General features: G+C 40.8%; 1 long non-coding RNA gene across 1 annotated transcript; it reads right to left on the bottom strand.

Moving 5' to 3' along the window:
- Positions 1-55,141: 55,141 nt before the first annotated feature.
- LOC123600617 lies at positions 55,142-138,589 on the bottom strand. Its single transcript, XR_006713699.1, has 4 exons — positions 138,485-138,589; positions 67,773-68,712; positions 60,293-60,428; positions 55,142-55,235 (listed from the first exon to the last, which is right to left on the bottom strand). It is a non-coding gene; the product is annotated as an uncharacterized LOC123600617 (long non-coding RNA).
- Between the last annotated feature and the right edge of the window lie 5,590 nt (positions 138,590-144,179).

Raw genomic sequence — 144,179 nt, 5'->3', positions numbered from 1 at the left:
CCGAAGGGGGATTTTGCAGCAATGAGATGTGAGAGAAGTTTTTGGGTGATGCAAATACTCTATCTCCATTGGGTACATTGATGTGTGTGCTTTTCCCAAACTCTTCCAAGCATGCCCACAAATTCAGTGCATTTTACTGCATGAAAACTGTACTTTGATAAAGTTTATTTATGTAAAGTTACCTATATAAGTGGGACATGTCTTTGGCACAACTTTAGGGACAGAGGGTTATTCTGAGTTTACATACAAAATCAAATTAATTAATTAATTAATTAATTAAGAAAAATGTTAAGACTCAAGAGATAAATGGTAAAAGGTCATACAGAAGAAGGGAATTCACCGAGGATAAAATAAATATAAATGGGTAATAAGGTTATAAAAATATTCAAGTGGTTTGGTAATCAAATAAGTGCAAATTAAAATGATTAAAAATGTTTTTGCCTTTTAAATGGCAAAAGATTGAAAAATACGATAATAGTGCTAGAAGGATCTTGGTGTTGGATCGCCATTGGTAGGCGTGTGAATCAGTCATACTAAAGGCAAGCTGTAAATATATACTGTGAACCTTAATATTTCCATTCTTTGCTCCATTAATTCACATTTTAGGACTCGATGCTAAGGAAATTCTCAGACATACTATAGATAAAGCTTTAAGTAAGATAAGTCGACTTCAGCCTTATTCATATTCTCACAAACCTAATGTCAAGTAACATAGGAATGCTGAATTAGTGATTTTCAACTTTGGAGAAAAATCTAGTGGAAGCCTTTTTAATAAAACAAAATCTTACTTAGAACTCAGTAATGAAGGGGCACTGGGTGGCTCAGTAGGTTAAGTGTCCGACTTCGGCTCAGGTCATGATCTCACAGTTCGTGGGTACGAGCCCTTCGTCTGGCTCTGTGCTGACAGCTTAGAGCCTGGAGCCTGCTTCAGATTCTTTGTCTCCCTCTCTTTCTGCCCCTCCCCCACTTGTGCTCGCTCTCTCTCTCTCTCTCTCTCAAAAATAAATAAACATTAAAAAAGAAAAAAAAAAGAACCTTGGTAATTAAGACCCATAATAGCAGATCTGTTCGGGGATGGCAAGACCTGCCTCTTTCTGGCTCTGCAGTGGCTGTTGGAGGGGAGACCTGGGAGAAACTGAGGACTTTGAGAGTATGGTTTAAAAACCACTCCATATTTTTAATTTATTTTAATTTTATTTTAAAGTTTATTTATGTATTTTGAGAGAGAAAGAGACCATGAACGGATGAGGGGCAGTGAGAGAGGAAGAGAGAGAATCCGAAGCAGGCTCTGCACTGTTAGCATGAAGCCCATATGGGGCTCCAACTCAGGAACCGTGAGATCATGACCTGAGCCAACATCAAGAGTCAGGTGCTCAACTGACTGAGCCACCCAGATGCCCTTGAAAAACACCCCATGAAATAAGTTACCATCATTTATACAATGCCTATCATGGTATTTGCAAAAAAAGTATTTGGAGGTGTGAGAAAATCTTTAGGGTAAAAATATAAACAAAAGATAGAATACGAAATTGCAAATGTAATTTTAGGATCTCATCTATGTGAAATGTGCCTGGAAAAAAGATGAAAAAGAAATAATAGATAGATAAAAATAGAAATGTTTGCACATAAGATAAAAACTGCTATGGGGGCGGCTGGGTGACTCAGTCGGTTAAGCATCCAGCTTTGGCTCAGTTCATGATCTCCCGGTTGGTGGGTTCAAGCCCCATGTTGGGCTCTGTGCTGACAGCTCAGAGCCTGGATCCTGCTTTGGATTCTGTGTCTCCTCCAGTCTCTGCCCCTCCCATGCTCATGCTCTGTCCTTCTCAGTCTCTCATTAATAAATAAATGTTAAAAAAATTAAAAACCGCTATGGTATCTGGGTAGCAAGACTATGACTAATTTTAGTTTCATCTTTAAACTGTTAAAATTTCTCAAGCTTTTAATAAGAAAGGTGTACTGTGTTATGTTGAGGAAAGTGTGTGTGTGTGTGTGTGTGTGTGTGTGCGTGTCTTTAAAATATTCTTGAGGTTGACAGACCTCATTTTGCTTGTTTTAATATGTTGGTGGGTTAGTGGAAATTCTGTGGTCCTACCAATCTTATTTCAGCTCAGTGGTTGACAAAATTTCTCATGGTATTTTATTACGGAAAACACCAGACTGTGTGGGGTGGTGAGGTACATTTAGGTAGAATTGCAGTTCACTGAGCGGTTCACTCCATTACAAACATCATTACAGGCATGAGAACTCATGACTCTCTCAGCCCCCTGCTGGGCCCTGGGGATGTAGAGTGACTAAGAAGGGGTTCCCACCTTCAGAGACAGCTCAGGGAGGAACAAGCATGAGTGCAAATAATCATAATCCCACTGCAGTGGTGCCAGGGACACTGAGGAATGACTGTCCTTGGGGCAATGTCACAGGGGAGGGGATTTTATAGCCCCCCCCACATTTTTTTAAAATGGTGAGCACCATTCTGTTTTGCTTCAGCATATCAGTCAGGAGTCACGGCTTGCTCAACTATTATGCAGAAAAAGGAGTCTTATTAAAAAAGATAATGAATGGCTGTCAGCCTGGAGAACCAGCCTTGAGACTGAGTTTCGCGGAACAATATCTAAAACCTTGCCGTGGGACTGGTTTCAGGGAGAAGGAGAGCGACCATGGCTGACCCTGCTCCATTAAGATTCAAGCTTGCCACCACTCAGCCCTTCAACTCCTTGTCTCTGCAACCAACATCACCAAGACAATGATCACCACCAAGACCTCCTTCTATGAGGTACCTTCGGAACTGAAGTCCTGGATGGGTGAGTCAACGTGGTTGGTGGCGTCCAATCACATGCCAGAGCCCTAGCTGTAATGAGGGTGGAGGTTTCTGAGTTTTGCCCTGAGCAGACAGGACTCAGAAGCCTGGACACTATCATACGTAGCATGGGTATTCAAAATACGCCAGATACCCAGAAAACCTGACGATTATCTACCACACATATGTACTATCACTCAATTCTTAAGACAGCCCTATGAGGTATTGGTATTTTCTCCATTTTTAAGATGAGGAAACCAAGGATTTAAGAGGTGAAAAAATATGCCCCAATCTCTTAAGCTAGGAAGTGGTAAAGCAAGGCATGAAAAGAGGAGGAGCTGGTACAAATGACCAGGCTCAGCAATTTAGGGCCCAACTGGTGGTATTTCAGCAAGAATCCCGTGTAAAGAGTGTTAATCAGTGCCTCTCCTGAGGTTCCCTTCTCCTGATTTTTTTTTTTTTTTTTTTTTACCAAGGTCTCAACTCCCTCTCGGTTGTTCTGGCCATACACTGTTTGAAATTTTATTTTATAAGTCATTGTTCTTAACCTGTTGACAGCTATGGGATTTTCTTCCCACACAACATTCTGCGCAGGTGTCTTCAAAGTGTTCAAAGACCTTTTCCTGGAGCCCATCTACAGACCTGTCAGGGGTTCAGAAAGGGGAATTTAACTGAAACAAATGGTCTAATGAGAATACTTTAAGAAGAAATAATTGACAATAGCATGGGGCGTAAGTTTAGGAGAGGATTAAAATGGAAGAAGAAATAATTAGGAAGGTGCTATAAGCCTCCAAGCAAGAAATGATGAAGACATAGTTATGTAAAAATTGTTATTCTGTGAAATCTTAGAGGGACATCTCTGTGGGAAGCCGTACTTAAATTCAGCCGTATAACTGCAGGGTAAGGGAGGTTCACCTGACAGTTCACGTTTAGGACCTCGGCAGCTTGTTAATGTATGCTAATATATGCCAGCAAACCAAGTAGATGTCTCAACTCCTAAAGTCCTTTCAGGTTGAATGCAGAAATGTACAGTGTTTCCTTAGGAAACTGTAGCCTTGCTCTGCTCTTCTCTGGATGAACCATAAGTAGAATAATTCAACAAGGTGAAACCTTAGGTGCCTTGTTTAAATACCATGTAGCTACAGTAAAAAGGCATTTAGAGAAAGAGTGACAGGACAGGAAAATGCTGGAGAATTATTTCACATATGTGGGGGAAGGATCTGTGCATGTTAGTGCTTGAGGTGGATTAACACAAGGCAGGTTTAAGGTTTTCAAATATTTGGAAGGCCAGCATATGAAAGAACAGTTACATTTACTCTCTCATACTCCAGACATTGGAAAGAAAGTCACTGGGAAGAAGTTAGATTGGACTCAGCTTAAAAAAGATGTGTGTAGGGGCACCTGGGTGGCGTAGTCGGTTAAGCGTCCGACTTCAGCCAGGTCACGATCTCGCGGTCCGTGAGTTCGAGCCCCGCGTCGGGCTCTGGGCTGATGGCTCAGAGCCTGGAGCCTGTTTCCGATTCTGTGTCTCCCTCTCTCTCTGCCCCTCCCCCGTTCATGCTCTGTCTCTCTCTGTCCCAAAAATAAATAAACGTTGAAAAAAAAAATTAAAAAAAAAAAAAAAAAAAAAGATGTGTGTAAGGGGCACCCGGGCAGCTCAGTCGGTTAAATGTCCAGTTTTGGGTCAAGTCATGATCTCATAGTTCGTGAGTTCTAGCCCCACGTTGGGCTCTAACCTGTGTGAAGCCTACTTGGGATTCTCTCCCCCCCCCCCTCCCCGTCCCTCTCTGACTCGTACTCTCTCTCTCAAAATAAACAAATAAACTGTAAAAAAAAAAAAAAAAAAAAAGAGGTGTGTAACAACTAGAGTTGTCTAAAGAGGGATGGTCTACTTCATTGACAGAGGGTCAATCAGACAAAAGCTGGGCAAGCATCTGCCAGAAGCTCTGTTGAAGGGAATTCAGCATGGAAGCTGAGGGGTTGGGGTCTGAGGGGCAGGTGGTGGATGAGGGAGATGGAGGAGGGAGGAGCTGTTGGGGTTCTAAGTTAACTTACCTCTGAGAGCATGCATCACCACGTAACTACATATCAGCATGTCTCATTATTTAAATACAGTAAAACCTTGGTTTGTGAGCATAATTCGTTCCAGAAACATGCTTGTAATCTACAACACTTGTATATCAAAGTGAACTTCCCCATAAGAAACAATGGAAACTCAGATGATTTGTCCCACACCCAAAATTATTCATATAAAAATGATCACAATACTATAATACAAAATAATACAGCAAATAAAAAATATAAAGAAAAATAAATTAACCTGCACTTACCTTTGAAAACCTTCGTGGCTGGTGTGAGAGACACAAGACAGAGGAGGGTTATTGTGTAGGATGACTTTCACTATCACTAATGGAATCACTGCTATCTATTGGCTCAGTGGAATCTTTTTCTTTTCATGCAACTTTAACAAGGAACCTATCCAATGACCTAGAATGAAGGAAAGCATTCCTAAGCGCACTCTTGTATGGAAAAGCAAAGGACGGTCCATAGGTGCTTTGAAGGGACAAAACATACACTAGTGCCAGTTGGGGGCACCTTGTAAAGTTCTGACACTGATTATTGCCAGACACTGTGGCCTGAGACTGAGCATCCGAGCATGGGAGATGATCACCCACGATCCCGCAGAGAGGGAGGGAGAGAGAGAGAGAGAGAGAGAGAGAGAGGAGAACCATTAGTTGTGATCATGTGACCTTTGGAGTCACATACTACACGTATTGCAAGGCATCGCTAGTTTCTCCAGTTAAAACTTACTAGAAATGTTTGCTCATCTTGTGGAACAGTCGCAGAACAAGTTACTCACAATCCAAGTTTTTGCTGTAACTGAATTAAAATCACTGAAAAACAAATTCACGGCCAAAGGACTCGTGATGGATTGGAAAGAGGAGCAAGAAGGCAGTTGCCCCTGATTGGAAGCAGCGGAGCCTCTATTTTAACTTCTTTGACATCCAAGGTTTCCTTCTCTGAGGCGACTGTGCTAGAGAGAGGTTGCATGAAAGAAACATGAGTTTTTAATGATTGAAATGCAAAGAGCAACGAAGAGTACACGATGTTTGATAAGAAGCTGAAAGACAAAGAAAGGGAGGAGAAGGCACAGAAATTCTCTCCCGGGAAGAGCGAGAGTGAAGACAGCAATAGTAATAAAGTCGCTAAGATTATTTTTTATAATTATTGGACATTTATTATGTGCCAGGATCTGTACAATAGGCTTTGCAAACACTGTTTCGGGTAACCCTCACAAAAACCCTAGGAGGCAGTAGCAATGTCATGTCTCCTTTCATAGAGAAGAAAATGGAGGCTTGGAGTGGTTAAGTAGCTAGCTAGTAAGTAGTGGTGGGATTATTAATCAAGACACTTAAATATCTCTTCCAAAGATCCTTAGTCCCCAAGGTGCATCCACAGGAACTAATAACACAAAATTTATGTAATTGAGAGCTACTTCATTATTTTAATATTAAGTAGATTCTAAAGTTCAAACAGCTTCCTCTCTCAACGGCGCTCTCTCCTAGCTTGCCTGTCTTCCACTCTGTCCCTCTCAGATAAAGCAATGCTGTAGCCGTACAGCCAGATGGATGCAGCCTGGGTTGACAGGGGTTCTCTCTGTTTATAAAGACCAGTTTTATGCTCATCTACCCATATGCTTGGTATCCATGCAACCATGTAAGAGATCGGCGTTTGCATATTTATATCTTTCTTCTTCCTGCCATGCAAAGATGGGGAATTACACGGTCACTTAGAAGTTTGACTGTCCATTTAGGAAACATCTCAGAACACCCAGCAGAATAAAACTACAGGCAGAGAACATTTCTTTCCTTTTTTGCTTTCAGATATTATGTTTGTGCTATTCATCATATGTGTACAATTCATATTGACGATGACTCCTTTATAGCAGCCTACCTCAGCCTGCAAATCCATCTTCCAAATGATGTGGCTGAGCAAAATTCTAGTTGGTTCACAAAGTCACAGTGTTCAAGGCCATCCCTTTATTTGTCTGTTCTTAGTGACCCTGTTGCCTTTGATTTAGTCTTGCATTGATAAGCCATGAGAATAGGAAATATCTGTTTCTAGCAAGTACCCTTGGAGTTTTAATAGACAAAGACTACTCTGAAAATTAAGCTCTAATACACATTGATACTATAGCACAGGGAGTGTAAAGCATGCTTCTTTTCAGTACCTTACTGTTGACGCATTTTACTAAGATTGTCATTTCCACAGCCATCTGAGTTCGGGGACAACATTAAAGAATGTGAGCATCTCTCCGTGAATCTTTGATCTCTTAGCCATGTCGATAGATGTGTAAAATCCCTTCTACCACACATGCAGCGTTGCCAAGCATGGTGACAGCTTTCACACATGCCCATCACACTGGGTGGACCTATAGTAAATTATTTACCCTAAATTTACCTGGACCCGAATAAGAGCCATGGGAAGCTGAGAGTGCCTGGGTTAAACACCCAACTCTGGATTTTGGTTCTGGTCGTGATCTTACGGTTTGTGAGTTTGAGCCCCATGTTGGGCTCTGAGGTGACAGTGCGGAGCCTGCTTGGGATTCTCTCTCTCCCTTTCTCTCTGCCCCTTCCCTCCTCATGCTGTCTCTCTCTCTCTCTCTAAGTAGATAAATAAACATTAAAAAATATATCTCATTAAAAAAAAAAAAGAGCCATGGGAGGCTGGAGAAGTATGCTGGCCTTCTAGGTAGGAACCTCACCACAAACATCAGACCCTGCCACACTTCTTGCTTTGCACTCTCCCTTGTCCTTCCGCCTATTTCCAAGTGGAAGAAATTATTAGCTTCTATATCCTGACATGAGATCTAATTAATTCATAGCTTCAAGAAATATTAGTACTGGAAGAGACATTACTTTATCCTATTATAGTGATATTTTTTAAACTATAGATCGAGATCCATTAGTGAGTGGTAAAATCAATCTAATGAATTGAGATTGATTAAATACGGTCACAAATTCTCTGATCCTGCTATCATTCAGCAAAAGGGTCTGTGTCTCCTCCTTTTGAATCAGGGCCATCTCACTAACTTGTTTGATCAATAGAAGGTGTCACAAGTACCATTCTGGGACTTCAGAGTCTAGGTCATAAACAAATTTGCAGCCTCTACTCAGGGCTCTTAGAATGTGCATTCTTAGGACACTCTCTCTGGGCACCTGGATGCCATGCTGTGAGAATACAGGTCACATGGAAAAGACAAGTATAGCTGCCTAGCTGACAACCAGCGCTTAGTTTCCAGCTGACTGCTGCTATCAACCGCCAACCAAAGGAGTGAGTCCCTTCAGATATCCAACACAGCTGGACCAGCAGAATTCTGTAGCCCCAGCCTACACCTGATTGCAATGGCATAAAAACCACAAGGAAGAGCCGCCCAGGGGAGCCCACTCAACCCACAGAACCCCTTGAAATAATAATAATACTAGCCTGTTGTTTTTAAGCCCAAAATGTTGGTGTGCTTTGTTATGCAGCAAAATGTAACCAGAACACAGGTCAAGATAGTTTTTTAATGAAATAGAATAAAAAAGAATAGAAAATAATAGAAAGATATAGAGGATATGTACTGTTTTATAAAAATTTTTATGATGTGTGTGTGTGTGTCAGAGAAAAGAAAGATGGAAATAGAGAGAGATAAAAATAGAAGGCCTGTGTTATGATGTAAAGTGTTTTTCTATGTTTTGGAAACAGGTTTATTGAGACATTGCCCAGGTGCTATACAAGTTACTCATATAGAGTGCACAATTCAATATCTGTTAGCATATTTACCGGGATGTGCAACCATCACCATAATCAATTTTAGAACACTTCCATGACCTCCAAAACAACCCTTAACCATTAGCAGTCACTTCCCACTCTTGCCCCCCTGCCCATTTGTAAGCAACTACTGATCTCTTTCTGTCTCCATAGATTTACCATCCTCAACATTTCATATAAGTAGGATAATGCAATACAGATCTTCCTTGACCTACGAAGGGGCTATGTCATGATAAACTCATTGTAAGTTCAAAATACAGTAAGTCAAAAGTGCATTTAATGCAGCTAACTTACCAAACACCATAGCTTAGTTTAGCCTACCATAAATGTGCTCAGAACACTTACATGAGCCTACAGTTGGGCAAAATCATCTAACACAAAGCCTGTTTTACAATAAAGTGTTAAATACCTCGTGTAGCTTATTGAATACTGTACTGAAAGTGAGAAACAAATAGTTGTATGGGCCCAGAATGGTTTTATCACTTGTTTATATGCCTGATTGTGTGGCTAACTGGAACCTGAGGGCAGCATCATGGGATTGTACTGTACCACATACTGCTAGCCTGGGAAAAGATCAAAACTCAAAATTCAAATTACAGTTTCTACTGAATGTGTACCATTTTTGTACCATCATAATGTTGAAAAATCATAAGTCAAACCTTCATAAGTTGAGAGCCATTTGTATGTGGTCTTTTGTGACTGGCTTCTTTTATTTAGTGTGGGGGATAAGCTTAGGAATCCCCCAGGCTTAGACCAAGGGGTTAACAAGGCATAAATAAATACAAAGTCATAAAATGCTCACACCCAAGTTTGGACAAACCAGATTGGCACCCTAAGAATAGGGGGTGAAAAGGTACCCCGAGAATAGGGAGACGCAAAGGTGCCGGGAATAAGGAGGTGCAAAGGCACCCCAAAATAGAGAGGGGGTGCAGAGCCCCCAGACTAGAGAGGGAGAGGCAAAGGCCTAAAATGGGTATGGTGCAAAGGTGCCCAATACATAGGTATATGAAATGGACAAGATTAGATGTTCAGAGTGGAAGCACCTCCAATTTAGTACTATGGCAGAAAAGCTGCTTTCACAGGAGGATAGGGTCAGGTTAGGTAAATTGGTGAACTGGACTATGGACTGCTGTGCTGCAGGCAAAGCAGCCCAGAGTGGAGATGGTTAACAAAAGAAAAGGTGCCTTGTCAACCCTGAGGTTATTTCCCCATCTCATCCCCAAGGCTGGCTAAGGTAAACAGAGGTGCTGCCTCTTGTCCACTGTAAACAACCTTCCTCCCAACTGCCTGGTGCCTGGATTTCGTTATTTTTTAACCCATAGCCCCTAACCACAAATATCCTCAAGACCCCCTTTCCCTCACATCCACAAGTTAATATTCACAGATTCATTGTCCCTTTGTGCATGTCCATCACCATGTTTGTAAGCCTTCTGATCCTAATAAAAATGGGGCAAGGACCCTTATTTGGGGCTTTGGTCGTTTCCCGGATATTAGCCATCTCTCGCTTTAATCCTGCGTCCACTCTTTTGCTGGCCAAAAGAGAACTTTAGCGTCTACGGCAATTTAGCATGTTTTTATGATTCATCCCTGTTAGAGCATATATCAATATTTCATTTCTTTTTATTGCCAAATAATATTCCACTGATAGATATATACTGTATTCATTTATTCATCCAGCTGTTGATGTGACATTTGGGTTGTTTCTACCTTTTAGCTATTATAAAGAATGTTGCTATGAACACCCACGTACAAGTTTTCAAGTGGACATATGTTTTCATTTATCTTGGGCATGGTACATCTATGGTTAACATTTATGGTTAACCATCAGACTACTGTCCAAAGAAGCTGTACAATTATACATTCTCAAGTACTGTATCAGGGTTAAAATTTTGCCCCATCTTTGCCAACATGTGTTATTGGCTTGCCTTTTCCATTCTAATTTGTATGATGTGGTATTTCATTAGTTTTGATTTGAATTTCCATAATGGAGAATAGTTTTGAGGATCTTTTCTGTGATTATTGATCATTTCTATCTCTTCTTTAGAAAAATGTGTATTCAGATTCTTTGTCCATTTAAAAAATTAGGTTATTTGTCTTTTAATTATTGAGTTGTAAGAGTTCTCTATCCATTCTGGATATAAGTCCTTTACTAAATATATGACTTGTAGGTATTTCTTTTCCCATTCTATGTGTTGTCATTTTACTTTTTTGAAGTTTTTTCTTTTCTTTTTTTGAAGCACAAAAGTTTTCAACTTATTTAAAAGTCTAATAATTTATTTATTTTGTTGCTGTGCTTTTGGTGCTGAATTTAAGAAGGCTTCACCCTACTTGAGGTAATGAATATTTATTACTAAGCTTTTTAGTTTAATCTCTTTCATTTATGTCCATGATCGGTTTTGAGTTAATTTTAGTGCATGGTGTGAGGAAGGAGTCTGACTTTATTCTTTTGCATGTAGGATATCTACTTGTCTCAATAAGATTTGTTGAAAAGACTTCTTTCCTCTATGGAACTGTCTGGGCACTTTGTGAAAAATCAATTGATCTGGTTCTGCTAGATTAGAAGTCAGAAAAAGTCTTATATATATCAATGCATTTTTTCTTTAATGAGAATCTTCTAGATTATTTAGTTCATCCCTCAATGAAGACTTACCATGGGTTAGATTCCTTTGCCATGTGCTCTGTAGCACTCTATCTTCCTACTTTAATGCTTATTGAATTACAATTTTTTGTTTATTGTCTGCTTTCTTTACTAGATGCAAAGCTCCAAGGGCAGGGATTGTGTCTACTTTGTTTGGCTAGTCCAGTTCTTGACACAGAGTGAATGCTCAGTAAACATTGCTATCGTTGAATTAAAAGTGAGTGAAACCCAAAAATGCGAAAATGTGAACTGACCTGTTCAAGATCATATACCAAGTTAGAATTAGAATCAAGACCATAATCTGGTCAAAAAGAGATCTACTCCACTCTATCACATCATTGTCCCTAATCCTGTGCAATGTAGGTATCAATATATAAGAAGTTTTAGAGTAAAAATCTTATTGGAATGCAAATTAAAAAATACACTGACTTATTTGGGAATGAACCACCTCCAGAAAAAAAGTTTATAATCAAGACCATAATCTGGTCAAAAAGAGATCTACTCCACTCTATCACATCATTGTCCCTAATCCTGTGCAATGTAGGTATCAATATATAAGAAGTTTTAGAGTAAAAATCTTATTGGAATGCAAATTAAAAAATACACTGACTTATTTGGGAATGAACCACCTCCAGAAAAAAAGTTTATACCCAACAATATGCCCACAACTTGATAACCTACATGAAATGGGTCGATTCCTTAAATGGCATGATCCAGCAAAATCACACAAGAAGAAATAGACTATCTGAAAAGCCCTATGCTATTGACTGAATGTTTGTGCCCTCCTCCCACCCCAAATTTATACACTGAAGTCCTAACCCCCAAGGTCATTGTATTAGGAGGTAGACCTGTGGGAGGAGATTATGTCCTGAAGGAAGAACCCTCATGAATAGAATTAGTGTTCTTATAAAGAGACTGCAGAGAGCTCCCTTACCCCTTCTGCCATGTAAGGTTACAGAAAAAATATGGCTGTCTATGAACCAGGAAATTGGTCCTCGCTAGATACTGAATCTTCTGGAACCTGGAGACTTCCCAGCCTCCAAAATTGTAAGAAATAACTTTCCATTGTTTAGAAGCTACCCAGTTTATGGTATTTTTGCTACATCAGGCTGAATAGACTATATCTATTAAAGAAATTAAATCAATTAATTAATAACTTTACCAAACAGAAAGCCCCATGCCCAGATGGGGTTCACTAATGAATTCTAACAAATGTTTAAGGAAAAAATTATATCAATTCTCTAGAATTTCTTCCAGGAGACAAAAAGAGAGGGAATACTTCCTAACTCATTCTGTCAGGCTGTCATTACCTTAATACCTAAACCAGGAAAAAATATTACAAGAAAACTACAGACCAATATCTTTCATAAGCAGAAATACAAAAGTCCTCAAGAAAATATAGCAAATCAAATCCTACAGCAGAGAAAAAGAATTGTATGCCACAACCAAGTGATATTTCAGGTATGTTAGGGTGGTTCAAAAATCACTTAATGTAATCCATAACATCAAAGGCTAAAGAAGAAAAAAGTCACATGATTACACCGATAGATGCAGAAAAACCAGTTGATAAAATCTGACCTCAATTCATGGTTAAAAACTCGCAGAGGGGCACCTGGGTGGCTCGGTCAGTTAAGCGTCCGACTTCGGCTCAGGTCATGATCTCACGGTCTGTGAGTTCGAGCCCCGCGTCAGGCTCTGTGCTGACAGCTCAGAGCCTGGAGCCTGCTTCAGATTCTGTGTGTCTCTCTCTCTCTGCCCCTCCCCTGTTCATGCTCTGTCTCTCTCTGTCTCAAAAATAAATAAACGTTAAAAAAAAAAAAACTCGCAGAGACTAAGAATAGAGAGGCACTTCCTCAATTTGATAAAGAACATCTACAAAAACCCTACAGATAACACAATATTTAATGGTGACAGATTAGAAGCTTTCATGTTAAGATAAAAAATGAGGCAAATATGATCTCTCTCACCACTCCTGTTCAACACTCTATTGGAAGTCTTAGCTAATGCAATAAACAAACAAACAAACAAGCAAACAAAAAAGAATTCTGTTTGGGAAGGAAGAAATAAAACTGTCTTTGTTCCCAGATGACCTGACTGCCCATGTAGAAAATCTGAAAAATCAACAACACAAAAATATGAATAAGTGATTTACAATAAAGTACAGGATGCAAGATCAATATATAAAAGTTAATCACTTTCTTATATACCAGCAATCAACAAGTGGAATTTGAAATTTAAAACATGGTATTATTTACATTTGCAGACAAACAAATGAAACACTTAGTGATAAACCTAACAAAATATATACAAGATCCATATAAAGAAAACTACTAAACTGTGATAAAAGAACTCAAAGAAGGAGTAAATAACTAGAGACATATTTCATGTTCATGGGTAGAAAGACTCAATATTGGTAAGATGCCAGATCTCCCAACTCTATCTACAGATTCAATGCAATCTTAATAAAAAACCCCAGAAAGTTATTTTGTAGATATCAACAAAATGACTCTAAAGTTTGTGTGGAGACTCAAAAGACACAGAATGGCCAACGCAATATTGAAGGAGAAGAATAAAGTTGGTTGACTGATACCACTCATCTTCAAGATTTACTATATAGCTACAGTAATCGATAGAGTGTGGTATTAATGAAAAAATAGAAAAATAGATCAATGACACAGAAGAGAGAGTCCAGAAAGAGACCCACATAAATAAAGATACTTGATTTTTGACAAAGAGGCAAAGGCAAGACAGTGGGGCAAAGTAGTCTCTTCAACAAATGATGCTGGAAAAATTGGACATTCACATGTAAAAAAAATGAATCTACACACAAACTGTACACCTCTCACAAAAAGTGGCTCAAAATGGATAACTTTAATGTAAAATACAAAACTATAAAATTCCTAGAAGATAACATGGTAGAAAACCTAGGTGACTTTGGTTATGATGATAACTTTTTAGGTACAACACTAAAGGCACCATCCATGAAAGAAATAATCAACATGGGGTACCTGGATGGCTCAATTGGTTAAATGTCTGACTCTTGATTTTGGCTCAGCTTATGTCTTATGGTTCATGAGATCAAGCCCCTCTCCCTCTCCTTCTCCCTCTCTCTCTCTCTGTACCTCCCCTGCTCATGCTCTCTCTTTCTCTCTCAAAATAAATACACATTAAAAAAATACTCAGTAAGCTGGGCTACATTAAAATGAAAAAAAAAAATAACTCTTCTGCTTTGCAAAGGCACTGTTAAGAGAATAAGAAGACAATCCACATAGTGGGGGAAAATGTTTACAAAAGACATATCCGATAAAGGGCTGATGTTTAAAATATACAAAGAACTCATAATAAGAAAACAACCTGATTAGTAAATGGGTAAAAGATATGAACTAACACCTCATCAGTGAACATACACTGATGTCAAATAAACATATGAAAAGATGCTCAACATTGTATATCATTAGCGAAATGCAAATTAAAAGAACGATCAGACTTCCAGGAAAGATGGCAGAGTAGGAAGATCCTAGACTTACCTCGTTCCATGGATACACCTAGATAACACCCACATGAATAAAAATAACCCAGAAAATGACCCAAAGACTGGAAAAACAGACTCTCCACTGCTACATGTAGAGAAGAGGCCACATCGAAGAGGGTAAGAAGGGCAGAGATGTGATCAGGAAGCAAACCCATAGGATTGTCTGTGGGAGAGAAGGAGGTAATGAGTGCAGAGAGGGGAGAGGAGTAGACCCATGCAAGGCACCCCAGGCACAAGGGAACCTGCATGGGTAACATAAATCCCATTAACTTCTGGCTTTGACAACTGAGGGGCCAAATTAATGAGTTCTTATGATCATTGTGGCTTAACACCTGGAACTTTAAGATCAATGGGCTTAGCTCTGGCAGAGCCAGACAGGGATATAAAACTGAGTCCCCATCCTTAAAAAGACAGCATAATAAACAACCTCACTGAGATATAGCATAGAAGCAGCAGTTTGAAAAACACCTGGGGTGGGGCGCCTGGGTGGCGCAGTCGGTTGAGCGTCCGACTTCGGCCAGGTCACGATCTCGCGGTCCGTGAGTTCGAGCCCCGCGTCGGGCTCTGGGCTGATGGCTCAGAGCCTGGAGCCTGTTTCCAATTCTGTGTCTCCCTCTCTCTCTGCCCCTCCCCCGTTCATGCTCTGTCTCTCTCTGTCCCAAAAATAAATAAACGTTGAAAAAAAAAATTAAAAAAAAAAAAAAAAAAAAAAAAGAAAAACACCTGGGGTATATGAGAGGGAGATTTCTTTACTAATCTCATAGCATGTGCTGGAGGGCCAGGGATCTTTGGGAGACTTCTCCAAGAACAAAAGAGCTAGTGGGTGCCATTTCCATCCCTGTCCCCCAGCTTAGATAAACGGTGATCTATGGGAACCAGCACAGTACAAACACTCTCCACCTAGCTTGCTAAAAGCACACCCCACTCCTATTCCTTTCTGTGGAACTTCCCGCCCACTTCAGCTCAGCCTCTGTAGGAGTTTTCCAGGGGGCTTCAGGTTCCCTTCTGCAGCAGACCAATGCAGACCTTGCTGGAACAGCATACCCTGCCCCCATGTTCTCTGCAGACCTGCCCCTTCCACTTGGTAGGAATATATCCAAAGTGGCACCATAAGTAAGACAGTGTGCAAGCAGCCAGGACAAGGGCCACACTACCCTAAAGTGACTCCTGCCATGGAGAGAGGGGAAGAAAACCACACATACCAGTCCAATTGTGGCCCAGCACTGGGGTGAGGGCAGACATCTGATATGACTACAGGCTCCACCCACCAATGACAGCTTCTCAGAGGATGACACAGGGAAAGTGCCCTGTATTTCAACGATACTGCAGCTCTGGCACACATCTGGTCTGACTCACCTCAAGCCCAAGGTAGCCCCAGACGGGACAACTAACAACACAGGAACCAAACTCTGCCCACAACATGCAAAGAGACCCACTGCAGATGACTAGACTGAGGGCAAATGTGGCTCAGCCACAACAGTAGGGTGCACACAAAACACAAAGCAGACATCCCTGAAGTGCCAGGTTTTGGTGAAGAGGGGACACTGTACTGCAGGGCACTAAAGGACCTCTTCTTCATAAGGCCACTACTTTCAAGAGCAGGAGATGTATCTGACTTTTCTAACACATAGAAACAGACACAGAGAGTTAGACAAAATGAGGAGACAGAGGAATATGTCCCAAATGAAAGAACAGGACAAAATCATAGCAAGAGACCTAACCAAAATGGATAGAAGTAATGTGCCTCATAGAGAGTTTTAAATAACGGTCATAAAGATACTTCCTGGACTTGAGAAAACAGTGGAGGACCTCAGTGAGACCCTGAGCTAAAAACCATGAAAAAGAACCAGTCACAGGTGAAGAACTAAATAACTGAAATTAAAAATATACTAGAGGGAATAAATAGTAGACTAGAGGAAACAGAAATGGATCAGTGACCTGGAGGGCAGAATAATGGAAAGCGATCAAGCTCAATAGGAAAAAAAATAATAAATGAAAGTAGATTAAGGGAACTCAGGGACACCATTCAGATTATAGGGATCCCAGAGAGAAGAGAAACAAAAGAGGGAGAAAATTTATTTGAAGAAATAATAGATGAAAACTTCCCTAATCTGGGGAATGAAACAGAATCTAGATCCAAGAGGCACAGAGAGCCCCCAACAAAAACAGTTCAAGGAGGTCCACACGTTGTAATCAAAATGGCAAAAAGTAGTGTTAAAGAAACTGCTAAAAGCAGAAAGAGAAAATAGTTACACACATGGGAAATGCCATAAAGCTATCAACTGATTTTTTAGCAGAAACTTTACAGGCCAGAAGGGAGTGGAGGATACATTCAAAATGCTGAAAAAACAAAAAAAAAAAAAACAAAAAAACACTGCAACCAAGAGTATTCTATCCAGAAAAGCTATCATTCAGAATAGAAGGAGAAAGAGAGTTTTCTAGGCAAACAAAAGTTAAAGGAATTCATTACCACTAAACCAACCTTACAAAAAGTGGTAAAGGGGACTCTGAGTGGAAAGGAAAGATCATAACCAAGAACAAGGAAAGTAGGATGCACAAAAACAGTAAAGTTACGAATAGCTATAAAAATCAGTTAATGGATTCACAAAATAAAAGAATGAAAAGGATGACACCATACACCTAAAATAAGGAGAGAAGTAAATAATGGGTTCAAACTTAAGTGATCCTCAACTTAATTATAGATTTATGCATAAGATATCATACATAAACCTAGTGGTGACTAAAAATCAAAACGCAGTAATAGATATGCAAAAAATAAAGAGAAAGGAATCCAAGTATATCACTAAAGAAAGCTATCAAACCATGATAGAAGACAGAAAGAGAAGAAAACAACAGAGAAGAACTACAAAAACAACCATAAGATAAGTAACAAAATAGCAATAAGTATATACCTATAAATAATTAGTTTGAATATAAATGGACTAAACAGTCCAATGAAGACACAGGGTGATAGAATGGATAAAAATGTAAGACCCATCTATATGCTGCCTACAAGAGACTCCTTTCAGACCTAATGGCATGCAGGATGAAAGTGAAGGGATGGAAAAAACATTTAACATACAAATGGAAATGAAAAGAAAGTGAGGATATAAACATTAAATCATGCAAATTAGACTTTAAAACAAAGACTCTAACAGAGACAAAGAAGAACACTGCATAGTCATAAAGGGAACAAACTAAGAAGATATAATAAGTGCAAAAATTTATGCATCTAACATAAGAGAGTTAAATATATAAAGCAATTAATAACAAACATAAAGGGACTAATTGATAATAATACAATGATAGTAAGTGACTTTAACACCCCACATACATCAATGGATAGATCAGCTGAACCAAAAATCAATAAGGAAACAGTGGCTTTGAATGACACTTTAGACCAGATGGATATAACAGATATATTTGGAACATTCCATTCTAAAACAGCAGAATATACATTCTTTTCAAGTGCATTCTCCAGAGTAGATCACATGTTAGGCCACGAAGCAAATCTCAACAAATTCAAAAAAATTGAAGTCATATTAGGGCACCTGGGAGGCTCCGTTGGTTAAGCACCTGACTCTTGGTTTCGGCTCAGGTCATGATCTCATGGTTCGTGGGTTTCAGCCCCACACTGGACTCTGTGCTGATGGCACAGAGCCTACTTGGGATTCTCTCTCTCTCTCCCTTTCTCTCTGCCCCTCCTCTCCTCATTCTCTCTCTCTCTCTCTTTCAAAATAAATAAACTTAAAGAAATTTTAAAAATTGAAGTCATATCATGAAATTTCTCAACCCAAAACATTATGAAACTAGAAATCAACCACAAGAAGAAATGTGGAAAAGAACACAAATACATGAATACTAAATAACACACTACTAAACAATGAATAGGTCAACCAAGAAATCAAAGAGGAAACAAAAAATACATGATACAAATGAAAATAAAAACATGACAGTCCAAAATGTTTGAGATTAGGCAAAAGCTGTTCTAAGAAGCAAGTTTATAGAAATACAAGGCCTACATCAAAAAGCAAGAAAAAAAAATCTCAAATAAACCACCTAACCATACATCTAAAAGAGCTATAAAAAGGAGCTAAACAAATAAAACCTAAAACTGGTAGAAGGAAGGAAATAATAAAGATTGGAGCAGAAGTAAAGACAATAGAATCTAAAGAAAGAATAGAATAGACCAGTGAAACCAGAAGCTGGTTCTTTGTAAAGATCAACAATTTGATAAATCATTAGCCAGACTCATCAAAAAAAAGAGGAACTCAAATAAACAAAATCAGAAATGAAAGAAGAGAAATAACCAACACCACAGAAATAAAAAGAATTGTGGGAGAGTATTATGAAAAATTATATGCCAACAAATTGAATGACCTAGAAGAAATGGATAAATTCCTAGAAATGTGTAACCCCCCAAATATGAGTCAGAAAGAAATAGAAAATTTTAACAGGTTGATTACCAGCAATTACATTGAATCACTAATCAAAAAATCCCAATAAAAACCAGTCCAGGACCAGATGACTTCAGAGGTGAATTCTACCAAACGTTTAAAGAAAAGTTAATATCTATTCTTCTCAAAGTATTCCAAAAAATAGTAGAGAAAGGAAACCTTCCAAATTCATTCTATGAGTCCAGTATTACCCTGATGTGAAAACCAGGGAAAAACGTCACAAAAAAAAGAAAACTACAGGCCAATAGCTCTGATGAATATCGATGCAAAAATCCTTAACAAAATGTTAGCAAACTGAATCCAGCAACACTTTAAAAAAATAATTCACCACGATCAATGAGATTTATTCCAGGAAGCAAGGATGGTTCAATATTCACATACCAAACAATGTGACACATTCTATCAACAAGAGAAAAGATAAAAACCATATGATCATTTCAATAGATGCAGAACAAGCATTTGACAAAGTACAACATTCATTCATGATAAAAACCCTCAGCAAAGTAGGTTTAGAGGGAACATACCTCAAACTAATAAAGGCCATATACAAAAGCCACACAGCTAACATTATACTCAATGGTGAAAAACCAAGAGCTTTTCCCTTAATATCGGGCATAAGACAAGGATGTCCACTCCCACCCCTTTTATTTAACCTAGTAGTGGAAGTCCTAGCCACAGGAAAGAGAAATAAAAGGCATCCAAATTGGTAAGGAAGAAGTAAAACTTTCACTATTTGCAGATGACATGATACAAATACAGAAAACCCTAAAGACGCCACCAAAATACTACTAGAACTGACAAATTCAGTAAGGTCACAGGATACAAAATTGATACATAGATCTGTTGCATTTCTACACACTAACAATGAATTCACAGAAACAGAAATTAACAAAACAGTACCATTTACAATAGCACACACCCAAAAAATCAATATGTAAATTTAACTAAGAAGCTGAAAGGTCTGTACTCTGAGAAGTATAAATCATTGATGAGAGAAATTTAAGATGACACAAAGAAATGGAAATATATTCCATGCTCACGGATTGAGGGAACAAATATTATTACAAGAGACATACTACACAAAGCAATTTATAGATTTGATACAATCAAAATCAAAATACCAACAGCATTTTTCACAGAACTAGAACAAATAATCCTAAAATGTGTATGGAACCACAAAAGATCCCGAATAGCCAAAGCAATTTTGAAAAAGAATAACAAAATTGTAGGTATCACAATCTCAGATTTCAAGATACACTATAAAGCTATAATAATTTTTTTTTAATGTTTATTTAATTCTGGGAGAGAAAGAGAGACAGAGCATGAGCCGGGGAGGGGCAGGAGACACAGAACTGGAAGCAGGCTCCAGGCTCTGAGCTGTCAGCACGGAGCCCAACATGGGGCTCAAACTCACAAACCGTGAAATTATTTTTTTTAATTTTTCTTTTTTTCAACATTTATTTATTTTTGGGACAGAGAGAGACAGAGCATGAACGGGGGAGGGGCAGAGAGAGAGGGAGACACAGAATCGGAAACAGGCTCCAGGCTCTGAGCCATCAGCCCAGAGCCTGACGCGGGGCTCGAACTCATGGACCGCGAGATCGTGACCTGGCTGAAGTCGGATGCTTAACTGACTACACCACCCAGGCGCCCCACAAACCGTGAAATTATTACCTGAGCCGAAGTCAGAGGCTTAACCAACTGAGCCACCCAGGAGCCTCTACTATAAAGTGATAATAACCAGAACAGCATGGTGCTGGCACAAAACCAGCCACATAGGTCAATGGAACAGAATAAAGAGTCCAGAAATAAACCCATGATTATTTTGTGAGTTAATATATGACAAATGAGGCAAGAATATGCAATGGGAAAAAGAAAGTCTCTTCAACAAATGGTGTTGGGAAAACCGGTCAGCTACATGCAAAAGGTTGATACTGGACCACCTGCTTACACTATACACAAAAAGACAAACTCAAAATGAATTAAAGACATAAACGTGAGACCGGAAACCATGAAAATCCTAGAAGAGAGCACAGGCAGTAATGTTTCTGACATTGGCTGTAGCAACATTTTTCTAGGTATTTCTCCCGAGGCAAGAGAAACAAAAGCAAAAATAAACTAGTGGGACTACATCAAAATAAAAAGCTTATGCACAGCAAAGGAAATAATAAAAACAAAAACCTAAATGACAACCTATGGAATCAAAAAAGATATGTGTAAATGACCTATTCGATGAAGGTTTAGTACCCAAAATACATAAAGAGCTTATACAACTCAACACCAAAAAACCAAATAATCCAGTTAAAAAATGGATGGACGATATGAACAGACATTTCGTGAAAGACACACAGATGGTCAATAGACCCATGAAGAGATGCTCAACAACAGTCATCATCAAGGAAATGCATATGAAAATCACAACGAGATATCCACAGCTGTCAGAATGGCTAAAAGTAACAACCTAAGAAACAAAAAGTGTTAGGGAGGATGGGGAGCAAACAGAACACTTGTGCACTCTTGGTGGGAATATAAACTGGTGTAGCCACTGCGGAAGATAGTATGGAGTTTCCACAAAAAATTAACAAAATTACGATATGATCCAGTAATTCCATTACTGAATATTTACCCAAAGAATATGAAAACACTAATTCAAAAAGATGTATACATCCCTATCTTTATTGCAGCATTATTTATAATATCCAAATTATGGAAACAGCCCAAGTGTCCAAGTGTCCAATGATAGATGAGTGGATAAAGATATATATATATATATATATATATATATATATATATCCTCTTCTTTATGAATATTATATTGATTATGAAATATTATGAAAATAATATGTATATGAATATACATATATGTATACATGAATATATATGAATATATATTTCATACATATATGTGAAATTTAAGAAACAAACAAAAAATCCCAAAAAAACAAAGAAGCAAGAGGTGAAAAACAAACTTTTAACTATAGAGAACACACTGATGGTTGCCAGAGGGAAGGTGGGTGGGGGAATGGGGGAAATAGGTGAAAGAGATTATAAAGTACACTTATGATGATGAGCACTGATTAACGCATGAAATTGTTGAATTGCTATATTGTACACCATAAACTGATATAACACTGTATGTTAATTACACTGGAATTAAAAGAAAAGAAAAATGAGATATCAATATATATGTAATAGAATGACCAAAATTCAAAACACTAACAACACAAAATGCTGGCGAGTATATGGAGCAATAGGACTTCTCGTTCACTGTTAGTGGGGATGTAAATGATAGAGGCAACGTGGAAAGACAGTTTGTCAGTTTCTCATAAAACTTAACATACTCTTGCCAAATCATCCAGCAATTAGCTTTCCAAGGGTTTGAAGACTTATGTCCACACAAAAACCTACATACAGATGTTTACAGCAGCTTTATTCATAATTGCCAAAACTTGAAAGCAACCGAGATGCCCTTCAATAGATGAATGGATTAATAAACTGTGGGACATCCAGACAATGGAATATTATTCAGAGCTAACAGGAAATGAGTCATCAATTCATAAAAAGATATGGAGGAAACTTAAATGCACAGTATTATGTGAAAGAAGGCAGTCTGAAAAGGCTACGTACTATGTGATATCCACTATATGGCATTCTGGAAAAGACAAAACTATGGAGAAAATAAAAGGACGAGTGGTTGCCAGAGGATAGGGAGATGGAGGGATGAATAGGCAAAGTGCGGGGGATGGTTTTGCCAGTGAAACCACCCCCACAATATTGCAATGGTGGATACATGTCATTTTACATCTGTTAAAAACCACAGAGTGTTTAACACTGAGAGTTAACCCTAATGTAAATGACTGACTTTGGGTGATAATGATGTGTCAGTGTAGGTTTACTGATTGAAACAAATGTACGGCCCTGATGTGGGATACATATAGTGAAGGAAGCTGTGGGTATGTGGGGGCAGGCGGCATAAAGGAAATTTCTGCAGCTTCCACTCAATTTTGCCATGAACCGAAAACGGCTCTAAAAATATATTTAAAAAACAAGAACAGTCCAACATCCAATGGAATAAAATTCTAAAGGAGTTCTTTTGCTTTGACTTTAGCAGGAAAGATGAGGTAAGGTTGTCAGTTAGTGCATATAAACTGTAAACACACTAAGAATTCTTGCTGCTTCAAAATAACTCATCATTGACTTTATCTGTTAATACAAGACTACTGACAAAATGTTAATGGTTATCTGCATGATTAGTTTATACTCTCCTTGTTCAGCAAAAGGCAAGAGAAGAAATAACTATATTGCAACATGAAAGCAATTTACCACCTTAATTTACTTTAAACAAAAGGTTCAGATCAAAATGTGTTCAATCTTGACAGATACCATATGCTTGAAGATGCTCACTGAATAGAAACCTGGTTGCAAGAATGATAATGCATATGAATGGCAGCCAATAAATATTTCAATGAAATTTTTTATTCTGCTCAGTTAGGTATTGGATGATTCAGGTCCTTGAGAGGGAGGGCTCACCTAATTGGATATCCTTATTTTGAGATAAGTACATCAGGGTCAAAAACAGCAAAGTGATTTAGCCAGAGATGGAACAAGAACTACAACTCAAGTTAGTTTGATGTCCAGTCTCAACTACATTTTCAAAGCCACAGTTCTAGGCACAGTATTGTCCTAGTATCTAATGAGTGGTAGGAACTCGATAAACACTTCCTGGAGAAATGTTGGCCGAGTTGGAAGAGTGTGAATTCATCAATTTATCTGTAGACCTGTCCAGGCAAAAGATGCATTGACCAGGTGACAAATCAGAATATACTGGAGTCTGCCCACCATCACTTGGTGAAAAAAGCTCTTTTAAAGTGGTTTATCTCAGGGCGCCTGGGTGGCTCAGTCCGTTAAGCGTCTGACTTCGGCTCAGGTCATGATCTCACAGTTCGTGAGTTCGAGCCCCACGTCGGGCTTTGGGCTGACAGCTCAGAGCCTGAAGCCTGCCTCACATTCTGGGTCTCCCTCTCTCTCTGCCCCTTCCCTGCTCATGCTGTGTCTCTCTCTGTCTCAAAAATAAATAAACATTAAAATATATAAAAAAAAAAAGTGGTTTATCTCCTTTCCTCAATAAGTCTACAACAACCTCACTTTTAGGTCAGCAGATGCTGCGATTAGCCGGTCACCCACCTCCTGTTCTCTCATTATGTCTCAGCTGAGTTATTTCAATATCGTTAAATTAGTTCTCATCTTTTAGTCTTATCCCATTTTATTCCATTCTGCACGTGCCTCTGAAGTTGTTTCTACAAACCACAAGGCTTGTGACACCATGCCCTTTGCCTAAAGTCTATTGCTCACAGGCTAAAGTCCAAGATGTTTAGCATGAGGTAGAGGGTACCTTACAATTGAACCATGGCTCACCTTTTCAACCTGTTCTTCCTCTCCTCTCCACGCCTCCATTTAAGTGCTTTGTAATTTCCAGCTGCTCTGTTGCTCAGGTCCAAAAGCTGGGAGCATCCACAACTCTCTGGTTTCTCTTATATTTCATATATAACCCATCGGCTTTCTCACTGTTAAGCTAATACTATCTTGTGAATGTATGCTCTACTGAGATACCCCTCCGGTTTTCCCTGCTCATGCTGTCTGTTGGAGAATGAAGTTTGGATATTTTCTCCTCCCGCCCCCCCCCCCAATAACGAGATATAACAAAACAGAAACAAAAACAGCAAAAACAAAATATAAGCAAAATCAAACCATGTCTAGCCACATATATGGATAACCATCCACACGGTCGAATTCACTGTAATTATCTCTTGTATAATTTCCTGGAAAATTTGTAACTGGTTTCCCTGTTGTCTACGTATCATAGATAGTGATTCTCTTAAAATCTATCTGCTTCTCAAGCCCTCCAATGGCTTCCAATTCACTTAGAACAAAATCCAGAGTCCTTACAATGGCCCTAGATTTCCCGCTATTTTTCCTCTAGTTCACTCTGCTTCAGCCACGTTGGTGCTGTATTTTCCTCCCATGTCAGGACCTTTGCACATGCTACCCCCTCTTCCTGAACATGTTTCCCCAGCCATTCATATGACTAACTCCTTACTTCCTTCTTGTTTCACCTTGAATGTCTCCTTGTTAATGAGGCCTTACCTATACAATTTATACCAAATAATACCTCTCTCCTTATCCATGAATATTCTTGCCCTGCTTCATTTTTTTTTTCCTACTGTATTCATCAGTATCAGGTGTGATTTATATCCTGCCAGGCCTTCACACCAAAATATGAATTTTTTAAAAAATGTTTAGTTATTCATTTTTATGAGAGAGAGAGGGAGAGAGGGAACAAGTGGGTGAGGGGCAGAGAGAGATGGGGATAGAGGGTCTACAGTGGGCTCCGAGCTGACAGCAGAGACCCCCATGTGGGACTCAGACTCACAAACCATGAGATCATGACCTGAGCCAAAGTCAGATCCTTAACCTACTGAGCCATCCAGGTGCCCCAAAATATCAATTTCTTGAGAGAGGGCGGTACCTTTGTCTGCCTTGTGTATTTCTTCATTTTTAATTCCAGAACACTTCCTGGCACAGAGTAGGGGCTCAGTAAAGGATTTCTTGCATGAATTGCAGTGACTCGGAGTACAGGACAGTTTGGCCTCTTTCCCAATGTCAAAGAATTATGTTCAGCTTCTTTTTGGTCACTATCTGGTCAACGTTTTGCTCTAAGTCATTGGATGTCTGCGCTGGGATCCTATACAGGTATTTGCATTTCTACTAATACTAATACTATATGTATGGCATTTGTAGAATGCTATATTTTCTTTACAGTCATTTAATTTTTATTATTTTACTTGGCCTTCATAACACAGTATGGAAGGCATCATATCTCCATTTCTTTTAAAAAATTTTTAAAAAATGTTTATTCATTTTTAGAGAGAGAAAGAGACAGAGTGCGATTGGAGGAGGGGCAGAGAGAGAGGGAGACACAGAATCGGAAGCAGCCTCTAGGCTCTGAGCTGTCAGCACAGAGCCTGACGCAGAGCTAGAACTCACGAACTGTGAGATCATGACCTGATCCGACCTCAGAGGCTTAACCCACTGAGCCAACCAGGTGCCCCTCTATTTCTTTTTAAGTTAGGAAATCTGATACTTTACCAAGAAGTAAAGTTTCAATACTTTAAAGATAATACTACTTTTACAGAGCATATGGATTCGACCAAGACCTTAAGTTAGTCTGGAAAAAGGAAAGACTTAGATAGATAATATAAAGACATTTGACATTTCAAGGGCAGTCTATGTAAGGATAAACTTAAGCGCAACAAAGAGAGTGAGATACATGTTTGTAACCATCAGATCCACCCAAAAATGGAACAAGCCACCTGAGGAACGACATCACTAGAAATGGCACAGCAAAAACTGGACTATTGGCCTCAGGACGGACTTGTCACAGACCAGGTGCCAGACAGGAAACCTCAGGTATTCTTTAAACCAAAACATGAATCCAAAACATGCACCACATTTCCTGCTCCAAAGAATATTTTAAATCCTTAAGTGACGAAAAAGAAGAAGAAGAAGAAGAAGAACAACAACAACAACAACAACAACAACTACCACCACCACCACCACAACAACAACTATGGTAAATAAGGGTGAAATGAGTCACTGCACAACTCTCTTCCGTGCATCAGGCAGACTGTAAGAAGAAACCGCAGTACAAGTTACAAGGGAAGAGCTTGGAATCTTCCCAATGAGACCAAAGAAAGAACAAAGAACATCAGCCGGGGCGACAGCAACTGCCCCAGCATCAGGAGAACAAATACCAAAACCTTCCTTGCAACACTTGATGCAAAATCCCAATTCTGCGCTTAATCTCACACCAGCTGCCCAGGGTGAGCTCCAGGAGAATTTGTTGTTGAGCACGGAGGAAACCTGTGACAGGAGGTCAGATGCGGTTAGGAGATGGCGTTTCACATCCTGGGGATTGAGCTGTTGTTTGCGAGGGGTTTTGACAGAAACAGCTATTTCTTTCCTGGCTGACCTGACACCAAGTGTGTGGGCCAGCAATTCTGAACAGATAAACAAGGGTCCCAGCCCAAGGTGCTCTCCCGGGAGCTGGCTCGCCAAACCACTATCTCTCATGTGAACTGCAAGGTTTCAGGTAAATAAAATACCAAAGTGCTGCTGACATTCAACTCGTCGTATTTAAGTGATACTTGAAGCCAAGATCTGGGGTAAGGGAGAGGGGCTGAAATAGAACACTTAACAAAACGGCACATGATGGGGCGCCTGGGTGGCTCAGTCGGTTGGGCGTCCGACTTCAGCTCAGGTCATGATCTCGCGGTCCGTGAGTTCAAGCCCCGCGTTGGGCTCTGTGCTGATGGCTCAGAGCCTGGAGCCTGCTTCGGATTCTGTGTCTCCCTCTCTCTCTGGCCCTCCCCCGTTCATGCTCTGTCTCTGTCTCAAAAATAGATAAATGTTAAAAAAGAAAATTAAAAAAAAAAAAATGGCACACGAAAAGATAAACTTTTCCTTCTGTTGAGTTTCCATTACATTTAAAAATTTTTAAAAATCATATACAATGTTATGTTAATTATTTAAAGGAAACCATGAAAGCAGTTGTCATGAATATACAAAGGGAAAATTGATCTATTTCCAGGGTCTTTTGTGTGTGTGTGTGTGTGTGTGTGAGTGTGTGTGCACATTAAAAAAATATATATTTATTTATTTTGAGAGAGAGCAAGCCAGCACGGAAGGGGGAGGGACGGCGAGAGAGGGAGAAAGAATCCCAAACCGGTTCTGCGCTGTCTGCACGGAGCCTGACAGGGACTGGATCTCGTGAACTGTGAGGTTGTGGCCTGAGCTGAAATCAAGGGTCTGACGCTTAACCGACTGAGCCACCAAGCACCCTCTCCCAGGGTCTTTTATGAAGGAACTCAAGAGTCAACAAATTCCTCTCGGGATTGGTTGAGGAAAAACCGTGAACAAGAAACTTGAGGAACGTAAGCTTTGGTTGGAAGAACACTCCGTTGTCCCTTTTTATTGTCACACAACTCGAATTTGTTGCGGCTGTTGTTCGATTTTCTTTTGGAAAAATCTCTTGGCCTCCTGTCTGATTACGTTGCACTCTTTCTTAAGGGCCTCTGTTGGGTCCTACTTGGATTCTGGAAGAAGCTCAGACCGCTGGGTGTTGTGGAAAGCCCTCCCCACCCTGCTGCACCTCGGCGGTGTCTGGGTGCCAGCAGCTTCCCAGTCTCCATGTCCCCCAGCACAAGCCACTGTTTCCTGAACCCGCCCGGGCCACTTTGGCTCTCCGCCTGGGCTCATTTGCACTGTGCCTAGAACGCTCTCCTTCCCCTCCAGCCAGTGAGCCCCTTCCCGTTTTCAACCCTGGGGGTGTTGGCAGTGGGGCCATGACCCTTCCTGGAGTCTTGCCCAGATCCCCGGGTGGAACAGTTTTTCTCTCCATGCACCAAGGGATTTTTTCATTTTTACCATGTTAGGCTGTTACGGCCGATGCACATATTTATGGCACGTGTTGGGGATTATTCATTAAAACGAATAATGTTTTGTTCATCCTGAGAGTCTTATGGATGATGCAGTTTACCAGGGCACTTCTGGAGCCAGGCTGCCTGCCCCTTTCTACAAGCTGTGCTACCTCCTGGTGGGTAAACTTGGCCGTATTACCTTTCACAGAAAGGGTCTGGAATGAGGCCTGGTTTGGGCACTCAACATGTTTTGGCTATTATTGTTACCTTTATATGCCCGGGGCTGGGCAAGTTCCTGATACTTAATAATCATAACAGCGAAGAGAAGCAGAATATGTCACCCCAAAATAGGCCTCTTCGGCATAAGGATTATTTTGAGAAACAGCAGACATGGGAAAACCTCTGAAAAACAGAAAAGTTCCCTTTTGTAAGGGGAATCAAATCTCCACTTATAAGGGCGTCTTCTCTCTGCACCAGGAAGACAAGGTGACTCTAAGTCACAAGAGAATCTTATCAATGAAAAAGGCACCAACTTTATATAACAAACCTCACCCTCGGTTACGTGTTTTTCCCTGTAACTTCCCCCAAACTGGCCTTCCAGACCCTTCCTTCGTCTTCAGCCGAAGATGGTATTTAACTAACGGTTCAGACTATACACAAGGCGTACATGTTAATACACCGCATGTTTTTCTCTTGTTAATCTGTGTTTTATTACAGGGCTCTCAGCCAAGAACTCACAAGGCTAGAAGTAAAATGATTTTTCTTCACCCACAACAGCAAACCCTAAACACGTGTGAGGCACTAGTCTCAAATACCTTTCGCATGGCATCTCACTAGTTCACACATCCAAGGCCAAGACTTGGCTGAGGCTAGCAAGGCACCTAGGACACAAAGCCTAACTCTCTGGGTTGGCGAGTGCCCTCTGCTGACCTTGCATTTGCATGGCCCGGAGAACAAGGGCCTTCTTCAATTAGGTACAGGTTTCTTGAGACAAAGTTCACACACTATACAGTTCAACGGCTTTTAGTATCTTCGCAGGGTTGTGCAACCATCACAACCAACCATAGAACATTCTCACCAGCCCCAAAAACCCATACCCATTATCAGTCACTCCTCGTTTCCTCACAAACTCCCAAGCTCTAGGCAACCGCTAATCTACTTTCTCCCTCTGTAGATTTGCCTGTTTCAGACATTTTATATACATAGCATCAGACAGTATGTGGTCCTTTGGGACCGGCCTCTTTCACTCGCCATAGTGTTTGCCAGGCTCATCTCCTGTAGTATCGATCACTACTTTATTCTATTTGTTGCTGAGTGACATTCGGTTACATGGAATACATTTCATTTATCCATCCATCGGTTGATGGACGTTTTGGTTGTTTCTTTTCTTTTTCTTGTTTTCTTTTTTTCCTACTATAAATAATGCTGTTAGGAACACCTGTGTGGATGTATGTTTTCATTCCTCTTGGGTATATACCTGGGGGTGGAGTTGCTGGGAAATTGTAGCTCTACATTTAACGTTTTGAGAAACTGCTAGACTATTTTCCAAAGCAGCGACACCATTTTAACCTTCCAGCCAGCAATTTTCCAAATTCTATGTATCCTCACCATGCTTCTTATTTTCTTTTTCTTTTTCTTTCTTTCTTTCTTTCTTTCTTTCTTTCTTTCTTTCTTTTCTTTTCTTTTCTTTTCTTTTCCTCCTCTTCTTTCTTCTTCTCCTTCTCCTTCTCCTTTTTTGTTATAGTCACCCTGGTAGGTGTGAAGTGATATCTCATTGTGGTTTTGACTTGCATTTCCCTAATGGCAAATGATACTGAGAATTTCTTCATGTGATTATTGACCATTTGGGTATCTTCTTTGGAGAAATGTCTACTTGGATCTTTTGCCTTTTTTGTTAGTAAGTCTTTGGCTTTATTGAGGTATAATTGACAAAGTTATAAGATATTTAAACTGTACATCATGGTTGTACATATGTGTATAAATGTACATATTGTGAAAGAATTCACCTCATTTAGTTAATTAACGCATCCATTACCTCATGTATTTATCTTTTCCCCTCCCATCTCTTTTATTTTATTTTTTTTTTTTATTTTTTTTTTTTTTATTTTTTTTTTTAACGTTTATTTTATTTTTGGGACAGAGAGAGACAGAGCATGAACGGGGGAGGGGCAGAGAGAGAGGGAGACACAGAATCAGAAACAGGCTCCAGGCTCCGAGCCATCAGCCCAGAGCCCGACGCGGGGCTCGAACTCACGGACCGCGAGATCGTGACCTGGCTGAAGTCGGGCGCTTAACCGACTGCGCCACCCAGGCGCCCCACCCTCCCATCTCTTTTAATTAGGTTATTTGTCTTTTTATTATTGAATTGTAAGAGATATTTATCTACTCTGGATACAAGTCCTATCAGACATGATTTGCGAATGTTTCCTCCCATTTTATAGGTATCTTTTTATTTTTTATAGTGCTCTTCAAAGCACAAAACTTCTGAATTTTAATTCAATCTAGTTTATTTTTTCTTGTGTGACTTGTGCTTTTGGTGTCCTATCCAAGAAGGCTTTGCTTTGCTCAAGGTCATGAAGATGCATTCTTACTTTTTCTTCTAGGAATTTCATAGCTTTAGTTCCTGAATTTAGGTGTATGACCCAAGGGAGTTCATTCCTATCCGACCTCCTTAAATTCTATATTCAGATGACTCACTTGTTCCACCCTAGAACTGCCCTGCTCTCAACAACTCCCTGAAGCAAAGAGTAATATTATTAAAGCTGGGCTAAAGAGTTTGTCCCATGTCACACAGTGAGTGGCAGAGATACAGTTTGTACCCAGCTCAGTGTTGCAGATCTTACAATGCTGTACTAACGGTTTCTTGGTTATGCCGATGGGTTCTTGAATGAATATGTAACCGACAAAAAGCTAAATTCTAATTTGTGATATATTCATCATTTACTTGGTAAGTAACAAAAACTCAACTGAGTACATCTGAAGATCTAATTGCTTTGTTAAGCAATTCGTGAATCGGGCAGCATCCCATCTGGCAAATGGAAAGGAAAGCCATCAAGCTGAAGAAAAGAAAAGGTTGTTTTTTTTTTTTTTTTTCAACGTTTATTTATTTTTGGGACAGAGAGAGACAGAGCATGAACAGGGGAGGGTCAGAGAGAGAGGGAGACACAGAATTGGAAACAGGCTCCAGGTTCTGAGCCATCAGCCCAGAGCCCGACGCGGGGCTCAAACTCACGGACCGCGAGATCGTGACCTGGCTGAAGTCGGACGCTTAACCGACTGCGCCACCCAGGCGCCCCAAGAAAAGGTTTTTAAAGGTAAAGAGGGAGTGGTAAAAAAGAAAATTATTAGGGAAGGATGTATTGTTTTAGGCAAGGTCATCCATCCTCCTAAGGGGAATAGAAGGAGTCTATCAATCGGTGAGTTTCCCAGTGATGACAAGGAAAGTTCAGGTTGACCTGTTAAAGGTTACCTTCCTGGGGTGGTGGGAGGGAGGGAGGCAGGGTGAAACTGCCCTTAGGTTGGGTGTTGAGTCTTGTTTTGCTGATGTGAGACTCTTAACATAAGTGACTCCATTTTGGGCTTGTGGTTTTCATTTTAACATACCTACACAACTGTGAAAAACATCCTTAGCTGCTATTTCCTCAGTCTAAGCAGAAATGGAAACCATTAAACAGGAAAACTTAGGGGGCTACGTTCAAGAGTTCATGCTTCATAATATGATGCTGTAAGGAACTTAGAGCTGGTTTATTCTCCAACTCCAAAAATATCTATGGACATACTGTGTGGCAGGTACTGGGCATGGTGCTGGTCAATGAGAGAGACTGAAGGAGAGAGACCAACCAAACCTGGTCACTGCCTCTGACACAGCATTTCTTGAAGTGCACCATGGGTCTGCTGAGGTTGTAAATCTATCAGACATAAAAATAGCTTGAATTACAGACAGAGAGTAGAGGAGAACTCTGTGTTGCCCAGATTTTATTTGGGGGTGAGGATTAGCCATGTTGGTGCCACAAGAGAGGGGAGAAAGGACACTTGAAGATTATGAGAATTACAGTTTAACAAATTCCACATCGTGTATCTGTTGTATAGACTCAGTAATGTTGGATTTTACCTTTTTGTTGTCAAGATACTGGGGTATCATGTTTCAAGAAAAATGTATAAAAAGAAATCCATCCTTAGACATAGCCTAGTCGAGTCTTACAAACAACCCAGTATACAGAGACCAAACTCTTGGAGAAAAAAAAAAAAAGGATGTTCAGTTGTGAAGGAAAGAGAAAAACAAATTCCTGGCACACCACAGGTATTTAGCAAATATTTCTTAAATAAATGTATGTTCTCTTGCATGCAAGTTCTCAGAAAGTATGCAAGTCAGTTACCTTTCCTAAGGAAGTTGCTTGATCTAGAATAGTGAAAAATTGTTGCCTGGATGTGGTCTGAGAACGCTTGGTCATCTTTTTCTGCTGTCTGTCTGTTCCTAGATTGCATGCCTACCTCCTCCCTTCTTTGGGGGACTGCACCCTCTAGAACAGCAGTTCCATTAGGTTTCAAGACTCTTATTCTCTTGAAAATTACTAAGGCCTCCCAAAGAGCTTTTGTTTAAGTGAGTGACATCTATGAATTTTTATGTCTTAGAAATAAAAAGTGAGAAACTTAAAAATATTCACTCACTCATTTCAACCTAGTACATGTTCACATAAATATAATACATAAAAAGTAGCGACAAGGGTGTCATGGGTCACACTTTGGCAGATCTCTTTAACACCTGCTTGAATAAAAGACAGCTGGATCCTCTCCTGCATTCCGTCTGTTGTAACATCGAATGTCATGGAACTTCAGGAAACCCTGCTCTGCACTAGTGACAGAGTAAGAGCAAAACACAGGTAACATCTCAGTACTGTAATGAAAATAGTTTGCATTTCAAACTGATAAGGACTTAGAAAACCCCAGGTGTCTCTGAATCATACCTCGAGAACCACTGCTCTAGTAACTTCTATTTAAAAAAAATTTTTTTAATGTTTATTTATTTTTGAGAGAGAGAGAGAGAGAGAGAGAGAGAGAGACAGAATGCAAATGACGGAGGGGCAGAGAGAGACGGAGACACAGAATCTGAGGCAGGTTCCAGGCTCTGAGCTGTCAGCACAGAGCCGGATGCAGGACTCGAACTCACCAATTGTGAGATCATGACCTGAATCAAAGTCTGACACTTAACTGACTGAGCTTAACCCTTCTAAGTAACTTCTTGAAAAATGGTAAAAGTAAAATTTCTGAAGACTTGCAAGTTTACCAAGTTGTTTTCCTCCTTGGCCTTGACTGAGTATTTAGGTAAATATAAAATTCTAGGTTGCTGCTTTTTGCCTCAAGGGTCATTGGCATGTTTGGTGACATTCCACACGGCCCATTATTTGTCGCTTGAAGCTTTTAGAATTCTCTCCTTGTTTCTAGTTGTCATTGAGCTTGTAGGTTCTTTCCATCTTCAAAGTTGTGGCTTCTTTCTGTGAAATTTTCTTGCATTAATAACTTGATCTCTTGGTCAGAGTCTCCAACTTTCTTGCATTTTCTCTATTTTCTACTTCTTCCTGTTGTTATTATCTTACTTTTTGTGAGATTTCCTCAGTGTTATATTCCAGCTCCTCTGTTTTCACTTTAGGTATTGTATTCTTTAATTTCCAGGAGTACTATTACTTAAATTAATTACCTTAATTAATTTTTTCCCCCTGCTGTCTGCCTTATGTCTTTCTCGGGGCTCCTTTGGTAAAAATACTGTTTGTAGAGCCTCTCCTCAAATGGCTGGTGATCCCTGACTGCCTGCTTTCAGAGGGGATATTAAACCACTGGACAGCAGGGCGGTGGGTCTCACTGGGGGTGATGAGCAAAGAACTGAGCTGTTTCACTGGGAGATCTGCACCTGTCAGCATCGGTGGACCTTCTCTCTTGACTGGTAGGAGAGAATCCTCCCACGTCTCCCCCGGAGGGTACAAACCTGTCTGCCAACATCCTGAGAGAAAAGCAGAGAATGAAACTCCCCCCTGGAATCTCGGTTTTCACCCCCACCTTCAGCCACATTTGCCTTTGTGGACCAGAGCCTCCCTCTTTCAAGTTGTCCCCAGAGTCAACAGCCTGCCTTCTGCCGGAGTTGGGGAGGGGAAGTCATGTGACTCTACGAACTGGGGCCGGGGGAGCGGGGAGAGTTGATGTTGTCTGCCCCAGACTTGTCATCATTTTTCCTGTTTCCAGTCCCAATTTCTGCTTTCTCAGGGTCCTTTAGCTTTTTGTCTTGCCCTCTACAAGCCCTTGGGTTTCAGCTTCCTCTACTTTGCTGTCAGCTACCATTCCTTCCACGATTCCAGTCTTCCAAAATGCTGTTGACACGCCTGAGATCTCATCTCTCTTGGTGTACGTGAGAGTGTGAACTTTAAAAGAATCCCCTTCCAGAAAGGAACACATATGTGTGTGTTCCATCTACTGCATTTACCTGGAAGTCAGCTGCAAGTCTATTCATGCTGTAAAAACGATATAAATAAATCTGTTCATGGACTTCATCGTTTTTCCCATGGCCCTTTGTCCTTATACTTCAATCAGAATCCTTACTAAGTGTATCTTAGACCTCTAGCATTTTTTCTGGCCATGATCTGTTGGCAAAATTTTGAATGACTACGTAACAAAAATCAAAGTCCTTTGTTACATCTTTCATGGAGTACGAAACAGTTGATAAATTTGTCTCTCACTTTATGGAATTTACATTTTCCACAGTAAGGTATAAGATGGATTTTCTGGAAAGTTTAATAATCTCTGAGGACATGGAAGAAGAGATTCAAGGTATGAGTCATAGGCTAGGAGTCACATGGACGGTTAAGACATTAAGTATTGCAGCTTAGAGGGTTTGTGGAAAAGCAGAGAGGCATGTTGCTTTGTAGACGAAAAAAAAAAAAAACAGAGGAAAGGAAAGGTTAAATAACTTGGCAAAAAAAAAATCATACTTTTGCGTTGATGGGGTTTGGATTTAAAACCTTTGTTTTCAAATATCTACATTTCTGCCTTTTTTTCTTGACCCAGATAAACATTCTGCTTCTACGCCTACTTGAGGAGACCCAGTGGGAAGGCCCTAGCAAGTTTCAACAGAATTTATTGCACATACCTGGCCAAGATACAAAATTCCAGGCCTTTAACCAAGAATTGCTTACGTTTCTTAAATAGCTACTGTAAGTCACCCGAGAGAAGTCATTTTTCATCACGGGCACACAGTTCTACTGTAAAACAGATGACCATTTTCGTGAGTACTTTTTCTAAAATCCTGAACTGACCAATTAGTACATAAATGCATGTAGCTCTTAAATCTATCTTTACAGGAGTGAATAGAGCCCTCTATATCTCAGCAGGTTAAGTCTGGAATTGAACTTGAGCTAATCCTCTTGAGACCAGGTCTGTGCAGAATATATTATTTATGGTTTTCTTCCCTTGGCCAATATGCTGCCTTTTAAAGAATTCATACGAGGAGTTTCAGGATGAGAGGGACTATAGAAATGCACAGTAGCTATCAGTCCTAGAAAAAAAAAAATATGGATCTGGTTCCGAGTGCCCTACCTTGGATCAACCAGATGTCATGCCTTTTGGTGTCCAGATTTCCTTGATTCTTACAAGTTTTCCTACTGAGTTCATACCTTCTATCTCTCTCATAAGAATTAGTTAAAGCCTATTTTACTTAATATTCTTCCTATAGTTTCTTGTGTTTTCTCTCAACCTACATTTCGTATTTAGAAAATAATGCTCATTTCGTACCTTTTTCTCCTGCTGCCTGAGTAGCTCCAAAATCCCCTGTTCCTCCAATAATCCTTCTTTATCTACCACCCCTCTGTGGAAAAGTTAAACTTTTCGTTAATTATGTTATTAGTGTGTGACTAATACATCTTCCCTAGAGCAGGACTGCCCCCGTTGTTTTTGTCATTTTTCACAATAAAGTCTTAGAAGGCTTCACATACTTGATTTAAATCTGTTTTTAAGGCTTCTGTTGGATGTGAACAAATGGTTCTGGTTCTGCTGCAGAGGTAGGAGTTCCCACTGGCATGCTCAGTTTGCTCATAGAGTGGGACTCAATGTTGAGTCACCCAGCCACCAGTCTGACTTTAAGGGGACATTGCGGTCCTGGTGGTTGGGTTCCTCTATTGTTCCCAAGTCTTAATTCCTCTTCCCTGTGCCTGAATCCTGGTATTTTTAACTGTCCTTAAGATCCTTGTTTTTAAGGGGCTCCTGGGTGGCTCAAACGGTTAAGCGACTGACTTCCGGCTCAGGTCATGATCTCGTGGTTCGTGGGTTCAAGACCCGCATCGGGTTCTGTGCTGATAGCTCAGAGCCTGGAGCCTGCTTCAGATTCTCTGTCTCCCTCTCTCTGCCCCTCCCCCACTTGCACTCTGCCTCTCTCTCTCTCTCTCTCTCTCTCTCTCAAAAATAGGTAACATTAAAAAACAATCTTTGTCCTTAAAATCCATTCTGTCTCAAGTGCTCTAAGACATGTTCCTGGCATTCTCCCCTAATCCTTATCTATCCAATGGTGATTTCTGTCTAGCACCCCAGTGTCCTCCCAGACTGACACCCTGCCATGTTTTCTGCCAGGTCACCTCCTAGGAACGGAGCTGAGTGCCTGGGTCCTGACCCCAGCTCCCCCTCAGGATGAATGCCCCTGTACCCATCCCACACATCCAATTCTGGGGCTGCACATGCTGGGAGCTCCGTTATTCTGTTGAAAATATTTCTTTCTGTAGGTTGAAATTTTGTTAAAAACGTTGCTGTATCTCTTGAATCCCGCACATAGCTCAGAAAAGGAAGGAGAGGTAGAAATGAACGTGGAAAGGAAGAAAATGAACCTTTATTGTGTACCTTTTTTTGGACCGTTTGGCACCACGGGCACGTGCCATTAATGAACTCTTTGGTTCCCACAAGAATTCTGTGAAATAGCTTCGTTTCCATCTTACAGGTGAAAGAAAAATAAATAAGTAAAAAAGAAAGAAAGAAAAGAAAAGAAAAGGAACAAAAAAAAGCCCCAAATGAGGAATTTGACTCAGCAGTGAGTGAGAGCCTCAAGGTCTTTGGCTTCTGAATCTCTGTGATGTTTCAGCACCCCGGGCTGCACCCTGCCAGTGTGACCCATTCAGGTTTTATATTCTGAATATATTCTGCTTCTCTGTTCTAAGTTATTCGATGCTCGCTATTAAATTAAAGCGAATGAAAACAATGTAGAAAATGTGATTACAAGGGACAAAATGGAAAGCCTGTCTCATTATTTCATGGTCACAGCCAGAGCTGAAGGTTCTGGTGATGACGGCATGAAATAAACACATTAGTTGCTCAGCATGAATGCTCGAGAGAGTATTTTCATTATGGTATGGGTTTCTAAATTATTTCCCTTGGACCCATTAAGGAAGCTACAAATCATGAAACATAATTAATGGAACCCGCAAAACTCTCAAAGAAGAGCAAAAACTCTGATGACTGACATTTGTTTTAAATAAAAGGAAGTGTCTGTAATTGCAAAGCCCGAATTAAAATGCCATCAGCCGCATTAATAGAAATCAGTCCTGTTCTTCATTTTCACTAATGTTAGTGTTTACTTACTCGCTAACTAACGAAGAGCTTAGGGAAGTTAACTGGGGAGGGAGTATCTAAATGAGAGTCTACGGCAAGTCTCATGGAACGTCCTCCAGCAAAGGCAATAAATGCCCTTTGGACCTAAGCTGATTGAAACAGTAAGACAGACTGTCTTGCTTCCGTTCTCTGGTGTCTGCTGTGGGCCCTGCCATTCCTGAGTCTTTCCAGAGCAGACAATGGGTGAGATAAAGGTGGGATTTTTTCACATTACATCAAAATCACTTGCAATTCATCTGAGTTTTAATGAGAAAACAATTTAGTGGGAGAAAAATGAAAAACAATTTTTTAATGTACCTAGTGTGTGTGGTGGGGGAGGGGCACTGTTTAGTTACGATTATATGGTAGGGCGCCTGGGTGGCTCGGTCCTTCACGCATCTGACTTTGGCTCAGGTCTTGATCTCATGGTTGGTGAGTTTGAGCCCGCATTGGGTGAGACCTGCTTCTCTCTGTCTCTCTCAAAACAAAGAAAATAATTATTTGGTAAAGTTTGTGTTTGTTTTTATACGAAACAGGCACACCTGAGATCATCTGAAAATTCAAAGAATTCCTAAAATGTGGATCGTATATATATATGATGGCTTTTGCAACGTAGCACATGGTAGATACGTAAACATTTTTTGAATGAACGAAGCCACATGGGTCAGAGGACGTTCTTAACAATTGACTTAACTTTGTGATTGGGTTTATGTTCGTGCCAGGTTGTCTCAGACCACTGAGGGAGTTTCCGAATCGAACGTGAATCCACAGTGACCTCGGGATGGGCTCTGGCCTGAGGCTGGGTGTATCCTGGTCTCTTCCGGATGATTCGGCCGAGGGGTTGGATAGGGCCCTCTTGGGATAATTTCTGCCTGCTCTTAATTCCAGTGATAAACTTCAACAAGGGCAGTGGAAATGAAAGCATGAAGGATGAGGTATAAAGACCTTTTCACGGGGACATTCTGGTAAATGTTAGACTTTCTTTATGGGACAGAAGCGGACTAGGGAAAACTAGGAACAGTCCATCTAGGGACAATGTAAACACAAGTTCTTCTGTCTTGGAAAAAATAAAAGAGGCAATTTATATAAAAGCAGCGAACAAAGAGCCTGGAACATGGAACAGACATTTAATAAATACTAGTTCCTTTCATTTCCCTTCTTGACAAAGTAGGCTTAGAACATCTTTTTTGGTAGTATTGTGGATGTGTGTGCATGCGTGTGTGTGCGTGTGTGTGTGTGTGTGTTCGGAGGAGGATGCTAGGTAAGGAGAGAATGAAATAACTGTATTCCCAAACTATGCATATGCGATAGGAGAATATATTGAGTATATATTTGGTGTCATCCTCACAATCGCTTCTAACCTCTACTGGGAGATTAACTAGGCAAAGCACACACACCTCTTCACTAGAAAAATTCATAAGGAAAGATATGATTCAGGCTTTGAGTGTCACAATAGACATCTGAAGACCCTGGCAGAGATAAGAGCTTTGGGGGAAAAGATGGGAGAGGGTTGAACTGAAAGAGCCAGGACCTTCTAAATGTCAAGAGTAGGATGTTGACCTAAATACCCCGTGGTGTTGCAGAAATGATGGTAGGTCAGGACAAGTAAGTAAAGATTCCTCAACGTGGGGGACTGAGGAGCATATGAGACAAAAGTCAAGAGGAAGAGAAGTTGGTGGGCATCTCTCACCAAAGGACAGCTTCAGGAGCTGAGCAGAGGCGGGTGATGGCTGATGAGAGCCTCCTGTACATGCAGAGATCTGAACACAGACCTGGGAATTGAGATGTGATATAAATCTTGTGTTACCAAGATATGGAAGCAGCAGACCATCCCAGTGCTCCCAGATCCATGGGCCATAGGAAGGCACAAATGCCAGTGAGTGCAGAGGGCTGGTTGACCTGAAAGTGTCCCACGGTTGGGAGGAGAATGTGCTAAGAATTGGTACCTAAGCTTGTCACGTGGGACTGCCTTTCCTCAGCACATGCTTCCCCTGGCACATGGCCACGACTAACCTTCAAACCCACCACTCCCGGCACTCACTAGGGACAATCCATGATGCTGGATTATCTTCCAGCATTTTGAATTAACTTCAAGGAAAAGAAGCCTAAGGGGAAAAATCCTTAACTGACTGGGTGGAATGGGGTCAAGAAATAGAAACTCCATTTAGTTATTAAAAAATAAAGACTATGTTTCTTACACACTTGAGTGTGCACAGTTTAAAATATATATATATATATATATATATATATATATATATATATATATATGTGCAAATGCATAAAAGCTGGGTGGCCCCAGTGGGGGCACATTTGAAAACAGAGAAGTTAGAATTTTGTTTCTTCTGGAAAAGTTAAGAGGGCACTGACATACTTTGGAGGGCTCTTGCACCATCTAAAACCAAAAATGTTTGAAAAATACTAAGTAGGTTAAATTATATATGGTGCCATTTTTAAGATAGAATATTTCTTACAGTCTCAGAGGCTGTGTTCTGACTAACATATTTCAGATAGCTCTGTTTAGCCTTTCTCATAAAGACAAAGTAAGCATGAGTGCCATACAATTCTTCTACTGAATCTGCCTCCTCATGTTTGACCTATTTTTCTTATTCTTTGTATCAGAAACAGTTTCCCCTATGGTTTCCCAGCTTGTTTTTATTACTAGGGTCGAAACTGCTGCCGTTTTAGGCAGGAAGCCCACCTTGGGTGGGGTTTCAGAACAGAAAGGGTCTGGCAGGAGACCTCAGGGCAACAAGAGTTTCATGTGATAGAAGTGAAACACGCCCTAACCACGAGCTAAAATGAAGGAAAACCACACTAGAAGATTAACATCTCTCGAAGGCCATGGGATTTCATCCAGTTAAATATTTATTCTTTTCTTTCCTATGCATTGATTTCTTCCTTTTCATGCTAGTACAAATTTCTTTCTTGCCCTTGATGTAACAATTTGAGCAAAAATAAATCACTCTCAACCTGTCGGATGATTTCTGCAGAGGTGGTATGTGTTGGGGCGAACAGCCCTGGATTAAGAGAGGGATCAAGGTTATGCACTCAGTGTCACCACTTAGGAGATTTTGGGGCAAATTCCTCTGTGTATTCGTCTGCTCTGGCTGTCATAACAAAACACCATAGACTGGGTAGCTTAAAATGCAGAAATTAGTTTTCTCACAGTTTGGAAGCCTGGAAGTCTGAGGTGAGGGTGCCAATAGGGTTGGATTCCGCTGAGAGCTTTCTTCGGGCTTGTAGAGGCCACCTTCTTGCCATACGCTCACAGGACAGAGAGGGAGAAAGATCTCCCTCTCTCTTCCTCTACTCATAAGGCCACCAGTCTTATCAGGTTAGGACCCTACCCTTATGACCTCATTTCACCACAATTACCTCCTAAAAACCCTATCTTCAAATACAGTCACACTGGGAATTAAAGCTTCAATACAGGAATTTGAGGGGGTCTGGTATATAATTCAGTCGATAGGACCCCGTACCTTAGTTTCTTAATCTAAAATAAGCTCGAAAGGTAAAAGAGCAAATGAGACCATTAAGATATATGAAAGTTCTTTGAAAATGATCAAATCCTATGCAAATGGAAGATATCAATTAATAAAAACAATAATATTGAAGAAAAACACCATCAGTAGAAAGGCTGATGTATTTCTGACTTCTGAGTTGCACACGAACATTTGAAAAATCCCTTAACCATGTATGTACCTCAGTCCAGGCAAATTGGAACAGCAATGTCCTGAAATAGACTATCTAAATGAATGTGTGATCATTTGAACCGATAATGAAATATTTGTTCTTGTCTAAGCAATTAACTTCAGGATACCTAATAATTGCCTCTTACATCCCTTCTAAGTTGCATCCCATGTGTGAATATCGAATCACTATCCTAATAACGTTTAAATATCACTCATCACCCTAGTCAACATATCTACATCTGAAAACCTTCTGCAGAGGCCTCCACTTGCATTAAGTGTCTGATTTCTGTAAACAATACCAAAAAGTTAAGGCTTTGCCATTTTAATCTCCTTAACTATTATTTATTATTTTTGAATACCGGCAATATAACCGGGGCCGTGTAAAATAAGAGAAAAATATTACCCCAGCATGGAGACTTATCATGTAATCAGAAGAGCAAACGATTCAAATAGGTTTGAAGGATGGTTGTAAGACTTGGTAGCTTTCCTTCTTTAGGGTGTTGGCTATTTTTAAACCTGTTTCACCATGGTGCCTTTAGCAACTATTACTGTGATCACACAGGGCACATGCTACTTTTGAAAAGCTATATTCAGACTGACTTCCTGTTTCTGTGTTAGTCAGTATGGTAACAGGGGACAGACATTTTTCTCAAAGAAAGGGTCTCCCCTTCCATTGGAACCCACAGGAACAGTTCCTCCACAGGCATAGGACATCCTGAAGTCTCATTCTATAGAGATGACTGACCATATTTACAACAACGATAATAATAAACAATAAAAGACAGTAGTTTTTAAGCTGAAGTTCATGAATGGCTTTATGGGATCTGTAAATTCCATGTAAGGTGGATTTCAATGGTCTCTCAAAAGGTCTATGCTTAAAAATGTTGGGGGTGCCTGAGTGGCTTAGTTGGTTAAGTGTCCGACTCCTGATTTCAGCTAAAGTCATGATCTCATGATTCATGAGATCGAGCCCCCTGTTGGACTCAGGCATGGAGCCTGCTGCAGATTCTCTCTCTCCCTCTCTCTCTCTGCCCCTCCTTTGCTCATGACCTCTCTCTCAAAATAAATAAATAAACATTTAAAAAATCAATAATGAAAAGGTTTGAAGTCACAGAAATAAACATCAGTTAATTGCATGCTTTTTAAGTTAAGAAGTCAAGAACACAGTTAAGAAGTGCGTGCTTCTTATCCAGATGGCTAACAGACACGTGAAAAGATGCTCAACATCACTCATCATCAGGGAAATGCAAATCAAAACCACAATGAGATATCACTTCACACCTGTCAGAGTGGCTAACCTTAACAACTTGGGAAACAACAGATGTTGACGAGATGTGGAGAAAGAGGATCTTTCTGGCACCGGTGGTGGGAACGCAAACTGGTGCAGCCACTCTGGAAAACAGTATGGATGTCCCTCAAAAAATTGAAAATAGAACTACCCTATGACCCAGCAATTGCACTACTAGGTATTTATCCAAACGATACAAAATTGCTGATTCAAAGGGGCCCAGGCACCCCAATGTTTATAGCAGCACTATCAATAATAGCCAAATTATGGAACGAGCCCAAATGTCTATTGACTGATGAATGGATAAAGAAGATGTGGTTTATATAGACAATGGAATACTACTCGGCAGTGAAAAAGAATGAAATCTTGCCAGTTCCAACAATGTGGATGGAACTGGTGGGTATTAGGCTAAGCGAAATTAGTCAGAGAAAGACAGCTATCCTATGACTTCACTCACATGTGGAACTTGAGAAACTCAATAGGTGAATATAGGGGAAGGGAAGGAAAAATAAGATAAAAACAGAGAGGGAAGCAAACCATAAGAGACTCTTAAATACAGAGAACAAACTGAGCATTGCTGGAGGGAGGTGGGTGGGGGAGGGGTTAAATGGGTGGCAGGCATTAAGGAGGACCCTTTTTGGGATGAGCACTCCTATGTGAGAGATGAATCGCTGCGTTCTACTCCTGAAGCCAAGACTGTACTGTATGGTAACTAACTTGAATTCAAAGAAAAAAAAAGTGCATACCTCTTTCCCATAGGACTTTCTTTAATATATTGTTAATGGTAATATTAAAAAAGAAAACTATAGCATACTCTTATGATGGGTAAGGCACTATGCTTAATGCCACGGAGAACACAAATATAAACAAAGCCTGCGGCCCCTACGTCCTCCAGGGTCATACAATCTTACAGAAGAGTAAAGAAATTTATAAAAACAGGGTGCCTGTGTGGCTCAGTCAGTCAGGCGTTTGACTTCGGTTTAGGTCATGATCTCACAATCATGGGTTCATGTCCCGTGTCGGGTTGTGTGCTGACAGCTCAGAGCCTGGAGCCTGTTTCAGATTCTGTGTCTCCCACACTCTCTGCCCCTCCCCTGCTCATGCTCTTTCTGTCTCTCAAAAACCAATAAATTAAAAAAAATTGTTTCAGAATGTATGAAAACAACAGTAAAACAAGGCAGACTGTGATAAAGGCCATAGAGTAGGCGTAAAAGAATTCTTAACCTGTCAAAGACATTAACACTCCCTGGAAGAAGTTGTATTTGGACGGGGCTTTGAAAAGTAAATAAATTTCACCAGGTATAATTTGGGGAAGAACATTCTTAGCAGGAGGAGGAGCTTCAATAAATGTGGGGAAGGGAAAGCATGAGGTGTGTTCAGACCGCAGATCTGGGGGGCAGTGGGAAATAGCATGGCCAATTCTTGGGTATTTTGGGTTAGGGAGGGTGTCAAAACGTCATTTAGATGGGAGAAAAGTAAATGAAAAATCCGTAGCAATAGTCCAGCTCAAAAAGGAATGATGCCTGAAGTCAGACATTATCCTTGGGAAAGGAAAGCGGAGTGAGGATGCATGTTGTATGCAGGTTCCAGCATTGAATATGTAAGAGAATCATGAGGCAGAGACGGGAACCAGAAATAGGTGATGCTTAACATATTAGAGGCTATTGCGTTGGGAGTGTAATTTTTATGGAGCTGAATTTGTCTCCGTAGGTACAGAATGGTCAGTGTTTTGATAATTCACCCCTGTCTGTAACCTCAATAGACTGTTCATGAACCCTTTCATTGTAGGTGTGATGGAATTCTCTTGCTGCTTAGAAAGAAGACACTGGTATTAATGATCTCCTAGTGGACTTGAGAAGATATATACGCACTAAAACACAAGGTGAAGTTTAATTCTTCAGCAAAAGTCAGTGACGGTCACCAAAATGGGTGAGGAGGAAGAAAAGAGTTCAGGCAATAATAATGCTTAAAATCACTGGTTCATGGTGACCCAGAAAAGCCTTGAGAGGCAGCTTTGTTGGGATCTCCAAGACTGGAAGCCGGTGATCTTGTTGAGGGAGGCTGTGTGAGAGAGGAGAGAGATAGGAGGAAGGTCCTTTGGAGGATAAACCTCAGAGAGGAGGAAGGAAGTTTCGAGGCAATGAAAGCGGCCTGAGAAGATAACAGGAAGGTAGAGGGGAACTGGGAGAGAGTCACATCATGGAAGCAAAGGTGCAAGAAGGAAATGGTGGTCATCGGGGTGTGCAATATTGAGAGAGACTGAGAAACACGTGGTCCAAGGAGAGGCCATCGGAATTGACATTGGCACTTTGCTCAAGACCTCAAGGAAAGCAATTTTAATAGAGTGGTGGCTGGAAGAGACACTTAAGGGAAATGGGGAGGGACCCTCACCAAGGATGTGGAAAAGGGAGCACTGCACACACCTAGGGGAGGTGTCGTGGCAACTGCACGCTTGAGACGGTCAAAGGGAAAGAGGGGCAGAGACTCTGAGAGTAAGAAAGGGAAGGAGAGAGAGGACTGTGGAGAGACAGCAGAGAGCGGAAGAAATAAAACTGAAGAGAGAGTGGGAGAGGAGGAAAAGAATAAACATATAGAGAAATTCTTACATGGGGATAAAGGTCCATAATATCATGATTACTTATACATTTGTCTTCATGTGAAATTTGTCCTTTTGTAGAAAGTAGGTTTAGCGTCAGAAACGTAAAGGAATGCAAAGACTCAGAAGAGCCACTAAATACACCATCGCACGGACAGCAATTCCCAAGTACTGGGGAGTATTCACTGAGCTTTCGGGAGTATAGATTTGCAGTGTCTCCAACTATCCCAGTCTCTGGATCTCCTCTGTCACTACTCAGCAGCCAGAGAGCCAGAGTGATAACAGACAGAGGGAGTGCCTCCCTGGTCGGGGATGAAAACTGGGTGGGGTGGGTGTGCTGGCAGAAAATCAAGCAGCATGAGGTCTGTTGGGTCTGCCTGGAACAGAGAGGAACGTGAAGCCAGAATGCACTGATTATTTCATGCGGATTGGTCCCGTGTCTTAAGCTTGACTGTAAACTTCTGCAGGTGGTGTTGTATAGGGGTTAACGGCACATGTTTTGGGGACACCTGGGTGGCTCAGTTGGTTAAGCGTCTCTTGATTTCAGCTTAGGTCATGACCTTGCAGTTCGTGTGTTTGAGCCCTGCATCGGGCTCTGCACTGACCGTGTAGAGCCCGCTTGGGGTTCTCTCTCTCTCTCTGCCCACCCCCCCCAAATAAATTTAAAAACTTAAAAAAAAAGAGCACATGTTTTGGGGTGAGGACAGAGCTGGCTGAGGATTGTAAAACCCTGAGGGAGACTTGTAAAATGCTGGCCTTTGGAACGCCCAACCCTGCCCCCAGGAGGTGGGATTTTTGGATACTCATGAGTAAGAGCCCATGATCAAAACACATTTGCTTCTTGTCTGCTGCTCCGGAAAAAATCAGTCTGACAACACTCCAAAGAAAATAAATATAATAGTAATAAGACTTCTATTAATATACTTGAGGAGCATATGTTATAAAACTGAGGAAGCATCTTAACTGTTACTGTTGAAAGTCTAACTGAATGTAGATATGTATTTGCCCCTTCATAATAAAGCATTCAACTTGAATTCATAGGAATTAAAACTTTTTCATGTTTCGATTAGTGCCATAGCAGAATTGCTGTGTCTTTCCAATATTAATTACCAAGCATATTAAAGAGAAAAAAATGCCACCTCCTTAAAAACCCACGTTGCAGTCTGAATGACTCTATAATACATATTTTTAATTGGAAAATACATAGCTTCTCTTTGCTCAAGGAACTGTACTCATAATTTGTGTTGTGCTGTTTTGTACCCTAAAGCTAAAAATTAATAGGGAAAAAAATTGAGAGCAAAGAGGTTAATGTCTAGTTTATTGAGGGAATGGCTTATTCCTTTCATGAGAATAATTGACATCAAAGGCCACTAATCTCAACATTAAATAGCAAAGAAATAAAACAGTGACCCCAAAACAAAACTAATTCTTCTTGCCCCAAATTCAAATACCTGTGATCAGTCTGAAAGAAAACAAAGGGCTTATCAATATCTTATCTCAGAAGTATAAAATAATTAACTTTTCTTCATCTGAAAACATTTTTACTTTTTTATGTTTATTTTGAGAGAGAGAGAGTGTGTGTGTGTGTGTGTGTGTGTGTGTGTGTGTGTGCGCACATGCAAGTGGACAGTCAGCACAGAGCCTGATGAGGGCTCGAACTCACGAACTTTGAGATCATGACTTGAGCCGAGATCAAGAGTCAGATGCTCAACCGACTGAGCCACCCAGGTGCCCTTTATTTATTTTCTTTTTAAAAATTACTGTTATGGTGGTATGTTTGCATATAATAAAATGCAAATAAAATGCATTGTAAGCATATCATTTGATAAGTTTTGGAAAAGGTAGGTACCTGTGCAAACACCACCGCAATCTTGATACAGAATATTTCCATCACACCAAAATGTCCCTGGTCTAATTGCAGCTAATTCCCCACCGACCCCCTGCCCAGAACAAGCTCTGTTCTGCTATCTGATAGACTATTGGTTTTGCCTGTTCTAGAATTTCACATAAAGGGAATCATACAGAACGTATTCTTTTTTTCTGGCTTCTCTCACTAAGTATACTATTATTGCATTTATCAGTAATTCATTTCTTTTTTTTTTTTATTGCTAAGTAGTGTTCCATTGTATAGTTATATCAAAATTTGTTTACCCATTAATCTGTTCAGAGGATACTTGAGCTATTTCCAGTTTGGGACTATTACGCATCAACTGCGCTGAACATTTGAATCCAACTCGTTCAGGGCACACATGTTTTCTTTACTCATGGGTAAATTCCAGAGTGAAATTAACAGTACCATTGTTACATTCCACCAAAATAGAAAGTTCCGGTGGTTCTACATTTTTGCTAAGGTCACTAATGATGTCTTCTTTGTGTTGTGATTTTTTTTTTTTTTTTTTTTTTTTTTTTTTTTTACTTTGAGTTCACAGGAGTTCTTTGAGATCCAAGTTTTGGGTCAGGGATTCTAGACAGAGGATTTGTGGTTTCTCTTTCTAGTTGAATCAGACTGCTTATCCAATATCCTTGCATCAGAAATCTCCAGATGCTCCAGTTTTTGTTCTTCTGAGGCTGTTCACACTTCCCTGGTGTTCTAAGCTGTGATGGAAGTTCTACTCTGTGGACCCACGTCCCTGTTCATTCCTACTCACAATTACCAGAGGCACTGAGTGAGTTTTTACCTCTTACAACTAGGTGAACCTAAGGAAATCTCCTGAATTGTAAGTGGGTGTGGAATACAGGTGCCAGGAAAGAAATCTAGAGGTTCGCCCTTAATCTGTCACATGACCTTGGAGCGTCCACGTCCACCTTTATCTGGAAGAAACAGGTCCTTCTTCCAGGGCCCACGCAAGTATACTGTGGAGTTACTTTGTTGCAAACCCAGAAAACCCTGCTATGCACCAGCCTGGCAGCTTGGCGTCAGGTTCCACATGGCTGATCCCGGAGCCAATCAGACGCGAAGTCAGAGAAAGAGGGACGGGGGAGTTGCGTTGCAAATTCCACATGCAGGATCAGTGATGCAAATGCAGCAATATCCAGCTTGCAGTGCCGGTTTCTGGTTGTGTGAAATTTAGGGAAATGTCTTTCTCCATTAAGCAGATAGAATACCGTACTCAAGAAACACGGCTTTTGTGTTCAGTGTCTGCCAGTAGGGTGTGTGAGTCCCAGCACTTGGTGCTGTTGACTCTTGGCTGTGTCTCAGCTCACAGGGTAAAAACAGGTACACCCTTTTCCAATTTCTAGTGCTTATTTATTTACCTGGCAACATCGTGGGCTTTGGGGATGGTTGGCTCATTGACTAATCACTGCCTTGAGCAACTAATTTTTTTTCCTAGTTCAAAGGTTTTTCACATTTGAAAGGTTGGGCCTGCATAGTAACTCATCAGATGTCAGTGGTTTACAAGTACGTTTTGTACTTGTAGGTTCATTGGCCTGGAGTTTAGAATTACAAATTTAGTCGCAACCGTGCATTCCACGGTCTGGCCATCGGCAGGGAACACTGGGAAGTACGAGCCTCAGCATGCACAAGTGTGTATCTGCAATGCATTTGCGTGTCTCTACAGAAGGAAGATGAATCAGAAAGAAATGAAAAATGGAATTATAGGTAATATTTTCCCTCGCTGCTATGTTCTAAACATCTACATACAGTCATACTGTAGGATTACTTAGAGAGAACTGGGGATTTTTTTAATACACTATTTTGTTTAGAACAGCTGTAGTTCACAGCAAAATCGAACAGAAGGTACAGCTTTCCCCTGACCCCACACATGCATAGCTTCCCCTACGGTCGACATCCTAGCACCAGAGGGGTACATTTGTGACAACCCATGAATCTCCAGGGACGCATCATTATCACCCGAAGTCCATGGTTTACATGAAGGTCACTCTTGGTGTAGTACCGTCCATTAGTCTGAACAAATGTATAAGATGTATCTATCACTATGGTATTATATAGAGAGTATTTTTACTGCCTTAAAAATCCTTTGTGCTTCATCTATTCAACACCCCCTCCTCCCTAACCCCTGGCAACCACTGATCCTTTCGCCGTCTGCATAGTTTTGCCTTTTCTGGAATATCACACGGTATGCAGCCTTTTCAGATTGGCTTCCTTTGCTTTATAAAATGTTCCTGTATGTCTTTTCATGGCTCATTTCTTTTTAGTGCTGAATGATACTCCATTGTCTAGATGTACCACAGTTTAACTGGGGGGGGGTTAGAAAAATGTTACTCTTTGGGGTATTTAGGAGGTAATCACATTTAGGAGGCAAACCACAGTTTAACTGGGGGATTTTTAAAAAGATGTTGCTCTTTGGGGTGTTTAGGAGGTAAACACGTAATCAAGTGGTATTAAAGAGCCCCTTAAAGTGGAAACAGGAAATGAAAAACCCAAGATAGTTGTGGGAATGGAAAAGAGACTGCATAACCGCAATCAATACATGTTTGAACTGAACATAAAGAGGGCTGTTTCCTGGAATAAAACTTGTGTGCAGGGAGTCAAAGCAACCTGGGCCACAATGAACCATATTAGTTGTCACTTTCCCTATCAGAAGATGATTGCCTTCCAGTCATTCGGTATCCTTACAACTAGTCTCATTAAATGGGTCAGCCAGTGGTTCAGGGGAAAACTTGGCAAGAGGTCAGAGAAAAGCTGTTTCTCTGTGCCTGGTCTGTAAATAAACACAGGTATCTCCCACTTATTGGAAGTTCAAGGTACTTGAACATCGCTTTTACAAAAGACCTACATTAGTGCCTATCTGCACTGACCATAAGAATCCAAAGAGGACTTTCACTTTTACCAAAAAAAAAAAAAAAAAAAGCAAAGAATGAAAAGAGCACTGGGCATTTGTTTTGCGGTGGGTCATTACAGAGACAACATGTACTCCGAGCAGCAAGAGTGGTCCCACCAAGCTCCTTCCCCAGGAACTCAGCTCAACATCTTGGTACCAAGGTTTCATAGCTGTGAACTTTTGTCTGTGAGCACCTGTGATTTATCTTGACTTATTTTGTCCGTCCGTTAGCTGGATGTGTCCTAAGATATCAGAGAAACCTAAAAGAGGTTATTACTGTGTGGTCTGGGAATGCTCAAGAATGCTCAAAAATGTTTCCATGTAAATTAATGGTCATTGCTTTGCTGTTTTACATCCTTTCAATAAGGAAAGCTTTTGAAAGAACATTCTACTTATGGATGGCGGGGACAAACTGTACTTATTTTTATAAAGCGGTTAGTGAAAAATTCATTCTTTTTTTAAAAATGTTTTTATTTATTTTTGAGACAGAGAGAGACAATGCATGAGCAGGGGAGGGGCAGAGAGAGGGAGACACAGAATCTGAAACAGGCTCCAGGCTCTGAGCTGTCAGCGCAGAGCCCAACGCGGGGCTTGAACTCACAGACCGTGAGATCATGACCTGAGCTGAAGTCAGACGCTTAACCGACTGAGCCACCCAAGCACTCCGAAAAATTCACATTCTAAGATGCACTCTTAAATCAAAAGTCTTTCCACAAAATTCTGAACATTTTCTACCCCAGCGAATCCTATTATCCCAGTACCTATTCTTCAGCCTTCTGCTGGTGAAGCTTTCCTTCTTGAATTGTTTCAAAAGGCCCAATAGTGTCTTAAGTGGGGTGGATAAAGAGAGTTTCTTTCAAGGTGAAACTCTGAGGACTGAGCGGGCTACAGGTTTTGGGCCCTACTTACTTTAAGAAGAGATGACCCACCCTTATGAGACGACTGGCAGTGTTGACATCCAACCAGAAGCTTTCATTTTGTTTTTGATTTGGGGCCCGAGGATTAGCCTTTTTCTGGTTTCAGAAAGAAATATCACAAAGTAGCAGGTAGGCGCCATTTTCTATGACATCAAGCAACTCCACCCCCCCATTTTGTAAATTTTTGTAATTTTTGTTCTTGAGATTATAGTAGTCCAGACATCCCCTTTTTATTTATCAATAATTGATTCATTAATTCAAGCAACACTTACTGAGCACCTACTATGTGTCAGATACTGTTCTAGGCACTAAGGATGCAACAGTGAACTAGAAAGAAAAGAGCTGTTTTCTCATGGACTTTATCTTCTAGACGGAGAAAGAAGGTATGAGCAAGTAGGCCAGTTAGATAGTTTTGAGGGTGGTAAGAGTCAGGAGGGAAATACAATAACTTAATAAACTGGAGAGTCACCAGGGGTGGGGGTTGTTTCACCTAAGGTGCTCAGGGAAGGACTTCACAGCCCTGGACAACAACAACAACAAAGTCAATTTTTCTTTAAATAAGTGATTTAAGTTTCTAGGGAGAAACACGGTACCACTGTGGATATATACACCAACCCCCCATTCTGGCCATGAGGGATTCTCCGGCTCTCTTACCCTAAAGCGAATCTTGCCAACCAGTAAGGCCCTTGCGTCCACAGTGACTTGACTGCTGCATTTTAAAAGAGTAGACCATCAGGTGTCTTAGAGATACTTAGGACATGTGGAAACATAAAAGAAAGACCTCTCTCTACACTCCGAGAAGAAAAACAACCAAACAAACCCAGAAACAAATGATCCCAGAGGAAGCAGTGCTAAATGTAGTAAATAGGTACAAACTTCAAACAAACAAATGGTGGACATGTGCTGAGCTCAGGGAAGGGCATTTTTGCAGCAGGCTCAGAAAACAACTGGTTTACAGAGGAGAAGAAACACGGAGGGCTCTGCAAGGTATGTCCTTAGAATAAAGAGAGCAAGATGGAATAGATAACAGAACTGAAACTTTTCAAAATCCTGGGAAATGATTAGGGCACAAAATGCAAGGGAAAAAGGTAAGGCTCTCAGACACTCCAGTGAACAACAACAACCAAGCACCCAATCTCCCTAAAACAGTTTTAATCCCAAACTGCAGTTAACTAAATGTGCTGTGACTTTTAGAATTGGCAGATATAAAGCAGGAGAATCCATTTGAACTAAATTTTAGGATTATTCTCCAAGTATCGGAGGGGTTATGGCATTACAATCTTGGAGAAAGAAGAATACTCATGGCACACTCTGCGGAGGACAAGAATTACGTGATTACAATAACGTAAACACCATCAATGGGTGTTGACCTCTACAATCAGCTTGCAAAGAAATCACGAAAGACGTAACCACCGTAACTACACGAAAGAAAAGCTAGATGAAAGACTGACTACACGAAAGAAAAATTTGACAGATGTCAAGGGTGAATGGGGGAGTGGGCAGCGAAGGGAAGAGGGAATCCACTGGTGTCACCAGCTCCCAAATGGGGAGCCAAGAGGACTGTGTGTCTGGATAAGATGTGGAGGTGTTAAGTCAGAAGTTACAGACACAAACCGAGAGCAGTGATCTAATTGTATTGGGAGGCCGAGGGCAGAGGCGGTAGGATGTGGTACGAGGCACAATCATCCATCTATCACAGCAGGAAGTTACAGATAATCATTACAGATGATACGCCATGAAATGTCACATTAAGTGTACTATTTAGAGGGGCTCCTGGGTAGCTCAGTCTTTTAAGCCTCGGACTTTTGGTTTTGGCTCAGGTCCTGATCTCACGGCTTTGTGGGTTTGAGCCCCACGTTGGGCTCTGTGCTGACAGTGTGGAGCCTGCTTGGGATTCTCTCTCTCTCCCTCTCTCTCTGCCTCACCCCCACTTGTGCTGTCTCGGTTATTCTTAAAATATATAAATAAACTTAAAAAAAGCATACTATTTAGAGATTCATGGGTAAGCACCAGAAGACTCATTTAAAAGTGGTGTCCTCTAGAAAAAGATATCACAGATGTGGATGGGTTGACCAAATAACTGGTCTTTTCCATTAGAAGCCTGTGGTGCTAAACAATTTATACATATAAAATTTGTATCCTGAGGAAATTTCTGAGCCACCTTTGCTCCCAGCCCATCAGGGGGCCCATAAATGCCTTCATCATCTGATGAGATGAGCCTATGAACCTTTCCAGCATAATGATACAAACTCTTGAATAATTTAGTTTGGGGAGGCAGGAGAGAAAGCCGCTGTTCATTGAGTAGGAGGGGAAAATCTTACCTTAATGTCTTCAGACTATCCTTTTCAGGGTATTTTTTTAGTGTAGTCAATACATAAATATAACATAAAATTTGCCGTCATAATCATTTTAAGTGTAGGCTGCAGTGGTATTCATTATATTCATTATGTAATGCAATCGTCACCACTGTCTAGTTCCAAAATTCTGCCCTTCAACAGAAACTCCGTACCCAGTAAACAGTAACTTGCCACCACCTTCCTCTCAGCCCCTGGCAATTTCCATCCTGCTTTCCATCTCTATGGATTTTCCCATTCTATGCACCTCATATAACGGGAATCAAACAATATCTGCCCTTTTGTATCCTGCTTATTTCACTAATCTTCAAACTACTTTTTCACAATTTTCTGAAATATTCTTAGGCCAATGGCAGGATGCGAAAGTCATGGGAAATGTGACGGCAAAGTATTTAGCTCCATATACAATCTTGATGGCACCAGAAAAAAAAAAAAAGTATCTATCTATTGGGAACAATGGCTGCTGGGTTTTCCAGACTCCAGGACCAGTGACTGAGCCCACACAGTCTCTTCCTGGGTCATTACAGCAGAGAAGCACATTTTGCTAGCATGGGGAAGAAGGTCACATGACAGCTGCTGCCTTCTGAGCAGCACTGATGCAGGACTGTTCCCAGCAAATCAGAGCTGGCAGCCAGCTTCCACGCTCAGCCTGAGTCACCTGCTACTTCTGACGGCAGCTGAGAAGGGCCGGGTGGCTGCACGCATGGTTTAATAAGATGGGTCACCCAAATCTGACTTGACCACACAGGTGTCAGGGGCACCTATGCCCGCGAGGGACACTGTGTTTTTGCCGGTAGGATTGCTGCCTTTTTCTCTGTTCCCCAGTACTGTTTTGTTCATGCTCCGCATTTTCCTTTCTGGAACTTCTCACATGTTGCAGTGTGTTTGCAAGGAACGTGTGTATCACATGTGCAGTGATGTTGAGTTACAACTCACCTGAAGAGATTAAACCATCTCTTCTTATTTGTATTGATCTTCTATTGCCAGCTAAAATTAGTTGCAAGGGTATAGCAATTTGTAAGAAAAGTTGAGACAGGACTGCTAACTGGCAGATTATTTCCCATGCTTTCTTGAATCGCCGTCACTCTTGACAGGCAGCCTCGAAAGCAGTTATGCAGGGGGCATGCTAAATTGTCAGCATTTCATTAAAAATAAACCTCTGGATATAACAGGGTGACTACTTACCATACTCGAAAGCACAGAGAATACCAATAGTGTTGCAAGAGCGTCCCCAGGGAGTTCAAGAGCAAAGCATGAATTGATCCACCTTTTCGGCATCTGCAAAGACATAGCAGGGAGAATCTTGAGTTTCTCAGAGGTGACCGTTCCTGTGAGGGAATTGTAGCTGTAATGTAGATGTCAAAATGAGTTGGTGGGTGGGAGCTCTGATTTCACAAGCTACCAGACGTGAGGGATATACGAATGTGTGTGTGTGTGTGTGTGTGTGTGTGTGTGTTAGGGTGATGGGAGGAGAGCTTTTAGGAGAGCCGCTTTATTCTGCAAACTAGTGGGGTGTCACCTACAATGAGCCCATATAAAGAATATTTCCGCAGGGCTGTTTTCAAGAGCATTCCCATTAAAGGGAACACTCCAGGGCAGAGATAGGGATGGATACTAAGCGCCTACAAAGCATGAAAGGAGAAGCGAGCTACAGGGTCTCGAAAAAGGGGCCGAATTTGCGCCAGACCTGGGGCTGTACTGGTCTGTTCGCTTTCAGGAAAGGAGGTGGCAGAGAGGGATGGACACACTAGAGATGAACACGCTAAAAATGGCTTGGCTGATGGACGGGGCACAGGACCGAGGTGGGGAGCGGGCTCGACAAGCATGCCTGTGTGAAGGAGAATTCAGCCGTTATGCGTGTCTGAAGCATGATGCAAGGCATCGGTGTGCTGGCCGCTTAAGATCGCCGATTTATGGCTGGATGGAGAAGGCAAGCGAGGTCGTTCTTGGCAGGTGCTCATGCACCCTCAGAAAGCATGCATTCCCACTCTGTGTTTAAACACATTTATTCCTCTGTTCTAGTAAGAGGGAGCAAAACAGTTCAACCTGACCCTTATGTGCTGCTAGTCTCAGAGGACGTTGGTGCCGCCCCAAGGAGCAGGTGTAACCTGGGGGCAGAGCTCTCTTGGCCTTACAGGATCTGAAATGAAGGTGTGGTGATCACTTGACTTTCTTTGCTGTCTTCCATCCTCACAGTTTGGGACCAGCGTCAACCACCTGCTTCCAGGCGCCTGTTGTCTGGGTGGGTTTCGGGGGGATGACCATGTGATACGCCTGCCCAGGCTGGCCTGACCTACTCCGGATCGGGCCAGTATTCCTGGGGGCACGCTGTGGCTTTTCTCTTCTCTCAGACGTCACAACCAACTGATCCGGACACATGGCAGTGCCACCTTCAGATACATACAGAACCTCGCCACTTTTCACCCACTTCGTGGTGAACACACGCATCCTCCCCGCTGCCAGCCTGTCTTCTGCTTCTCCCCCACAGCTTCACTCAACGCCTCTGCCCAGAGCCCTCCAGCGGCCCCCACCCCACTCACAGTGAAAGCCAAGTCCCTGATACGGTGTGCAAGGAAGATCCCCCCACAATGTGACACCTCTGCTCCACTCCAGCCACACCGGCCTCTCCGCCCTTGCGCGGACACACTGACTTTGCTCTTGCCTCTGTGCATTGCTCGCTCTGTCCCCACACTCTGGAGCCCTTGCTCCCCAATATCCACAGGGCTCACTTCTTCACCTCGTTGCTCCCAGACCCAGTTCCTTCTAGCCTTCCCCCGCCATCCCATCTAACACCTCCTCTTGCCCCCATCCTACCCTATCTTGTCTTCCCTGCCTTCTCATTCTCTGTTGCATTAATCACCATCTGCTATACACTTTATTTATCGTATTTATAGTCTATCACCCCTGATAGAATGCAAATGCACAGGGAGCAGGGATTTCGTCTGCTGCTATAGGCCTGGTGTCTAGAATAGCATCTGGCATAGAGCAGGTCTCAATACATATTTGCCGAGTGAATAAATGAATGAATGTCTCTCATTTTCTATTCCCAGAACCAGGACCTGGGCTTGTTGTAATAAGTGTGTCCCCGATTCAGACTCTGTGTTTGAGATTCTCATCTTAACAGTATGCCCTGCCCCCTGCCCTTGATGACTTGGGCTTGTTTTCTCTTGTCACTGTCCTTTCGCACCACCCAGCACTGCAATGTCTGGGGAGCTGGGGGCAGCCGTCTTCTCCCCACCGGGGCTCTCCGCGGCTGCCTGCTGGTCTGCCTGCCGCAGTCACTTGCCAGCATCTGTTTTCAGGGCACCTCGTGTCCTCGCCTACTATCACTCCTCACCACAATTCCGTGATGCCTGTAGGAGGTACAGCCTGTCCTCTGTCACCATGCTCTGCAAGGACCTGTCCTGCAGCCCTGAGGACCCACCATCACCTGTCTAAGCAACACGTCCAGTTCGGAGTACAACATATGGCCACAGTTTCTTTTCCGATCCACATTAAGTGACTGAGCCCCCGTCTTGCCTTTGATGAGAGATGTTTCTTTCACCTTTGGGATCCTTGTCCCATGATCACAAGAATCTCAGGGTCCTACTCAATCCTAAGATTTACATCAAGAAAGGAAACCCAGAAATCTATTCGGTCCACTGGGGAGTCCTGGGTTGTCGCCACCTGCCACATGGTGTCACTGTTGAAATATTGAAAGCCTGGAAACTGGTGCTGCCCTTGTCTGCTTGCAGGAGGGCTGCTGAAGTAGTGACGTGCCACCGCTGATACAGGGAAATTCAGGAGCCTGGGTCCATCCAGTTATCCAGTGAACAAAGATGCTTCAGGAACAGGGCAATGTGGCTGCCTGCTCTGGGTGAAGGGCTGGAAGAGGAAGTCCAGCCCTCCCAGTTCCTCCGAACTGCTGTCACTGAGCGCCGATGTGGGCCTGGGCTCTGTGGGAGCTGGCTGGTTAATTCATGCATGTATCCACCCGGATGCAGACCTGTGCGTGCTTCCCCCCAGACCTATCAAAGGGGTGAGTTCCTAAGAAGTCTTCAGCGGACTCCTGTCCTGTCTGGGATCAGGCTCTTCCCTAAACCCCAAGTTCTGATCCTGAGAGTACAAGAAATCCTTCTCTTGCCTTGATCCAAACAGAGCCTCCCCCATTTTGTATCTCAGAAAGAATGACATTTCTTTCAAAGAAAAAGAAAATCATCTGATTACCCATACAGTGAGACCCACGTTTTAGGTACTTGCCTCCCCCAATTAGATGTGTATACTTTTATTTTATTTTATTTTATTTTATTTTTTCAACGTTTATTTATTTTTGGGACAGAGAGAGACAGAGCATGAACGGGGGAGGGGCAGAGAGAGAGGGAGACACAGAATCGGAAACAGGCTCCAGGCTCTGAGCCATCAGCCCAGAGCCCGACGCGGGGCTCGAACTCAGGACCGCGAGATCGTGACCTGGCTGAAGTCGGACGCTTAACCGACTGCGCCACCCAGGCGCCCCGATGAATAAATAAATGTGTATACTTTTAGACTGCCTAATACTTCCTGGTCTTTTGTTCCGCCGCTATCATGAGATACAACAGAGCTTGACTTTGATGGAAAAAGAAACCCAAAGAGAGTAGAGAACTTCACAAGAAGGATGCTACAGGGAGACAGACCAAGGAGACTCATTTCCTCACTAGCATGAAAAATAATCCTGGTAATCGTTACCATCCATGGAGCGACGACTATGTGCCTGGCACTTTGGGCAATACTATCTCACTCAACCCTTATAACAATCCTGAAAAAGAAACATTATTAGCAGACAGGTAGAGAAGAGAAAGGTGAGATGTGGAGAAGCAAAGTCCAAGCATAAAGCCAGAGATGATGCAGCAGGCTCAGGATTTAGATTTAAGTATTCCGGACTCTAAAGCTTGGATTCTTTCCAATGTACTACACTTCTTCGGTAGCAACTGAGTAACTGCTGAGTATCTTGGCCCTTGACTATTGAGGGTACACACGAGGGTACACACGTGACTGATCACTCCCAGACTTGACGGCTACAGAAACCGTTTGCCTACCACACAAAGTCGTCCCATCCTTTTGGTTCTGGGAGTGTCTGCTTAAGTCAGTATCTCCTTTCCCTTTTGAAATTCTGTTTCAACTCTTGTTTTCAGCGCCGAATGATAGTTTTCTGATCTGCTCCTTCCTCTCCTAGATGCCGGAAAGGAGGGAGCGCCCAGCTACCTGGACTTTTGGAGCCCGAAGACCCTCTGAGATACCTTGGAGCACACAATTGTCCTTATTGCCTGCCAGGTGACTCTGGTGCCTCCAATAAAGGTGAGGATGGCTCTTTCCTGATGTGCGATCAGAGTTCTGGGCCTTGGAATTGTCTAGCAAGGTGCAATTCTTTTTCTCTCTTTGGAGGTTAAATGACCCCTGTAATTGATAGGTGTCGTAGTCACAAAATGGACTTTGGAAGTGCAGACAATAAAAGGCTGCTACCTTGGAAAATAGTGAGAACTTCTCTCACTCGGTGTTGGCTTCATCTCACGGTTGATCATTTTGCAGGGTTCTCTTGCCCAAGAGCAGTTTTCTTATGACTCAGAAAAATCCCCTAGGCTCTTGTAATCCATTTGAGGTCATTAAAATGCTTGAGTGAACTAAGTTCCCCTCTGTTTAAGAGAAACTTATGTAGGAGGTGTGTCTGGTTACAGGCCTCAAAATGCCATAGGAATTACCTCAGAAGAGGAGCATTTCCATTTTCTAGTGCCTTCACATGAGCATATTCAAGGAGTCCCAATCCTCTTGTATGTTAGCATTTTTTCTTGAGTTGTCTTTTAAGGATTTCTACGTAGGAACTACATGATCATGTGTTTGTGTTTTCAATGTCTCCGCGCACATCCCAGAGAAGGAGGGGTGTCTCCAAATGGGGAAAAGTGAACAAAATTTCATAACCCTTTAAGTAGAACACTTACCATACAAAGATTTTCTGGTTCGTTTTCTTTCTGAAATGCGGGTAGGAAAAGAAATGACAGAGAGTTCGAGGTTCTTAATCTTAGAGTTTCTCCCTACACTCGGGGTTCCTTCTGCCCAAGGATCTCAATTTTACTGAAAACTTAAAGGCATGAAAAACTTCACCTGACGTGGGAGGGCATCATCAATGTTATGGCAATGGCTGTAACTGTCTCCATACTTAGTTATGTGAATCTTACTCCTGGTTCCAGACTCTACCAATGCATACGTTTTGGTTTACCTCTATTTGAGGATAATGGTGTAGAACCAAAACATTTTTCATCTACGAAATGGATTTCACTTGAAATATGTACTCATTAATTTTCCCAATAATGTGTAGGTCATACCATTAATTACTGAACGTCATGGGATGTCTTGCATTGGAGACAGCAGGCATTTCTGTCAGGTGCTTGTTATTAATTTCTGAGGAGTTTTTCTTCAATCTTGTCAATAAGCCACTGTGAACTTTCCTTCTTGACGATCCTAGAAGGGAAAGCAGACATTTGTGGATTTGGTGTTAGGAATCAGATATGAGAGTTTCTCCAATCTACTTTTTACAGTATGTTAGAAGTAAAATTAACAGAACAAAGTGGCTCGCTAATATAAATGAGAACTGCCAGCATTCCAATTTCTGGTTAAAATTCAAAGAACTAAAGTATTTCACAAAGGCAATGGAATCTATTCCAAAGTAATAAAAATAAATTCCTCTCTAAAGAATAAGAACCTTAAGTATCTGTGATGCTTCCTGAAACTCTGGAATAGAGTCTACAAGATTCTATCGGGCATCACAAACTCAAATGTCTCCAGGGCCAGGTCAGTGATGTTAATTTTGGAGGACCATCTTGGTCTGCAGAATGCTCATATTATTGAGAGGGGGCAGCTCTTCCCAGTTGTTTCCATTTGGAAATGGGGACCTGGTCTTCTCAGAACTTTCATGTCTTCGAGAGAAGCTCTAAGTCCAGATTTGTAGGAGAAAGTTCCTGTACCCTTGACCTGGACTTTTACAGGCTGTTTTATTTCATCTCAGATATTATCTCTACATCTCAAACAGCTTTTACCAGGGAAACAATAGCATCTGACATCTGGCCGCATGAGTCAATGATACAAATTTCCCTAAGGATAGTCAAGGGAAGGGGAATATCACATTATTCAATGATTTGATATATATATATATATACACATACATATATATATATATATATATATATACACATACATATATATATATATATATATATGAAGACAAGCTCTTTTAAAAACAATCTACCACAAGTTATGAATGAACACAATCATATAACTAAATAATATTGTTTAGGGGCACCTGGGTGGCTCAGTCGGTTAAGCATCTGACTCTTTATCTCAACTCAGGTAATGATCTCACGGTTCCTAGGATTGAGCCCCACATCAGGCTCTGCACTGTCAGAGAATCCCTGTTTGGGATTCTCTCTCCCTCTCTCTCTGTCCCTCCCCTGCTCTCTCTGTCTGTCTGTCTCTTTCAAATAAATAAACTTTAAAAAATATTGTTTAAAAAGACTAACCTTTTTAAATTTTTTATGTTTTTTTTTTTTAATTTTTGAGAGAGACAGAGAGAGAGAGAGAGAGAGAGAGAGAGAGAGACAGAGCATGAGCAGGGGAGGGGCAGAGAGAGAGGGGGACACAGAATCTGAAGCGGGCTCCAGGCTCTGAGCTGTCAGCACAGAACCCAATGCAGGGCTCAAACTCACGGGCCGCAAGATCATGACCTGAGCTGAAGTCTGATGCTTAACCGACTGAGCCACCCAGGCTCCCCCAAAAGACTAACCTTTTTATTAGCTAAGCTAATTGCTAAACTTTGATGAATGTGTTTTAGGGATTCTATAGTTTGAGGCAAAACTGAATGATCCACATACATTTTTTTGGCTAAATGTATATTGTTTTTAGCCATTAACTTTGGTTTTCCTTGTGAGAGCCCTGGAGACCCTGAATTTACCATAGACATAGATGACACAGGGCCAAGTCTCAGCCCTTGATTTTGGTACTTTGGGACTCAAGGTCTCTTTAGTTTTAGGAAAGATCTCTTTTGGACTTACTTCTTTGTTGCCTTTGATCCCTCTGTAGTGGACAGACCTGTTTACAAAATACCAATGTGAAGGCTCTCCTAAACTCAGTTAAATGTATTTGCTTGTATTTCTTGGTGAACCTCATCTACATGCTCCAAATTTCTAACTCACATAAACTTGAATGAGTTAACCTCTTCATGCCTGAGTACTAACATGAAGGTGCTGGCTTTACACATTTCCAAGGCTCCTTCACCATTCTGGCCAATGCACTGTGTTCTCTGATTTCCAGGGCCATCCTCTGGTTAGGGTATAATTCATTTCTATATATTTTGATGATGCCAGACCAGTTTGAGATGTCTTCCTAACCCACTGTGGTTTACTCCTCTTCTTTTTCTTCCACATTCCCAGTGAATAGCTCCTCCATAACTGGGTGTTAGGACCTACCAGCCTGTGTGGGATGTGTGTGTATCTAGTCTTAGAGCTTGTCAAGAATAGGGGCAGCACATTTATCTTATATTCCTAGCTTGCAGTGTAGTTTGGGCATGTAATAGGCATGCAATGAATGAACAAATTCTCACGTTAGGGTTCCTGATTTTTTTTTTTTTTTTTTTCAACGTTTTTATTTATTTTTGGGACAGAGAGAGACAGAGCATGAACGGGGGAGGGGCAGAGAGAGAGGGAGACACAGGATCGGAAACAGGCTCCAGGCTCTGAGCCATCAGCCCAGAGCCTGACGCGGGGCTCGAACTCACGGACCGCGAGATCGTGACCTGGCTGAAGTCGGACGCTTAACCGACTGCGCCACCCAGGCGCCCCACGGGTTCCTGATTTTATCAAACATTTTTTCCTCTGCATACTTTTAAAACAACTTTTGAAAAAAAATACCCCTTGATTTTGAAAAATTGGGGTTCTTCAAAGTATCTAAGATTCAACTCACTATGAAAAAAATGGGTTGTACTGACAATTTGGTTTCATACTATACATGCATGCATCCATCCATACACACACGTATATGTATATGTTTCATACATAGTTTTCAATGTTGATGACATTGATTAGGACAATACTGAAGCCCAAATTCATAGACCTAACCTACTTGGTCAGTCCTTGTGTTTTGGTCCTAGGTACTAATGGCATATCCAAAGCAATATTCTTTTACACACATTTCATGCCCAGTACAGTGTGGTGCATTGTTTGAGAACAGTTATATAAGTACAGAATTGGCTCAGGATAGGACAGATTGTGGTTACTCTTTAAAAAATATATGATGACCCAACTTTGAGCATAGTTAAGAGGTTTTTGGACATATGAAGAATGCTCATGTTTGCCTCAGGGATATTAACTAAGAAAAGATAACCATCTTTAGTTTAAATATCACTGAAATTACATTTAAAGATGCCTCAGCCAATTCATATGATGTAGAAAAGTCTCCTAAAAGGAACATTTGTTATGTTATGTTATTTAGCTTATGTACTTAACCAACATATACAAAGACACGTATTCAAGATTCCAAGAGCAGAACCTCAACTTATATAACAGAACTTTACAGTGGTAAGAAAAACAAGGGTTTCATTGAACAACGGTTTGCTTTGTGATCATACTGTAGAACCAAACAATTCTAGACCCAAAACCCAAAACTCTGAATTGCTCCTGCCTGGTCCTACTGACCTGAAGTCCTGTAATCACACTGGATAGACTTAGAAAGCCGTGGATTCACAATTCAGATCTTCTGGATCTGTGCCTTTATCAGTAAGTCTATTATTTTAATGTACTGCTCAGAAGAGACAACTAAGAAACAGGTGGAAACATTATTTGACTGTTTTGAAGGCAACCACGTGGGTGGGCAAAGGAAGCTTTGACCCTCTCAGCATTGGTAATCATCTGGGTCACTTGTCCTTATACAGGGGGCAATCTTTTACGTGCCAGTATGGAAAGGGCTAGTTGTCTGATGATATTTAACGACTGGGATCGCTGAGATAGATCCAGTAGAGGGATATATCTTCTGGAGACTGGGGGATTTCCTGGGGCGGTTCCTGCAGGGGAATGAGACTAAGTCTGGGAAAAAAATAAAAGCCCTCTGGCACTCACCACTTCCGTTTGAATTCACCTGAAGAATATGGTCTACTTCTGAGGTCAAATGTCCAGCAGTCCCTGGAGGGAGCCTGTCTTACTACTCAGTATCAGGATGAGAAGAGGGGACTTTGCTTTATCCTCAAGTGTGTTCAGAGACTAACCTTTGAAACAGCTTAGCCAAATGGAAGATTTTTCTTTGAAGGACTTGTAGATAAGTGGTTAATAACTTGCCCTTCCAAAAAGTAGAAATCTCCAAATATTTCCATTTAAATACATATATTTCCTGTACTCTACAATAAATTGTATTTAGGTATTCAATTTAATTAAAATGAAATATATTCAAAAGCTATTCACTTTCTCTCAAAGGCCTTATGTCTATAAAGATGAGGTCACATATTCATAGAGGCTTTTATTTAAGCATATTCTCAAAGTGGCTCTTTGTACAATCCCTGAACTTTTGCCCTAGTGTCCTGTTAATGGGTGGTGTCAGGGATTCTGGCCTTCAAGGACATGATTATGGCTTTGGCCATGCCCATTATTGATTCTATAGTGAGTCAGGTTCAATTTTGATTTAGGATGAAGCCATTTCCTTTGATGAGGTGAATGAACTCTTCCTGGATCACCCCAGATATTCATTATCTGGCAGGAGTTAGTCACAGAAGTTCACTTGGATTCTTAGAAAAAAAGAAACAGGTCTGAAAATAGGGACCATCCTGCCCAGGCTCATGGGGAGAAAGGGAAGATGACAGTGAAAGGCTCCTCTACACAAAGGCTCGTCATGCCTAGGTTATCACTTCTCCATCTGCCCGAACTCTCGCTTCCCATTTCTGTCCTGTTTACCTGGTCTCCTCTCCGCCTGTGTTCTATCTGCGTTCCACCCACACTCCCGAGCTCGCTCTGCTTATTTCAGACCCAGCCTCTGCTATTCGTCCGACAAACTGGTGAGGATTTCATGGTTTCCCCCTCATCTAGACAGCTCTTCTCTTTGATTCAGGACAGTGGTTTTCACAGCAGACAGAACTGAGTTCAAATCCCAACCCTTCCTCTTACTAACCTCGTGACATTCCACAAGTTTTTAGGTTGCCCCAGGCTTCAGTTTAACCATCTGTGAAATGGGCTTAATAACACATGTCTCAGAGTTGGTGTAAAGATGAAAGGACATGAGGCATGCTAAGTGTTTAAACCGACTGGCAGCTAATCCCCAATTACATACTGATTTGAATAACATCCTACCTTTCTCTCGCTGACAAAATTTCTCTCGCTGACAAAAACTGATTTGAATAACATCCTACCTTTCTCTCGTTCACAAAGCGTTTTCTGTTACTCTACTGACATTACCTTAACCACCACGTAAGCTGCTGCAGGAATTACTCTTAGAACATTGTGGCACTAACACCACACAGGAAGCTATGGTATCATTGAAAGGCCACAGGCTTCCGAGGCTGCTGCTCTGGGGTTGGGATCCCGGCTCTGCCATGCCCTAGCTGCACTCTGACTGACTCATTTCACCCTTCTTGCCCTAGATAGAGAATACACGGGAGCCTCATTGGATTGTTGATTAAATAAGGTAATATGTATTGAAGGCTTAATCTGTGCTAAGTCCTGTCCTAAATTCTCATTAATTTTGTCAAAAGCACCATCTGAGGACCATCTGAGTTACAGGGAAACTGAGGCTCAGAGAGGTTCGGCACTTGCAAGAGGTGACGTCGGATGTGGGCTGCGGGGACCAAGGCAGCCGTCCCAAAGCGTGCCATGCTGGCATGTTGGGTATTTTGAATAAAAGTTACTTAAAAGACAGTCTGTGCAAGAACACTCAGGCCCCTGTGTCCCCCTGAAAGCAGGAATTTTTTTTTTTATTTAACGTTTTATTTAACGTTTATTTCAACGTTTATTTATTTTTGGGACAGAGAGAGACAGAGCATGAACGGGGGAGGGGCAGAGAGAGAGGGAGACACAGAATGGGAAACAGGCTCCAGGCTCTGAGCCATCAGCCCAGAGCCCGACGCGGGGCTCGAACTCACGGAACGCGAGATCGTGACCTGGCTGAAGTCGGACGCCACCCAGGCGCCCCGAAAGCAGGAAATTAAACTCCCATGTAACAGGTACTTTGTACCAGGAGGTGAGGAGACAACCTTTTCACCAGAAACGGGAAATTGAGAGCCGTATGAACAATGCACCCTTGTTACTTTTTGCTAATTTACTACCACAACCCAAATTCTGTTTAGAATTCCTTACTAATCCAAACGCCCAAAGTTTTGTCTTGTTTTGTTTTTGTCCTATCAAATCCTCACAGAGTTATGGTCTCTTTGTCTCAAATGTAGGACAATGACCTGCCTTGGTCATTTCCTTAGGTCTCAATGTCACAATCGGGCCTCCCCCGTGTACACATCATAAAATTTTACTTTTTCTCCTGTTAATCTGTCTGATGTAAATTTAACTTTTAGTCCAGCCAGAAGACCGTGAGGGTCCAGCAGAATGGACCCTTCAGAGCCCAGGGGTGGCCCCCGTGGGCCACTCATGAAAGGGCTTTCTGTCTGCTCGGGTGTGACCCCAGAGGAAGGCTGGGACAGCGCTCCCTGCTCGGCAATGTTGAAATGCTTCGTGTAAAGGCTTCGTCTCCCTGGTGAGACTCTAAGCTTCTTCAGAGCATAGGGTGTGTTTTTGGTTTGCTCTCATTTCCCCAGTACTTAGCAGAGCATTGCGTTATAACAGGCATTTAATAAATTTCCCGTTGATTCACATGTGTAGTGGTAACACTCCCGGCTCCCGAGGGCTTTCTGGAAGCCTCTCATGGGGTAGTGGTTTACTTGTCAACAAGAAGGACGATGTAGGAATGATGCTGACATGATAGTTAAGGGATTCTGAGCACTTATTTCGTACCTGGAAGTTGATGTGGATTACCTCACTTACTCCTCTCAGCAATCCGGCAAATTACATGCTATAATGAACCCGTGTTACAGATGAGGAAACTGAGCCTGAGCAACCATGTGATCTACCTAATGTCCCGGGGCTACGAAGGCTGGAGGTTAGAAGCCCGGATTTGAAACCGGTAGTCTGATTCTGGAGCCTGACTTCTTCCTGACTTCTTAAAAATCGGCCTGATGACCTGCCAATTTCTTGTTTCACGATTCTTTCTGTAATTTTCTTTACTGTGGCAAAATATGCATGCCATAAAATTTACCATTTTAACCAGTTTGAAGCACACAGTTCAGTGGCATCAACTACAAACACATACTTGTACAATCACCACCATCTGTCTCCAGAACTTTCTCATCTTCCCCAACAGGAACTCTGTCCCCATTAAACACGAACTCCTCCTTCCTCTCTTCCTCCCCCTTCCTCTGAAAATGTGTTTTCTTTCAAGGTGAGTATTTCAGTGTGAAAGGTGACTATTCTAATACTTTTAAAAAAAATTTAATGTTTATTATTTATTTTTGAAAGAGAGAGAGAGAGACAGAGCTCAAGAGGGGGACCGTTAGAGAGAGAGGGAGACACCAAACCTGAAGCAGGCTCCAGGTTCTGAGCTGTCAGTGCAGAGCCCCGTGTGGGGCTCAAACTCACGAACTGTGAGATCGTGACCTGAGCCGAAGTCGGATGCCCAACCGACTGAGCCACCCAGGTGCCCCATGACCATTTCAATTATTGAGGACTAGTCTGAGAATTTCTGTCACGGAAGTTTTGGCAAATTCTGTACCCTGATGATTGTCTCACTCACCTTGGTCCTGGAGCCTTGTGACCTTGCTTTCTGACTGATATCAGTGGGCCTGGGGGCAGAAAGGTCTTTGGTGACAGATGGCTTCTCCTGTTTAAATCAGTCCTCTTACAGATTTTTCCCATCTCTGGGCTTGTTCATTTTTCTGTTAGTGCTGCCACATCCCCATGATGTGGGCCCAGAATTCTGAGTCACTGGCTTTACTTACGTCAAAGAGAGGTACAATGACAAGGGAAAACCACCGTAATTAATATCTGCCATAAACTGTGTGCTGACTTGTTGCGTGAGGGGGAATGCTTGTATTATGGGTGTAAAATTTTCAGCAGCACCCATAGCTCAGTCACAGGTAGAGTTGAAACAAAACAATCTGGCCAGAAGTACTAGAAATAATCCATCTGTATATGTAATGAGGAGAAGGGACAGACTCTGTTCCTATTGTCCTTTCGCAGACATGCCTCTTCAGGTTGTGGATGGCATGACATTTTTCATCTTGACAAGGCCAGTTTATGAAACAGACACAGGGGCAGAGCCAGAAGATCACAGTTGTTTTAATGCTCCATTCCAGCCAACGTCCTTGTGAGAGCCACTTAAAGTCACCACGTCTTTAAAATACAGCTTATTCCACAGCAGCAACGGTGCCTATGTAACATAAGATTATTTTGCATAATGTCTCTATGGATATGGACATAATTACAGATAATTTCAGTTTTTGTCTTCAGTTTCCAGGTTGATACAGACTATATTTTTGATTCCTCCCTTCTTGGTGCGTATATCCCTTGAAATTTACTTTTTCTTCATTTTCCCAACTTCCTGACCTTTATGTCTGCTTTCACACATGATAGAAATCTTATGCCCTTTGCATCCAGCTTTACTGAGCAAGATTCTTTTGTTTTTCAATGATTTCAAACAATTCCATCATTCCATGAAGCCTTCCTCGACAAACCTAAAAGGAAGCTGATAATTTGTTTTCATTAACTTTCTTAAGATTTACCTTTATGGGACTCAGACTTAATGTCATTTAAAACACTTTTTATTGAATGATCACATATGGAAAAGTGCACACACGTTCACTCCACAAGTCACTAAATCTCATCTGAACATACCCACAGAATGAGAGCAAAGATAAAGAAACAAAATGTTACAGTGACTTCTCGGAGCACAGATCAGTTTTGTTTATTTTCAGACTTTATATAGATAGAATCACACCATTTACATTCTTTGGCTTCTGGTATTTTTCTTTTTTGTCCTACAATTTGAAATTGAGATCAGAGTAAGATCGCAGTTGGTTGTTACGCCATTTATGTCTTTTATATGTATCCTGTCCATCTCTTATCTTTTGAAGTGTTTTAAAAAAGAAACTGGGAGCTAATCCTGTAAAGTCTCCTGGAGTCTGATTTTGCTAATTGCATCCCTTAGGTCTTATGATATGTGCCTGTCTTTAACGAAAATTGGTGGTCCGATGCAGAGGCTTCATCAGATTCAGAATGCATATAAAGTCTGGCCTTACTGTTTGTGGTGTCATCAGCCACTGGGAAATCATTGCCTGACTCCTAGATGAGGACACAGAAGCATGGAAAGGTTAAGTGATTTGGCCAAGTGCTCAAGGCAGAGCTGAGATCTGCATGAATCCATTCCAGTGCACTCTACACGACAGACCAGCATTGAAAACTTACTGTAATTGCTGAGTGTGATTCAAATATATTTGTAGTTACTAGTGACTCAAGTATCTAACTCGTGCTTTTGTTTTTTCTCTGGAAGGCACGGGCCATGTTCTTTGTATTGCTTCTATAGTTCACAACATTATTTATGATGGCAGTGGTTATGTGTGCATTGGGGAGGAAGAATTTTACTCCGCCTTTTAAGGTTCTTCCAGCTGGACCAAAAATTAACGTGCTATGAGACAGACTGACGGTAGAAAATCAAACAAAAGTTTAATAACACATATACCTCCTGTATATATAGTTTTTCTCGGACAGACCCAGAAATAAGTCCCAGAAATGGCTGAAACTGTAACCTTAAATACCATCTCCAGCTAAAAGATGCTGGGGGTTGGGAGTCCCTTATGGGAGGTTACCAGGACAAGTGCAGTAAGCAAGAATAAGGTTGTTAATGTAGATTTAAGGCCATGCTTTCTCCACTGATAATAGTTTCTAGAGACTTAGAGTCATCTCCCTCTTCTGGTACTGAGGGAGATACCCTTACAAATGGAAATTTTTCTTAACATGTAAATATCTCTTACAAAAAGGTAACTTCTACTGGGTTTTGAGAGTTCCTCCTGTGTCTGCTGTTTCTTAAAAATGACCAGCTTAGAATCATCAATATGCCAAAGATGCAAATCTTAGGATGGCAATAGTTGCTCCCCTACATGTGAAAACAGAGTAGAAAGACCTACTTTTTATGACATTTTTATTTTATTTTTTTTTTCAACGTTTATTTTTGGGACAGAGAGAGACAGAGCATGAACGGGGGAGGGGCAGAGAGAGAGGGAGACACAGAATCGGAAACAGGCTCCAGGCTCTGAGCCCTCAGCCCAGAGCCCGACGCGGGGCTCGAACTCACGGACCGCGAGATCGTGACCTGGCTGAAGTCGGACGCTTAACCGACTGCGCCACCCAGGCGCCCCTGACATTTTTATTTTAGAAGAATGGTATTAAATTCAGCTAAATATGTATTTAGAAGCACATACCATGTGCTTAGCAAAGTGAAAATATAAATAAAAACAAGGAAAAGATAACAACCCTGCCGTTAAAGAGATCCCAAACTGGGGTGCCTGGGTGGCTCCGTCAGTTGAGTATCTGCCTTTTGGTTTTGACTCAGGTCCTAATTTCACAGGGTGAGATCGAGCCCCACGTCGGGCCCTGCACTAGGCATGAAGCCTGCTTAAGATTCTCTCTCTTCCCCTCTCCCTCTGCCTCCCACTCACTCTCATTCTTTCTCTCTCTAAAAAACAAAAACAAAACCAAAAACACAAAAAAACAAATCCCAAACTTTTTCACAGACTCTTATGTCTGAGAGGGACTACTCACATATATATGGTCAGTGGAAAAAAGAACTCGTTTCTGAGTCTGGAGACAGGGATTAATATTTCCCCTGTGTTGTTTTCTGGCCCTGTGACGAGGCAGACAGTTTAATGACTACAGGTTTTAGTTTCCTCATGTATAAAAAGGGAGCCTGTCCCACATAATGGCTATGAGTTTAAATGAAACAGTGATTGCAAAGAACATTTAGTAATGATACTTCCATATCATCTCTGCTTGGATATTACAAGAATGGGAGAACCCGCTGCTTTAAAAGCGAGTGCTTCATTTAAAAAAAAAAAAACAAAACTATAATTATTATAATATTTTCCTTTGAAAGAACCAAAATCTTCCTTCTTGTAACTTCTGACCATTGATTCCGATCAGTATCTTCCAGTAGAAGCATAAATCTCTCTTTCTTCACCGTGTTAATGTAAATCTTTCTCATGTTAGCCCTTCAGATACATGAAGACCGCTATCATCGCATTTCTATTTTCTAGGAAAACCATCCCCAACTCATTTGATCATTCTCCCCATGCCAGGGTTCTCGACTAGTGATTTTTAGCACAGAATACACATCAGAATCACCTGGGAATTTTTAAAAAGCATGCAGTTTGAAAAGGCTCTCCAGGGGCACCTGGTTCAGTTGGTAGAGCACACAGCTCTTGATCTTAGGGTTAGGAGTTCGAGCCCAGGTTGGGGGTAGAGATTGCTTAAATAAACAAACTTAAAAAACAAAAAGGAAAAGGAAAAGCTCTCTGACTGATTTGTAAGTTCTTATTTAACTCGGTATCTTAACTTGTTTCAAAACTTTTCAAACTTGTCAGTACCCTCCTTAAAATATGACTCCCTAATCCAAACAAACATTACAGGCATATGTGGACCAGCTGAAGTGTTTACGGTTTGCTAGCTCTTGTAGCAAACAAATCAAAAGATGATGAACGATTAAACACAATGGAAGTTTATGTCTTACTGATAGGAGTTTAAAGTGGACTTTCCTGATTGATGGGTGACTCTCTTCCAAGCACTGATTTAGGGTGCCAGACTTATTGCTTCCTATAGTTCCGGACTATTTTCAAAACCTGACCTCAAGGGTCAATAGGCTTACTACATCAAGCTTGGGGAAAAAAAGAGCATGGGGCATATGGGCATTTTTACAGACCTAGCCTGAAGCAGTGTGCATACTTTGGGTCATAAAACCACACGGGCACACCCAGTTGCAAAGAAGTGTACCTAGGAATGGGAGAAATTGAGTTTGAGAGACAGCTAGCTAGTCTGTACTGCTACTGTATATGATGTGTTATAACTACTTCTTCTGACATTAGGAATACCACCTGTTGATGAGGGGAATGAGTTTAAACTGCCTGGACAAGAGAAAACAACTTAAAGTTAAAAGATAAGCAGAGAGTGGAAGACAATGAAACGTTTATAACAACTCTAATGTTTGGGGTAGCTATGTTATACTGTTAACTTATTGGAGTAACAGTCAGCTAAATGTTTTTAGTTGTGTTTGAAAGACATGCCAAGTAAGGTTCCTCTCCATTCAATAATCATTCAACTGTTTTGTTTTTTTTTTTTTTATTTTTTTTTAATGTTTATTTATTTCTGAAACAGAGAGAGACAGAGCATGAGTGGGGGAGGGGCAGAGAGAGAGGGGGGAGACAGAATCCGAAGCAGGCTCCAGGCTCTGAGCTATCAGCACAGAGCCCGATGAGGGGCTTGAACTCACGAACCACGAGATCATGACCTGAGCCGAAGTGGGACATTCAACCGACTGAGCCACCCAGGCGCCCCTCAACTGTTTTTTAAAAAACCTATTCATCAGACTTTATATCATGTTAGTTGAGAGCCATCAAGCTATTACGCAACACATAGCAAAGCTTTGCAGCAGAAATCTTCCTTTCTCTTTAGCAGAGACATCATGTACAGAGAAAAGGTACAACCTGTGTCGTATAATTAAATTTGCATTATATAATACTGATTTCTATTTACTTAGTGCTTCCATTATTTCTAGGCACTCTGCTAAATATTTCACCTGCATTCAGTTTTTAAATACTCACAACCATCTTTGTAATAGATATCATTATCTTCCTTTCACAGGACTACTGACTGTCAAAATTAGCGTTGAAAGGTAGGTATATCTTACTTCAAAGATGGATTTTTAATTGTTTTTCTGTGTCATTTCCTAGGTACCCAATACCTCTTATAAAATGCCAAATAAGGAGACAGAAAATGTGAATGTTATCAGGGAAGATTATATTGGAAGTAAGATTTGTTATGACCCTAAATAAAGAATAGGATCTAGCGAAAATGATAAAGGGCAAGAGTTTATTTAGATGTCATATTTTTCACTAGGGAGCCCAACCATTCTAAAAGTAACCATCTTTTGGGCTTTGGAGACAGGATGTTAACAATGAAGACCGAGCTATAGGGAAGTTAGGTCTTACACTGAGGCACTGCAGTGGTTTGAGCCTCTTCAAGACACACGGATTTCCAGTGTTTGTCTCTCTATGAATATATATTTTCATTGCTCTACTTGAGGATATTTAAATATCCATAACTGAATACAGGAATTATACATGTTGGAAGCCAGTAAAAAAAAAAAAACAAAAAAACCCCACTCGTTTGAATGCGTTTTCTAGCCAGTTTGCTCGTTCCTAATGCTATGTCTCCGCCTGGTGGGAGGTTATGGAATTACAGTAAATTTAAAAGGGCTCGTTGGGTAGAATGATGATCACATCCGATGTAAAAATCAGTCAGCTGATTATAGGAAACAAGGAAAAAAAAAAAAAAACCCTAGCAACGACAATACAAACTATGCCATTTCCTTAACATACCTGTCCTTATTAAAGTGAATTCCTTAAGATATATTGATTTCTTCCCCACAGAGAGCTATACTGCTTTTCTGCATGCACTATGAGGGACATTGATCGGAAAGCATCAATATTACTGCATTTAAGGGTTGTAGCCCTTCTCAAAAAGTAATGCTTTCTTTGATGGTATGTATTTAATGGAAAGAAAAACGTCATCTAAAATAAAATTGACATCAATTCAAGGGGAGGGGTCTGTGGTGGGAGGAATAAATCAGGAATAAATTTCAAAACTTTCCCATGGATTTATATCATTCCCACGCATGACTAACATAACTGGAGATTATAACAGTATTGATACGGTTTAACTAATTTGGTTGCGGTTAGTATATTCTGGCCATTAAAGCTTTTACGAATCATTTCTGTCCATTCCCTGGCAAAAGCATAAATTAACATAATATCAGCCTCTTGGTTTAGAAACAGAGATGAGAATTGGTCTATCTCAGAATCACTTGTGGCCTTTTTGGGTATATACCCTGGAGTTAGAAATAGCACGAAATGTTTTGTCATATTTGTTACGTATGGAAGCACTGAAACCAGACTGAGACCTGTATTAAAAGTGCACCTACCCTGTGTGTGAGAAGGGAGCTATGAATCAAGTTACATCAGCTTTGAAAAACTAAATGGTTCCTTAGACGGCTATGGGAAATGAATTAACAATTGGTAAACATCCTAAGAGACCTAAATTTGGTTATGTGCTTCAAATACATAATCTGCTTATGCAAAGAAGGTACTATTTTCCCAATTTACAGAGAGGGAGAAAGATAATTAAGTAACTTGCTTAGGGTCACATTGCTATTATGATATAATAATATCACAGGTATGGGTTGGTAGGCCTAGCCCCAAATCCTCATCTTTCCCACTGCTTCATTTATATTCACATCCTTCATTTTAGTGAGGAAGCCCTACTGAGACCAGCACTTAAATGTAGGAAGGCCAGTTAAGGAGGTGATTCAGAGTCAAGTCAATGAAAATGCTCAATAAAAATCAAAATGGGGGCACCTGGGTGGCTCGGTCAGTTAAGCACCCCGCTCTTGGTTATGGTTCAGGTCATTATCTCACAGTTTGTGGGTTCAAACCCACACCGGGCTCTGTGCTGGCAGTGCAGAGCCTGCTTGGGATTCTCTCTCTTTCCCCCTCTCTCTGTCCCTCCCGCATGCTCTTTCTCTCTCTCAAAATAAATAAATAAACTGAAAAAAAATCAAAACCTGTGATACCTTACACTAGTATGTGATTTCTTCTATTTGTAATATGCATTGGTTTAAAAAACCGGTTACAGACATCATTTCATGTGGTCCTGAGCAATCCCAAGAGGAAATGAAGAAATAACGGTGATCTTCTCTTTTTATAGGTCAAGAGACTGAGGCTCGGAGAAATTGTTTCTCAAGACCATCGAACAACTTTCAGTGTGTGGTTTCTGCATGCCCAAAAGGAGAGGGTAATTGTTATACATCTTTCCCCTCCAACCCTCCAACCTCCAACCGCATCATGGGCTTTCCGTGCCTGATGCAAAGCAGGGGGACAATGAAGATGGGAATCACAATGGATTTTACCTCCTGGCATCCTTGTCATCCTTTGGTCCAGACTCTCAGAACTTTATAACTCAGTACTTGTAAGTACAAAAGTGGTAAAAAAAAAAAAATACTAATGACATCCAACAAGATGCAAATTCCAAGCCAAACATGAAAATAATGACTTCACTATTAGTGTCAATTGTTTCAAATGACCTTCGGCTACATGTTTGAGTTTTTGTTCTACTAGAAGACACATGTATTCAATAACTATTGGTCAAATTAATTGGTTACTGAAATCCACAGTACTAAGTGGAGGGGGTTGACGTGATGGGGGGGGCAAATTTGCCACTTGCTAACTGTGAGACACTCTTCTGTTCAATGTTTCCTAATCATTTCTTCATCTTAAAAATAGATCTAGTATTGTCTATTTCATAGGTTTTAGTGAGGAGTAAAAAATAATAGCACATGCAGAGGGCATTGTGAAATGTAGGGTACATGGCAGGAACTCAATTACCGTGGATATTTATAAAACATATTTTCTGAATTGTCTGAATTACGTCTTACAGGAGAGAACAAAAGAACTCCATTAAACATATTAATGGCAGAGATATTTAAACATATTCTTACTGTAGCAATATATGGGCATAATCTAATGACTTATTTTAGTTCTCAAAGAAAATATGACATTTAATTGTTTCTAAAATAATGGAAAGGAAATTAAGTTAGGAGTTAAAAGGAGTTCTGGCTCTATTATTTAGCATCTCTCTGACATTGAGAAAGCCACTTAGAATCTTTGAAATTCAGTGTCCTCATCAATGAAATGAGATTATCTACCCTCATTACCTTCTATATATGTTGTTTAAAATACCAATTGATTCCTGAAAGTGAAGGGTGATTTTTTCCCCCCTGTACTGTACTATTATATCAATCTACCCATATAGAGCATTGTTTCCTGGCTACCTATGGGAGGAAATGGGGTCTCCTTTGCCAATCTTTGAATCTCAAATCCAGAACAGTTGACTCTAGCAGATACTTCACATCAAGAGAAAAGTGACAGATTATTTTGAATACACTGCTTCTGCTGTATTTTCCTTGGAAGCCTCTTGGGTTGACATTCGTTCCCATCAACCATGTTGTATTGAAAGCTGTTTTTTTTTTTTCAGGGGTGGGGTGCTGCAAGGGCCTTAATGGTTTGACATCAGTGACCTTCTTGGGCTGATGCTGTTGCTAGAATCCTCAGAGAGACCTTGTGCGCCCAGAACGTCCAGGGCAATTTTTCAGTCCCAGGGGCGACAGTCTAGATTGAATTAGCTTTGGCTCTTCCATCACTAAATAGATGGCACAGCAGGCCTGCCTCAGGGCATAAAAGCATCGATTCAATTCCAGTAATAGGCTTAATGAAGTACCTTCACCGTGTTCCAGGGTGCCAATTCTCTAAAAATCACCCTGAAATGTAAAGCTTAAGCAACACTGGAGCTAACCCAATCAATTTAGAGACACAACAGAAAACAAGAAAAAGTTACATCGATATTGTAAAGGATATGCTTGCATTTTCTCCAACCCTAGGGTTGAAAGTGCTCTTGAGACAGCAACTAATGCATCCCTCAGCTTCCACGGTGGATTATGATAGAACCGTCTGAAAGGAGTCAGAATCATCTCTAAATTTCTAAATGCTTAAGGTGCCACACCTGCTCTGTAACACAGCCAACTCTCTAACAACCTTTGCTGTCTTCATTAGAAGGAAATCACCCACTCGCCGAATATTGCCTTGATCCAAGAGACTTCCATGTTACGTTGACAGCCAGATACATAGAAATGACAGGAAATTAAGGGGCTGATACAAAATTATCAATGTAAACTCGCATTTTATATGCTGCTCTATTCTCCAGTGCATTTTCATACCCGGTTTCTCATAAGAAAGGATCTGCAGTGAAGTTTACGGGCCTGGGACAAAAGGAAGAGGGAACAAGCCAGTGAGGACAGATAAGGGGCGGGGTTACAGCATCCTAAGTTTGAGGGAATCTTAAATTTTATCAAATCCAGTCTCCCTCCTGCAGAAGGATGATCTTGGTCTGCCTATGTGACGATCGTCGGCTCCTGCTCCCATATTCCTAACGCAGGGACGCGTCGAGGTGATGAGGCAGGGCTGTCCATCATCGAGTGGTTCCATCTGCTAGAATGTACTTCGTTATATTTAGCCAAAATCTGCCTCCTGTAACTCCTTCCACTTCTGCCTTTGCCTTTGGTGACAAGGAAGCAAAAGTCTGTTCTTTATTCATAGGAAAGCTATTCAAAACTTAAGGACAAAATAGGTCCCTACTATGCAAATCTTCTCTGTGCTGAACAGTCCGGCTGTTTCAGCAATAATCACGGCCCGGCTTTTAGGTTCCTAAGTCCTCTGGGTGTGGACTTCCACCTGGAAAGACACAAGTTCCTTGCTATCCCAAAACTGTTCTGTGTCTTAGCGGCATCAGCATCCCCTGGGAGCTAGTTATAAATGCAGACTCTCAGACCCCGTGCCAGACCTACTAACAAGATGGTTTGTATGAGCATCAAAGTTTGAGAAGCACTGTTATAGTTTGCTGGGATGTGTCTCAAAACACAGCAACTAGAATTACCTAAATCCTTCGAGCGTGGTCCAAGGACCACAAAATATTGTGCGATTATTTAGCTGGCTACGTACATTACACTTGTATTGAATCTCCTATCACTGCTTTATTTTTTATTTATTTTTTTCAGCAAATGCCTCAAATGGTTAATACCTCCTAAGGTTATGACTAACAAGAAGGTCCCGATCTTTTTCCACACAAACTATTGTTAATCATGTTTGCTTCTTCTGGCAACAGTGTAATTGATATTTTGCACCTATATATAAGAATACACACATATCATTATTAAATTTTATCCTGTTGGTTATAGCCAATTTTTCTGCTCTGTTGGGATAATTTTGAAGCTTTACTTCATCAGCCATCACATTACTTATTTCTCCCAGCTGTATCCTTTTAAAAATAGATGAGCATGTCTCTCTTTATTTAAGACACCGATAAAAATAGTGAATAAAACAAGGCTAAGGGCAGAATGCAGTAATATATTTCTAGAAACTTCCTTCATAGAAACACAGTAAGTTCTACAAATGTTTGCTGGGACTCTGTCATGTGGTTGGAAACTACCCTGTGTTACCTATCTGGAGTACACGGAGAATGAGGCAACGTTCCTGTCCTTGAGAAGCCCACCTCTAATGTGAATTCCGAACCTGGAGATCATGCAAAGACATCTCTTGCCAGGGCTAGCATCCCTTCATTAAGCTAATTATGGTAACAGAGTCCATGTCTGTGTGCCCTGAGGCAGGTCAGCTTTGCCACCTAATTAGCGATGAAAGAACCAAAGCTAATTCAATCTAGTCTGTCACTCTCTAGACTGAGGAATTATCCCAGACATCGTGAGAACACAAGCCTCTCTCCTGAAATTATAAGAAAGGACAGCCAACACCAGAAGGTTTTTTTCTCCTGAGGAGGTCAGTGAATCAAAGAGCAAATGTGACCTTCTAAAATGCATACCTTGGAAAGAGATAAAAGAAACTCATCATATGCAAAGCACATAGCAGTATCTCAGACTGATGGCACAAGAGAGTACGAAGAAAGACCGTAATTTATGACTAATTTTGTATTAGTGAGCTGATGCTTCAGAATTGATCCACCATCAATTAAAGAGGTCAAACTCAAGATCTATAACAAATGTGAATGAATTTTAAAAAACATCCAGCTCTGTGTAAGAAAGACCTGAATGAAAACATTTAAAACTGACCGATGTCTTGAGCATTTGAGCCCATGCTAATCTAATTGAACTTTCAATTCCTTTGGAATTGAAGATTCTTTGTCCCACTGGCCCTAACAACCTTGTGGGCTTCCAAATTCACTGGCGTCTTCCTACTTTGCCCCTGGATCCTAACATTCTTCACTTAACAATCAATCAACAAATGTTTACAAGATTCCTTTTATGAGCCAAGCCTTCATAAAACTCACATTCTAGAGGGGAGAAATTGAAAATAAAGAAGTACGTCGGTAAATAAATGAGGTTAGTTTAGCTAGTGACAAATACTGCAAAGAAAAGAAACCATGGTAAGTTGTGAGTGACGCAGGCGTGTGCTCCTTCACATTGGACGAATGTTTTCCAATTCCAAGAGAAAACTGTTTCTCGCAAAGGGAACGTTCCCATCCAAATCTCCCCAAGACCAAGTCCTGGGCCCCATTGCTTGATCCCCTCCCCCACCCAGCTTCTTCTTGTCCAATGGGTCTCAGCCATTGTCTGCTCTACCTCATTTTCAATGGATATCCTAGATCGTGTAGCTAGTTTGAACATTATATTTATAGCACTTGAAAATTCCCTCTTATCTGGGCCTTGTGAATTGAATTCCTGGCTTAGGGTTTTCTTTCGGACCCTTCTCTCCAAGTCCACCCACGGCTCACTCCTCCGAGTAGAACCCAGGAACTTTTACTCTGTGCCCCCACAGTGCCCTGTGCTTTCCTTTCTCATGGAACTTGTCCTGTCCAGTGTCCCCATCAGGGAGTGAGCTCTTTGAAGGTGGGGGCTAATTGCCCAATGACCGTTCATCATCTAGCACAGTGTCTGACACATGTGAGGCCCTGAGACGCTTGAGATCAGTGAATAAGGAATTGTTAAGTGGGTTTAGATTCAGATTTTTAACTTCACCTCATTTGGCCAAGTCATACTGCCATGTGTGTTTAATTTATATAAAAAATATATTTTTCTTCTAATGACATTAACTACCCACAGTTGTTTCATGTGGCTATATTTTCACCTTGTTAGAAGTATGTTACATTTTTCCATTTAAGTTGAATTCCATTCTATTTAAAATTACTTTGGGCAACCAGTCTTACTGGACAATATGAAATTCAGTGGGGCTTTGTGGCACAAGATTTATATATTTCTAATTCACCTCTGGTATGTATCTTGATCAGTTTTAAATGACACATGGCAATATACCTTTGATTTTTCACTTTATTTATTTAGTTAAAAAAATTTTAATGTTTACTTTTGAGAGAGAGAAGAGAGAAAGAAAGAGAGAGAGAGAGCAGGGGAGGGGCAGAGAGAGAGGGAGCTACAGAATATGAACCAGGCTCCAGGCTCTGAGAGGTCAGCACATAGCCCGATGTGGGGCTCGAACTCATGAACTGCGAGATCATGACCTAAGCCGAAGTCGGACGCTTAACTGACTGAGCCACCAAGGCACCCCAATTTTTCACTTTAGACTTCTATCATTTATGTGTCTTTGTTCTCCAAGAAATCTCTTGAGGTTATTTTAAACCGTTCTCCTTTGACATAAGCAGAAATCATAATTTTTAAGGAAAACCAGCCTGTGAAAACAAGCAATTTTAAGCGTGGCTTAAAATTCAAAAAAACAGGGACATTCTTACATACATAAGTAATAAAAGAAGTACTGTGATTTTGGAAAAGAAAGAAAGTCTTCGTCCTTCTCCCCAAATTCTCTTGTAGCCAATGAATCTTCTGTAATTCCACATTTTTAAGATTTTCTTGTTAAAATGCAAATTCTCTTAGGAAGGATACATTAAGTCTTGTTCACACTGAAATTTAAGTGGCTAACATCAGATTTTTTTCCAGAGGAAAAGTTAATAGCTTATATATTCCCAGACTCTGAGGGGAGAAGGAAGGGAATAAGAAAGAACTAGAGAGATGTGGATATATAAAAATGGTCTCAGAACCCCTCAATTAAATGTTGTCAAGTATGAAGGTCTGCAGGAGTTGACCTTGCCATTTGGGCAAGGGCCTGAGGTCGAGCTTGAGAGAATGTGTTTCTCTCTCTCTCTATTCTTCCCAGTTAGTTTTCAGATTCAATATTGCTAAATCCTTTAATAAGTTTCTGAGGACATACCATGAAATGTGAGGAAATAAATCCCTTGCTTATTCTGGAATTCAGAGTGAAATATCCTTCATTTATTGATTTTGAGTATGCAAGTGATTCTGGCCAGTCATTTATTAGTAATGGGCAAAATAATTTAAACTATTCAATAAGTGTGCTATGCCCATCCGTGTATTTACATATGTCTTCATAAGAATCATCAAGGGTAATTTTACATTTATCTATTCAAGCTCTGGCCAACGTTGAATTTAGCAATAAATTACTCACAGGCACTTTTTATTTTAAAGCCAGATTAGGATTCCAAATTGTATGTGTTTGTCAAATACTGAATAATTCAGATGTCTTTTAATCAGTTCTCACTGCAAATGCTGTGGGTAGGAAATAGGACTTAGAAGGGAAGGTGTCATAGAACCCAACAGAGAAAAAGAGCGAGAAGTGAATTAACCACTGCAGGTGGTTACTAAGAAAGTAAACGGTGAAAGGTAGAGACAGTTGATGTTGGTAATTTGGATGGAAAAGTTTTTTGGGCTGATGGTGAAGGAAGCCCAGGCATGAATAAAAGCAGCTAACATTATTAAGTGCTGTGTTCTTGGAATTGTGCAAACTGTCGGATGATGGTTATCTAACTGGTCAGTGGCCATGTGACTTGAGAGCTCAAACTCGAAACCACTGCATCCTACGGAGAGGGATTCAGATACAGGCAAGATGGAAGAATATGCAAAATAGACGAAGACCTTGGGATATACATTTTTGGGATTAGAGGCCCACACACTGTGGTTCCATCCTCTCTGTGAGCCATTCTCAGTACCTTCGGTCAGTAGCCACTTTATCTCTTCCGGGATCCCATAGAACTTTACATGGAACTCTGTTGTAACACTGGCCTAGGCTGATTTGTTCTTCATTATACACTGAGTTTTTTCAAAAATTATTTTAAAACAACTTTACTGAGGTACAATGAGGTATAACTGACACACAATAAACTGCACATAGTTAAAACATATAATTTGGTAAGTTTGACATGTTTTTTGCTCAGGAAACCATTATCAGGGTCAAGATAGTGAACATATGCATCACCTCCAATAGTTCGTTGGTGTACCATTATAATCCCTCCCTTTATCCCTTGTATCAGTCAGGTTTCTCCAGAGAAACGGAACCAAAAGGATGTATGTTATAACAAGTTGGTTTATGCAATTGTGGAGACCAAGATGTCCCAAGACCCAGGAGATTCGACGGTGTAGTTCCCATCTGAGACCATGTGCCTGAGAACCAGGAGAGCCCATGGTATAAATTCTAGTCCAACGGCTGGCAGGCTCCAGGCCCAGAAGAGCTGATTTTTCAGTTTGAGTCCAAAGGCAGGAAAAGACTGGCAACCCAGCTCAAATGGTCAGGTAGGAGAGGTTCCCTCTCACCAAGCCTTTTTATTCTATTTAGGTCTTCAATTGATTGGATGGGACCCACCCACATTAGGGAGGGCAATCTGCTTCACTCAGTCTACCTATGCAAATGTTAATCTTATCCAGAAACATCCTCACAGACACACCCAGAACAAAGCTTGATCAAATGTCCAGGCCCCCTGTGGCCCCGTCCAGTTGACAGATAAAATCACCCCTCTCCTCCTTGCCCCTGTGTCGGGGCAACTACCGATCTGCTTTCCGACACCATACATTAGCTTGCATTTCTTAGAGTTTTATATCAACGAATTCACACGTCATGTACTGTACTCTGTTTTTGTCTGTTTTCTATTGTATAGATGTATCACAAAAGATGGACATACAGGCTATCTGTAGTTTGGAACTCGTGTAAGTAAAGCTGCTACGTACAAGCCTTCGTGTGGGCATATACTTTTACTTCTCTTGAGTAAATTGCCTGGAAGCGGAATGGATGGATCACATGGGAGGTGTATCTTTAACATTTGCAGAAATGGCCACAGTCTTTTCTGAACTCGTGTACCATTGTACATTCCTACTAGCAGTGCATGAAAGGTTCAGTTCTTGTAGAACCTTGCTAACACTTGGTATGGTCAGTCTTTAATTTTGTCCACTCTAGGTGTGTGGTGGTATCTTGTTTTAGTTTCAATCTGAATTTTCCTGATGACTAATGATACTATGCATCTTTTCACATGCTTATTTGTCAGCTACACATTATCTTTGGTGAAAGCGTCAATTCGAGTATTTTGGTCATTTTTATTGGGCTGTTTATTTTATTATTGATTTTTGAGCATCCTTTATGTACACGTATTTTATCGGATATATCATTTGCAAGTATTTTCTCACATCTTGTGTTTTGCTTATCTCTTTACAGTGTCTTTTTCAGAGAAGAGGTTTTTGATTTGATGAAGTTCAGTTTAACAGTTTGTTCTTTCACGCATTATGACTTAGGTGTTGTTTTAGAAAAAATATTTGCCTAACCCCAAACTGCAAAATTCTTTTTATGTTTTCTTCCCTAAGATGTATAGTTTTAGTACCTATAATATTTTGAGTTTTTAGTTGTTCATGGTGCAAGTTATAATCGAAGTTCTTCTTTCATCTTTTGCATAAGAAAATCTCATTCTTCCAGTACCATTGGCTGAAAAGACTATCCTTTCTTCATTGAATTACATTTGTACCTTTGCTGAAAGACATCTGTCCATGTATGAGGTCCTTTTTCCTGGATTCTCTACTCTACTATGTTGGTCTATTTTTCTATCTGCATGCTAAGATGACTGTTTGGATTACTATTGCTTTAAGTAGTAATAGTGTTAATCCTGAAACTTTAGTTTTCATTTTCAAAGATTTTGGCTAATTAAGATCCTTTGTATTTCAGTACAAATTTTTGAATGTCTGTAATCTCTAAACAAAAATTTTTGGAATTTTGATTACATTGAATATAGATCAATTTCGGGAGAACTGACATTTGACAGTTGTGTCTTCCAAACTGTGAATGTGATATATCTCTTCATGTATTTGGGATTTCCCTAATCTCTCTCAGCAATATCTTGTACTTCTCAGTGTATATCTATGGCACATCTTTTGTTGGATGTCTTCCTAAGAATTTCATAGTTTTAATCTTATAAATGGTACATTAAAATATCAGTTTTTAATTGTTTATTGTTACTGACAAGATCCAACTGATCTTTGTACATTGACCTTGTATGTTGAAGTCTTACTACTCCCAGTCATGGGTTCTAGGAAGTTCTTTGTAGATTACACTGGGTTTTATACATAGATTATCATGTTGTGAATAAAGACAACAGTAAAGACAGTTTTACTTCTTCCTTTCTAATTTGGATGCCCTTCCTTCCTCCCCTCCTTCCGCCCTCCTGCCTTCTCTCCCTCTAACTCTGTCTGTGTCTGTCTCTCTCTATTATATCCTCCAGCACAATGTTGGATACAAGTAGAGAGAGCACTGTTTTTCTCTGATTCCTCAGATGGTTCTTCCCCGAGCCTTGGGTGGTTTCTTCATATGCATATGCTGATCAGTATTCAGTGAAATTCTCAAGGGGGATCCTCTTTAGACACCAACGTTCCCCTCTGCATGCAACTCTCATCTTCTGTACTGAGTTTTGAGAAGTCTAGTGTTGGTCTTCACAGGCTCTCAAGTCTGACTCCTGACCTCCAGGATTCTGCTGGACTCTAAGTGGTCTCTCCTCCCTACACTGTCGTCTATAAACTCTCTCCAGGCAGTAGGCGTGGGCAATTTTAGAGTTTACCTTGTTTGTTTCCCATCTCTTGGGGTTACTGTCCTTCAGTACCTGTGTTTTACTACCTGTTGTTTCATATATTTCGTCTTTGTTTGTTTATTTCAAGGTAAATCTGGTTTTTCTTCTTAGTCAAGAAGTTATAAACACTGATTAAGTCAGATCGTATTACAATGTTTTCAATGAAAAAATAACAGTTGCCACCTCCCAATACTTGTCCCCTAGCATCAATTACTTTAAAAGCTTTGAGCTGTCGGGGCGCCTGGGTGGCGCAGTCGGTTAAGCGTCCGACTTCAGCCAGGTCACGATCTTGTGGTCTGTGAGTTCGAGCCCCGCGTCAGGCTCTGGGCTGATGGCTCAGAGCCTGGAGCCTGTTTCCGATTCTGTGTCTCCCTCTCTCTCTGCCCCTCCCCCGTTCATGCTCTGTCTCTCTCTGTCCCAAAAATAAATAAACGTTGAAAAAAAATAATAAAAAAAAAAGTTTTGAGCTGTTTCTTCTGGAACTTAACTCCATATTTCTACTTGCATGCCTATACTTCTTTTTTGAATATTTTATTTTTCTAAATTTATTTTTAAAGTTCATTTATTTATTTTTGAGAGGGAGAGAGAGAGAGCATGAGCAAGGTAGGGGTAGAGAGAGAATCCCGGTCTCCACACTGTCAGCACAGAGCCCGATGTGGAACTCGAACTCACGAACTGTGAGATCATGACCTGAGCCAAAGTCGGGAGTTGGACGCCCAGCCGACTGAGTCACCCAGGCACCCCCTTGATTTTTCAATTTTGGGCTTTGGCTCTCTATTCTCTATCCTGCCGAGAACATTCCCACACATGCATATTTCCCCTCCCCACCCTGACCTTCTAATTTAGGTATGTCATAATTTGTGATTACATATAAAACAGGTTTTCTATATATATAACACCAGAAATACTGTTTACAGTTAAGCCACAGAGTACAACAAAATTAAAATTTTATCTTTAAATAGTATTTCTTTCTCTTGGGGTTTAAAATCAAGCTTGCCCCAGTATCAGAACATCTAGAAAGCTTTACAAGAATATATACTTCTAGACTCTAACTTGGATCTGAATTTGGAACTCTAGGCTGGAACCTCAGAGGAAGTATTTTTTAAAACACTCACGGGTCACTGTGACCCAGCTGGTCTTCTGAAGTTTGGGAATGACTGCCTTCGGGCTCTCATGTCATTTGCGCACAAGTGCACGGTCGTAACGATGATGCTGTCTTCATCGCTATTGAACTGTCAGATGGCACTGAAGTTGTGCCATCCTGGACTTCTCTCTGACTCTACACATCAGTCATAACACACTATGATCTCATCTGTCAACTGGCACCAAGGTAGTGGCCTGGTCTCTGCTAACAATGACTGGATTATATTTGGACCTGACCTTGTGGACCCCGGGCATGGTGTTCAAATTGCTGGGTTCACTGAACTGAATTAAGAGTTAACAGCCTCTTTTGAGAAGTCAAATATGGGGGATTGACTCAACTGCTCACGTGCACCTATGTTTCAGTGGTACCAGTTTGCAAAATTACCGATTTTGGTTGGAGGTAGCCTTGAACACAGTGTGTCGTGCAAATAAATTGTCATTAGCACCACCTGTCTCTCCATTAGCTTATGTAGCCTAATTAGGTTTCTACCATATCAAGAAGTATTCAAAGCGTGCAAATGGCAAGGCTTCACCCCGTTTAGCCATCCAGTGGGAACCAGAGTACAAGAAAGTGAATTAACTCTCTGCCCTTGAAAATCTAGGGACTGTTTTTAAGAAGTAAATATTACGTTAGGCATATCCTCCTGAGACATAAACTCCAGGTCCTTCCTGGAAGATGTTTCGACCTTTCTCAATAATCATCACAAATGCTAATGCCAGATGCATAATTAACAAAGCACATGCACATGTTGGGAACTTGTGAACACTAAAGTTTGGCTTAATAATCAGGCAGACTCCCAATATGTAAGCAACACAAACACAGTCTCTGAAGAGCTGTGCCACATAATTTACCTTCATGTTACAGTTTTGAAAGTCAATGTCCTTGCCTCATAGTCTGTCACAGACATGAATTCTAATAATTTCAAAGCCCAAGACTTTGTATGGTCCCTTCCTTGAGGGAGTATTCCACACTTCCTTAGTGAAAACCGGTTTGAAAATTTTGATTTGTAGAAATACTATAAAATCTAACATACTCCATCAACCACAATTTCCCAGAACATTTGGAAACTGAACTTCATAACATCAACTTCTGCCTTTGCATGAAGCTGTGTTGCCTTTCAGGGTGCATATTAGAAAATGTGCTTTAGGAAATAATACAAATAAGAGTTCTCCAGAACAAAGCAAACTGGCCATTAACTTATAAGTCCAGCCATCCATCTACCCATCCATCCATCCATCCATCCACCCACCCATCCGTCCGTCCATCCATCCATCCATCCATCCATCCACTCATTCATTCGAGAAATATTTAATGAGTCCCTTCTATGGGCCAGGCACTGGGGTACTGAGAAGTACTATGAATTAAAAATAACATAGTAACAGGGAAGAAGGTAACAGGAGGCTTGGGTGTGGTGTGTGTTATTTTAAATAGAGAAAAAACCTTTGATGAGACATTATTTTGGCAGAGACCTAAATGAAGTGAGAAAATAAGTCATGGGAATATGTAAGGAACATGTTTCAGAAAAGGGAAAGGCAGGCGCAAATGTCCTGAGGCAGAAGCCTGTTGGGATGTTTCAGAAATAGCAAAGAGGACAGAAGAATAAAAGGGATGGGAGATGGGATCAGAAGGTCAGAAGGGAGCCAGGTCTTGCTAGAGTATGAAATATAATTTGAACATGATTTTAAATGTGAACAGAGGCTGTTGGCAGGTCTTATGCAAGAGAGTGACATGGCCTGACTTAAGTTTTTAGAGGACCCTGTGAATGCTTTGTGGAATTTAGATATGGTAGAGGCAGGGGCAGGGAAACGCAGGGAAGGAGGCAGGGGTTTGTAGCGTTTGGGACCCTTATACCCATGTGAAACACATAACAATAAAGGAGAAACAGGAGATTTTTGAAGACAAGTTAAATATTATAGATTTATTGCTATAGCTATGATACCTTCAGAAGAGTCCTACATCACTTTAATTCCGTTGCATAACTTAAATACTAAAATAAAATGTATCATGTTTTAAAAAACATGGCAGGTGCGCCTGTCTTCGTCTAAGAAAAAGGAAGGTAATAAAATAAGTGAAATCCTTTTTTTACTGCACCCTGGGCATAAATTGTTACTTGCCCAGAGTTTATGGGAAAGTGTTGTTTGTGAGGCAGAGTTGTCAGCTGTCGGGTGTGTAGATTTTCCAAGAGTTGATTATACGTGACCTTCAAAGAACAAATTCAGAAAAAGAAAAGAATTCTGAGGGTCTTTTTTTCCCCTGAAGAGACAAAAATTATTAAGATTCATTGTTTTCTAATATTAAATTGTGTGAAAACACAAACATCTGTCTCATAATGCAGATTCTAGGGCTCAATCCCCAGAGGTCTGAAATTATAAATTTCAAGTGAGGTCCAAGAATCTTTATTTTTAACCTGATCTACAGAAGTGAACAATCTGCTCATATTTCAGATAATCAGTTAAGAATAGTTTTTCTCAAAAGTAAGCTTCAGCTAAAAGTTTTACATGTTTGATCAAGATCATGAAGTTCAGATGTTTATACTCTCGGTATCAGAGGATCCACTCAGACTCTGCAGTCTCTTGGAAATTCTTCTTTTCTTCTCCTCGTCTCACATGGTTATTGAGGGACAGCCATTTCCCACAATATGACCTCATTTCTGCTCCTTCTTCTCATCTCTAGCTACAGTTGATTGGTCCAGAAGAGCTGTTCTGACCTAAGTCAAGCTAATTAGACCTGTTCTTCAGGACCAGAGAATCAAGCGTCCTGGCTGATGTCATTAGATAGACAATGTGAGAATGTTTTACAGAATAGTGGAGTGAGTTGTCAGTAGGAGATAAAAATTAAGCCCACACAGGATATGAAAATAGTCCCAATAGTATCTGTATTCTCATTCCAGTAATTCCTGAAATTCAGTTACACTTGCCGCTCAGAATCTGTATTAGCAATTGCTGCATCACAATGCTGCTTAACAGGGGCGCCTGGGAGGTTCAGTCGGTTGAGTGCATGACTTTGGCTCAGGTCAGGATCTACTGCTTTTGAGTGTGAGCCCCGTGTCAGGCTCTGTGCTAACAGCTTGGAGCCTGGAGCCTGCTTCTGATTCTGTCTCTGTCCCTCATCTACTCGCTCTTTGTCTCTCTCTCTCTCTCAAACATAAAGTAAAACATTAAAAGATTTTTTAAAAAATGCTGCTTAACAGTCTAAAACACCACTATTCCTTTATTATATCTGGTGACGTCTACAGGTCAGCAATTCAGACATGGCAGCAGGAATGGCTTGTATCTGCTCCATGATGCCTGGTGTCTAAGCTGGGAGACTCAAAGCCTGGGAGCCGGGATTGTCTAAATCTCATTCACTCACTTGTCTAGTGGTTGGTGCTCGCCAGTGGGTGAGACCTTAGTTAAGTTGTTCAGTTTGTTGGAACACCCTCATGTGACCTCTCCACACGACCGCCGGCTTCCTCACAACATGGTGATGTAAGGTGACCAGCCATCATGGTTTTCCTTGGAACTCATGAGTTTCCCAGGAAATGGCACAGTCAGTGCTAAAACTCGAGAAGCCCCTTATAAGCCAGGATGAGTTGTAAGTTATTCACCCTACATGATGTCTGGGTTCCAATGGCAGTTCCTGAAGAGATAGATAAATAGTATGTCAGAAGGATGCTGTATCTTTTTTTTTTTTTTTTTAACCTAGTGTTAGAGGTCAAATAGTATTCTGCCATGCTCCATTGGCTGGGTCAGTCATAAGCTACAGCTCAGATTCAAGAGACTAAAACGAGCATGTGGAAATGGCGAAATATATCAGTGCAGCCATAAAGATGGCCCTGATGATCTAACACGCAATTTGCTACAATATTCTTCTAGAAATCCCATTTTTCCTCAAGTTAGCTCAAACTGGGCTTTGGTCACTTGCAAGCAAAATAATGATTTTTTAAACCCTCAATATAACTAGTTAATAATATTTTAACAATCAACTGAAAGTCTGGGTTGAGTTATCAATATTAAGGAGCCTAACCTATTCCTGAACAACTACTCTCCACCGTATAAGCTAAGGGAAGGAGGCTGAGGGAATGACTGCAGACGGGCCACAATTTTCTCCCAGAGAGAGTCTGGATCTGCCCCCAAACATGGACAATTTACACGATCAGGGCCCTAAAGTTTCACACTGTAACGCTCTTAGCTGAGAAACATTATAAGCAGTCATTACTGATTTCCTAACATAGTTATTAAAAAAACAAAAGAAAAAAGTTCAAGGGAACTCCTCACCACCAATAGAACTTCACAGAATTCCCGGTGAACTTTTCAAGCTAGAGTAATTGCGAAATTTGCCTTTAGGTAATGACTGACGCACTATGAAGTACAGTTAATTATCCGGCAGGTAAAGGGGAGGCTGGGCGGTAGAGTAGAGAGAGGTCGATTGGAGACGAGGAACACTTTGGGGTCAAAAGGTTTGAAAGCAGCCCATCTCTGTCCCTGTCACGAGGTCTGTGTGGTATCCACGACAACACTACCAATCATTCTCCCACAGGGGACCCAGCTCACCAGAATCTCAGCTTGACTGTAGCTGAAAGAGTCTTTTTACAGAAAACTGGTGGAAGGAAGACATTCAGCCCCTTGTCTGTGTTGGGGACTTCTCCCACTATCCCTCTTTGTTGTTGGGAAAGGAAATCAATTTAATTACACTTTCAGAAAAAAAAAGTTCAAGGTGAAATGACCAAAGAAAACCCCTAAGAATTAAAAGAAAGAAAAACCTTTAAGATACATATTAAAATGAAAAAATAAATAAAAGAAGCACAATTTAAAATGAGCAATACTGTAGGAATGCTCAGGAAAAGATCTCAAGAATAACTGTAATCAGGTTTGAAACTATGAAATAAGAAGGTCATAAGCAATTAAAGCAATAGGACATTGGGGCTCCTGGGTGGCTCAGTTGGTTAAGCACCACCTTTGGCTCAGGTCATGATCTCGTGATGGTTTGTGGGTTCGAGCCCCGCGTCGGGCTCTGTGCTGACAGCTAGGAGCCTGGAGCCTGCTTTGGATGCTGTGTCTCCCTCTCTCTCTCTGCCCCTCCCCCACTCATGCTCTGTCTCTCTCTCTCAAAAATGAATAAGCATTAAAAATTTTTTTTTAATTTTTTTTTCAACGTTTATTTATTTTTGGGACAGAGAGAGACAGAGCATGAACGGGGGAGGGGCAGAGAGAGAGGGAGACACAGAATCGGAAACAGGCTCCAGGCTCTGAGCCATCAGCCCAGAGCCCGACGCGGGGCTCGAACTCACGGACCGCGAGATCGTGACCTGGCTGAAGTCGGACGCTTAACCGACTGCGCCACCCAGGCGCCCCTAAAAAAATTTTTTTTTAAATAGGACATAAAAATAGGGTGTGTGGCATAAAAATAAAAATTAGAATCAGGTTGAAAGGCAAGAAATTGCATAGGGAATTAAATCAGAATAAATTAGAAATGTGATTTCCTAAGGTGATCTCCCCTGGATTGCTGAAATTAACATGGCCCTCACAAGCTAAGCGGTGGGCTCACATTTCTCCTTTCCTCTGTACTTCCCCACCAGCTCCGGCGTCAGAATCCTAGGAGAAAAGTGTGTCATCTTTACTTCAAACCTAATTTCACAGCTGAGCCAATGGGCCTCGAGTTCCCAGTTACAGCCACTACAGCCTTGCCTTCCGAGCAAAAAAAGCTCTGCTTAGTGCAGTCAAGTACACAATCCACTTGCTTATAGGATGTTACCTCTGTCAGTCAGGCCTTGCACGGGACTTGGAGAGCAGTCAGCTCAAGGTTAAAGTCTCTGGCAAGGACGGCACGCTGGGATTCTGTTCAGCTGCTTTCAGCAGATCCTCATGTGTTCACTCTTTTCATCTTATTAGCAAAAGCTTTGGGAAGATGAAACCTATCATCTGTATACAGAAAGATACTATTTTTCTTGTTTGCCAGGGCAAAACAGTATGCATCTAGTTAATCCAAGAAATACATGAAGCTGTTTGGGTATTTGGAAGAGAGGTAAATAGCATCCTTTGAAAAGCAGGTTAACAATATTCATACACAAAGGATAGGATTATCCATCGAATGGAGAAATCCTCTGTAAAGGTAAAGAGAGCCTGGAGTTGTAATTTAGTAAGTAGAATCCTAAAAAATAACATGTTATCTTATTTAGAGAAACGCTGAAAAGATTCACATACACATACACACACAGAGTTTATCAATGGCTCTATAGCCTCGGTGAGCCAACAAAATCTGGTTTCACCAAACTCTATCGATAAATGGCAGCTTATGAGATCTTTGGCCACAGACTGGCTTTATCTTACTAATCACCTGTATCACATGCCATGATATTTGAAATTTCAATAAAACTAAAATAAAAGACAGATTAAATCATAGCTGTGGATTCAGAGGAATTGAGATCGGAGTACGATAAATTAGAAGATTTTGAAAGCATACTACAATTCTTGCCGAGTTCATAGACTCACATGCTGCGGACAGATCATTACTGCCTCCAAATCCTATTAATCTGGAGCTGGAGAGCAGGCAGCAAGGTGGAAAAGAGTATAGCAACAGTGACATGTTCCTGATATAGGATACTGTATGGAGAAAACAGAAGCGCAATTTATTAAGAACATAGCAGCGTTTGTTTTTGATGGAGTATATGATAGTCTAATGAGATTACAGACACATTTGCCCATATAAGAAAAGCTGTTCTTGAGAACCTGTTAGAATATATAGTTGAGCAAAGAATGAAACCCATATCATAAATAGAAGTAGTAAAATGTTTCATCCTGATACCTTTCGACAAATCTCATGTAGCAGAAGGTACACTGTTCTCTAGAAGTGAGAGAAACTAAAAAACTCAGATAAATTGTCCTGAGTCATGAGAAATAACTCTGATACATCAGTGGAGATCTGTATTCCACATTTTTAATATATTTACATCTATTAAAAATAGTATGACCAAATTTGAGTTTGTCCACTAAGATCTGTCATATTCCGAATTTTTCTCGAGAAATAGAAAATTTAAGAAATCATATTTACTTCATAAATTTTAGGATGGTTTCTTCTATGTCTTTCTTGGGGGCGTGTGTGCGCGCGCACACACACACACACACACACTTGCAGTGATTTCTGCATTTGGAGCTTATTTATCTATTCATTCTCTCTTACATGAACATATATTCATGGCACACATTAGCCTGGTGTAGACCTTATAGCAAAATTTTGAAGACAGGTTTATTTAATTTTTAGATCAAACACAACTGATGGCCTAAGCAAATATCACATAAATCCCAGGGACAAAAGATTAAAAAAATGGCGATTTATTCCTTTTTTCTATTACTTGCTTATGCAGCAGATTGGAGGTTTGTATATTCCCAGATACATGTGGATCTAGTCTAGCAGTCAGTATGGATACCAATAATCAATTTTCAGTTGATTGTTTATTCAAAAAAACTGCCAATAATGTCTCCTTCTGGTTTTGCTTTGCTGGCTTGGAAACTGCTTGTAATCACTTAACACATGCCATTGTAATCTCCTCTGAGGGTTTATCCAGGGATAATGAGTTCCTGACACGTGACCCCTCTGTGTCCACTGCAGATGTCAACAGTCCATCAAAGCATGCTTTCCTCTGGAACCTAGATGTGACCTCAGCATCGTCCTCAACACAATACTCCAATTTGCCAATCACTGTCAATTGACTGGCATTTGTACCTAAGATGAAACTTATTTGCCTCCTCTGGCAAAGTACAAAGTATTCTTGCATTTTTATTTAAGCTAAGATTCACTGGATATTTAATTATTTATGATATAATTGTGAGCGGATGGCAGCCTGCAAGTTATCTGCTTATTCTGTGTGAGAGGAAGTAATATCTTGCTTGCAAAGTGCTCCTCATGGGAATATTATGATCAATGCCCAGACACTTTCCATTTTTCAATTTTATGAATGACCTCTTTGCAGCATGCCGATGTTGTGCTGTATGTGTTATGGGATGTCAAATTCATTAGAACAAGTCACAAAGATTTGCAAACAGACACTGATTTGTTGACATTTTAGTGACTTTTGAAAAATTGACTTAAATTTAGCAGCAAAGTCACTAGCACAAAATGCCTTGTTTGTGTATGTATATGTGTATGTGTACATATATATGTACATATATATTTTTTCCTATTGAGAGAATAAAATCTGAGTATTGCTTCAGAAATAAACTCCAGGAGGCCCAAAATTCTGAAGAGCTTTCCCAGAGACCTTTTGAAAAATCATGTGCGGCCCAGGTACACATATTTAATTATGTCTGCTTCATTTTTCTTCCAAAATTTAAAATATTTGGAATAATGCTGGATTAGTTTAAAGGCCAAATTAGGTAAGATGTGGGAGGTTTAAATCCCGCTTGGTTTCTAGGTTAGAGAGATTGCCTCTGGGGTAATGTGGCAAGGTTTGTTTTAAGCTCAGGTGACTTGTATCTGTTTATTGTCCCTTGCTGGAGTAAATTACTTAGTAAAATCATTACTAGACAAAGTTGCATGTAGAAATCAGTAATGGGGAAGAGGCATGGGCATCTTTTACGAACTGGAGATGATATTGCTAACTGCCATAATTGGAGCCGATCCTATTAAAACAGCACGATAAAGTGCCGATCATGTCCAATTTTCCCCTCACTTTCAGTATTTGATAACTGAAAAATGTAGGGCTTATTCTGCAGTGATGACTTCCTCAATGCAATTATTTTGGTTCCAATGGATGAACAGATGCTGCTCTAGAAATACAGACAATAGAGAATCAAAACCACCAACCTCTGAGCCACAGATTAATACGGTCAATATTTATAATATAATTTAGATTTGGACCCCAATTCTAGGACCACTACAATCTTATTGAATTTCTCTTTAACTCTGGACAAAGCTTTGCATTAGCTTGGGGCAGTATGTAATTTTCCTTCCTTTTAGGAGAATTTTAACTTGCCAGGGAGATGTCTATTCTTGTGGATTAATCATCCCAATTTCTTATGTCTCTGGGAAAAGTCACACTAAGCAAATGCCAAAGACTTTAAAGAACACCATTTAATTCAGTAACTAGTCTAAAAATATGTTTCAGAATATATATTACCTTCCAAAAACCTTTCTGGAGCCTCCACCAAAAAAAAAAAAAAGAAAAAAATCCAAGAAGCCATGCTTAATTATTTTAGTCTTTGGACAACCTCTAAACATGATCCCTAATTCTCTAATCTGGAGAATCTTCATCGTTCTTGTGCCCCCAATTTAAATGCATGTAGTCCTTCCCCATGAGCATTAGGGTGGTGCTACCCATGCTGGCCCTTTGTTGTACGCAGCTGACTTGTGTGCATGTCAACAGTGGCCTTTCTACCTTTGCCTCTGCTCTCATCCCAGACCCTGGCTCCAGCTTCAGCAGTGGCATTGGCTGGATTTGAGTGGAACACATTCCAAGAGATGGTTATGAGGGAAGTAACACATTAATAAAACCAGATTTCTTGCCATCAAGAAAGTACTACCTCCTTGAAGAGACAAAATGGGGGAGTCTATGTACTACCTGCAAAACCACATACATACGCACACAGTAAAAACTGAAAACCTAAATGCATATATATATATATATATATATATATATATATATGCATAATGTTATGGTATTATGCGCATAAACACATGCATGTGCGTGCACACACACACACACACACACACACACACACACCCCTACCTGAGGGTGTCTCTCTCTTTATAAAAATTACGAGGATTAAGCCGCCAGCAGTCTCAGTGAGTGCCCTCACTATAATTATTTCATTAATTTTACATGATGTACAACAGTAAGTTTATCGGTGTGCTGTGAAGTATCTTTGCAATTAAAGCTCCATCACACTTGTCAGAATAAATGAACGGAGATCATCCTGCCTCATAAGATGCTCTGTCTTTATTGTTGGGCTTGCTTCAGTTCTCGCACTAAAACATAACTTGGAGATCTAGAGTGAAGGCTTAGTTTGTGGCCCAGAATTCACACGCAATAAGAGTTTGTTGCATGATAATATACTCAATAAAATTACATGAAAAACAGTGTGGCTGGTACTTTTATCAGTGGTCCTGGGTAAGACGGTTGCTGCCTTCCACATTCCTTATTCCCTGGTGGTGGTCTCCTAATTTTAAGTACAAGCTGGAGGCAGAAGGTGGGAAGATTAGGCACCAAGCTGAGAAAGGCCTCATAAGTGGCAAGGGATGTCTATAGCAAAAAATGCAAAACAACTGAGGTTTCTAGCTTCCTGGGGATTCATTTGTTGGAAAATTGTGTCAGGCAGAAGAGGCCTGACCATCAAGGTAAAGCCACTCTTGGCTCAGCTCATCTGAATCACTAAACTATGCAAATGCAGGAATTAAAAGACTCATGTCAAATTATAGTAATCTGTGGCATGGACAGCGTCTCTTCCCTTAATGAGATTTATGTTTTTCAAAGAGTACTCACTGAAAAACTGTGTTCTACCAGTGAAATCTAATTTGAGCAATGTCATTGTCACAAAACCACACTGCTTCTTTCTCTTTGCCTCTTTGGTGAACGTTGGGATGGAACTCCAGCATCGAAAGGCATTTGAGGGGCGCCTGGGTGGCGCAGTCGGTTAAGCGTCCGACTTCAGCCAGGTCACGATCTCGCGGTCCGTGAGTTCCAGCCCCGCGTCGGGCTCTGGGCTGATGGCTCAGAGTCTGGAGCCTGTTTCCTATTCTGTGTCTCCCTCTCTCTCTGCCCCTCCCCCGTTCATGCTCTGTCTCTCTCTGTCCCAAAAATAAATAAACGTTGAAAAAAAAAATTAAAAAAAAAAAACAAAAAAAAAAAGAAAGGCATTTGAAAAAAAATTATTGTTGAGGAAAAAAAATAAAAGTACAGCCTGAGTTTTAATCCCTGTACTGCCATGAACTAGTAGAGTTTTGGGGTGAGTTTTCTCTGTAGCCATTTTTTTTTAATCATATCATCTTTCACTTTTTGAAGAATTTTTCTACTTCAGTTATCTTTTTTCAAACATAATTGATCTATCTTCATAGTTCCATTCCCATGTGTTCTGATATTATCCATGTTAAAGTATTTTTTTTGAAGTTTATTCATTTATATTGAGAGAGAGAGAGACAGAGACAGAGACAGAGGAAAGTGGGGGAGGAGCAGAGAGAGAGGGAGAGAGAGAATCTGAAGCAGGCTCTACAGTGTTAGCACAGAGCCCAATGTGGGGCTCAAACTCAGGAACCTGAGATCATGACCTGAGCCGAAACCAAGAGTGGGCGCTTAACTTACTGAGCCACTCAGGCGCCCTCATCTTAATTTAAAAAATAAAAGGAGGGGCGCCTGGGTGGCGCAGTCGGTTAAGCGTCCGACTTCAGCCAGGTCACGATCTCGCGGTCCGTGAGTTCGAGCCCCGCGTCAGGCTCTGGGCTGATGGCTCAGAGCCTGGAGCCTGTTTCCGATTCTGTGTCTCCCTCTCTCTCTGCCCCTCCCCAGTTCATGCTCTGTCTCTCTCTGTCCCAAAAATAAATAAACGTTGAAAAAAAAAATAAAAAAAAAATAAAAATAAAAGGAAACCTTACTATGTCCTCATATCCCTCTAATTAACAGTCAGCTTTTCCTCCATTTTCTCTACTCTATCTGTGCTTCTATTATTCCACTGTTGAATTTTCCAAACTGGTCCTCTACTGGTTCTCTCCTAGTTTTCATTTTACCTTTCTTCTCTCCTTTTTTTTTAAGGTTTTCAACTTTATCTTCAGTTCTTCTACTAATAAACTTCTACCATTTTAAAGTTCAAGAACTCAGCCAACATCATGGAGAAGTAGGGGGAATCCATACTTCCTGTGTATCTCAAAGAAGTGTAGAAGCCAAAGGACTTTGAACACCAGAGCCAGGGAGGAAAAGAGACTGAATCTACTAGAAAGAAAATGGGAAGCTGGAAAAAAGATAGGGCTACTCCAAGGAACAAACCAAAGAACACCTGGTAGAGGGTCCAAAATATGACTATGAGTAGGGTAATAAAATAAGCAAAGTCACAACAGAGAGCAAGTAACAATCCCTGAAAAAAACACCTCCTGAAACGCCAGGCCCTGGACAGTGTATGAGCCTCCTTTAATATAGCAGTGCTCACAGGTGCAGAGCACACAAGCTTTTAAAATGCATAAGGGACAGAAAACTAGCCAAAATGATGAAACGGAAGAATTCTCCTCAAAAGAAATTCCAGGAAGTAACAACAGCTAATGAATTGATCAAAACCAATTTAAGCAATATAATGGAACGAGAATTTAGAATAATAGTCATAAAATTAATCGCTGGGCTTGAAAAAAGCATAGAAGACAGCAGAGAATCTATTGCTACAGAGATCAAGGGACTAAAAAATAGTCATGATGAATTAAAACATGCTATAAATGAGGTGCAAAATAAAATGGAGGCGGCCACAGCACAGACTGAAGAGGCAGAGGAGAGAATAGATTAGAAGATAAAATCATGGAAAAAGAGGAAGCTGAGAAAAAGAGAGATAAAAACAATTCAGGAGTACAAGGGGAGAATTAGAGAACTAAGTGATGCAGTCAAACAGAACAATATCCGTATCATAGGAATTCCAGAAGAAGAAGAGAGAGAGAAAGGGGCTGAAGGTGTACTTGAACAAATCATAGCTGACAACTTCCCTGATCTGGGGAAGGAAACAAACACTGAAATCCAGGAGGCACAGAAAATTCCCTTCAGATGTAACTTGCATTGATCTTCTGCACAACATACCATAGTGAAACTGGAAAAATACAAAGATAAAGAGAGGATTCTGAAAGCAGCTAGGGATAAATGGGCCTTAACATACAAAGGTCGACACATAAGGGTAGTAGCAGACCTATCTACTGAAACTTAGCAGGCCAGAAAGGAATGGCAGGAAATATTCAATGTGATGAACAGAAAAAATATGCAGTCAAGATCCTTTACCCAGTAAGTCTGTCATTCAGAACAGGAGGAGAGATCAAAGTTTTCCCAAACAAACAAAAACTGAAGGAATTCATCATCACTAAACCAGCCCTACAAGAGATCCTAAGGGGGACTCTGTGAGGGAAATGTTGCAAGGACCACAAAGTACCAGAGACACCACTACAAACACAAAACCTACAGACATCACAGTGACTCTAAACCCACATCTTTCAATAATAACACTGAATGTAAGTGGACTAAATGCTCCAACCAAAAGATATAGGGTATCAGGATGGATTAAAAAAACACAAGTCCCATCTATTTGCTGCCTATAAGAGACCCATTTTAGACCTGAGGACACCTTCAGATTGAAACTGAGGGAATAGAGAACTATCTATCATGCTACTGGAAGTCAAAAGAAAGCTGGAATAGCCACACTTCTATCAGACAAACTAGACTTTAAATTAAAGGTTGTAACAAGAGATGAAGTAGGGCATTATACAATAATTACAGGGCCTATCCATCAGGAAGAGCTAACAATTATAAATGTCTATGCACCAAATTTGAAAGCCCCCAAATATGTAAAACAATTAATCACAAACATAAGCAACCTTATTGATAAGAATGTGGTAATTGCAGGAGACTTTAATACCACACTTACAACAATGGATAGAACATCTAGACAGAGAATAAATAAAGAAACAAGGGCCCTGAATGATACATTGGATCAGATGGACTTGACAGATATATTTAGAACTCTGCATCCCAAAACAACAGAATATACTTTCTTCTCAAGTGCACATGGAACATTCTCCAAGATAGATCACATACTGGGTCACAAAACAGCCCTTCATAAGTATAAAAGAATTAAGATCATACCATGCACACTTTCAGACCACAATGCCATGAAACTTGAAATCAACCACAGGAAAAAGTCTGGAAAACCTCCAAAAGCATGGAGGCTAACGAATACCCTACTAAAGAATGAATGGGTCAACCAGGCAATTAGAGAAGAAATTAAAAAATATATGGAAACAAATGAAAATGAAAACACAACAATCCGAATGCTTTGGGATGCAGCGAAGGCAGTCCTGAGAGGAAAATACATTGCAATCCAGGCCTATCTCAAGAAACAAGAAAAATCCCAAATACAAAATCTAACAGCACACCTAAAGGAAATAGAAGCAGAGCAGCAAAGACACCCCAAACCCAGCGGAAGAGAAATAATAAAGATCAGAGCAGAAATAAACAATATAGAATCTAAAAAAACTGTAGAGCAGATCAATGAAATCAAGAGTTGGTTTTTTGAAAAAATAAACAAAATTGATAAACCTCTAGCCAGGCTTCTCAAAAAGAAAAGGGAGATGACCCAAATAGATAAAATCATGAATGAAAATGGAATTATTAAAACCAATCCCTCAGAAATACAAGCAATTATCAGGGAATACTATGAAAAATTATATGCCAACACACTAGACAACCTGGAAGAAATGGACAAATTCCTAAGCACCCACACACATCCAAAACTCAAACAGGAAGACATAGGAAACTTGAACAGGCCTATATCCAGTGAAGAAATTGAATCAGTTATCAAAAATCTCCCAACAAATAAGAGTCCAGGACCAGATGGCTTCCCTGGGGAATTCTACCAGACATTTAAAGCAGAGATAATGCCTTTCCTTCTCAAGCTGTTCCAAAAAATAGAAAGGGAAGGAAAAATTCCAGACTTATTCTATGAAGCCAGCATTACTTTGATTCCCAAACCAGACAGAGACCCAGCAAAAAAAAGAGAACTATAGGCCAATATCCCTGATGAATATGGATGCAAAAATTCTCAACAAGATACTAGCAAATCGAATTCAACAGCATATAAGATGAATTATTCACCATGATCAAGTGGGATTCATTCCTGGGATGCAGGGCTGGTTCAATATTCGCAAATCAATCAATGTGATACATCACATTAATAAAAGAAAAGATAAGGACCATATGATCCTGTCAATCGATGCAGAAAAAGCATTTGACAAAATTAAGCATCCTTTTTTACTAAAAACCCTTGAGAAAGTCGGGGTAGAAGGAACATACTCACACATCACAAAAGCCATTTATGAAAATCCCACAGCTAATATCATCCTCAATGGGGAAAAACAGAGAACTTTCCCCCTGAGATCAGGAACACGACAGGGATGTCCACTCTCACTGCTGTTGTTTAACATAGCGTTGGAAGTTCTAGCATCAGCAATCAGACAACAAAAGGAAATCAAATGCATCAAAATCAACAAAGATGAAGTCAGATGACATGCAGATGACATGATACTATACATGGAAAACCCAACAGACACCACCAAAAGTCTGCTAGAACGGATACGTGAATTCAGCAAAGTTGCAGGATACAAAATTAATGTACAGAAATCGGTTGCATTCTTATACACTAATAATGAAGCAACAGAAAGACAAATAAAGAAACTGATCCCATTCATAAATGCACCAAAAATCATAAAATACTTAGGAATAAACCTACCAAAGATGTAAAATATCTGTATGCTGAAAACTACAGAAAGCTTGTGAAGGAAATTGAAGAAGATAAAAGGAAAGGAAAAACATTCTGTGCTCATGGATTGGAAGAATAAATATTGTTAAAATGTCAATACTACCCAAAACTATCTACACATTCAATGCAATCCCAATCAAAATTGCACCAGCATTCTTCTCGAAGCTAGAACAAGCAATCATCAAATTTGTATGGAACCACAAAAGACCCCGAATAGCCAAAGTAATATTGAAGAAGAAAACCAAAGCAGGAGGCATCACAATCCCAGATTTTAGCCCCTACTACAAAGCTGTAATCATCATGACAGCATGGTATTGGCACAAAAACAGATACATAGACCAATTGAATAGAAACTCCATAATTGGACCCACAAATGTATGGCCAACTAATCTTTGACAAAGCAGGAAAGAATATCCAATGGAAAAAAGACAGCCTCTTTAACAAATGGTGCTGGGAGAACTGGACAGCAACATGCAGAAGAATGAAACTAGACCACTTTCTTACACCATTCACAAAAATAAACTCAAAATGGAGAAAGGACCTCAATGTGAGACAGGAAACCATCAAAACCCTAGAGGAGAAAGCAGGAAAAACCTCCCTGGGAATTAAAAGAAGAAATGAACCATTAGGACCTCATCAAGATAAACAGTTCTGCACTGCAAAGAAAACAATCAACAAAACTAAAAGGCAGCTGCTGGAATGGGAAAAGATGTTTGCAAATGACATATTGGATAAAGGGCTAGTATCCAAAATCTATAAAGAACTCACCAAACTCCACACCCGAAAAACAAATAATCTAGGGAAGAAATGGGCAGAAAACATGAATAGACACTTTTCTAAAGAAGACATCCAGATGGCCAACAGGCACATGAAAAGATGCTCAACATCACTCCTCATCAGGGAAATAGAAATCAAAACCACACTGAGATACCACCTCATGCCCGTCAGAGTGGCTAAAATGAACAAATCAGGAGACTATAGATGCTGGAGAGGATGTGGAGAAACGGGAACCCTCTTGCACTGCTGGCGGAAATGCAAACCGGGGCAGCTGATCTGGAAAACAGTGTGTAGCTTCCTCAAAAAGTTAAAAATAGACCTACCCTATGACCCAGCAATAGCACTGCTAGGAATTTACCCAAGGGATACAGGAGTACTGATGCGTAGGGGCACTTGTACCCCAATGTTTATAGCAACACTCTCAACAATAGCCAAATTGTGGAAAAAGCCTAAATGTACATCAACTGATGAATGGATAAAGAAATTGTGGTTTATATACACAATGGAGTACTACATGGCAATGAGAAAGAATGAAATATGGCCCTTTGTAGCAACGTGGATGGAAGTGGAGAGCGTGATGCTAAGTGAAATAAGCCATACAGAGAAAGACAGATACCATGTTTTCACTCTTATGTGGATCCTGAGATACTTAACAGAAACCCATGGGGGAGGGGAAGGGAAAAAAAAAAGGTTAGAGTGGGAAAGAGCCAAAGCATAAGAGACTCTTAAAAACTGAGAACAAACTGAGGGTTGATGGGAGGTGGGAGGGAGGGGAGGGTGGGTGATGGGTATTGAGGAGGGCACCTTTTGGGATGAGCACTGGGTGTTGAATGGAAACCAATTTGACAATAAATTTCATATATTGAAAAAAAATTAAAAATAGATCTACCCTATGACCCAGCAATAGCACTGCTAGGAATTTACCCATGGGATACAGGAGCGCTGATGCACAGGGGCACTTGTACCCCAATGTTTATAGCAGCACTCTCAACAATAGCCAAATTATGGAAAGAGCCCAAAGGTCCACCAACTGAAGAATGGATCAAGAAGATATGGTTTATATGTACAATGGAATACTACTTCCATACTACTTGGCGATGAGAATGAATGAAATCATGCCATCTGCAGCGACATAGATGGAACTGGAAGGTATTATGCTAAGTGAGTAAGTCAGTCAGAGAAAGACAGATACTGTATGTTTTCACTCATATGTGGATTCTGAGAAACTCAACAGAAGACCAGGGGGGAGGGGAAGGGGGGGAAAGTTACAGAGAGGGAAGGAGGTAAACCATGGGAGACTCTTAAATACTGAGAATAAACTGAGGGTGGATGGGGGGTAGGGTGGGAGGGGAAAGTAGATGATGGGTATTGAGGAAGGCACCTGTTGGGGTGAGCACTGGCTCTTGTATGGAAACCAATTTGACAATAATTTCATTAAAAAAAACACATTCAGCCCACACTTCTAGAAAAAGTTTCCTATACAACTAATTTCCCTTTCTCTTTTCTGCTCTAGCTCTTCTGTTTTCATCATGTCACCAGCACTGATTTCCTAGACATCACAGAAGCCTTTCTGTTGCTGAATGCAAGGGGTGCTTTTGGAGACTCGCACATCACCTCGCCTTGAAGCGTTTTTTCATCTGGGCCATTGTAACACCACACACACCCTGTGTCCTCAGCTCTACAGGCTTCCCCTTGGCAGTTTCATTATTGGCTGCTCTCCTCCACCTGAACTCTCTGCAGATGACTGCATCCCATGGCCACAGCTATATGCACAGTACAGACACTGGTTCCTACTCTCCAAAGGCTCTCGCATAATTCCTTACAATGTGAACAGACCCTTCTTAGGAAGGAGCCAAACTGGGAGGCCTTGCCCGGCTCCAGCACGGAGCTCCGAGCCTGGAGGTGGTGACATCCAATAGTTCAGTCTGTAGACTCTGCATCTGGACTGTGCAGATTCTGATGCCATCTCTGCTGCTTAGGTCATTTCCTGGTGTTTTTGTCTCTTTGCTTGTAACACAGGGATGATACTGCTGGTACCTACATCAGAGCATTGTTGTACCTACATCCAGGGCTTTGGCAAGTATCCAACTGTAGCAAAGGCTATTTGCAAGGAAGTGAGAAGAGTCTGAGACTGACCTTCCTCACCAGCTAACAAGTTAGCCCGCTCCTATTTCATAGATGCTGCCAGAAGACACAAGGCTCCTGTGTCGCAAAGAACTATAATACTCACAGCAGAGCAAAGACATGAGTGTCACGTTTATCACTCCCCGCCACGCTGCACCAGTCCAATGGGGCTGATGTCAAGGGACCCAGGTTGACGTTACTCAGTTGTCACGTCATAGCTGAACCTCCTTGCCACCCCCAACCTGGGCTCAGGGAATATGCCTTTTTTTTTTAAAAGTTAATTTATTTTGAAAGAAAGAGAGAGAGAACCTGAGCAGGGGGAGGGGCAGAGAGAGAGAAATAGAGAGAATCCCAAGCAGGCTCCACTCTGTCAGCACGGAGCCCAACACAGGGCTTGACCTCATGAATCATGAGCTCATCACCTGAGCAGAAATCCAGAGTCTGATGCTTAACCAACTGAGCCACCCAGGCGTCCCTGTGTCTTTTCTAATGGGCTGCAAGCATGCCTGCTCTTTGCTCCAACTCTGCCCTTTGCCTAGGAGGCAGATGGTAGCTGTGTCTTCCAAGGGTGCCTGCTATACAGACACCATTGGAAGGACGGTCTGGGACAAAAGGGCAGTGCCTCACAGGATGTGCAGACTCACGGGGGGACCTTTCTCCCCAACAGTGTTATTGCCAGAAAATAGGATGCCTCCTCTGGCTATTCCCTATTCCTCCAGCGAGAATTCACTGCTTCCTCTTTTGTGCCCCACAATACTTTGTAAAAATTGTAAATATATTTAATATGTGTAAAGGTGGTCTGCGTCTAGTCTCCCCACAGCCTTGTGAGATCCGTGAGAGCAGGAAGGAGAGATTATTCATCTCTTACTTCTCTTCTTCCTCCTCCTTACATTGCATCCCCCAGAAGGGTGTCTAAAATAGGGCTTCATGTGTGTTGAATTATTTGTAATTTAAAAATTAATGAATATCTTAGGTGGGAAGACTTTTTTTCCTTTAGTCTATGATGGACACCACGATCATATTTCTAAAGGAACATGTGGCATTCAGGACAGCAGAGAGACACAATTTCCATTAAGCAAATGAACATCTGAGCTTTTAATATAGAAAAGAGAATGAATGTAGCTGCTAGCTAGCACAGTGCCGCTTTCCAAAGGAAAATATTTTTTTCAACTCAAGAACGTAATGGTAAATGCTACATTTCACCCTCACAACATTACAGATTCTGTATAGAGCTATAAAATTTTCTAGATTCAGATTTATTGTTTTAAATGGATATGCAGTACAATGGATATTCTGATTTGAATGGATATATTCTGCTTTCTTCATTCTCCTTTAGAACCGTCAGACAATTCTTCAAGACTTTGAGAAACTGTGTCCCCAGGGGGGTGAAGAGACACCTATATGTGTAAGTCCATGGAAGTAATTTGCTATGCTATCCATGGGGGTGACAGGTGCTAAAAAAAAAAAAAAAATGCAAGCTGATGTTATGACACAAAGCTGAGCTATCACAGTTTGCACGAAGCATTTGGCATCAAGGGAGTTTGATCTGAAGTGTGATAAATTGGTAAAAGACTGTTATGTGCTTATTCCGTGTTTAAGGTGGTGTCAAATTGTGCCTTAGGAGAAGAGCTTAGTGAATTCTGTCCTAATGAAAATAAATGAATATTTATTTCATGGGTTCTGGGACAGTTATACTTAGGAATATGGTTAGATTTGTTGATGAGGGTGAAGGGGAATTATGGCCAAATGTGAGGCTCCATATGGGAATGGAAAAGACCAGAGATCATATATTACAACGATTAAAGGGCAGAGGTTGCAGGGAGTGTTGTTACGGCTTTAAATTCTACTTCAGCCATTTCCAAGCTACATCATCATGGGGATGTTCCCCCCAATTTTTGAGACCCCAGTTTCCTTGTGAGATATGTGCACCCCAAACTTCCTGTGAAGGTGGAAAGTGCTGAGGCACATGCACTGCTTAGCCCAGTGCCGATCCTGTAAGTGTGCAATCGTTTGTAACTTGCATATGTATTCAGTCGAGAAAGAACTGGCCCAAAGAAAAAACATCTGTATCTAATAGTTTAGTTTTAGCTGCTAAAAGTGCATTACTGTAATTCCTGGCTGGGGGGGGGGGGTCTGTGGTCTGGTTTCTCTCAGGATTCACTAGAATTCTAATTTTTAATCTTCATTGCTTTTCTCTGATGGGCAGATGATTCTTCCTACATTTAAATGAACGTATGACACACATTCAGGATAATGCATAGCTGAGGTAAGCTCACCATATTGGTAGACATATTATTAATTATCGTTACCATCCACTTTTCAGTGCTGTGTTTCCTTTTAGGGACAGTATTTTTTAAAATTTTCCTTTTTTAAAAATTTTCATTTCAATCCAAGTTAGTTAACATATGGTGTAATAATGGTTTCAGGAGTAAAATTCAGTGATTCATCACTTAATATGACACCCAGTGCTCATCCCAACAAGTGGCCTCCTTAATGCCCATCACCCATTTACCCCATCCCCCCACCCAACACCCCTCCAGCAAACTCGATTTGTTCTCTGTATTTAAGACTCTCTTATGATGGTTTGCCTTCCTGTTTTTATCTTATTTTCCTTCTCTTCTGCTATGTTCATCTGTTTTGTTTCCTAAATTCCACATGAGTGAAATCACATGATATTTATCTTTCTCCAACTTATTTTGCTTAGCATAATGCATTCTAGTTCCATCTATGTTGTTGCAAATGCAAAATTTCACTTCTTTAATTTCTTTTTGATTGCTGAATAATATTCCATTGTCTTTCTTCTTTCTTTCTTTTCTTTCTTTCTTTTCTTTCTTTCTTTCCTTTTTCTTTCTTTCTTTCCTTCCTCCCTTCCTTCCTTCCTTCCTTCCTTCCTTCCTTCCTTCCTTCTTTCTTTCTTTCTTTCTTTCTTTCTTTCTTTCTTTCTTTCTTTCTTTCTTTCTTTCTTTCTTTCTTTCTTTCTTTCTTTCTCCTATCTAGAGGTAGATATATACAGATAGGTAGATAGATAGATAGATAGATAGATAGACAGACAGACCACATCTTCTTTATCCATGGACATTTGGGCTCTTTCCATACTTCCATACTTTGTCTATTGTTGATAGTGCTGCTACAACCATTGGGGTGCATGTGCCCCTTCGAAACAGCACTTCTGTATCCTTTGCATAAATACCTACTAGTGCTATTGCTTGGTTGTAGGGTAGCTATATTTTTAATTTTTTGAGGAACCTCCACACTGTTTTACAGACTGCCTGCAGCAGTTTGCATTCCCACCAGCAGTGCAAAAGGCTTCCCCTTTCTCTGCATCCTTGCTAACATCTGTTGTTGCCTGAGTTGATAATTTTACCCATTCTGACAGGTGTGAGGTGGTATCTCATTGACGTTTTGATTTGTGTTTCCCTGATGATGAGCAATGTTGAGCATCTTCTCGTGTCTATTAGCCATCTGGATGTCTTCTTTGGAAAAGTGTCTGTTCATGTCTCTTGACCATTTATCACCGGATTGTTTTTTGTGTGTTGAGTTTGATAAGCTCTTTATAGATTTTGGATACTAACCCTTTATCCGATATGTCATTTACAAATATCTTCCCCCATTCCAACAGTTGCCTTTTAGTTTTGTTGATTTTTCCTTTGCTGTGCAGAAGCTTTTTATCTTGATGAGGTTCCAATAGTTCATTTTTGCTTTTGTTTCTCTTGCCTCTGTAGATATGTCTAGTAAGAATTTGCTGCAGCCAAGATCAAAGAGGTTGCTGCCTGTTTTCTCTTCTAGGATTTTGATGGTTTCCTGTCTTACATTTAGGTCTTTCCATTTTGAGTTTATTTTTGTGAATGGTGTAAGAAAGTGGTCCAGGTTCTTCTTTGGCATGTCACTGTCCAGTTTTCCCAACACCAATTGCTGAAAAGACTGTCTTTTTTCAATTGGATATTCTTTCCTTCTTGGCCAAAGATTTATTGGCCATACATTTGTGGGTACATTTCTGGGTTCTCTCTTCTGTTCCATTGACTTATATGTCTGTTTTGGGGCCAGTCCCATACTGTCTTGATGATTACAGCTTTGTAATACAGATTAAAGTCTGGAATTGTGATGCCTCAAGCTTTGGTTTTCTCTTTCAGAATTGTTTTGGCTATTTGGGGTCTTTTCTGGTTCCATACAAATTTTAGAATTGCTTGTTCTAGCTCTGTGAAGAGTGCTGGTGTTACTTTGTTAGGGACTGCATTGAATACGTAGATTACTTTGGGTAGTATCAATATTTTAACAATATTTGTTTTTCTGATCCATGAGCATGGAATGTTTTTCCATTTCTTTGTGTATTCTTCAATTTCTTTCATAAGTGTTTTACAGTGTTCAGCAGACTGATTTTTTACCTCTTGGTTAGGGTTATTCCTAGGTATTTTATGGTTTTTGGTGCAATTGTAAATGAGATAGATTCCTTGATTAATCTTTCTGCTGCTTCATTATTGGTGTATAGAAATGCAACTGATTTATATACATTGATTTTATATCCTGCAAGTTTGCTGAATTCATGTATTAGTTCTAGAAGTGTTTGGTGGAATCTTTCGGGTTTTCCATGTAGAGTATCATGTCATCTGTGAGGAGTCAAAGTTTGACTTCTGCTTACCAATTTGGATCCCTTTTATTTCTTTTTGTTGTCTGATTGCTGAGGCTAGGACTTCCAATGCTACGTTAAACAAAAGTGGTGATAGTGGCCATCTCTGTCGTGTTTCTGACCTTGGGGGAAACTCCTAGTTTTCCCCAATGAGGATGATATTAACGGTGGGTCTTTTGTATATGGCCTTTATGATGTTGAGATATGTTCCTTTCATTTCTCCTTTCTTGAGGGTTTTTATTAAGAAAGGATGCTATATTCTATCAAGTGTTTTTTTTTTTTCTGCATCTATTGAGAGGATCATGTGGTTCTTATCCTTTATTAATGTGATGTATCATGTTGATTGATTGTGGATATTGAACCGCCCCAGCATCCCAGGAAAAAAATCCCACTTGATTATGGTGAATAATTCTTTTAATGTACTCTTGTATTTGGTTTGGTAGTATCTTGTTGAGAATTTTTGCATCTGTGTTCATCAGGGAGATTGGTCTGTAGTTCTTTTTTAGCAGGGTCTTTGTCTAGTTTTGGAATCAAGGTAATGCTGGCCTCATAGAATATGTTTGGAAATTTTCCTTCCATTTCTATTTTTTGGAACAACTTAAAAAGAATAGGTATTAACTCTTCTTTAAATTTTTGGTAGAATTCCCCTGGAAAGCCATCTAGCCCTGGATTCTTGTTGGTTGGGAGATTTTTTATTACTGACTCAATTTCTTTACTGGTTATGAATCTGTTCATATTTTCAACTTCTTCCTGTTTCAGTTTGGTAGTTTATACATTTCTAGGAATTTGTCCATTTCTTCCAGATTGCCCAATGTGTTGGCATATAATTGCTCATAATATTTTCTTCTTATTATTTGCATTTCTGTGGCATTGGTTGTGATCTCTTCTCTTTCATTCATGATTTTATTTATTTGGGCCCCTTCTTTTTTTTTTTATCATTCTGGTTAGGGGTTTATCAATTTTTTAAATTCTTTCAAAGAACCAGTTGGCAGTTTCATTCATCTGATCTATTTTTTTTTTAAAGCATTGATTTCTGCTCTCATCTATTATTTCACTTCTTCTGTTGGTTTTGGGCTTTATTTGCTGTCCTTTTTCCAGCTCCCTGAGGCATAAGGCCAGGTAGTGTATCTGAGACCTTTCTTCCTTCTTTAGGAAGGCTTGGATTGCTATATACTTCCCTTTTATGACCATCTTTGCTGCATCCCAGAGGTTTTGGACTGTCATGTTTTCATTTTCACTGGATTCATTGTATTTTTTAATTTCCTCTTTAACTTTTTGGTTAACCCATTCATCCTTTAGTAGGATGTTCTTTAATCTCCAAGTATTCATGGTCTTTTCAAATTTTTTCTTGTGGTTGATTTCAAGTTTCATAGTATTGTGGTCTATAAATATGCACGGTATGATCTCACTCTTTTTGTCCTTGTTGAGGGCTGATTTGCGACCCAGTATGTGGCCTATTCTGGAGAACGTTCCATGCACACTTAAGAAGAAAGTGCATTCTGCTGCTTTAGGATGAAATGTTTTGAATATATCTGTTAAGTCCATCTGGTCCAATGTGTCATTCAGAGCCAATGTTTCCTTGTTGACTGTCTGCTTAGATGATCTGCCTATTGCTGTAAGTGGGGGTGTTAAAGTCACCTATTATTATGGCATTATTAGCAACGAGTTTCTTTATGTTTGTGATTGATTTATATATTTGAGTGCTCTCAAGTTAGGGGCATAAATATTTACAATTGTTATATCTTCTTGGTGTATAGACCCCTTGATTATGATATAATGCCCTTCTTTATCTCTTGTTACAGTCTTTGTTTTAAGGGGCGCCTGGGTGGCGCAGTCGGTTAAGCGTCCGACTTCAGCCAGGTCACGATCTCGCGGTCCGTGAGTTCGAGCCCCACGTCAGGCTCTGGGCTGATGGCTCAGAGCCTGGAGCCTGTTTCCGATTCTGCGTCTCCCTCTCTCTCTGCCCCTCCCCCGTTCATGCTCTGTCTCTCTCTGTCCCAAAAATAAATAAACGTTGAAAAAAAAATTTTTTTAAATGTAGTTTTTCTGGGGCACTTGGGTGGCTCAGTCAGTTAAGCATTCAACTGCTGATTTCAGCTCGGGTCGTGACCTCACAGGTTCATGATTTCAAGCCCTGTGTTGGGATCTGCCCTTACAGGATGGAGCCTGCTTGGGATGCTCTCTCTGTCCCTCTCTCTCTCTCTCTGCCCCTTTCCTGTGCATGCTCTCTCAAAAATGAATAAATAAAAATTTAAAGAAAATAAAATCTAGTTTGTCTGATGTAAGTATGGCTCCTCCAGCTTTCTTTTGAAGTTCCCTAGTGTGGTAAAAGATTCTCCATCCCCTCACTTTCAGTCTGAAGGTGTCTTTAGGTCTAAAATGAGTCTCTTATAGGAAGCATATAGACAGGTCTTGTTGTTTTTGTTTAATCCATTTTGATACCCTATGTCTTTTGATTGGAGCATTTAGTCCATTTACATTTAGAGTGATTATTGAACGATATGAATTTAGTGCCACTGTGTTGCCTGTAGAGTTGGTGTTTCTGGTGATGTTCTCTGGTCCTTTCTAGTCCTTGTTGCTTTTGGTCTTTTTTGTTTTGTTTTGTTTTCTTCTCCACTCAGAGTCTGAGGGCAGTCTTATTCTCCTGATTCCTCCCTAGCATTTCTCTGCAAGTGACAGGAGTCTGCATGTCCTCTAATCTCAGTATCATAAAACCACTGACTGTACCTCAGAAGCCCAGGTAGACCCTAGTGAAGTGCCAGACACTTCCACATCCATGTGAGGTGTCTCAATTCCAATGCTTACTCCTCTTTCCAAGAACTGACTAGTGTTCTGGCTTCCCTTCATTTTCCCACCATGGAATAACAGTGGGGTGTCTTTGTGTGAATGTCTTTTATAGTTCCTGATCTCGAACCTTGGTGAAATTCTAATCAGACACTTGGTTCCCAGATTCCATCTCTGACTACTCCATTTGCTTCAGGGAACTGTGGCTTTGCAAGTAGTGCAGTGAATCAAATTGAGTCCAAAGCCATGGAGTGGAAGGTACTGTTTTAGTCTCATTGTACTGCTTCCAGTGTCTTCTATCTGGTACAAGAACTGAAATGCTTCCCGAAAGAAAAGCATCCCATTGAGAAGTATAATTATTGCTACAAGCCAGATATTAGCAAATAAATATACATAAAACCATATACTCCTCAGATCCTGATTTTGTTTCTTCAGTCAGAGCTATTTTGGGGGAGTTGACTTAAGGGTCACATTTATACAACTGACTGTTACAATGCAGCATGGCAGTTTAAGAGAACAGTGAGTGAACACATCTGTTATGACAACCTCATCATGTTCACCTTGATAAGATCAGATATGTGGGATATATGAAATGTGGGACGTACATCATAAGAAAATATTAGGAAGAAGAAAAGACCAAAGAAGCTTAGTGGTTGGGAGGGGATGAGGTCAAGAGAAGTGAAGAAAAGGCCATATCTGAGGAGGAAGTAGGGAAAGAGGGAGAGATGGAGGGAGAGAGAGGGAAGGAGAGCAAGAGAAGAGAGGGAAAAGGAGTAGGAGGTGGGGGGAGAGGGAGGGAGGAAGAGAGAGGGAGGGAAGGAGGGACAGAGAGAGGGAGAAAGGGACAGAAGGAGGCAGAGAAGAGAGAGGGAGGGGAGAGGAAGGGAGGGAAAGCGGGAGTGACAGATAGCAGAGGGAGAGACACTGAGGGAGGGGGGAAGGAGAAGGGGGAGGGGGAGAGGGAGGGTAGAGAAAGGGAGGGAAAGAAGGAGGGAAAGAGGGAGGGAAAGAGGGAGGGAAGAGCAGGACAATTCCTGCTGAAAAGGGAGGAGAAAAACAGGAAAAGGAGCCGCTGTCTTTAAATATTTTATTAAAGATTCACCACCTAAAAGTATTTTGCATGTGTGTGTTTCTCTCTCTTTTTTGCCCATGGATATCAAATATAAGATTTAAAGTAGATTTAACATTCTAATTTAACGAGAGAGAGGAGAGGTACAGCATGAAGGAAAGGTTACGAGTGGCTGTAGGAGTTAGTGAGTTTAATTTGAGCTTCATGATTATGCATGTTGTTATTTCTAGTCGTTTCAGAAAACATATGCAATGAAATTTCCATACAGTGCTTTTGCAGACTGAGGCTTTTTCCTGTTTGCGTCTCCCCCTCCACCTTACTTTTTAATTGTGTTTACACAAAGTAGGCTCTAATTTCTGCCTAGAGCAACACGATTCTCTGCCTCAGCGATATTTTACAAAATATAAGCTCCAGAGGGGGGTGAAGGGAAATTGTGCTAACCTTGAGAGCCTGTCAGCACGCTCCCTCCATAACTCGACTGGCCAGCTGCCTAATGGGAAAAGGAGCAGGGGAGAGGCGCTCAGCCACACATTCAGTCATGTAATGCTGTAATTCTCCCTTCCAGAGGAGTGTGAAATTTTGGAGGACAGGTCAAAGCGCAAGCTTGAGAAGACAAAATTGTATGTTTCACACATTTCTCAATATCAAGTGTTTGGTCCAAGTTGTCAAATTTTTGTAAATGGAAGAAATGAAGTAAAGGAAACTTCCATCTCATGAGAGCTTTCAGAATGATGTGCTCCACCTGGGGGTGGTTTTTCTTCCCTCACACACACATTCAATCCTCACAACAATCTTGCAAACTCAGCAGAGCAGAAAAACTGAGACTCAGAGAAGTCAGGTAACTTCCCCAAGCCTCAGGAGGAATTTCAAGTCCAGTTTGGCCTCCACCCCAAAATCTACATTCTGCTTCCAAACGACCTCAAAAAAAATGAGGGAGATATCAGAAATGGCAAGCAGTAGAAATCACTGTTGCTTTCCTGCCCTGTAAATTTAACCAGAATGAAAAAGGAAAAAAAAATGCTACCTGTTCAAAACATTTTCCATTTGTTATTTTTGTTTTAAATTTTTTTTTCAACGTTTATTTATTTTTGGGACAGAGAGAGACAGAGCATGAACGGGGGAGGGGCAGAGAGAGAGGGAGACACAGAATCGGAAACAGGCTCCAGGCTCTGAGCCATCAGCCCAGAGCCTGACGCGGGGCTCGAACTCACGGACCGCAAGATCGTGACCTGGCTGAAGTCGGACGCTTAACCGACTGCGCCACCCAGGCGCCCCTTTCCATTTGTTATTTTGAGGAAGTCTTAGGGTGAGACATCCAGGTTTACCCAAGAAGAAATTTTAGAAAATGGAGAAGAGCATGTAGAGGAGAAATCATTAGTAAGTCTACAGTATCAGAGTTTATGCTTGTTGCTGTATGAAGTTATCCTCAACTTGAATGAATTACAGATTGTAAAAACTAATTTCCCCCTCATGTAAGAACTCTGTGAGAGAACATTTCAAGGAGGGTTAGTAGTTCTGTCATCTTTAATGTGGCTTCCAAGTCTATTCTAGCCATCGCCACTCCAGTCCTCAGGAAGAGAAAAAAGAACATTTGTGGAAGAATTTCTGGACAAATATTACTTCTATTTACATTCTATTTGCAAGAACTAAGTCAAATAGCCCCTCCTAGGCACCGGCAACTGTAGATCCTGGGTAACCTATTTTTCCTCTAGTTCTCAGGAGGAAGGGTAGAATGGATTTCAGAGGAAAACTGTCTCCAACCAAAATAACTATTATTATATTCTTTTTTCTATTTCTTCAGAATCTTTTTTATTTATTTATTTATTTTTTTTTCAACGTTTATTTATTTTTGGGACAGAGAGAGACAGAGCATGAACGGGGGAGGGGCAGAGAGAGAGGGAGACACAGAATCAGAAACAGGCTCCAGGCTCTGAGCCATCAGCCCAGAGCCCGACGCGGGGCTCGAACTCACGGACCGCGAGATCGTGACCTGGCTGAAGTCGGACGCTTAACCGACTGTGCCACCCAGGCGCCCCTATTTCTTCAGAATCTTAACGTGAATACCTATACCTACATAATCTAAAAACAGAATTAAGATCATATTATATCCACTGTTTTGTCACATGATTTTTTCATTAAGCAAATATGTTGGCAATACTGACTCATGTCATTAGGTATTCTTCTGTAACATCATGGTGATGTAGCACAGATATTCCATCTTGTGAATGTGCCATATTTTACTCATCCAATCCCCTGGAGTTGTTTCTAGCATTTCACCGATATGGAAGTGAGATGCAAGACTGTTTGCAAAAATATGTCTACACTTCTCAGGAAAATTCTTAAAAGTCAATAGGTAAGAAACACTAATGTATATTGTAGAAAGGTTGTATTAATTCACTGTCCTATCAGCAGTGTATGGAAATAAAGACACATGGGATTTAATGATACAAGCATCACCTACCCTTGACCTCCATAGCATAATTATCTCCACTACTCACGAAATGCATCCAACTAGGGCTCTGCTTGTGGACATTTAACTGTCACTCAAAAATTACGTATTTCCTCCTCTGCCACTTCCATGGAAAGGATATACTTCCCCATCCTTCTAGCTTGGGTGTGGCCATGTGATCTGCTTTGGCCAATGATGTTAGTCAATTTCATAAGCAGGAGTTGTAAGTTCTTACCTGGCTGGGTGGTCCCTCTTGTTCCTCTATCATTGCCATGAATAAAGTTTCCCCTGGGGAGACTTTAGTGTAAGGATGATGAGACTTGCAGACACACAGGGCCGAAAGGGCAGCGTACAGCAATGTGGCCAAGCCCAGCCTATATCAGGCAACATGTGAGTGAAACCAACACCTTAACATTGTATGCCACTGGAATTTAGTGGTTCTTTATTACGCAGCAGTAGCTGACTGATACAGTGCCAAATGACACCTGACAAAGGACAACCTACTAGTTGTGGAATGTACAACATATCTGGGGCAGGTCTGCTCTCTCCCTGGCTCTTTATACCATTCTCTTTATCTCTCTGAGTAAGTGATTGTCCTATAATTTCTAGATGTTGGCAGATGAATGAGCTAAAGTTATCATCTTAGCTGAATCATTTCAGCTTTTCTCCATTTTCACTTTATCTTTGTTCTAAACCTCTGTCCCAGTCTAGTACAAGAGTATGAAGCAGTGTTTGGCTTCTAAAATTTCAAACACTAATGAGAAAAGGAAAACATTTATTAGTAGAACCAATCACAAACACCCATGGGATACATCCTTTTAACCTACATCTTGTAAATGCATAGCAGTGAGATCATGAGCCAAGTCTAAACCTGTGAAGTATGGCTATAGTGAGAAGCTATGGCACAGTGTCTTAAGTGCCCATGAAAAGGCAAAGCTTTACTAAAAGACAAAACAAACCAACAAGATTAGGAACAACACATAGCTTAATGAACTCTTATGGATAAACTACAAACACCTATTCCAGAGACTGCCCAAGGCTCTAACTTATTTGAGGGACAAACATTGGGTATTTTCAACATTTTATTAACTCAAAGAACATCTGCAAGACCATTCCATGGATGATGCCTGCAAGGCCTCGGGTGCTTTACTCCTTCCTTCAACATGCCAAGAATCATGCTAAAAACCAGAGATCCTAATACACAATAAGTTTGCAACCTAATTGAGGAAGAGAGACACGACATGTAAGTCAACTTTAGAAGTGTCGTTAACAGGAGTGCCTGGGTGGCTCAGTCGCTTAGGCGTCCAGCTCTGGATTTTGGGATCAGGTCACAATCCCACTGTCGTGGGATTGAGCCCTTTGTCAGGCTCTTCACTGAGCATGGCACCTGCTTGGGATTCTCTGTCTCTCTCTCTCTCTGCCTCTCCTCCACACACATGTGTGTGCATTCTCTCTCAGATACATAAATAAACATTAAAAAAAAAAAGAAGTGTCGTAACAGAGCTGTGGACAAGGTGCTATCTAAGGAGAGAGGAACAAAGTGTAGCCAGGGGCCTCCACCAGATTCCTGTTCCCACTTTTGCAAAGCACAATCCATTTCACATACCTTGTCGGTACTGATTTTGGTTTTTCCTGGCCTCCTACTACCAACCTTTCCTACCCTGTTGGTATGCAACTCTCCATTGGTCTCCTCTCTTTACTTTTTAGCCCCAACCCTTATTACTCTTTCCAGAAGGCTTATAGAGATTGCCAATTCCTACATATAGTTTGCAGAATGTTTAGAAGATGGCAGTAGGGTTTGGTTCTGTACAAAGATATTTAAAGGGAAAATCATTTAGAAGTAGCTAACATTGCCTATTATTTTATGACCCATTTGAGACAAGAGCTAGATTGCCTTAATTACATTCATCTGCATCTCAGACATGGTATCAGTATGGGATCCTTGCTGGCAAATTCAGTGCAGAACAGAACATACCAGCTCTGCTCCTCCTTTACCAAGGAGCTCTTGTCCTGCAGAAAATTAGATATTCCTCACTAACAGACTCTGTTTTTCCTGACAATGATGCCAAAGCCTTCCGATTAATGACAGAGGACTTTCTTATTAGTTATGAAATAGTCAAGGGCAAATATGTGCTAGTTGGCTGGATAAAACCTATTTTTTTTTGTAAATATAAAATTTTTGTTTCCAAACTAGTCAAATACCAACAGGATCATCTGGGTAACCTTATATAAATAAGGCTTCCAAGACCCCTCCTTTGGAAATTCTGATGGTTACAGAGTGGACCCAGAAATTATATTGTTGTTAATAAGTCTCTCAAGTGATTTTGAACATCACCCTGACTAGGGCATCACAACTCCAGGGAAGCTTGGGGAAAGAACTATAACTCTTCATACATTTAATCCTCATGTTCCTGAAATTATCTCCTTCTTTAGTCAAGATAGTGACTATGATTCTTATTTCTTAGACAGCAGGGATAGTGAAAGAATGAGGTTTATGGACTCCCAAGCTGCAGGACTCAGAAGGATTCCAAGCTCTTGAGTCCAGTGAGTCTCATAGTTGGTGAAGGATTTTTATCTTTGTTTTCCATACATATGTGTATAATCAGGAAGGATGCAACACCGTGGTCCCATCCCTTCTTAGAAGGTCCTGGGGAGGGCATCTATGCTGGACAGCCATAGGAACACCATTTATACTGTCTCTTGAGAGGTTTGAAGAATCTCTTCTTCAATGTATTGGAGCAGTGATGCCTACTTCCCCCACTCCCCATCCCTAGGCTATGAACCAGTACAACACTTTTTGCCCTCTGAAGGTTGCCTTGCTCTTTTTCAGATTATAATTACTCCTACTGAGGGACCTAGAACAGTACTCAAAAACTGTGTGGGGGGAATTCAGCCTTGACTTTGATGACTTGTTTCTCCAGGAGCTTTATGGTCCATTGTGGGTTAGGGTACTAACCTATCAAGCATCCCTCGATATAGGATCCATTCCCCTTCTTGCAGATGCCTGGGTTGTAACTCGGGAAACCTAGCTGTAAGCTACTTAGCATATCACTGTGAGAACACTCAAAAATAGTGCCCTTATTTACTAAGACCCCCGGCAACCTACACTGAAATTCCCTGGCTACTAGAGTGTGTATACAGAGCCTTGAGCTTTCTTTGGAGACTTAACATCTCTCTCTCTCTCTCTCTCTCTCTCTCTCTCTCTCTCTCTCTCTCACACACACACACACACACACACACACACACACACACACACGGGTCAAGCGTTGTGTGTAGGGAGGAAATAAGTAAAACAAAAAAATATACGTGTTACCTGACCTGTTCAATACACAATCATGATCACTAGGCAACGCATACCTGTGAACAGGTGCTGTGAAATCACAGAAGAAATATGCTCTCAAGAAACTTACCAGATTTGACACGATCAACACATCTGAAATAACATCAAACCATATAAGGCAGAATATAATTAAGTGCTAATGCATGTTAGACTATAATAGAGTGTTTTAGGATCCTATAGCTTTTCCCTCTGGCCATTGTCCTGTATCATCAAAAAGTAAACCAAAACAAACCACCACCACAGACACTAGTGAAAACTTGCCTCATTGGACCATGCCAACTCACTAAACTGCCATCCCTCATTTTGCTAGCACTTTTTTTTCCCTCTCTTTTCTCTTTTCCTTTTTGTTTTAACCTAGCAACTAAGCATCACAAATGTAGAAGAACGAAATAGGAAAGTGGGAAAGCTGCCTCCCTTATTTTAGAGCTTGACAAGATGCATTAGCTTTCACATTTTGAGCTCTGTAGGATGTCAGGCACTTCAGAGCAGGGGTGGTATCTATCTTTATGGTGCTACTTGCACAGGCACCCTATTTGGATGAAATCATCCTTTGTTTCATTTATTCTTTTTAAGTAGAGTGTGTCAAGGTCCCCAAAGTTCCTTCTGAAGAGGCAGTATGTCCTCCAGGCTCATTTGCAAATCTGGGCACCCCACTGCAGAGCAACATATGCTGTCGACCGTACAGTGGCCCCCTGCTTGAGCTTGTATGCACTCATCAGGCTTCAGAATGCTCTGCCCAGCAGCTGGAAACACATGGTTGCTGTTTTCTTGGGCCCTTCAGGGACACAGCAGCAGGACGGCACATTTCTTGTGGTCTCATGCCACTTGTCATCACATCTGATGCTCTAAAATGCTCGTTTTTGTGAGGCAGTGGTTGCCTTTGCTGCCCAGAGGGAGCTCCTGAGGAGACTTAAGAAAAACACCAAAGCCTGGGACTCACCCCTGAGATTCTGATTTAATGGGTCTGGTTGCAGGGTGGCCTGGGCATGCATCTTTAAAGGCTCCCTGGGCAATTCTAGTTTACAGTCAAGATTGAGCAGCAGACAGAGGTGTAGGGTTGAGACTGTCTGCATTGTGGGAGTTAAAATGTAGGTGAGGCCACAAAGGAGAACTTAAAGAATCATGTGCCAGAATGCACACAGTCAAATTTCTCTTCGCATTGTCTTCAGACCTACTTCACATTCTCTTAAACGTTTGTTGTGGGGACCAAATATTGTAGTGTGCAGTTGACAAAGAGCCTTGGCAATAGCCAAGTGACTGATTGGAGGTTCTGCTGAATTACTTTTAAATCCAATAATAGGAGTGATTATGAAGGGATGAGAATGATTTGTTTCACTCCATTCTCTATCCACCTGCAAGAATTTATCTTAAACAACACAGATGAGATGATTTCATTCCTTTCCTCAAGGCCTTTCAGTGGCTTCTCATTAGAACGAATCCAAAGTTCTTGCCAATGCTGACCAGCAGCAGGGTTCTTTCCCACCACATGAGTAAGCTTCTTGTTATCTAGGTTTCAGTGCAAATGTTAGATCTTCAGAGAAGCTTTCCCTCCTCCCCCATCTACTCTAGTTGCTTATGCCTCTTTATCTGTTTCGTTGTTTTCAATTGCACACACTGCCCTCTGAAATTGGCTTTTTTTTGGATACAATTGTTTATTGTTATCTCCTACCCAGAATATAAGTTCCTTGGAAAACAGGGTCTAGTCTGTGTTGTTCACTCTCATATCCCCAATACCTAGAATAATGACAGCCTGGTGCATACAAGGTACATGGTAACTATTGTTGGAAAGAAGGAAAGAAGGAAGAAAGGAAGGGAGGGAGGAAGGAAGAAAAGGAAAGAAGAAATGTAGGAAGGAGGGAAGAAAAGAAGGAAGGAAGGAAGGAAGGAAGGAAGGAAGGAAGGAAGGAAGGAAAGGAGAAGGAAGGAAGAAAGGAAGAAAGGAAGGAAGGAAGGAAGGAAGGAAGGAAGGAAGGAAAGAAGGAAGAAGAACTTCTAGGAGGGTATTAAGTAGCTGATACTCTCTTCCCATTCCTAGTTTTCCAAATATGTACTTAGTCACCTGCACGTGCAGTCCTAGAACCAATGGAATCTAGATGAGATGGATGCCAACAGCCTTGTAGTCTTAGTTGCTCCTTCTCAGAGCTGAGACCTAATTGCTTTAGTGACATTTCCAGCAACAGACTTCATGAGTGGGAGTCAGGATCCTTATGATGATTGGAAGAAGCAATAACCATCAGCAAGCTTTGGTCATGTTCAAACATCATCCCTGGTGGTGCTTACACATCTCAATAGTCCATGTAGATTATTGAAAATCTGTATGCCCTACATGCATGCAAGTCTTATGAAATAAGAGTTTAGGGGAGAAGAGAATCCTGTGTTTGAAATATATGCTACAGGAATGCATGGTGGTAGTTCCCATCTATCAAGTGTATGCTACATGCCAGCACGGAGCCAGCTTCCTGATATACATCTGGAGGCTGAGAGGTGTGGGGGAGCATTTGGAGAAAGAAGAGTCCACGCAGTTCTTATCTCATCCCGGAAGTGATTTGAAGTCATATTCGCAAGGGGGACCAACAGATGAGAAGCTGCTGTAGGTACAAGAGACCCACAGATGAAACAGACCACAGGTCGCCTGTCCACATGCTGGTTGTACAGTCTCACACTAGACAGTCTTGAAGAACATGAGTGAGATACAAAAAAGATCATGGGCCCCCATCTGAGTGGGAGAGCAAGCCATCCCCTGAGAATTCTAATGGTGATGTTCTGTTCCCCTATTTTCGGAATAAGGCACTAAATAAACTTTCTGATTCAGTAGCCAGAACACCTGGTACAATCTGGAGTCTACATCTCAAATCCCGGTACTTATGAATATGTAGATGTGTTTCATATCAGCATAGCTCTACCTGAGAATCTTGAGTGCCCCACGCATCCATATGGCTTGGTAGGTCCTGCTGGTGATAATCTGTGAAAAACTCTTACTGCTCTGCATGAGGAACAGCATGGTGCTGTAGACCAAGGAGGGAACAATGGAACACCAGGCTCCCTATGTCTGAAGAATCATCTGCTGCCTGAAAGTGTCTTCCCACCTCCTCATTTCTCCTCAGGTTTTTTTCCTCCTGCTGGAAGAGGGGGCGGAGTGGGGGTGGGAGCACTGTTTTATATTCCGTTTGCTGCTTTCTGTTCTTTCCATCTTTGCTTTTTCATATGCCTTTATCAAAGACTGGGGATGTACATGGGAGATGTAAATGATGAGATTTTAGGTGTCCTGGGAAGGGCAGTCGGCCGAGCACAGATTGCTACCAGCCCGCTCACCGCAGGTGCCTCTGTTACACCACCGGTTATGTTTCTTTGGGGTTTCTTCTGATTTAATTTTACCAGATAAGCTAAAACTTGTGTGTATGTGCAGGGGGAGGGGGCGGGGGGGGGGAGGGGAGATGTGCCCCTGGAAGTAGCATTGTAGAACAACTCAGGAAGTCTGAGAGTCTAAGACAGGAGACAGGGATCCAGGGAGGGAAAGAGGAAGGGCCACGAATCAGCTCCTGGGAATACATTAAGTCATTACACGTGCACTGTCCTTTCCTCCTGGGGAAGCTTCTCCTTCTCAACCCACCCGGACTGCTGTTATTCAGGGCTCTGTCCCTGATCCTCCCCTCCTCCCATGGTGATCTCATCCACACCAGGAGTTTCTGCTGCTATCCATATGTTACAGCCTCTCAAAACTAAATCCCCAGTTCACATGCTCATTCCTGAATGCCTCCTCTTGGGTGGCCCAGAGACACCTCAAATTCAACAGACACAAATGCAAATTCTTCATCTCTGTCCCTCGCTCCAGTCCTCCACACCATGCCTCACTGGCAGACTTGTTTCTTCATCTTATTTCCCACCTCCATGAAGAGCACTGACACATAACGAGGAGCCACGCCTAAGCAGATGTCCCCTCACCATGTCCTAGACACTCCACCCTTTCCTGTCCTCCCCCATGTCTCCAATCTTCCTGTCACTGCCTAAGATGAGCCTCCAACCTTTCCTACCTGGAATCCTGATAATCTCACCTTGAGGTCCACTTCTCCCATCCATGCTAATACTTCCTCATGACCTTATGCCTTTGCACGAGTTCTCACTAACTGAAATAAGCATCATTATACCAGCTATCATGTACTGAGTTTTTGCTGTTTTCTAAAAATTTCCTGCAATCCTCCTGGTAATCCTGTGAAGAACATGTCATTATGCAGGCAGTAAACAATACACCTGACATTTGCATCCAGGGCTTACCAATTCCAAAGCTTTGCTCTTTTCACTATTGTTCCAGCCTTTTCTCCACATCCTCACCCAACCACGCTCCCTCCTATTTCTCTGCTCAAGACTTGTCAGTTCCCACTTCCGGTACTGAAGCTGGAAATAGCTTCTCCAAGACATCCTTTTCGAATACACACTCAACATGTCACAATCTACTTTATGTGCCTCTAAAAGCCTCTAAAAGGCTTTCATCACATCTCCTGTTACCCTCTAGGACTGTGAATATCTCGAGGACGGAGATAGTTCATATACATATATCATTTTTCCGACCTTTCTTTCTCCATTCCTGCCTTCTTCTGAAAGGGACTTAAGGCTATGAGGGTATATATCGGGTCTTTTATCTTTTATCCCCACCACTTAGAACAGCTCTTGATGCGTAAAATGTATCAGGTAAGGTCTTACTAATGAATGAATGATACCAATAAACCTCTGGGAAGTAACAGCAGAATTATTAAAATCTCCGTTTTAGTGAAGAGGAAAGTGAAGTTCAGGCTGGTTGGATGTGCTTGCTCAAGGACCCTAACAACTTGGCAACACAGTCAGGACCTGAATATTTGTCTCCCGGTCCAGTGAGACACAGGAGCCCCACAACTTTTGTTGTTGCTTCTACACCTTTACTTCATTCCCCCCTTGGTCCTACTCTTCCCTGTTCTTTCTCTTCCTTTCCTATCAAGTCACTCTTCTGAAAAGAGGTCCGGGGTTACCCCTGTGCTTCATCCACACCTTACTGCACTCAAACATCCAGAAATTTACTTTTTCTTCCATCTGTTCTCAATTAGCAACTCGCCCATTCCCTCACCTCCACCCGGAAATGGAGCTGCCTTCCAAAAAGGCAATAATATAAGGCTACTTTTCAATTTTTCCACTTACACATCAACCTTGCTGTGTCTTCTCTCTAGATGACAGAGCACATGCATTTCCATTCAATCAACAGCAGAGACCATCAGCTCTTAAATGTTGTTGGTGTCAATTATGAATTGGATGACATTCAGCTCTCGTCCAAACCTTGATGGAGGCAGGGGATATTTGACAACGTCCAAGAGACTGGTTAACTATTAGCTCCTCGTTGTTTTCCAAAATTCATCCCTTTATCCAGTTAATCTATGGGGAAATTACCTAACCTGTATAAGACTCAGGTTCTTCTATTAATAAGAATAATTATAGTAATACCCACATCATATGGTTATTATGAAGCATTCATGTAAATGCTTGCAAAGAGTGGAACAGAGTTACATTTTGGGACTGCTGTTCTCCACACTCAAGGCTTTCACAGAAGGGTAAAAGCTGTATTTGAAAAACATAGATTTTTATAAGACAGAAACTGCATGGAAGACATTTTCATTTAAATTTCCTTTTGTGAAGAATGTTAGAGTGTCTTGGGAACTCTAGGACACTAGAGTGTCCTAGATCACTAGTTCTGATCTCAAGATAAAAAAAAAGTCTGTCTTTCCTATGAATTGCAGGTTTCCTTCTCTAGCAAGCGCGATTTATACGAACAAGACCTCATCTTATTTCCATCTCTGTTTTAGAAGCTAAGAAGCAGAGCTGAGCTTTATGTTCAAAGGAGAACTTTCCTAATACCAACTTTCTTTTGTTACGTGCCTTTTATCTTTCCACTTTTCAGTGCTATTAATCTAAATATAATCTGTCTCAAATAATTTTTTGCAGTCCTAGAAAATCAATTCCTAAATAAACAAATAAATGAGCACACTAGGTGGAAAAAACAACTTATTAGCATTTAGCCACACCTCATTGTTTACATGAACAACGATGGATCCTGCATTCAGAAAAAGGGGAGCTGTGGTAGGCAGAATTCTAAGTTAGTCTCTAAGATTCCAGCCTCCCTCCCCCACCCCGATATACATGCCCTGATAATGTCCTCACCTGGAGTATGTGGAATCTGTAAAAGTGATGAGATTTCTCGTGCTTCGTTTTGTAACCAGTTAGTTGACTTTTCATTAATCCAAAGGGGGCTTATCTGGGTGGGCCTGACCTAACTGGGTGAGCCTTTTAAAATAAAGCAAAAGTGTCAGACTGTCCAGCTAGCTTCAGGGAAGAAAGTAAATGCCTATCACAAGGACCTGCTTATCACAAGGACCATGTGGGGAGCACCAGAGAATACTTTCTAGCTGTTGAAAGCAACCCCCAGCTAATAGCGATGAAGAAAATGGGGGTCAGAGTCCTAAAATGTCAAGGAAATGAATTCTGCCAAAAACATGAGTGTATTTGGAAGAAGACTTTTATCTCCAGATGGGGATTTAGCCTATGTGACCCCTTGATTTCAGCCATGTGAGACCCTGAGCAGAAAACCGAGATACGCTGTACCTGGACTTCTGACCTACAGGTATTTTATGATAGGAAATAGGTACTATTTGTTTGTAGCAATTTGTTAATGCAGCCAAAGAAAAGTAATTCACATTTCTAATAAACTAAAACTAAAGTTGTAAACAATTTTGCCTAGTATAAAAAACTATGATTTATCACCAATTCCTTGTTGAGGCTGCCCCAAATCTATTTCCCAAGGGATGGTGATGGGTAACATGGAGAGAGGGAGAGGGAGAATGAAACACCATGCCAGGTGGGAGGTATATCACATTTTCAAATCTATTATGAGTGATATATATATATATATAGTACTTAGGTATGAATATAAACGGCATATAGTCACACATATATGTATATAGTGCTGAAGTCGTATTCTGTTAGAAGTGAATCGTTATCTCGGCCCATATTTGGGGGAGGTTAGATTTCATATTTTGGATGGGAGGGTATCAGATAATTTTCAAACATGTTTTAAAAACTCCACATCTCCTAGTGTCCCCTGTGTACAACGGGGCCATGTTCTTAACTTTTTTTTTGTTTTTTTTTGAGTTCTACGTAATGTTATCACATGTGTCACTTTGCGTAACTACCTCTACAAATGAGAGAGTGAGCCATACCACCACAAAGGGCTCCCTGGTGTTACTCCTTTATAGCCATACTACCTTCTCCCTCCTAATCTCTAGCCCCTGGCAACCAGTCTCCCTTCCATCTCTATGATTATGTTATTTCAAGAATATTAAATAAATGGAATCATATAGTACATAACCTTTTGAGAATGGGTTTTTTCATGCAGCATAATTTCCTTGGGATCCACCATAGAACATAAGTTCTAGGAATGAATAGTTTATTTCCTTTTGTTGTTGAGTAATACTCCATGATATGGATGTACCACAATTAGTTTAACCATTCAGCCATTGAAGGGCATTTGGGTTGCTTTCAAGTTTTGGTTATTATAAATAGAGCTGCGATAAACATTCATTTGCAGGTTTTTGTAGGAACCTAAGTTTTTCTTTCACTGGAATAAATGCCTAAGAGTGCAAATTCTGGCCAATTGTTTTCCAAATATCTTCTATATTTGTATTTCTACCAGAAATGTATGAGTCATCCAGTTTTTGTGCACATTCACCAGCTTTTGGTGTTCCAACTATTTTTTTTATTTTAGCCATTATGACAGTTTTGTAGTGATATCTCATGGTTTTAATTTGTGGTTCTTTAATGGCTAATGATGTCGGATATCTTTTAATGTGTTTATTTTCCATTGGCATATTCTCTTCATTGAGATGTCCGTTCATGTCTTTGTCATTTTCTAAGACATGTTTATATATATATAAAATATATATATATATAAAATATATATATATAAGATATATATATAGACATGTTTATATATATAAAAATATATATATAAACATGTTTATATATATATATATATATATATATATATATATATATATATACTGTTGAGCTTTGATAGTTGTTGATATATTCTAGATACAAGTCCTTTATCAGGTATATGGCTTGCAAATATTTTCTCACAGTCTACAGCTCATCTTTTCTTCCTCATAAGTGAATATTTTGCAGAGGAAAAAAAATCCTAATTTTGATGAGGTACAACTTGTTGATTCCTCCTTTAATGAACTGTGATTTTGAGGTCAAGTCTAAGAATTCTTACCCAAGTCTGATAACCTGAAGATTTCCTCCTATTGTTTTTGCTAAAAATTTTATAGTTTATAGGTTTAGAACTATGGTCAAAACTTATTTCAAGCTATTGTGATAAATGTTTCCTAATCACTCGAAAAGACTGTCATTTTACTTAGCTGAGCTCTTTAGACTGTCTATATCCTTACTGATTTTTTTGTTTTCTTCCTTTTATCAGTAACTGAGAGAAATACGGGAAAACCCACAAAAATGAATATGTATTTTTCTATTTCCTCTTTCAAGCTGTCAATTTTGCTTTGTAAATCTTGAAACTATGCCATCAGCAAAGCACAAATTCACTAATGCTATCTATTGCTAATGAATTGATCTGTTACTCATTATGAAATATACTGCTTTATTTCTCATTATATTTCTTTTTTTTAATTTTTTTTTTCAACGTTTATTTATTTTTGGGACAGAGAGAGACAGAGCATGAATGGGGGAGGGGCAGAGAGAGGGAGACACAGAATCGGAAACAGGCTCCAGGCTCTGAGCCATCAGCCCAGAGCCTGAGGCGGGGCTCGAACTCACGGACCGCGAGATCGTGACCTGGCTGAAGTCGGACGCTTAACCTACTGCGCCACCCAGGCGCCCCAACTCATTATATTTCTTAACTTGAAGTCTGTTTTGTTTGATTTTAATATACCAATACCAGCCTTCCTTTGGCTAGTGTTTGCATGGTATATCTGATTTATATTCTTTATTTTCAATTTGTTATGTGTCCTTACATGTAAGGTATATATGCTGTAAATATCATATGGTTCTATTTTTTTTATCCCAATCCAACAATTGTCGTTTTTTTCTTTTTCTGAGGGAGGAAGGGAGAGGGAGAGGGAGAGGGAGAGGGAGAGGGAGAGGGAGAGGGAGAGGGAGAGGGAGAGGGAAAAGGAGAGGAAGTATTTTTTTTATCCCAATCCAACAATTGTCGTTTTTTTCTTTTTCTGAGGGAGGAAGGGAGAGGGAGAGGGAGAGGGAGAGGGAGAGGGAAAAGGAGAGGAAGAGAGAGAATGTGCACAAGTGTGCACCCACGTGAGTTGGGGAGGGGCAGAGGGACACAGAAAGAGAGAGAGAATCCCAAGCCGGCTCCTTGCAAGGCGATGAGCCCAATGTGGGGCCCAATCTCACAAACTGTGAGATCATGACCTGAGCTAAAATCAAGACTCAGACACTTAACTGACTGAGCCACCCAAGTGCCCCAATTGTCTTTTAATTAAAATGCATAGTTTGCCTACATTTAATGTAATTACTGATATAACTGAACTGAAGTCTACCATTTTGCTCTTTGTTTTTCTTTTGTCCCATTTTTCCTTTTTCTTATAATCCTTTTGCAATAATTTTTTTTAATGCTTATTTGTTTTTGAGAGAGAGAGGCAGAGACAGAGAGACAGAGACAGATGAACAGAGGGGCAGAGAGAGAGGGAGACACAGACTCCGAAGCAGGCTTCAGGCTCCGAGCCCGATGTGAGATCGGGACGTGACCAGAGGTCGGTTGCTTTAACTGACTGAGCCCCCCAGACGTCGCCCCCCCCCCACCTTTTTTTTGCATTTTATTGACTAATCAAATATTTGTGTTATAATTTGCTTTGCTTCTATGAGCTCCTTAGAACAAATTCTTTTGATATCTCTCCTAGAGGTTGTAACATGAATTTTTAACTTTTTACTATTACCTTAAATTAGTACTTTTATCATTTCCTGAGCAATCCAACAATCTTACAATTTAACCCCATGTGTCTTCTTTTTGTATTATGTCATAGATATATCTTGTTATAAAAAACCAATATAATTTTATAACTATCCACATTTACCCTTTCTACCGCTCTTAATTCTTTCCTACAGATCTGAGCTTCCATTTTCTTTCCTTTATCCTCACCTTGAAGAACTTCCCACAGTATTTACCAAAATGTGGATATGCAATAAATTCTTTCAGCTTTTGTTCATCTGAAAATATCTAGATTTTTCCTTCATTTTTAAAGCTATCTAGATAGGTCAGCTTCTCCCCCACCCCAGCACTTTAAAACTGTTATACAGTTGTCTCCTGGATCTCATGGTTTCTGTTTCAAAGTCAATGATAAATCTTATTGTTGCTTTTTTGAGGATTGCCGGGGGTTTTTTTCCTTCTGTATTCTTCAAAATTTTTCACTTTGCTTTAAATGTAGCAGCATGACTACCACGTGCTTAGGTATGTTTCTCTTTGCATTTATGTAGCTTGAAATTCCTTGAGATTTCTAAATTTGGGGGCTGAAATTTTTCATTGATTTTGGGAAAAAAGCATTATCATTATCCATGCAAATAGTGTTCCCCCACCAATACTCGGTTTTCTCTCCTGTCCTTCTGGAAATCCCTTTACTTACTTGTCACAATTTTTACCCATGGTGTCTCGCATACCTCCTACATCATACTCTTTATTCCCATTTTTTCCTTCTCTGTGCTTCAGTTTGGATTGACCTGCCTTTAAGTCCACACATTACGTATTCTGCTTATACACATGTCCAGTGAGTTTTCATTTCAGATATATTATTTTATAGTTCAAGTGTATCCACTCTATCCCTTTCTGCGGTTTCCATTCTTTGTGGAGGTTCTTCGTCTTTTCATCAAATTTGCCCATATTTTCTTCAAACTTCTTTAAGATATGAGAGATAGCCAGTTTGAAGTCCTTATCGACTAACTTTATTATCAGAAGTAACTGTGAGTCTGCTTCTTACTTTTTTCCTCGTGAATATTGATTACATTTTCCTTCTTCGTCTTAGGCTTATGCTTCCCGAGCTGTATGCTGTACCTTGGAGGTAAAGTACCTGCAGGGGGGCCCGGTGGCATTTCCTGCCAGGACAGCAGCCCCTTTCCTCCACTATGGTGTAGGCATCAGCAGCTGATTCCTTAATCTAATCAGTGACCTAGGTGAGCGAAGCCTGGTTTGCAGGTTGACAAAGACTAACTCTATCTTTGGTTCTTCCCTTTACCCAGAGTGTGTCCGTCTTTGGTTTTTGATCGAGAACCTGGTAATTTTCTACCCATGCAGACCTGAGAACAATGGGAGAGACTGTCTGCCCTTCAGAGGATTTCATCTTGGCTCTTTGACTCCCCATCCAATGCCACTTCCAGCTTTAGCAACGGTCTTGAGGAGCAGACAGCTGTGTGTTTAAAGCAGGAATCCTTCCTTAAGTGGAACTTTGTTTCCTAAAGAATGTGCCACTGTGGGAGATCTGAATATTCCTTACAGATCCTGAAAACCCTCCAAATAGACTCAAAACTTAGTTAACATATTCTGGAGAAACAAGCTGGGTATTTAGAGTTCCTGAAGCTTCCAAGTCCATGATGACTAAAAGATTTGCTGACTCATTTTTCTTCTTCCTAAAGCTGATTCTCAACTCATACCTAGAATCAGCAAATATATCCTAGGAAAGAAATGGCTGATGAAGGACTGTTCTAATTAGAAGGACTCTTCCCTCTTGGAATTTTAGCTTATTGAATATTCTTTGCTGCTCTAGCGCTTGAATACTTATATTCATATTTATATTATTTATATTTATTTGTATATATAAATATTTAAATATTTTCAATATATATATTTTTTTCAAATTGTCTGGGTTGTTTCTTTCTTGCACAGGAATGGTGGCATGCCATAATCTATATTTTATTCACATCTGAAAATCTTACATATTTCTTTTTAAGATTTTCTTTTTTAAAATGTTTTTATGTTTATTCTCAAGGGAGAGAGACACACAGAGTGTGAGCAGGGCAGGGACAAAGAGAGAGGGAGACACAGAATCCAAAGCAGGTTCCAGGCTGAGCTGTCAGCACAGAGCCCAACGTGGGACTCGAACCCATGAACCGTAAGATCATTACCTGAGCCGAAGTCAGACACTTAACCAACTGAGCCACCCAGGTGCCCCAAAACTTTTTTTAAATTTATACTTAAAATGCTTTTCAATATTAGATATTTTAAAGAATGTAGGATACTATCCTGTCATTCGTATTTTCAAGATGTATTTAATCAATATTTCTTTCTGTCCCCTCCTCTCCTTTGCCTCCTTCAGAGATTCCAGCTACACCCTATTAGGTCATTTGAAGTTATTCCTATGAATATTCTTGTTGTGGTTAGTGATATGGTTAATTTTCTTTGAAACAGGTCAGTCCTTTCTGGGATTATAAACTTGTTGGGAGGGACAGAACACATTTAATCTAGGGCTAATTTTCTTTATTACTGATGCAAAATCTTTTTTGCTTAACTCTATCTGTGTTGGTAAACTTTTATGAATCAACTTGACTAGACAAGGGGTTGCCCAGATAGCTGGTAAAACATTATTTCTGGGGGTGCCTGTGAGGGTGTTTCTGAAAGAGATAAGCATTCGCATTGATAGACTGAATAAAGAAGATTACTTTGGACAATGTGAGTGGGCCTCATCCAATCTGTTGAAAGCGTGAATAGAACAAAATGGTGGAAGAAGGGCACATCTGCTCTTTTTGCTTGAGCTGGGATATCCGCTTTCTTCTGCCCTTGGACACCAATGCTCCTGGTCCTTGGGCCTTCACACTTGGACTGTGACTTATACCATTGATCTGCCAATTTTCCAGCCTTTGGACTTGGAATAAATAACACCACTGGCTTTCTTGGTTCTGCATTTTGCAAACTGCAGATGATGGGACTTCTCTGTCGCCAAAATTGTGTGAGCCAGTTCGTATAATAAATCTCTTAGGATGTTTTAGTTCCTAGCCTTGGGCAGTGTCTTGTCACACACGATCTGATATGTACTCTCAGTTGAAGACTCAAAGAAGATTCTCTGCAGCTCTCTACTCTCCAATACACTATTTTGTGAAGTCCAGTCTCCTGTGTTTTCCCATTGTCCTGGCTCTGTCTTTTCAGCTCAGAGAGTTTAATGGAATCTTCCTAATTTCCCTTTCCCTGTGCTACTGCATGTGAATTCTCTCTAGGTAGTATGTTGGTGTAATCATAGGGCTCACTTGGCTTTCCTGACTCTTAAAGAGCACTATCCTTTGTTTTCTGATATCCGACATTTTGAAAATTATCTTTTCATATATTTTCTCCAATTTTTAAATTATTTCTTGGGGTAGGGCAAATCTAGCCCTTGCTTTTCCCTCTTGGTTGGTGGTGGGAGTCTTGTCAAATAATTTTATAATTATTATTTTATACATACAATTATTATTTATATAATTTTATAATTATTATCAAATAATTTATAATTATTTCAAATAATTTGAAAATATTTACAAGCATTGCCTTTTCAAATTCTATTTCATTACAGATAAGTAATTCTTCCTTTCTACATTTTAATAATTACGATTAGCATAAAAATGTAATTAGCAATTAGTGTTACACAGGGTTCCTCTCAAGTCATTTTAAATCTATTATCACTTAGTCTAATCGGGTCCCAACAAAAAATAAATATTCTTCAATGAGTAGTTCTCTCCAGGAAGTCTGCTTCTCAAGGATTGATAGAATCTTAGAATTTCATTACTAGAAGGTGCATTTGGGTTTATTTTTGGCCACTCTTGTTTTATGATGAGGATACTGAGGCTCAGGCTGTGAAGATTGTTCAACACAAAGCATCAGTGACAGACATTTGGCCAAAGGAAACGATATATAGACTTGTACTAGCAGACCCCCAGCTTATGATTTGGTTATATTTAACCAAATTTAGGCAGATGTGATGTAGGATATATTTTCCATCTATTTCTATATTGCATAGAAATAATGCAATTGGTTTGGCTCTGTATCAATGACATTGTATTATGAACATAGGTACATTTTATTTTAAATATACTTTTGGAAACTGGTGTTTGCACTAGTCATTGGTGCTACTAAAAGAACATGCGTTCAGGTTCTGAATTATAATCTAAAGCAACCATCTTCCTTTCTTGGTTTCTGTTATGTTTCTGACAGCTATTTTAGTTGACAGGCATTCCATCCATGTATGTATTTTTTTTTTTCCTTAACAGCAGATTGTTAACTTGCTCTGTCTCTTCATCAGCATTAACAACTTTCTCTTGAGTAAAAATCAAAAACCATTTTCCTGGGAAGATGCAGGGTGTTTGGAGTTAGGCTGAGTATGTTCTTCTCAGAGAAATGTATCTACATTTCTATTTGTTATTCAGAGTATGGTGGAGACTTCCTGTATCCGCCAGGCTGAATTACCCCCGGGCTATCTGGCTTGTATTTTCTTTGCACATAGTTCTGTATCAAATGTTAGAGGGAATAGAAGTGAAGAAAACAAGAATCCCATCAAACAATTATAATTCTAGGAATTTATTTTAATGAGATTATTGGCAAATTATGAAAGGGCATTTGTACAAAGTTGTTTTTCTCGGCATTGTTTATGATAACAAAAGTGAGAAGCAATTTAATGCCCATCAATTACAGAATGGCGTCATTCATCATCAAACGTCATTGAGGATGCACCCATACAATTATAAACTTTGTGGTCATTATAAATGATGATATTCTATATTTAACAACATAAAAAGATATCCATAAAGAATTAGTCAATGAAAAGAAAGCTAAATCAGCTTTTAATTTTTATAAAATTTTCTGTAGGCATGTGTAGGCCCATATGTGTGTGTGTATGTGTGTGTGTGTGTGTGTGTGTGTGTGTGTGTAAAGAGTGGATTGCTTACAAGCTTATTAATCAAAAGGTTAGTATGGTTATTTCCCTGGTTGATGGGACTTTGTATATATTTGTTTCCTTCTTCATACATTATTTATAAATTTTACCACAAATTATACAGTAAGACTTTCGCTCTAAAATAGGAAAAAGAGGTGCACCTGGGTGGCTCAGTCAGGTAAGTGCCTGACTCTTTGTTTTGGCTCAGGTCATGATCTCCAGGTGGTGAGTTCAAGCCCTGCATTGGGCTCTGCACTGAGCATGGGATCCTCTCTTTCTGTCCCTCTGCCCCTCCGCTAGCTTGCTCTCTCTCAAAAAAAGGATAAAAAAAAGAAAAAAGTCTTTTCATTCTGAAAAAAAAATTAAGAGAATACACACGCTATGAGAATCCAGTTAGGATTCAAACACAATGAATGAAGAATATGAGACAATACTATGCACAAATACCGTAAGTCATGAGATGTGTGGCAACACGAGTTGGGAAGACAGGAAAACACGTGGGAATTTTATAGAGGATTAAGACCGGATTTGAGCTTTGAGAGGAAACACAAACTCTGGGTAGGGAGAGAGAAAAGAGTATTTCAGGCAGAGTGGGCAATATGAATAAGAAAGGAAGGTCTGATTTGGTGGGCTGGTGCTTTTTAGTGATGCAAGATGAGATTGCACAGAAAATTCAGAACCAAAATATTTTCTAAAATCTGCAACAGCTACAACATGCACATGTGATTGTGTTAGCTTTGTTTTGGATTATTTTATTTTATTTTTAAAGTTTATTTGTTTATTTTGACAGAGAGAGACAGACACAGGAGGGGCAGAGAGACAGGGAGGGAGAGAATCCCACAGCAGACTCCACACCGTCAGCACAGAGCCTGATGCAGGGCTCAGTCCCACGAACTGTGAGATCATGACCTTAGCCAGAAGCAAGAGTTGGATATTTAACCAACTGAGCCACCCAGGTGCCCCTGTTTTTGGATTATTTTAAAGCAGAACTTCAATGCTGTTGGTGGGCTTTTTTTGTCAAAGTACTCAGCAAGTCCCTCATTATTATCATTTCTCTCTCTCTTTTTTTTTTTTTAGTCCATTTGGGCTGCTATAACAGAAAGCAATCGTTGATGGGGGCTTATAAACAGTAGAAATTTATTGCTCACAGTTCTGGGAAGTCCAAGATCAAGATACTGGCAAATTCACTGTCTGGTGAGGGTCTGCTTCCTGATTCGTAGATTACTGTCTTTTCACTGTGTCCTCCATAGAGGAACAGGTGGGGGAGCACTCTGGGGGTCACTTCTATAAGGAACACTAGTCCCAAGGTTAGGGGTTCTCATGCCTCCTCCAACACTCACTCTGCCTCTTGTCCTCTGCCATATATATATATATATATATATATATATATATATAAAATAGGCTTTAGCCCTTAAAAGCATGTGTTTGGAGTCAGATGTGATTTGAATCTCAGTTCTTATCACTTATCTGTAAATGTTAGGTCACAAAACTCTTCAAGTCCTCCATTTTCTTGCCTATAAAATGGAAGTAATAATAGCTAACGCTCGCCTGAAGATGAGAGAGACAGATTCAGCACATTAGCATGTTTCTTCCTCTTCTTCTCTTCCTTCTTTTTACTATCGTTCTCTGTCTCTGGGTATTCAACTAGGAAACACCAAAGAACTTCTAAAATCTGAATTCTGGACTTCACTGAATTCATTAAGCCCATCATTTATTTGGTTACATACTGCGGTAACTAAAAGCTAAGGTGTACCCATCATCCTTTCTATGCCCATCTTAACAAGGACCTTCCAGAAACACATTTCTTTAAAGTGGAAAAATGTCTTAAGTGGTGAAAGGGTTAGGCTTTGTGGCGGGCCAGTGGGAAAGGTCTCTAGGACACTGAACACATAGAGAACATGTGCTTTCATTTCTATAGCACAATGGTAAAGATTGTTGCATATGCTGAAAGATGTGATTAGCATATTCACCATTCAAGATGGGTTTAATGGAAGCCATTATGCCCACTTTCCCATTTAGAATCTAAAGCCCAAATAGGATGACTTACGTAAGATTTTTAAAATTATAAAAGCTATAATTTAGTGATCATCTACTATGTACCAGGTACTTCACGTGCATATATCTTGAATGCACAATCCATACTTTATGGATAAGGCTTGGACTTAGGAAGTCTAAGTAACTCATACAAGCTAACACAATGAGTGATGAAGCCACACTTTACACTATCTCTTTTATTCTAGTGTGCTGCCTCTAGATAGATTTATTCAAGAAATATTATCTAATAGGCATTTTGATGTCATTGAACAAAAAGACAGAAATGAAACATCTTAGAATATAATATTAATAGCCAACACTTAAAATAATGCTTCCAATGTGCAAGAAGCTGTTCTAAGAATTACCATGTATGTGCTCATTCAATTCTGTCACCAACCCACTGAGATAGGTATTATTATCATCACCACTTTACATGCAAGGAAACAAAGAAGCTAGTATTTTGGCCAAGACACAAAGTGAATAAGGATCAGAGGTTTAGAATACTAGTCTGGAGTCCTTGGCCAGTACTTTTATGCATTCTTGAATAGCATGTACTACTGTATTTAGCAATAGTGACGATACATGGGTCACAGTCTGGGAATCAGGCATCACAAATTATTTTCTGGGACTTCATATGAATACACCAGCCTATACCTACAGTGTCTGGTAGATGGCTGAGCTTGCTGGTACTTCCTGGGGGCTCAGAGCTCCCACATCTCTTCATTTGCTATCCCAAAAGGAACTGAACTGAAGTGAACTTAGATCGTTGGTTCTCAGATTTGGACATACACTGGAATCACTGGAGGAGATTTAAAAAATACTGATGCCTGAGCCCTACCCCCCACAATTCTGATATAACTAGTCAAAGGTATGGCTTGGCATCAGGATTTTAAAAATCTTCTCAACCATTTTAATGAGCAGTCAAGTTTGAGAACAACTGACCTAGATCAGCAACTCTCAGTGAATTCCATGGACCCCAGGAAGGTCTCTAGAAGGGGTCCATGAGGTACAAACTACTTTCATAATAATATCAAAACATTGGGTTTTTTTTCCCCCACTGTGTTAACATGGCTGATGATGGTATATAACCATTGGTGGGTAAATGCACTGGTGTCTTAGTATGAATCAAGGCAGTGGCACCAAATTTTATAGAGATGTATTTTCACTGTCACATACTCACGTTAAAAAAAATCAGTTTGATTTGAGAATATTCTCAATGAAGCAGTGTAACGTATTAATTTTACTGAAACTTGAACCTTGGATATACATTATTTTTATATTCTGGGTAACAAAATGGAATGTATGCATAAAGCACTTCTGCATGCTTGTCTTAAAAAAGAGTACTTGTGTAATTGTTTGCATTGTAAGCTAAACTAGCCTTTTTATGCGGAGGTGGGGGAAAGAGAAAGTACTGTATTTTTTACTTGAAATTAAGGCTACTGGGCAAATTATGGTTATTTAGCCCTGGGTATTTGGTAGACATCTCCTCAAAAATGAGCAAAGTAATTCTTTACCTACAAGGAAAACAACTGGTAATTTTTTTTTCTATTTTTTTTTTAACATTTATGTATTTTTGAGAGACAGAGTGCAAGGAGGGGATAGGAAGAGAGAGAGGGTGACACAGAATCTGAACCAGGCTCCAGGCTCTGAGCTGCCAGCACAGAGCCTGATGTGGGGCTCAAAGTCACAAACTATGATATTATGACCTGAGCCAAAGTCAGATGCTTAACCAACTGAGCCACCCAGGCATCCCAATAATTTTTTAAATTTATTGCCAGAGATAAAATTTTAGCTTTTACATGAAAATCAAAATTGTAGAAAACTTGCATCAGCCACTGCGAGCTATGCTGCCCCTTCATACTTAAAGACTTTCCTGAAAGGGTAAGGGGAGGTATTTAAGAAGTAATTTTTTTTGACAGTGGATAATGAAACGTAGTCAAAATTTGGAAAATTAGCGTAATCTTCTAAATGATCAATACATGATATTAAAAATCATGCATGTACAAAAGACTCACTCAATGTGCTAGATAAACCAATACATTTTTATGTGATGAAGTATGACCAATTCAGGGATATGTTTCAAGATTTCACACTGCAATTAACCTGCAGTTGTAAGAAACCACTACTTGTTGAGTCTTGGTATAGTCAAAAAAGACCATCTACAGTCCTCTGGAAGACTACTGAAACATTACTCCATTTTTCAAACTATATGTCTGTGTAAGATAGGTTTTCTTCCTATCTTCCAACTAAAGCAATAAATCCTAAGAAACTGAATATAGAGGCAGATTTGAGAATCTGGACGTCTTCTTTTATTTCAGATATTAAAGAGATTTGCAAAAGTGTAATATAACATCACTTTCTTCGGTACTTTTGTTTGAGGTAATATAAATACTGTCATAAAAATGTTAACATGGAATGCATGAAATTACTATTGTAAGTGAAAAAAAATTTTTAATTTCTTTCAATGTTTGTTTATTTTTGAGAGACAGAGAGAAACAGAGCGTGAGCAGGGGAAGGGCAGAAAGAGAGAGGCAGACACAGAATCCAAAGTAGGCTCCAGGCTCTGAGCTTTCATCCCAGAACCTGATGTGGGGCTCAGACTGTGAGATATGACTTGAGCTCAAGTCAGACGCTTAACCGACTGAGCCACCCAGGCGCCCCATGAATAAATATTTTTAAATGATCTATTTTAGTTTCTAACATAGTAGATATCAATATACAACCAACATAAACAACCTTTCTTTGGGGAACTAAAAAATTCTAAGACAACAAAGGGGCCCTGAGACCTCAAAGTTTGTGAATTGCTGACCTAGATCGTTCTGTGTTTCTTGAGTCTTAATTGTTCCTGTCACTCCTTATTCCCACCCAGAATTGATTCTGGATGGTCTACTGGATTAGCTCTAGGCATTCATATGGCAGCCTTGATCTAATGACAGCCTCGAACATTCCTTGAGCCACCACCTCTTAACCGCTTACCTTTCTGCCTGCCTTCTCAGGTCCAGGGGAGATTGTTTTTACGTAGGATGTCTCAAGGTAGGGTTCTTTGAGCTCCCTCTTCCCCAGGATGTCTGGGCATTTCCTAGAAGGATAGATCAAAGCAGGTTCAAGAAGAGCTTCATACTGCTTCTAGAAATACGGCTGCCTTTCCTCTCAGCCATGATTGCTGACTAGGGTCTTCCTACCTGGTAGTACCCATTCTGAGGTGCACTGTTCCTTCCTGAAAGTTGGGATTCTTTTGGTTAATTCCCCAAAGCCGTTACATATGTGTATATATAAGCCTGAGCCTTTATTATGAGCAGGGCTTGTGCGCTTGCTACCAGTGGGGTTCCTGTGTCATTGTGATGAGGATGCATGTCAGTGGAGTGAGTATCTCTAGCAGCACATGCTGACATACCTGAGCCTCAGGGCACCTGTAACCTTACTGAGTCCTTTACACCTAGAGTATTACTAAGCACAGGTGTTGACTACAACTTGCTTTAGGTGCAAGTCTGCATCTGATGTGGGATCGGAACCTAGTTCTACATTCAGACCCTGCTCATTCTACTATAAGCCTGGGAAGAGAACACTTACTCGGACGCCGTGGGCTCCTTTATCTCTGACCCTCTGCTCCCTCCAGGTTCTGGAGGGAGGAATCCTGGAAAAATCATCTATTTCATAATTTTCACCTTCGCAAGCACCCCTGGTTTGCTGCCTTGAATGGGATGGCATCTTCTTGTCTGCTTTGTTAGCTTCCTCCCCAGGGACCACTGCAGACAAGCGCTGGGAAAGACACTAGAACCTTTTTGGGGGCATGATAGCACCACCCATGTTTTATTCTCTACTTTTTAATCCAAGAACTCCCTTCAGTGATTCTGCTTTACTTAAATGCTCTATTTGTTATTTCAAGTTAGAAACACAAACTCTTGGGGCACCTGGGTGGCAGAGTCGGTTAAGCATCTGACTTTAGCTCTGGTCATGATCTCACGGTTTGTGAGTTTGAGCCCCACATTGGGCTCTGTGCTGATGGCTCAGAGCCTGGAACCTGGCTTTCGATTCTGTGCCTCCCTCTCTCTCTCTGCCTCTCCCCTGCTTGAGCATGCTCTTGCATGCACACTCTCTCTCTCTTTTTCAAAAATAAACATTGGAAATTTTTGAAAAAAATAAGTAAAAACACAAGCTCTTTCAGAAGAAAGATACTTCCTATATGTGGCTCACAAATAAATGAGTAACTATATTACTTATTGGCAGAAGCTTTGTGGTCAATAAATACTCCCTAGCTTGAGGGTCAGCTATAATATTCTGTGAGAATTGCAGCATAAACTTTGACTTCTTACAATTGCGTGAAATCCAGTGTTCACCAATTCTTTTGTGTTCCCACACTCCCTGTGGCCCAACTCAGGGCAGTTGATCTTGGTCAGGAAGCAACTTCTAAATAATAAGTGAAAATTCTGTGTAACTAAGCGAGAACCACAGTCTTAAGAATGTTGAAATTGTTTTTATGGTAGCATTGATGATTAAAAAATCCATTTCTTGGGGGGGGGGTGGGTCAGCATCACCTGCTTTCTTGTAATTCAGAAGTTAGTTCTTAGCATTTTCCTTAGGTCATAAGTTCTTATCAATTTTTTAAAAAAATTTTAATGTTTATTTATTTTTGAGAAACAGAGAGAGAGAGACAAAGCACGAATGGGGGAGGGGCAGAGAGAGAGAGAGAGAGAGAGAGAGAGAGTCCCAAGCAGGCTCTGAGCTGTCACCACAGAGCCCCACACAGGGCTGGAACTCACAAACCACAAGATCATGACCCCAGACGAAGTCAGACGCTTAAATGACTGAGCCACCTAGGCGCCCCTTATCAATTTTTATTTTGGTCTCATCTTTACAGGACAAGGTCTGTTGTATCGAAATGGATTAGACTGCCCCTTACTCCAGTTCAAAATCCAAGCTCCATGACCACCCTTGTGTGCATTGGCTGCCAGTGCTCATGCTGATTCTACGCCTCTCATGGCAGTGTTCCTTGGCCTTGCTCAAGCTTTGGGTCTACCTTTCATCACCAAACCCCTCTATGTATTGCTTAGGGAAATGCTAGCCCCTGTAAAAATAAACTCCAAAATTATAGTAACTTACAATAAGATTATATTTCATACTCTCCTAAGTCCCATGCCATTCTCTACCATACATAGGGTGATTCAGGGAGCAAGGCTCCTCCCACCGTGTAGCTCCTCCCTCCTTCAGATTCCCCCGCATCTGTGGGCTATAGCCCACAAATTATAGGAGGCTGTGCTTCCTAACTGCCTCGGTCCAGAAGCAACTGGTACATTCCTTCCACACACATTCCATTGGTGACAACTATTCATAGGGTCCACTGGGAGGCAAGGGGAGCTAGGAAATGTAGTTACTGGCTGGGCACCCACTCCCCAAGGAATATAGTATGTAAAGCTATAGTATGTAAGGGGGAACACAATCGTTTTTATTGTAGTAAAACATATAAATGATAAAAGTTACCACTTTTCTAATGCATCTTAAGCGTACATCTCAGGGGCATTATGTATATTTACACTGTGGTGCCCATCACTGCCACCCACCTTCCAAACTTTTTCATCTTCCAAAACTGGAGCTCTGTACCCATTAAACAGTTTCCTGTCCCCCCTCTCCCCCAGACCCTGGAAACCACCATTTGACTTTCTGTGTCTATGAACCTGACTACTTTAGGTCCCTCACACAAGTAAAACCATGGGATATTTTTCGTCTTGTGTCTGCCTTATTTTACTTAGCACGACGTGTTCAGGATTCATCTGTGTTGCAGTAGGTATCAGAATTTCATTTCTTTTTAAGGCTGAATAACATTCAACCATACGCAGACACGACGTTTTATTCATCCACGCATCTGACAACGGACACTTGGGTCATTTTCATCTTTTGGCGACTGTGGTTAATGGGACTATGAACACAGATACACAAGTACCCCTTGGAGTACTTACTTCCAATTCTTCTGGGTATATACCTAGAAGGGGGATTGTTGGATCGTATGGTAATTTTATTTTTAACCTTTTGAGAACCTGGCATGTTGTTTTCCATAGCCACTGTGCTTTTTTACATTGGGGAGCACAACTGTTAATGAACAGTTAATTATCTCTGTCAATTTGTGCAATTAATGGACGTCCATGAGTCTCATTTTCCTCGGAAAAAACAGTTGATACTACCTCACAGGATTATCACAGGGCTTAAATAAAATAGTGTATGCGAAGCCCTTAGCACGTGGCTGGCACGTAGTATGGGATGAAGGCGCAGTATTTCTTTTTTCCTCCTCATCTCATACACCCCACATCACCACATCCTACTTTCCCCCCAATCGATTCTCTCCGAGCTTTCATTGGTGAAAGTTAGCTACTCCTGGATTAACAGATGTTCCAGCCCAACCACACCACGTCTGGGACCTGTGCTTTCAGGAGAAGGAGCTAGAACGCTTGGTGGCAGACAGTTTCTGTGGCTGGCTCTTGGGGAGGAAATGCTTAAACAAGAAGCCTGCAGCTCCACCCCAGGGGGTGCCCTAGGAGACGCTCCTCTGCTAAGTTAGTGCTGGGTCTTTGGGGAAAAACTAGTCAACAACTCGGGGACTAAATCATCCTTCCTAAGGCTTCCCCACTTCAGTTTTAGTTAGGATTGCTTCTCTTGCCTGAACAGTTTTCCAATTCACACCTCACTTTCTTTCTTACTATTCCAGATGGGCCATGCTGATTTAAACAAGAAGCTAAGAGTTACTGGACACCCATCTGGAATGCCAGTCTGTGGGAATGTCCAGTCACACTAACTGGTGGTGCCCTCAGACGAAAACCAAGACCGACCTCCCTTCGCTCCCCTCTGTTCCTCACCTTCTCGCTGGATCTGTGGGGGCATTCAAGGCTCTGCCTCCGTGGGAGCCATGGGTGAGACCACTTTGGCCTTCAGTGAACAGCCTCCGAATTTTGATTCTGGCCCTGCTGGCCCCTCCCCCAACCCCTCCCTTCACCAAAAGAAGTGACTGGGGAACTTGCTTTCCCTCCAGGCACCAACTTCTTCACTGGGAAATTTAAAGAGGTCACCTAGATCGGGAATTGAATGTGATGATCTCGCAGGCTTCCCCAAACTCCAAGGAGTCTGGGGGCCTTTGCTTTCCTTGACAGTTTGAGGTGCTGTGTGAGGTCTTCCACACCTTTTATCAAAGCTAAGAAGGCATTTACAAGCAGGGAGACATTTTTCTTCACGCACAAATGTACTCATGATCAAAATGTTGGAGGATTATTGTGTTCTTACATGGCAATACACAATCAAACACCAGATGCTCGGCATATTCCAGACAGAAGGGGCAGCTGAGGAATTCGATCGCTTTCATCTGATAGACTGATAACTAAGAGGTGACACAGACACCTTGATGATGGCTCAGCCTTGGGCTCCCCTCAGACAGACTGCTTTGGAACCACGCACAGAGCCATCTCTGAAGCTGGCCAGGATGGCAGCCGCATGTTTGAGGTGGGGAAGTCGGAGCGGTGGGGGCCGGGGGTGACATGAGCTTTACTCAGCCACAAGACTGCGGGCACCGAAGCACTAACAACAAAAGCCCCAAGAAGAGGAACAAATGGAAATGGATGATTCCAGAGAGGCCTCTGGGAGACTGTCAGATGTTCTCTCCAATGCTTTCAAGTGGAATTATAAAGTAAGGTTGGAACGTTTTTACAGGAGGCAAACATGAGAATTTGCAACCATGCCGTTATATTTACAAAAAAAGGAACGTGGTGAAATCATCTCTGTGACACAGAATAAAGAAAACCTCATAAAATGGAGCCTGGAGGTTAGACGTGGGAACTTTCACAAACCTACCACTCACCGTCAATTGCAGACCCACGTAGGGGGAGACTACCTTGCACGAGCCCTTGCAAGCCCACAGGAAGAAGCCTACACTGCACTATCCAAGCAGAAAGGAGAAAGATTTTCTTCTGCAGTACCAGCCCAGCCAGTGAGAGACTGTCTCAGCTCAGCCAAGGAAAAGCCAGTACACTTCAAACTCCCAGTTTCCTCCAATGGAAGGAGGAAATTTTTTTTTTAATTTTTATTGTTTTTTATTTTATTATTATTTTTTATTTTTTTGAAGTTTTTTAAATGTTTATTTTTGAGAGAGAGAGAGAGAGAGAGAGAGAGGCAGAGGGTGAGCGGGAAAGGGGCAGAGAGAGGGGGAGACACAGAATCTAAGGCAGGCTCCAGGTGCTGAGCTGTCAGCACAGAGCCCAACATGGGGCTTGAACTCATGAACCATCAGATCACAACCTGAGCCGAAGTCAGACACTCAACCGAGCCACGCAAGCACCCCTGGACTTTTTGTGTAGAAAAGCCTCTTCCAACTCCCTTTTTCACTACAAAATGGCAAAAATAGCAATCCTCTCCTTTGTTTTCCAGACTAGCTTATGATTTCATCATAGCTTGTGAGTCCTGAATTGCAATTCTCTGCTATTCCTGAATAAGCCCATTTTTGCTGGCAAAATTAAGTTAACTTAGAGTTTTAAAGTTGCCCCCATCTATGTGGAAAAAGTGTATATTTCTTCTGCCACAAAAGGCCATAAGGAGAAGCACTTTAATATTGATATAATACATTATTTGTAAACACAACCACATCTTGATATCTTTAGCAAACACATACCTTGTTATTTGTGTCTAAGTATCTGTA

Source organism: Leopardus geoffroyi, chromosome D1, assembly GCF_018350155.1.
Source record: "Leopardus geoffroyi isolate Oge1 chromosome D1, O.geoffroyi_Oge1_pat1.0, whole genome shotgun sequence".
Lineage (NCBI taxonomy): Eukaryota > Metazoa > Chordata > Mammalia > Carnivora > Felidae > Leopardus > Leopardus geoffroyi.
This window is presented reverse-complemented; position numbering and strand designations above follow the sequence as displayed.